Genomic DNA, 144,179 nt, shown 5'->3' on the forward strand with positions numbered 1-144,179 from the left:
CTCTACAAGCATCAACACGTGGTCGGGACCCGAGTGAGGGTGAAACCCTTTGTCGCTGTAACTCCTCCGTATAGTGTAGTTAGCTGGGTGGCCACCACCCTAGGCTGTATCTGGTGAAGGGGCAGTTACCCCTTTGTGTTACGTGTTGATGTTACAAATAAATGTGTTGCCTCTAAAGAACGTCTGCTACTCAGTTGGACTCACTACACATCAAAAACGATAGTCCCATTTAAGTGTTACCATTTTTTTTAAGCACCCTGTATTTTGCATGAATCTCAAATGTAAAACGCAACTGATTTTTGTATGTAACGAAACGGCAGCTCCCCCTTGTTATCGCGCGGCACGAGTGGATTCCCGCCAAGCGAATGCACCTCTGAGGGACTTCCTATTATTCATACTTACTCTACATCCATAACTGAACACACACATGGAATGCAAGGGCATACACACGCACATCACTGTCAATCCACTGCTGGATGATAAGGGCCCTCCTTACGCCGTGCCGGTTGTGAGGGTTGTTTGACCATACTTCACGCTGGTCAGTACATTTGTAATAATACTCTTGGAGACGACTTGTGGAATCGGTCCTTTAATTTATTCCAATTCACAAGTACTCTCCGCTGCTGGCAGGCAACGGGAAGTGGGCAGACAGACCACAAGAGACGCACCACCACATGGCACTCGGAGTCCCGCTCGCGCGTGGCCTCTCTGTTCCTTCGTTCTTCGTCTGACCACGTGTCGTTCATCTCTCCCCTTATTTAATGCCTGGGCCACGTGGTACGCTCAAGCCAATCCTTGGTAGCCTGCGCTCAATCTTCTAGATTCCCCATCAACTCCCGGGACCACGCCCCTGACTTGTCTTCCCATTGGCTGAGGCCAAGACCAGCAGAACCAATCACCCTAGCTGGCACCCCTTGATCACGCCAGGGCCATGCTCCCAGGCTCTCCCCCCATTGGCTGTAAAGTAGGACCAGCAGAGCCGATCACCACGTGAGCCGGACATAGGCTCTTATTACACATTGTTGGAAAAGTTGGGGAGCATGGACCGAGGGGGCATAGTGCAGTACAACAATGAAACTTGCTGAACTCTCCGCAGCGTAGCCCCCAGCACAGCCTATAGCACCTGTGGTGCCAGATGGTCGCCCATTGCAGCACGTTCCAGGCTCAGCCTGGAGGTCGACTGCCATTGAATATAACTTACTCATCATCAGTGTGAATGGTAATTGATTTTAAAATCATTATTCTTGTCTTAATTAGCCTTAATGAGTGAAACATTAACGTTTATCAAATCTCGCCGAAGATTGCATTAACAGCTGTTGCCTAGTGATTCAAAACAATCACTTACCACGTGACTTGTTAATGTTTTATTTTTTTAGCGTTAGCATTCACGAGGCAATATAAATACCGTATAATAATTTCAACTCGTAACGAAGAGAGGACGACTCAGAGATGCGAGGAGAAAACGCAGGCGAGCGGGAGGGCAGCAAATTCCCGCCAAAGCTCTGCGGTCCTCCATATATTAAGGTGAAATGGAGAAAACCACGCATGCGAGGAAGCAACACTGTATCCCAATTTGGGATTAGTCCACATTGATCTGTAATCTCCTGTTGGAAGGCCAAGGTACTACGGAAGCTCCCCGACACCCACTGGTAGCGATTTTCACAGCAGTTGCGTGATCCACCCAGTGCCGGATTATCCCAGTAGCAAAAGTAGCTACATAATGCTACAGGCCCCGCACTTTCAAGGGCCCCGCGCTAAATGCTTTCAAGTTGTCAATTCCGGTTCAGTGATTCTGCACTTGCTCTATTACTATAGTACTATACCGCCTTCAACTTTTATAAACGACGGGGTGTTTAATGTTAGCGATTTGTCGTATTATCTGGCTGTATCGCAAATGAAAAAATACAATTTACTATGCAAGTTAAAAATGTATGTGTTTTAATATTTCCGTGTTTTTTTAATTTAGGGCCCCTTCATAACATATACTACAGGACCCGCACTAGCTTAATCCGGCACTGGATCCACCAACCCTTGGATTACAGGCGTGCGCCACCACCGCAGGCAAATTGTGGTTGCGAGCTCAGTCTCAAGATATGGCCATTGTGAACTTGTTGATCCACCCAGACTCACGACTTGAAACTCGGCCCTTGATCAGTGGAGTCTCGGCATCCGACGTGGCCATTATATATCTACCGTATTAAGACATCCCAGAGCCAGGATTTGAACCCAACACTTGTGTTGGATTTTGTTCTGACAGGGTCATTCTGAGCAACTTAAGTCACCTAGAATTAGGGATTGAATCCAGCACTTAACCATTGCTGACCCAGTGACACAGCCATTATGACTTTGATCACCCAGACTCGGGGAAGACATTACAGCAAGAATGGCCTGGGTTTGATTTACAAATTGGGCACCTTCCTGTGTGGAGTTTGTATGTTCTTCCCCATGTTCTGCATGGATCGTCTCTGGGTTCTCTGGTCTTGGCCAAACTCCCCAATGCAAAAATAAATGCCTGCAAATGACTTCATTGGAATTGCGTGGAACAATAAATCAGGTTTAACTGCACCTACGATTAGCAAGGTTCGCGACGTACGGTGAAGTTCAATATACATGTCTAGGCATTAAAAACATCCGTTTGACTTGCATGTGATGAATACTCCTGTCAGTGGCAGAGCGGGTGGGAAAGTGCTGCCCCCTATTACGCGGACCAGCGGTCACGTGAAGGGATCTCAGCGTTCGTTATATATCCGGTTCTGTGGGCCGTTTCTCTAACACAAAGGGGTTGCACTGCTTTGCGAGGTCTCTGCATTGATTCTCCACCTAATGTTACAACATCTCAAGATATGTCTCATTATACAGCAAAATTTTAGGAAAAAAAAACAGGAATAAAAAGACCGACCTATGGCACAATTCAAGACTACATATCACGGGTACGAGGGGCCTGACTAGAAATTTCACGGACAAACCGACTCTTTATCCAAAAGGTACAGCATCATTTAAAACACTCCGGCCGTTCGAGTCCTTACGGCACCCGGAGCCGTAGCGCCACGCGCTGAGCCAGTGGCTGCGGGCTCTCCGTAAGGGAGACGTCCGAGCCGTCGCTAATCACGATCACCTTCTCCGGTTCTACTACCACCCTCTCCTGGGCTGCCCACCGCTCCTGGGGCCCTACCCTTGGGTCCCCTCTCACCTCCCCACGCCTCGTCTGCGCCGCCCCCCTCTGTGAGGCCACGGAGCTCACGCGGTCTCCTGTTCTTCCCTGCACCACTGCCACCGCCGCTGTCCCGCCCTGGGTCTGTCCCCTCATGTCGATACCTCTCACCGGCTTTCTGTCTGGGCCCAGACACTTTACTGGAGCCTGCTTGGGTTTCACATCGGCAAACCGGGCTCCCAACATAAGTGTACGGGGGGCACCGATTTCTGAGGCTGATTTCGAAACAAGACGGCCTATTTTGGAGATGTCAGTATTGCGTTTACATAAATTAATCTGTTTAGGGCCGTTCGCGATCAAATCGGTGTTCTCTATACATGATGACGAGTTGTCAAAGACCACATCTGGGTCCACAGGCGCACGGGATCCAGAGCTGCACGTGTTCCACTGTTGGCCATGAGCTCGTCGCAGATACCCATTCTCATCTGAACTGTCTGTGGAAATTGTATTATCAGTTACATCGATAAAAACACCGTTCAGGTTTCCCTCTGGCCAGAGGCTCCCCGCTTTGCCACCACCGTCGCTTGGGGCACAGGAAGGTCCCTCATCGTCGTCATCGTCTCCTGTCGCTGGGTGGAGAATGCCTCCAGCTTCAGTAGGTGATGCCCATGGAGAGATGTCATGGGGTGGATGATGATTGGGGCCGGGACTCGTTGTTGCCGGCACCCGTTCCGGGTGGGCTCCGGGATCACAGGACGCAACAGCTTTCTGCTTGCGCTGCTCAGCAATTGGTGACGCAGGCATCACCGTATTACTGAGTCCGGCAGATGGATGACTGACGTCATGAGCGACCCCGATTCCTCCACGACTCGTAGCAAAACTTCCGTGCGTTGCGGATTGTGCCACGCTTTTAAAACTCGTGTTACGCACAGGGCGGCCCATGGGATTTTTCTGCAAATCGCTCGGCAGACGTTGGCTTTTCGACTTGGTGACACCGTAACCTCTCATTTCTACCATTTCTTCCAAATCACTGACCTCGTCCGAGGAGGACGAACACTGGAATACCCTCCGAGACCGTTCCCTGGCTCGTGCCGCCACACGCTCAGAGTCCACGGCACCACTGTCGCTGGCATGGCGAGCAGTGCTCACGCCGCATGGTTTCCGAGAAGCATTCGTTCGATGATGCTTGACCGCCGAATCGGAGTGAGAACGCATCTTCCCAGTGAGCGATTTAATCTTCTCAGCCACCAGTAGATCCAGCTCACTGTCGCTTAGGTCAACCGGCGCCTCCGTAGCATGTCTCGCTCCCTTGCCGATCAACACACCCCTCAGATTAGCACCAGCCCCGACTCCTGGCTTTGCGTCATGCTCAGAAAGTGTTTCAACTGTTTTGTGTAGTGTGTCAGGAGGTGTTTGTGTATTCTCGCGCCTGATGCCAATACTTTTAACAGTGCCTAACTCGTTTTCAGAAGCAGAAGCTGCCTTATTCTGGCCCGCAATTGGGGGGTGGGAAGCCTGGAGTTGTGAACCGTTGGGAGATTTACATTTCAGGGAATACATAAACTCAACAGAGCTCTGGGAAGGCTTGGGAGATGTACCTGACCTCACCAATTGATTCTTCTCCATGAAGATTTTGAGCAAGACTCTGTCCCGTAGCGAGAGCTGGGTGGGACTGGGTGTATAAACCTTAACGTCAACTTTGGAGGCTCGACTTTCAGCCACGCGACATTTAGAACGAACCTCGCTGGCTACGCTTATATGGGGAATTCCACTACTGCATGATGCGCCTGGCACAACACGCTGCTCACTCCCAACTCTGTCAGGATCACTGCTTCTATCACCGCCACGTTGTTGTGCGGAGCAGCTTGCAGTACTCGTCGTGAATTGAGAAGTGCTGCTGCCGCAGCGCTGAGAAGCCACTCCCAGCCGCACCGTCGCGGCTCCCGTTGGAGTTTCTGGGCAAGGGCCTTCCTCGTCAAGGCCTTCGTCGAGAACCCCGCGGGGCAGCGGAGGGCCCTCGTTCCGCACCGCGGGCAGGGGCTGCGTCGCCGGCGGGGTGGGGCACATAGAACTGCTGCTCCACTCGACGTCGCTCAGGTGCAGCTCCTCGAGCAGGGAGTGCAGCCTCGCGATGCCGCACGTGGCCCCGCCAACACCACCGTTGCCAAAGCCGCCACCGTCGCTCGTCCGCATTAGAGTATCCAGACTCTGGGTGGCGCCATTCCTCCTGCAGCCGTCGTGTCTTTGAGTGCTGTACTCTGTTGATGTCTCCAACTGCTGCTGCTGTCCGTATCCTCCATCCACGCATTTCACCGCGGGCAAAAGAATGTCCGCATTGAGGGAATTGTGAGCACCGACGACGTTTCTTCTTGCCGTGCCGAGTTCTTCGACCGAGGCCAGAGTGCCGGGCCTTGTGCTGGCCGCTCCTGAGAAGTCGCCGCCTTCTGCAGGACGATGGTGCGATGTGGGCGTTGGGCGGTGAGGATGGCAAGGATCGTGATGATGTGCGGTCAGCTGCTCCCCGTCACAGTGAGGAGTGCTGTCGTCGCCCGGGGGTCCGGCCTGCAGGGCCGGCAAAGGCGCGGGCTTCACTCCGCCACGTTTCCTCCCTTCAGGACACAATGCCCACCAAAGACAAAGATCCAGCGTATAGCCTTTAACAGACTGTTGGGGCAAGTTATGTTAGCGAGCACCTATTAAGGTCGGCGTGGCGCACGAGAGGGTGGGTGGTCAACACCATACCCGCTGTTGCCTTTGTCTCCCCAGTGCTCATGTTTTACACACCGCACCAGATTCCGTACTCATTTAAGGCCGAGTTGACCTAGGTAAGGCCCAGGACCGGTTCAGATATTCTCCACTGTTATTGGTCGTGAGCGGGAATTGAACTCGGGTCGCCGTGTTCGTAGCACTGCACTACCGCTCCCTGAACGATGCACAACACAGACGCACATCACACGGGGCGTGCCCTACTCGCTGTCACTGTGCTATAAGGTATATAACCGCGGCTTAATATCTCACCGAATATATTCCAGGTCGCTGGCAGACTGCAGTAGGCACCTGAATAGTAGCCACAGACATACTGGACGTGGTGTGTTGGGTAGATAAATATTTTATATTTTATGGGTCACTGACCCGGGCAGACCTGGTTGATATTAAGCCAGGGCATTGCAATCTGCCTACGCAAATCCAGCGGCTGTATTATTTGATATGCCATATGCACATTCAGCCCTTCGGTCAATCCACTGCTGGATTAGGGCGTCCCACCGCGCAGGTCGCGGGGGTTATTTGACCATACTTCACCACAATGGTCCGTGCGGGCGAAGAGCACAGACACGGGTGAGTAGCGCGGTACAATGGGATTTCCTGAACTGCCCTCTGCGTTCACCCAAGCGCCGCATAGCGTGCGCGTGAAACCTGACGATATCCCGCGTCCCAGAATATACGCCACAGCTCTATTGGCCGTCGAGGTGAAATCAATGACGCCGGGGGGCGAGTCGTGGTGCGCGCGTGGCGGTGCCGTGTCGCACCGTTGGCTTTTGCTCTCCGTTTCTGCTCCTGGGCTCGGTCGAGCTTCTCCTGGAACTCAGCGACGAGCGGAGGGAGAGCGGCGAGCACGAGGTCGCGCCGCTCCACCGTCACCAGAGGCTCGGCCGCCTTGCCCGCCTCACTCACAAACCCATCTGCTCATGCCAACAGAGACAAAGACCCCCCGTGTATCCTTGTATGTATGTACGTATGTGGAACTTCTTTCACACCGTACATAACAAACCGTGCTGATTGGGCAAGGCTGTTAGCGAGCAACACCCATGAAGGCCAGAACGGCACACAGGTGTGTAGTGTGGCTAGAATCACGCACGGCCACTTTTGTCTCCCTAGTGGCGATCTTTACAAATCGCACCAGGCAATTATTTCAGGTCGAGTCCACCTAGGGAAGCCCACGATCGATTCAGATAATCATCATTGGTGTTGGTTGTGAGCAAGAGTCAAACTTGGATTACCGATTTCCTAGCGCAGTGCGCTAACTGCTACACTGCCACTCATGCCAACACACGCACGCACAAAGGTGTCGGCTCTGCTCCCAACACAGGTATTTTCTCATTTTAAATACGTGCACGTGTGCTAAATTGCACATTACAAATCCCTATTATTATTATTGTTTATCAGCGTGTGTGTTCCGCCAAGCCAGGCAACGGCTTCATCATTTGCAGAATGCAGCGTCGTCCTGAAGATCACAGGTTGGTTGGCGGCCGGTTTTCGACCATATGCAGCATCGTCTGTCCTGCACCACGGCTACAGTTCGCGTCGCCGTGTTAGCAGAGTTTGGTGCACACAGGCCTTGCTGTGTGCGGTAAAGTACGAACATCATACATACAAGGATCGAGTTCTGCTGAACTGGAGACAGATTGACGGAAATAAATACACTGTTAGCCTTAGGTGAGATGGAAAGTGTGGAACTCCATCATTCTAAAAAGTGGCTGCCTTTCCGATAATAGTCGCAGGGCAAGCAGTTATAATGGAGAGGGACGATTGGCATTTGTTTAAGAGCCTGTCGGATGGAGTGTCCCAGCTGACATTATGGCTTTAAAACTATTACATGTCAAAGCTAATTCAAATACATGCTTTAACAAAAAGACATCCTGGGAGAGAAAATGCTGAGGCAGACTTGGACACTCAGTGCCAACGTAGGTCTCCACGAGGTGGGTGTGTGTGATGTGCCGCTGTCATTGCCAGCCTTCCCAGTACGCCAACCCATGGCACCTGCGTCTGTCCCTTGACCTCCTGCCAGCGGTTCTTCGACACTTCATGTGGCCTCAAGGTGCACCTAGCCTGGTACAAACGCCGTGGTGACGTCAGCGCCACTTAGCGGTGAACGGCGGTTGTTGTTGCTCTCATCGCGTGCTGCCCCCAGTGATGCACAGCCCTCGTGTTGCCCCCCAACTTATTGTTGCCCTCAGTAAGTGCCGCCCTCAGCGAGTGCTCACCTGGCTTCTCCCACTCCACCTCGAAGCAGGGAGCCCCCGCGCGCACGCACGTCTTCACAATCCTACAACAGAAAATAAATGCAGCTTTACACATCATCTCGATTATTGCAACTCACAACTCACTACGGGACGTCTGCGTGTACAAAGTTCTTTGGCACGTGTCGTGATGGGTACTGCAAGATCCAACCATGTCCGTCCAGTGCTCACTGAGCTGCATTGGCTTCCGGTTGTTGAATGAACACACAAAGTGCTTGCCACGAAAGAACCACAATACGTTGCTGATCTCGTTAAGGAGCATAAACCATCGCACAAACTCCGGTCATCATAATAATAATAGTGTTTTTCCCCTTTTTTCTGGCAACAAAACTGAAACCTTTTTTTCAAGGATTCATGTCTGCATTAACCACAATACTTGCAGTCAAAATGCAAACAAAAAACATACTATGATAATATATGCATTGTCTTTGGTCCACATCAAGGGACGGCTTTCTTTTGAGCCTCAACCCAATTGGTGCTCTACCAGAGGACGCCAAAAGGCGGACGATCATCCTCGCAGCAGCTTTTGGATATCTGTTAAACAAAGACGGTCACTGCATTGGGCTCTTTCAGATGCGCTTCTGCTGTTGTTTGGAACGCTCTTCAGATATTAGGAAGCCACTGGACCTATGTACTTTTAATGTTCAGTTTGTTGTTTTTCCTCCGCACTATGTACAGTGCGAAAAAAGTTCAACATACATACATACATATACGTCTCATGCGATACAACAAGATGTGGACCTCCCTGGAGTACCCCACACTTTTGTAATTACGGTAAATCCGCCACTAGGGGGATAGAGCGCGCAAGAGGATATAAGTAATATTTAAAAATACTTTTTTTTTAAACACGCTTTAATGAAATGTACCCTACTCGTAATGGCAGAACTCCACGACTCCAGGAAGTGGCCGCAAAGCTTGCCATAATGTAAGGGGCCGTGGTGATTTACAGCCAACGTCAGTTGAGCGTGGACAATTAGACCCAAGCCAAAACATAACATGTAAAAATGAATGACATAAGTATACCAAGTTTGCAGTCGATACCACATTGGGAAGTGGGTTAAAATTGAGTTACAAGATTTGAGGATACGACAACAACAGACAGAGTGAGTTCATAGAAAGCGTGAAAAAAGATCGTTAATTTATTTTAATGATAGAATATGGTATTGTCATCAGTATGACATGAGTATACCAAGTTTGCAGTCGATACCACATTGGGAAGTGGGTTAAAATTGAGTTACAAGATTTGAGGATACGACAACAACAGACAGAGTGAGTTAAATAAAAGCGTGTAATAAAAAGGGGAGCGCGGAGATGATCGAGGGTCGATTGAGTGGGTGACGTTCGGCGAGTCGGGTCACGTCGTGGGGTCGTGGAGCTTCAATAGCCTCGTGTATAGGGGGTTACGTAATGACAAAGACGTCTACACCAATTATAGAACCAGCTCCATAAAGGTCCTAATTAAGTTAATATTCTCTCTCTAAAATCTTGATTTAAAGCATTCGTGACTGCAGGGATTCATATTCTTGGTCACGTAGAAGGGAAATAATAAAAGAAGATTAATATATTATTTTATTATTTCCCTTCTACGTGACTTTACCGAAAGAACCAAGAATATATGCTCTCTCTATTTAAGGCCTCGACACAGAGACGTTATCTTTCTGTGTGCCTGTGTGTGTGTCTGTCTGTGTGTCTCTGTGTGAGTCTCTCTCTGCTTGTGTGTCTGTCTGTGTGTCTCCGTGTCTATGTTTTGTCTCTCTCTCAAATTGAGAAATCTTTGGAAGAACGTAATCAACCAGGTAGGGTGTTGACTGTTTTGTTGGCCGACTCTCTGTGTTGTTTTGCATTATGTTTCCAAGTTTACTATGTTTGTTTTCTCATACATTTGTACCTGATGATGGTTGCTTGTGTTGCAATCGAATTTAATTCAATTTATTTCTACATGACTTTACCGAAAGAACCAAAGAATACTCCCCTGCAGTCACGAAAGCTTAGAATCTAGTTTGAAGTGTTAATAAACGGATTGCCTCCAACCACGTAGTGTGTGTCTTCATTTAACAGCACTACACTTTACCCAACCCCTGCCGATCGACAACTTGTGCTGTACCAATGTCTACGGCTGGGTGGAAAGAGACAGTGTGCGGGACTGAAGAAACTTGATGTCATATCATGAGTGGTAAGCGGGCTAAATCTGGTCTCCTTTTGAAGTGAAGCCGTTTTGTTAAGAAATCTGTTACATTGGGGCCTGACACCCCGGAACCAGCCCTGCGTTGTGAGGACGCCACTTTTGGGGGCTGTGGCATGGCCCACCGGTAGAGGTTAAAAAACCCAGAGTCCACCCTGGTTAATACTGCCGTGTGTATTAACCGTACTATACATGCTGCCTGATTCATAGTGAACGTAACAGACCTTGTGATGACATCTGAATAAGTGGTAGATGCTAGAATCACGATACAAATTCGAAGAATTATTTGCAAATTACCAGATTGGGAAAGGCATAGCAAGTGTCACCCCAACTGTGAAAACCTAGCAGGACACTCTTGAAAAAGGGTCTTGTGAGGCTTTCCTGGGTAAACGAGTGCAACTATAAAATAAGAATAAATTAATAAGGAAGTGGGACAGGGTCCGGCGTGATGACGAGTGCCCGTTGTTGTATATGTCGGGTTTTTAAAAATTTATTTAAAAAAAAGAGGATTGGGAAAATGTGTAACTATTGGAAATTATGCTAATCTATGTAATTATAAATTATGGGGGTAATCGTATTAATTTATGAAAATGTATGCGATTATGCTAATGCGGTCAGTTATGAAAATTTGGCTTAGCTTCGGTGTCCAGGGTTGTATTATCAATCGGGACCGTGACCCCCAATTACCGCACGGGCTGGAGGTGCCACTTGGAGCGGTGTCCAGCGACGCACTCCTGCAGATCGTAGGTCGCGAGCAGCAGCAGCAGCTTATGGCAGGTGTAGTGCGGTGGCCACTCCAGTTTCCTTTCCACCACGTCCTGCCTCACCGATCACGGGCGGCGGTGGGGAGACACTCTCGGATTAATTTGTCTTCACGAACCTCTGAACCAAAGCTGAATCGGCACCGATGCCGCATTGCTCCGACGCCCCAGGGTTAAGGTCGCCGGGATTCACGGTGCAGTGCATTAAACACTCCGCCAGCACTTCCTCCAGGGCACGCTCAAGTCAAGAGTGCCTTCTCGCTCAATGAGCATTGAGGCGGTGTTCATCTCCCATTTACATTCCTAGAGCAGTGGTGTAAATTCCACATTCTCAGTGTGGTCAAGTCTTTCCATAGGACAACCACTGTGAACCTACGAAACAAAACGTGTACTCATTTTAATGACCCTGGAGTTTCGAGAAAACCTGCGACCGTCATTAAAATGTTCAACCTTCTACCAGCGCCACAGTGGCAAGATGTTAACTACCTTGCCTGGTATGCAGGAGGCTGTGGGTTCGATCCCGACCTTGATGCCTGTATATTTCAGTTTGCGTGTTCTCCTCGTGGTCGCGTGGATTTTTCTCTAGGTCCTCCGGTTTTTCGCTCCACATTTCGAAACGTACGTTTAGAGGATTTGGTTGCATTACATTTCCACACGGTAAGCGCTACTTCGTTGAGCAATCACGTGTGGCCAGGTCACTTCTGAAAAAGTGCTACATTTCTCAGTGGGCCTTATCTGGTAAAAAAAGAAAGAAGCTTTAGTTTAAGAGTTATATGACCAAGCCACCAAACCACAGGCCACATTCTAGAGGAAACTTGGAGAATCCATCAATTTCCTCCGTTTACACGCATGTATGTGCGCGCGCACGTGTATGTGTCAGCTGTGTCACTGCAAAGAAGCACCTTAAACATTTGACAGCTGCTGGCTGGGAATCACGACTCATTCCCAAGGTCCAGCTGTGTAGGCAATCCGAGTTCGATTCCCAGCCACAGCTAACATCAGTGGCAAGCGATATCTAAACTGGAGCTGGGCCACTCGCCTCTTCACCAACCCGCAGTGACCAGCACGGTGAGGTACACGGTCAAACAACTCCTCTGACCGACACTGCGTGGGGAGGGCTTCATCCAGAAGTATTCGAACACTGGGCTGTAGAATCATCACTCTGATATCACTGCAACCTCCATCACACTCTAAAAGAGTGGTTACCATGCTGTGGTCCGTGGTTGCTGGTCGTCCACAATGTCGTGGGACGTGGTGCTGGTGATGTCTGTACTACACGGTGGTTCCATAACAAGAGACAAATGTTTATAGGAAACAATCGCTGCACTCACCACCACTTTCTGCAGGTTGGGCCGACTCCATTGCAGCTGCAATGGCAGCTTATCCTTGTGGCTCCGGAACTCAGCGATCACCTGTAACAGGCACACACAAACACACGCGCTCATGGACTTCTCAAGGCTGGTTCACGACAATGAAGAGCAGCGACGGGGTCACAGGTCAGGGCTACAACTTCATCCACAACCGGAAGTAGTATAATTTTTTAATCATCAACCATAATCAATTCTAGATTTGAAGCTTTCGTGACTGCAAGGATTCATATTCTTGAATCCTTGCAGTCAATTCACTGGTGGATAAAGGTCTTCCCAAGCCATCTCTATCCTTGAAAGTCTCACGATTCCATAATCTACCCATCGCCTCCAAATGATCCGATGTGATCGTTCCATTTTTCCAGATGGACGTACTCTTGGGTATATACGTGCAAATGTTGAATTTATTTTGCACTATACGTAGCCAACCGTGCTAATCGGAGGTGCAGGGGAAGGACAACAAACTAAACACAAAAAGAAGTTGGAAAAAAATTAGTTTTAAATCGAGATTTAAAAGTGCACAACTCCAGTGGCTTCCTAATATCGGAAGGAAGAGTGTTCCAGACGGCCGCAGAAGCGCATCTGAAAGCACGCGAAGCAGTGACCATTGGCTGCTACTCTGTTGTCATGCTCACCCAAAGCCCACTGACTTTGATCAACAATGGATAGGATGCTAATTTCAATGAATCCCTCGTAATGCAAAACCATAAAATGTCACATCATGAATGATCACATGTTCATAGCTCAAAAGTAACCATCACAAGACCCGTGTAATTTCACCAGAGGCCTCCAATGCTAAACAAGGCAGCAGTTCAGATTGGCGCAAGACGTGTTCCCTATTACAGTAGTCCCTTGGTTAAGTGACATCGGTTAACGTTTTTTTCGGTGAACATTTTCGCCTCCCTTAGGGACTCCATGGTTTCGACTAACGTTAGCATTTTGATTAACGGTATGTTTACGTTATGCATGCTGGTGCCAATTTCGGCCAATCCGAATACTCTTAAGTGGGCTGAGCATGCTTGAGCCAATCATCAGTGCCCATTTATGACCGTTTAGACCTCGACTGGATTTGTTCATATTGTGTTTTCTGTTTTCTATTAAGTTATTTCGGTTAACAGTAATTTTCGTGGAACGGATTAAAAACTTTTTGCCAGGAACTACTGTACTTATACAATGTCTGAGTTTGGCTCTCTGATTCTAGGGAAATTACATTGAATCTTGGGAGTCTGGTATGCGACTTGGTTTGGCTTAGGCACCTCATGTGAAACTCAGCAAAGTAATTTCCTGCTCAAACGAAGCATCGACTTCTCCACTAAGTGGTCCTCATTTTGATCAATCCTAGAGAAATGACGAGTCCGCCGACAAGCGGGACGCAAACTTGGAACCTTCCGATAGCGAGCCGCCCGCTCTGCCGCAACACGGCGGGGTAAGAGAGATTTCCGTATTGCTCCGCCACACGGATTCGTGAACTGGCATTGAATCGCGCTGTGACACGCGCACTGCACCACCACGAGATTTGTGAACTGGCATTGCATCGCGCTGTGACACGCACACTGCACCACCATGAGAGCACCCTCCGCTCACGTGTTCTTCAATTTCTTTTGTAAAACAATGTTCAAGAAATGATCTTCATCGGTTCTTCGTGCAATGCCATTGATGCTAACCCTTATTGAAAGTTCACTGGTTCTTATTAGACTGTCTCTTGGTTAATCAGCCCAGTGCTGCTACCGTCCATCTCACCGATCTCAATTTGCCCAATGTGCACGACGCCTATAGCATGCCCATGAATTAGAGCTTAACAGCTCATTGGGCCCTGGCCGCTGATATCCGTGAAAAAATTGCTTCACAGCTCATCAGATTCATCCAGTGTAAATAAAGATAAATATCGATGCAAATAAATAACATGAATCTCCACCGTGGTCGTCCTCTTGGGGCTATAAGCCGCTTAGAGCACGGCCAATGGGAGACGTGGGGGCATGGGGAGTGCTGGTGCTGGTGCAGTCTCGTTGTAAGCGCACACAGCTTCCGCTCGCACGATCTGCTCGGCCGTCGTTACTCACGTCCTCATGCGGGAAGCCGGGGCACTCCAGCGCCTTCCTGCAACACAGCATCCACCGGGATTGTCATCTTGATATCTGCCTTTATATTATATCTGTATACCTTTTAATAATACTTTTCCCGCACCTCCGATTAGCACGGCTGGCTACGTCCGGTGCAAAAGAAGTTCAACGTACATAATACGACACCGACATCGACATCCGCAGTGGTTGATCTTCACACACCGTAGTGGACGCCCGCGCAATGGGGGTGTTCCACCTCCAGACTTTCCGGGGTGAAACTATTTACTTATGTAGTGACGTCACTACTGTATTGGGTCTGTATACACATGACGTCACTGCTGTTGGGTCTGTACACGTGACGTCACTGCCTGTTCGGTATGGAGGCTATTGATGGGTGCCACGGGGGTTGTGTCAGGCCGTGGCGCTCCGAGTGACCCCGGCTGGGCACGTGACCGGATCCAGGAGGGGGCCAGGGGCCCTGGGGGACCCTGGGGGCCACGTGGTGGGGGAGTGGAGCCTTCTCGTGGGTTCGAGAAGGGGGGCGTGGCCAGGGTGTGGCCGGCCACGCCAGAGGCTCATAAGGGGGGTCAGCGCAGAGAGCTGGGCTGTTGGTGCCTGGGATGAAGCCGTCTCATGAAGACTCTCAAGAAAGTAGCCTCCAGTCATCGTGGCCAAGCAGAAGCCCTCCTGGCTTTGCCACGCCAAGTAGTACCCGAGTGTTAGCGAGAGTAGGACGGTGGTCACCACCTTATGTGTAGGGTGTGTTGCAGTTGTGTTGCAGTTGTTCAATAAAGTGTTGCCTCCACACGAGTGTGAGCGCCTGTATCGAACCATTACACTTATATAACAGACGCCCTTCGATTTCGGTGTTGTCGCGCGGTCGCTTTACGTCGCCCGGCGCTAAGGCAGACGGGGCCCGCTCGGTAGCAGCCGACGTGCGGTACCTCCTGACGGCCGACTCGGCGGCGGCGGCCTCCTGCGTGCAGTGCCGCTGCCGCCAGTGACCCTCGCCGTCTTCCGGGCGGTGCGCTCCGCTCGAGGGACCCTTCCTCCATGCGCGAAACCTGGCGGGTGTGACGGCACAGAGGCACTCAGCAGCGGCAGAGGATGTCGCTTGATGTGCCAGGGTACCAGTGGAACCTTGTCCTCGCTAAGGGACCAATGGGAATTTCAATACCTCGAGGGGGTGCAATGACACATTGACGTGCCTCAGTCACTTCTGTTACTGTAAGAAGCCAATTGCAGGGTGAGGCGATTCACTTTATTTATTTAATTTTCGAGTCACTGGCAGGCCGTTTTTAAGAGTGAGTTTGAGCGTCACCCTGGGCCGGATTAAACGTGTCCAGGAGCCGTAGTTTGAAGAGCTTTTATCTACATCGTTTCTGACCTCTGTTTGTGAATTTGCATGTGAAATGGGGCATGTTTGACAACTAGCACGCATTTACACACACACACCTATACATTTACGGAGATCTCCCATATAGCCTTAACAGACTGTTGGGGCAAGTGCTGTTAGCGAGCACACATATACCGTTGCGTACATGTGGGGGGCAACTCTGCGTGAATTTGCAACTGTGGAGCAACAATTTATCTTGCGAAGTCCCTGAGCTTTTCGAGTGTGAATCCCTGGCCATATATGTGCCGAGCGCACGCGGATTCACCCAGCCAATGTTGCCTAAATGTGAGACAAAACGATTGTTAACGGGGGAAGACGCGGAGTTAGAGGCAGTGTGGTGAGAGTGGTGAGTGTGTGAGCGGGTGTGTTGTTATGACCTGCAGTGGTCTTTGGACAGAGTGTGGTGCATAAGATGACACAGTCTGGTAGACCAAGTCCTCAACATGGGTGGAGCAACCAATTAGCAAGGATAATGGGAACAGGAACCGTGATAGTAGCAATAGAAGAGCGATAAGGAGACGACTGTATTTCAAACTCCTGTCACCACAACGTACCGCAGGGTGTGATTCAACTTGTTACTGCGCCTCCCCGGCTAAACACATGTGCGCGCGCGCATGCCCTCAGCGTGTCCGTCTCACGCTCACACTCGGTGCTCGACCTGTTCAGAAGACTCTCGCCTTGCAGCGAGTGAATGAGCTTGAGAGCCAGCTCCTTGCCAATGCCCTTCACGCCCTGGCAAAGACAAAGATCGTCCGTATAGCCTTAACAAACTTGGGGCAAGTGGTGTGAGTGGACAGCACCTCTGAAGGCCGGCGCCACACACGAGGGAGTGGGTGGCCAGCACCACACCCGGCCCTTTTGTCTCTTAGTGGTTATGTTTACACACCCAACCAGGTACTCGTTTGAGGCTGAGCCAACCTAGGAGAGGCTCAGGAAAAAGTTTAGATAATCGTCACTGGTGTTGGCCAAGAACGAGAAGCGAACTTGGGCTGCAACGTTCGTAGCGCAGTGCACTCACAACTACACTACCGCTCCCCACTACCGTCTCTCCATGCACACACAAGCACACAACAAAAATACCTGCATGTCTATTGCACGTACGGTGCAATATAAGTTCAACATACTTACATATTGCAGTGTTTTTAGCCTAGGGGCTTTCTTAATGACGGCTTGTCATTTTATTAAATTATAATATTGGATTCGTAGCGCAGCGTGTTGACCGCTACACCACCGCTCTGCACTTTGAGGTTGACCATACACACACACACATTCCTAAGCATGCCGTCACCTCAGCAGAACGTTCCACGATCGAAAAGTTGAAGTTCTGCGTGAACCTTAAGTGAACAAATCCGGTCGTTTTTTTACCTATAAACTGGTCCTGCCTCGATGATGATGTCATCAGTTGCACAACCGGTCCAGGAGCTTTCCCGTTTTCCACACTTTAAAGGATAGGGCTTACTTTTGAGTGTGCGACTTCTGGAAACAGTACGATCCCCCAGGATATGTGAATGTGAACAGAGAAAAGTGTCCAAAGTAGCGAGGCGAGATGCACGCTTTAGATTCTACCGAGAGATAGAAAGAAGCCCACGTAGATAAGAGAATGTAGCGCAGGTTAAGGAGAACAACACTGCGGCCCATGGGTCAGACGTGCCCAGGCACCGACTACAAATAAATGAGATGGTAGGGGCAAGCGCTGGCGCTTTGCCGGAGGACCTGGCAGTGCCTGGCAGTGTCGCCATTTTCCTAGGATGGCGACAGATTATTGGGACTCGGGAAGAGGGCTGGCAATTTCAAGTTCTGCAGTCTTGTGGCTGTGTCAGGTAAACTGCTCATGTGACACCAAGATGACTGGGCCATGTGTACGTCGTGTGAAATGCACCTTCGGCACGTGTACAGAGAAAGTGCTCGAGGGCACACGTTGAGATAATTTGAAACAGGTGGCCGGAAGGCACTGTAATCATTATATAATAAAGGACACACGTGTTGCAGTAGAGTGGTGGGGGGGGCACTGTCCGATAGGGGCGGGGCCTAGTGAGTATATGAGGGGGAGTGAGGCCCACGCTTGGGGACTAATCGACGACCAAGGTTGATGGCATCGAGGCAGACTGTTCGAGAACTAACTTGATGGAAACGGGGCTGGAGATAGCCGTAGTAATGATGAGTGTGGCGGTTGTTACACTAGGAATTGTAAATATGTGAAGTTAGAAATAAAGCTCAACTTCTACAAAATGGACGTCTCCAAGGAGCTTCTTTATACCTTGCACCAGGGCTCATGCCAGCCACGCTACACCATTGGTACGTACGCGTGCTTAAAAACAGGCATGTGGAGGCGCGTGCCTACACGCGCACACGGGCACCTTGGGCAGGTAGTCACAGCCGAGAAGCACAGCGAGACCGATGAGAGCATCGCGATCCAGACCGAGCTCCCTCCGTATCCTGTCCACGCAGTAGCGCTCCACGTGGGGGTCCTGATACGGAACAACGAGGCGATGATCACCAGTTTCCCCAAGAAATAAAACACACGCGATGCCACATCACACACCGTGCAAACAATATGCCCACGTCATGCGCCCACACACACACGACAATAAACCCACCCTATATCTCCATGAGATAAAACATAAGCACCGTGTAGAAGTTGTTTCATTACAGGAGCAGATTTAGACCTCTACATTGCTGTGGATGGATGAATGTTGTCTTGAAAATCAAGTTAAATAGCACCCCCATGTTATGCAATTGTGTCTCCTGGCAGGGATGCCATTGAGGGTGCTATGGGCTGTTGATGGTGGTTTTGGTGGTGTTGGTGGTGGCATTGGTGGTGGCAGTGTTGGTGATGGCAGTGGCGATTTTGGTGGTGGCGGTGTCGTGGTGACGGTGTCATGGTGGCGGTGTTGTTGGTGATGGTGGTGTCGCGTTGGTGTCGCGGTGGTGTTGGTAGCATTGTTGGTGGTGATGGTGTTGGTGTGATGTTGGTGGCGGTGTCGTGATGGTGGTGTCGTGCTGGCGGCGTTGGTGGCGGTGTTGGTAGTGGTGTCATGTTTGTGGTGACGGTGTCATGGAGGCGGTGTCCGTGGTGATGGTGTTGGTGGTGGTGGTGTTCGTGGTGATGGTGTTGGTGGTGGCGGTGTCGTGCTGGTGGCAGTGTTGATTGTGGTGTAGGTGGGTACCTGGTCGCTCACGGCGAGGCCACGGTAGACGGTGCGGGCGCCATACAAGAAGGCGTCGCCGTCATCAGTGAAGCAGCCGTGCACTAGCCCGGCCGCGTCGAGCGCCGCACACAGAGCCTCGCCCTCTCCCGCGGCTTGCAGGCACGGCAGGCCCAACGAGGACAGCAGCTCACAGCACTGATAACCACAAACACAAAGATCCCTCGTATAGCTTTAACACACTTTCAGAGAAAATGCTGTTGGTGAGTACCTATGAAGGCCGGAACGGCACACAAGGGGGTGGGTGGCCAGCACCATGCCGGGCTGCTTTTGTCTCCCCAGTGCCAATGTTTACACATCAGGTACAGGTAGTCCTCTACTTACGATGGAGATGCGTTACAACGACCCCATCCTAAGTCAAAAATATCATAAGTCGAAGATGGCCTCGCCTACTCAGGAGTCTTAGAGAATGGTGATAATTTAGAAAACAGAGCAATTTACAGTACCGTACTGTATAAACTATATACTGTATGTATTTATTAATTACAATACTGTATTGCACAGTAAAATGTAAAGTAAAAAAAAGGTAAATTCTTAACCTACCTATATGAACTGCAATTTAATAAAAACGCGGGAGATGCGTACATCCCGGCAGCGTCCCAACGTACAGTATCATACCTCGTACACTGCTGCGTTTGCCTGCCGCGCGAAATTTAAAATATTTTACAATTTTGTCGTATCGCTATCGCCATCGTAAGATCAAAATATCGTAAGTCGGGCCATCGTAACTCAGGATCGGTTCAGAAGTCGTCACTGGTGTTGGCCGCAAGCGGGAATCGAACTCATGTCGCTGGGTTCGTAGGGGAGCGTGCTAACCGTTTCACTACCACTAACCGTTGCACTGGGACCCACACACACAGTTACACAACAAAAACAACAGCTGCCGTTTGCCAATAAGTGGTGGTGGTATCACCACAGTGGCTGTCCCAGGTTAGGTGCACTTTGAGGCCACATGAAGTGTCAAAGGCTCGCTGACAGGTCACGGGAGACCCAGGTGCCATGGGTTGGCTGACTGAGATCACTGGCAGAGGCACGATCAGTGCTCCCCACTGTGCCGGCTGCTGCATCTTAGCGGTCCACGCTCCGCTCGCTATTAAGAGGCAATGCAAATCTCCATAAATTGGTGAATTAAGGTGTCAGCAAATTGCGACTGTGGTGAAGTGCACGCCATCACTCAACTCACCGATCACTGCCCAATCGCACGCGCTTTTGCAGGAGGCACAAACAGAATCCAATATTCGACCCCAGACGTCATCGAATGGCTTCTCAAAACTCAACATACAAAATAAAAAACTCGATATGTTGCTTTTGAAATGCCATTTGTGCCGTCTGATTCACAGTGCATGTTAAATATCCTGTGACTTATGACGATATAACGGTCAAATTGGAAAAACCACCCTCAAATGAATTAACTGGGTAAAGCCAAGTAACAACATTGCTCCTGACTGCGAAACTACTATCACCAAGGCATCTGTGAAACACAGGGCAAAGCGTGACAGCCTTGCGCTATAAGAATGGCGTGAAAATCAAATGTAAAATCATTTAATTTGAACTCGAAGGAACCCAGTTGACTCCGGCTCCCACCTCCTTGAGGGTCGCCCTGAGCTGTGCGCGGTTTGCTTTGCCGCGGCAGACCCTGGCGCTGGGCCCGAAGCGGGCCTCGTTGCGCTGGGCCATCGTGCCGGCCTTGAGCGCGGGCGCATCTCCCTCCACCACAAACACAAGACGCAGGCCCAGGCGACACAGCAGCGACACGCGGAAAAACAGGTTCCTGCGCGACACAAGCAAGAGTCACCTCGTAACGGTATCATGGATCCATTATTCACGAGCACCTCACAGATGCTTGGAAAATATCGTGAAACTATACAAGGGAACGTATATTAACATTTGAATTTTTATAGCGTCTGAATGCGATATCTCATGATGCTTTATTGACACAGTTGGGATAAATATTTTATAGAGAGAGTCAGTGAGTCCTAGGCAGAGGAAAGAAAGAAGCTCTTGTGTCAGGACTTAAAGATGGATGGGGAGTTGACAGCACGGATTGCTGGAGGAAACAGCAATGAAAAACCGAGCTACCTTACCCTGTGTGAAGGTTGACTAGGGGCTTCAACACAAAGTGTGGTGGGATTCAGTGAGGCGGAGGGGAGAGTGAAACACGGATGAATGAGATGGGGACGAGTGAGACAAGAGTGAGTGGGGCTGGAGTGAATGTGGTGGGGGTGACCGGGATGGGGGTGAGCGAGGTTTGATTCTGTGAGCAGTGATTCGTACTTGGGCGCCTCGGTGGTGAGATGTTAAATACTTCTCCTGGTTTACAGGTTGTGGGTTTAATCCCGACCCTTACGCCTGTATATTTGGAGTTTGCATGTTCTCCCCATGGTCGCGTGGATTTTTCTCCGGATCCTCATGTTTTCCCCTCCACATTTAGAATCAACATCATGCGTTTAAAGTATTTGGCTGCTATAAATTTCCACGTGATGATAAGCCACTTCGTTGAGCTATCATTTGTGGCCGGGTAGCTTCTGAAAAAGAGCTACATAGCTCAGTGGGCCTTACCTGGTAGATATAAAAACAAAAAAGGTTTAGATTCGGTGAGGCTGGGTGGGTATCAAACACTGGGCCTCTCACCGCAGGTGTGGCCGCTTGACGCTGTTGGCCATGCCCTTGACGGACTGGGCCTCGCACACCCACACGGCGAGGTCCACGGCGATCGTGAGCCCCGCCAGCGCGCTCAGCGGTACGCGCTCCCGCACGGGGGACAGCACCGTCCACAGGTCCGTGACGCCCATCGCTCACGCCGACCACAACCTGCACGGCCACAACAACCACACTGCTGGGGCCCAGCACCAACAACAACAATGAGCCCTCGGGACAGCCAGGGAAGCACCGATGATTCCTTGATCATCACATGGGAGCCGCATGTGGCTCTTTAAGGACTACATTGCGGCTCTTGATTTAGAGTTATTTTTTAAACCAAATTCGAAGAAAAATACTCTTCTTGTTATTTTTGGTTGGCGACCCCGGATCATGGAACTCCAGTTCACCGTGGGCAGGAGTCAGAAATCTGCGGTTCCGGAACCACATGCGGCTCTTTAAGGACTGCTTCATGATGCAATTGACATGCATTGCGGCTCTTCAAATATTGAGTTTCTTTTACCGAATTGGAAAACAATGGCACTTCTTGTTGTTGTTTTGGTTGCCAACCCCCGAGCATCATTGTAACGTCACCATCATTAGCACCACCATCAACACAGGGAAAGAGACAAAACCGTGACAGCCAAGCAAAATGGACGATGCTCAAAAGGAAAATTACCAATTGATTTACTCGGAATGCATCCGATCTCATCACATCCCATTGTCAATCCGCCGCTGGATGAAGGCCTCCGCACGCCGTGTCGGTCATGGGGTGTGTAATTCCACTTGTTACAAGCTTGTGAAAAGGAGTCCCAGGATTGGTTCAGATATCACTCGCCACTGATGAGCTGTGGTCAGGAATCAAACTCAGATCATCAGGTGCACGAGTGCAGTGCGCTCATCAGATCAGATCTAGGAAGCTGGGCAGGGTTTAAACCTGGACGTGGCTTGGATGGAGCTACGCAGCGGGCAGTGCAGACAAATCTATTGTACTCCACTTTTTGCCGGGTCTACGCTTCCCGTCTTCACCAACTCGCGCTGACCGGCGTGAAGTATGGCACAATCCCCACGATCCTATATGGCGTGGGGTAGGGAGGGACCTCAATCGGTACTGGAGTGAACAAAAACTCGCGCGCCAAGCACGTCACTAATTCACGTCGCAGACGCTGAGCGTTGAGAGTAACCAAAACATTATCCCGAGATTGGATTTTCATTTGAGAATGGGGGGGGGGGAAAGACAGGAGCCCAGAGCCCGCGTTTTTAAAAACAAATACATTGAATTGTAGCTTTCACTTGCTTTGTTTGATCGCACTGTGACCACAGGCCCGAAACGTTAAGCGGTCAGCAACAAACAGCACGATTAAAGTTGTAATACGTACATTGGAGTGTAACGCGTGTCGAAGCGAGGAAGGGTTTAAACACTTGGGGAAATGAGATGCTCGGAGTGGGGGTTAGCGAGGTGGAGCGGTGCGAGGAAAGAAGCAGAAAGAGAAGTGGGGTGACCTGCAGCATGGCGGGTGCGTGGGTGAGTTGTTGTGACCTGCAGTGGTGAGTGGGTGGGTGAGTTGGTGTGACCTGCAGCGTGGTGAATGGGTGGGTGAGTTGTTGTGACCTGCAGTGGTGAGTGGGTGGGTGAGTTGGTGTGACCTGCAGCGTGGTGAATGGGTGGGTGAGTTGTTGTGACCTGCAGTGGTGAGTGGGTGGGTGAGTTGGTGTGAACTACAGTGGTGAGTGGGTGAGTTGTTGTGAACTGCAATGTGGTGAGTGGGTGGGTGAGTTAGTGTGAATTGCAGTGTGGTGAGTTATTGTGAACTGCAGTGTGGTGAGTGGTTGTGAACTGCAGTGAGTGGGTGATTTGTTAACTGCAAATGTTGTGAGTGGGTGAGTTCTTGTGAGCTGCAGTGTGTGCTGATGGTTCAACACGATATGCATGAGACGTCGCGGTCAGTGTCTGGTAGACCGAGCAGTCAACACGGCAGGATGAATCAACAAGTGAAGTTCATAAGCATGATATTTATTTAGACTGGAGGAATCCGATGAGCTATGCAGCTCTTTTTCACAGATGTCCAGCAGTAGTAGTAGTAGCGATAGCAGAGTGACGAGGAGGCGACTGACGGCGTGCGGGCGAGTGAGGAGAGAGAAGCCGTGGATGGTGCACGGCGGCAATAGTTGCACTTGTCAATCATCTCGATTGAAAACTCATTACTTCATGACTGCTTTTTGTGTTTAGCTCGTCCCTCCCACGCACCTCCGATTAGCACGGTTGGCTGCGTACGGTGCGAAAGAAGTTCAACATACATACATACAACAAGAACTCTCAACATCAATCAAGTCTCACTAATGTATTGCGTTTACAAATCCCCTTTACGAAGAAGTTTTTCACACCAAAACAAGCCGCGCACGGACCGCGGATTCCGTCGCGGCTACAGGCGGAACGCCGCTTTGTGTACCCCGGGGAAAGGCTCACGGAGTCCAAAGGCTCTCCTCTCCTCTCAGGAGGGTCCTGCCGAGTTATCATCGCAGTAGGTGATGGAGGGCGATGCTGCTGTTGCTACTGCTGCTGTGATTCTCAGCGAGTCCAGCGTACCGTACGTACATAGTACATACATACAAGAGATTGCCAGACGCCCAGACCCACAGAGATACCCATAGACGCCGAGAGACCTCGAGACCCACATATATAAACAGAGACACCCATAGACAACCTCGAGACCCAGACACCTCGAGACCCACAGAGACACCCAGACACCTAGAGACCCCACACACCCAGACACCTAGAGACCCACAAAGACACCCAGACACCCAGAGACCCACAGAGACACCATTAGACCCACAGAGACACCCAGACACCTAGAGACCCCACACACCCAAAGACCCACAGAAACACCCAGAGACCTACAGACACCCAGAGACCCACAGAGACACCCAGCCACCCAGAGACCTACAGAGACACCCAGACACCCAGAGACACCCAGAGACCCACAGAGACACCCAGAGACCCACAGAGACACCCTTAGACCCACAGAGACACCCAGAGACTCACAGAGACATCCAAGAGACCCACAGACCGGCTCTGTTGGCTACGCGTGGTGCAGCAGAGAGCCGCACGGCACCCTCCTCACCCGGGTGGCGTCCCGCGTCGTTTGAACGGGCTCAGCCGACGGAAGTGACGTCACAGCCACGCCGGAAACAGCCCCCGTGCACCCCCCACCAACACCACTGTGCCCTAACCAAGATGGCTGCCGAGAGCCGAGAAAGCTTACCGACACAATTCCCGAGTGTTTGTGATCGGCGTCGCCGGGGGTTTATCGCCGGTCATAACGATGGCAGCCCACGTCCGCCCAGGGGGCGTGCTGTTATTTTTTTCTTCAGTTCAAGCGAAGACGCTGTAAGCGAAATAATGTTGACCTGATCACGATGGCCGCCGAGTTCCGACTCGTTGGGGGGTGGGGGGTGTCGCCGTTTTTCCCTCGTTTTTGTTGATGACGTCAAGTTTCGCTCTGCGCATGCGCGCTGCGGGTTCGCGCCAAATTCCAAAGTGTGAGCGTCTCTCAACCCGCGCACAAGATCCACCACAACACAACACACAGAGCACACACAACACATACAGCACACACAGCACAACACACACGGCGGGGACTCAAGAGGCAAAGCAGAGAGACTCGCGCCCAAAAGTCTCGAGGGACGCGCGGTGACTCGCCGCGATGAAGCTGCAATCGGACCTCCGCGATGGGCCGGTGCGTGAGGCAAAACGGGAGCTTGGTGGCGGGCCTCTGGTGGCTTTTTGATTGTCAATTACAATGGGGTTGGGGTTGTGTCGCTGGTGGTGAGGGGGTGGTGAGCTGCTGAGAGACTGGGTGGTGAGTGTGATGCGTGGTCGAGATTGGGTGGTGATTTGCGAGTTCTTACAATAGGTATTGTTGACATTGGTAATGAATGATGTAACTATTTTCAGTCACAAATGTGTTGTAATAGCAAATACATTTTACCCCCGGGTCTGCTGGGTGGTGAGTGCGTGACTGAAAGGTTGCGTTGTGAGTTTGGTGGTGAGTGGTAATAATGGAGGGGTGAGTGGCTGGTGGTGGTGGTGATTCAAGGTTATTTTGGTGAACCAGGGTGAGAAACTCCAGCGAAAACAACCGCGTGGCTTCGTGTTGGCGATGAGTGGTGGTTGTGGCGGGGTGGTAACGGTGTGCGAGTTCCTGTGGTTTGGCGAGCAGAGTGATTGTTAGTGGCGATCACGCCTCTCTTTCCCCTAGAGTTCGTCCTGTTTGCCCTCTGGGCCTGCTGACCGCGAACAAACAGAAGGCCATCGCGTCGTGCTGCTGTCAAACCCAACAATGATGTGACGGCCCTCACACTGGTGATGTCTTATCGGCGATAGTGGCCCCCCCTCCCCTCTGAAAATGTCGTGAAGATCGCTGCCTTAAAGCCTCTCTGTGCCTTCAAATAATGTGCGGCGTCCTTAAACACTACTGCCACTTAAAGATGTCTGACTACAGTTTCTCTACAGTGGATTATGAATATTGACATCACCTCAACACAAAATGGTGCCACCACACGTGTGCCCTTCATCACCCGTCAGTGTCGGACAATTCCCAGCACCCGCGCGATGCAAGTCACGGCCACTGGCTATTGTGACCCGCACGTTAGGACCTCTCGCGATAAGGAGTAGATGGATGGTCAATTCCATGAGCTCTGTCCTGACCATATCGCCACGGTGGTGATATATTAACTATCTCGCCTGGTATACAGGAGGTCGTGGGTTCGATTACGACCCTGACGCCTACTGTATATGTGGAGTTTGCATCTTCTCTTTCTCTCTTTCCCCCGTGGTTGCGTGGATTTTCTGCGGTTCCTCCGGTTTTCCTCCCCCCACATTTAGAATCAACATGCGTTTAAAATATTTGGCTGCTATACCAGGGGCGGTTTCTTCATTAGGGCGATTGGGCGACGCACCACCAATGTCATTCAACCACAGAGTCACGCTAGCCGTCACTGTGCCTCTGGATATAGTCCAATCAGTGTCATGCTACGTTCTGTGGAGTACCGCCTCTTTTTGGGCGATTTCCCTCCAGCTGAGAATCTCCCCGAGTGGTCCCATAGACTTACATTCAAAGATGTTTTTTTTCGAACGGGGGTGCTGCAATGCATTCTCTATGGCTTCCGGGAGGGCTCGCCCTAACGTGCTTACGTCATCATACGTGCTTACGTCATCATACGTAAGCACGTTTCATCCAACAATATAATTTGTCGCCACCTAGTGGAATCTTTAATAAAATAAATTTGAGTGGTTTGTTTTAATAGTGAGTATAGAAACAAACAAGATGTATTGTAAGAGTCACTTTATTTTTCATTAATATTAAAGAAGTGAAGTTGCCTTTACATGCTTAAGCTGTTAATGTATCCATTGCATGGGTGGACCTTATCCTTATCAATCATCCAGACATTTGCCCCCCCTGAGAGATTTTGCAGGAGCCGCCACTGTGCTATACATTTCTGCGTGATAAGTGACTTGGTTGAGCTGTCATTTGTGGCTAGGTCGCTTCTGAAAATGAGCTGCATAGCTCAGTGGCCTTACCTGGTAAAAAAACAGGAAGTAAATAAAAGTCCGGGCTCATGGAGGGGGTCCTGATAGTGGTGTTTGTTGTTAATGGTGGTGATGGTGGCAGTGTATTTTTGTGCTGATAGTGGTGATGTTGTTATTTATGGGCTGTTGATGTTTATGGTGGGGGTGGTATTGCAGATGGTGTTGTCTGTGTTGCATCTCAGACCGACCCCGTAACCTCGGTGGAGATGGATTCCGAGTCCAGCGGGGTCATGTTGGACGCTCAGTGTCATGAGGGCTCTCGCGTCCCGCTCACTGCGTCTCTCGTGCCATCTCCTGGTGTCACTCAACGCGCCCACGTCCTCACTAGTGCTGCAGGTATGAACCAGCACCGCAGCTGTCAGAAATACTCCCTCGTTGGAGGTCTCTGGTGCATGAGTGCAGTGTGTCTTCAAAATAACGTGGGCAGATATACCATGCCCTGCATATTATAAGGTTTAATTTGGGGACCTGGAAATAAAAATTGAATTCATTCCTGAAACAAAAAACTTGAACAGCACGCAAAGCAATGCTGACTTTGTTTGTTGCATCTCCATACGGCGTGGAAATGTGACTCGCCAGTTTAATACTGTACTGCACAGTAACTTCTGTAGCATTGGATTATGCATTCCAGAATTGGCTTGCAATTTCTGGTAGTTTCAGTAGTTTATTTATCGTTTCATATAAAATGTATTGCTTTTGATATTTTTAGAATAATCACAGATGGCTTAAACCTGTACTCGAAACCAGAACCTCAACGGTGCGAGCGCAGCGCTCTGTGAGCCATTTGGGCCACCTCATGAGAGTGTGTGTTAATACTCGGGGTCGCTCGCCAGTGTAGGTCTCCTGTGAGGGAGCTGTGGCATCGCGGTGCCATCATGGATGTTTGGACGTGTCTTGTGCAGGTGGTGACTCTGGTGATGAGGACGAGGAGGGTGTGGGGCCAAGGAAGCCTCGGGGTTGCCGTGCCATCCTGCAGGAGAGCGATAGTGACGGCGAGGAGGCACCGAGCGCCGATTACCCCAACGCTGACGCAGCGTCGGGCAGCGATGAAGGTCAGACATGGCTTCATCATTGATTACGAACTCCACCATCTACGCCACTGTCACCACCGCCGAGGCACCACTTGTCAACATACTGTGCTATGGCAGATATGATAAACATTGGTTGACTATTTAGATAAATCCTATGTTTCATGTACCCTGGGATGTCTCTCTTTATTTTTTTTATCCACAACCATGTGGCCACACGTCACCTCCATGCTCCTCTCCACACCCACGTGCCTGCGTTCAGACACTCGGGGCGAGGAGAGCGATCGACAAAGGCCGCGCCGGATCCGTGTGGCCCTGGACAGCGCGGATGAGAGCGGCACGGAGGAGAACGGAGCGGAGGGGGGGTTCGCCCTACGCTCCCCTGGCGCTCCCAGTGGGGTCGGGGAGGAGGAACGTCAAGAGCTCTCGTCTCCAGAATCGCTCACTAACGACGGCACGAGGGAGAAACCCAAAGGGAGAAAACCGGGTCTGGACCCAGCCGCATCTGATCGCGGACGGGAGAGGGAGAGAAGGCAGCTCCCAGTGAGTGACGTAGATCTGGGATGATGCTGCCATGTGCGTGTTTTTTTCTCTCGATGTTTTTCTACTTTTTTAAATCAATTTCCCGAATATTACCTCAATCCTGCTGTGGGAGTCGTGCCTGAGATGAAGACACCATTAGGATCTCTTGCAGAGCAGTACAAGTAACTTGAAAGTAATTCTGTATTGCCATATTGTATTCCCTTACATTGTAATGTTACACTGTTTGTTGTGAGAGTTCCTGATGGAGATTTAATTAGCTCATCAGATACCATAAAAGAAAATGAATGCATCTGAATGGCTTCTGTGATGCTGTCCAATGTGCACTTGTCCTCGGAAGTATTTAATTATAAATAACGTTCCCTTCGAGCCACAAAATGGGATAACATCTCGTGGCTTGTGACGTAATTGGCCTTGCCTGCAAGGCTTTTCTATTTAGCACTGTGATTTTATTACCAGGGTTTGGGAAACCTTTTAATCAATTTGGCCGACTTTATATTCGGTAAGTCTCAAATTGCATCATGACGTTAAAATTTTAATTACATTTGCAGAGAGACAGAAGATAGAGCTAATACATTAAGGCTTTCAGCCTTCGTTGAAGAGCATTTATCAAAATAAAAATAAACCTGAGGGCCGAAAACTGTTGTTTCTTCATTGACGTGGCAGAGCGAAGGAGAGGATAGCGATGAGGACGACCTCTTCACGCACAAATTCGGCATGGGCGGAGACCTGGGGGAGTTGGGGAGCGATGAGGAGGAGGAGGAGTCATTGGAGGCCATCAAGAGCTCCATGAAGAAGAAGGCTCAAAAGGTGGGTGTCGGTGCCAACGTGAGACCTACCGATGACGGGATAGGTGCAGAGGACAAATTCGGGATTCGTGGGCCAGGCGCAAAAGTGAATTACAGTAGAACCTCTGTTATCCGGCACTTTACCGTCCGGTATGCTCTATTAACCAGCATCTTTCATAGATTGCGATACAAATCTTCCTTCCCGTATCCAGAAAAATTCCGTGAGCCATACAGCATCTTGCCGTGCGCTTCTCATAGACCTGTTTCAGGACGCTGCTGAGTGGTGTCGCTATCGAAAGTCTACATTGTAAACATCTGTCATTGTGATCACGTTGCACTTGTGTAATGTAGCTCTCAGAGACACCGTCTTGTCTTTATGTCCTCAACGAGTCACCACGAGTGACTATATACACTTGGGTAGTTAGACGACTCTATTCTGAGACAACATAGCTCTAGTCTCAAGACAACTCGAAGACGATGGAGACGACCCGTTCCAAGGCGACAACGACGACGGAGATTCCCCACACCAACAGACCCCAGGTCCGGTTCGCGCCGGCTCTTATCCCTCGCACGACCCGGCCCACGCCCCTATTCCAGAACTCTCGCTGACCGCACCTGGCTCTGTCAATCTCCGCTCTTATTACACTTTTGGATCCCGTGCTGCCCCTCACGTGACCCTGTCAACGCTTGTCCTATCAATCATCATTAGCACGTCCATTAGTAACCACGGTCCCGGGGAACCCTACTGTCCCTCTATGCTCCGTACTGTCTTTACACTTGTACTGTATCGTGACTGTCTACTGTACTCTGAACTGCCCCACTGCTTGTCTCAAATCAACTTTAAATGCTCCACAACTGACTGTTGAGCACCTCTGTGAAGGAGTATATTATATGTTTTCTCATAGTTAAAATGTAGGCTTAGTTTCTTTCTTGAAACGTTTTACGTGAACCATAAGATAACTCTCAGATAACCGGAATATTTGATTAGCCGGCACTCTCCATTCCCCATGGATGCCATAATATTCATTCAGCAAATTATTGTAAAAGTTGTTTAAAACAAAATAATTACTTATCACTGAAAAAGTTATAACATTTAAACCTTCTTTCAAATGGATGCTTTCCAGAGGCATATGCCTCATACACCACACCAGGTACTCAGTCATAAATGAGTACGTGGTGCGGTGTATGAGCATGGGCACTGGAGAGAAAAAGCTGGTTGGTTGTGGTGCTGGCCACCCACCCCCTCTTGTGCCGTGTTGGCCTTCATAGGTGGTCGCTAACAGCACTTGACCCAAAATTCGGTTGAGGCTATACGAGGGATCTTTGTCTTGTATGTGATGTAGCTGGAATCACATCCGGCCACCTTGATACCACCCTGGTGGCCAGAGCAGCTGCTCGCTCACGGTACTTGCCTGAACAGTCTGTGTGGGCTACGCGGGGCATTCTTCAACTTTGTACATGTCTGTGTGTGCATCAGAGCCGGGCGGTCTCTGGGGCTCATCAGGACGATGATGATGAAGAAGAAGCCTTCCTCAAGAAGAGCAAACAGGTGAAGGGGTTTCTTTCAGTTTGATTTAGTTTTTTCCCACAATTCTATCTTGATTGTGCTCTCGGCATCACGTCACGAGATGAAGAATCCGTTCGGATCTCGCAGAGCAACACAACCCTTCATCTTGGAGAACAGCACACGGAAGCGGATATCACAGAGCTACTTCAGATGTCATCAAGTGACCTCTGGTACATATACAGCAGAGGGAACACTTCCCATTCACTCTGCTAATGAGAGTGATGTTTGTCGCACGACAGTCAAACCGATATTTTATTTCTCAGTGCAGGATATTGGCCAAATTAAGCGCGTGCAAAACCAAATTTTAACGTGGCTTTTTGTGTGGTGGTCAATGTTGACCACGCTGGGACCATCAATTCACCACTGTAGGTGAAGTGGTTTGGTGGAGCAAAGTTGGGGAGGCACAGGGGCTGCAATGTTATGGGAAGCTCTGTACGCGCAGCCAGGACGCTCCAGGGCTCGGCCACTTATAGGGGCACCTGGCTGAGCAAGGATTGTTGATTTCGTGCTGCTCTACTATAGAGTGAAGGTAAAAGACCACGTAACGTAGTGGTAGTCATCACCCTCAAGTGCAGGCTATGTATGTATGTATGTTGAACTTCTTTCGCACCGTACGTAGCCAAACGTGCTCATCATGCACCAGCGGCAGAGCCCAAATGAAAATGTGTGAAAGTTCTTGTCGTCGTCGTTGTGACGATGCTTCTGCAGAACAAGGGCCGCGTGGAGCGGAAGGCGGCGAAGGCGGGGCGAGCAGCGATACAGCAGCTGCACAGCGAGAGCCAGCGCATCATCCGCGGTGAGCGGCAACAGGGTGTGGGAAAACGACACGAGCGTAAAGGCCGCACGTGGCAAAAGGGGCAGGGATTTATTGTTAGGCAGCATAGCACACTGGCCAACGAGAACCTCTCATAACCCTAGCCAACAAGATCCATCCCTAACCATAACTCGAGCTAACCAGATACAACCCTAACCACAACTGTATTCAACCATATCCAACACTAACAATCACCCTAACCCTAGCCAACCAGAGCCAACCCTATCCATTACCCTAGTCGACCACATTCAACTCTAACCATACCTCTAGTCAACCAGATCCAATTCTAACCCTAGCCCTAGCGAACAAGATCCAACCCTAACCATAACATGCACATGTACAGGTCTTTTTGTCAATGACCTGCTGGATGAAGGCCTCCCTATGCTGTGCAGGTCATTGAGGTAATTTGCCCGTACTTCCCCTATGTTGGTCAGTGAGGTTTGGTGAAGCATAGATGTGGGATCATAGTACAGTCCTAAATATTTTCTGCACGACCCTCTGCTGCCCACCACGTAGCCCCACAGGCTAACAAGCCATGTTCTGCTTGGGGTGGTGGTCGCCCATTCAAGCACTATCCAGGCTCAAATATGCTTAGCTTTTGATCTGTGATGAAATTGGTCATTGGCAGGACATGTTGGGTGTTGTTGAATTCCCCCATAGCACCTTGCATACTATTACATTTACACTAATCATCATGTGTGTATGTATGCTGAATGTCTTTTGCACCGTACGTAGCCAACTGTGCTAATTGGAGGTGTAGGATAGCCAAGTCGGACATTTTCTGTAAAGCTTACAAGGCATAAACAGTGTCTTCATCATTAAAGTCGTGCGATAATACTTGCGCAAATACGAAATGTACTTACTATGGGTCTCTGCGAATATGGGTCTCTGCGAGTCTGTGGGTCTCGATGTAAGTCTATAGGATTCTGTGAGAACGTAAGTTAGAAATGTGTAAATCTAACGCCGACATTACCAAAGTGCCTTCGTAACAGCCCTTGTGTCATAAGCATGGTGTGAATTCCAAGTGTGTGGACTCATTGTGTGCGGTGCGTGGCGGTGCGGTCTGCAGAGTCGAACATGTCGCTGCCCTACCACCTCCCCGAGCCGAGATCCGTCCACGACTTCTTCAAGCGCCGCCAGCTTCCCGCAGGAGACGCCATGAGCCTGCTCAAGTACGATCACAACGACAACAGCAACAGCTACTCACATTTATGATGCACCAAAACATCAAACGTCTCGGATCACCACCGGCAGGGTGGTGGCACAGTGGTAACGCTCGTGCTTTACAGCAAGAAGTGCCTGGGTTCGATTCCCGACTTGGGCGCCTTTCTGTGTCGAGCTTGTGTGTTCTCCCCCTCTTCTGCGTCGGTTACCTCCAGGTGCTCTGGTTACCTCACATAGCTAAATACACACAATGTTTACTGGTGTTGGCCAAACACCCCAATGCTGCAATATTACCCACAAATTACCCGGCACCTCTTGGCTCTGGGCGCAGCCCCAGCCTCTTAACGAGTGGAGGAGGTGTTAACATTAACATTGAGTGTGCATGATATCTACAGGTCCACCAAGTACCAGGCGGATTTGCTGAGCGGTCAGGGCGTCCCCCAATCGTCCACTACCCAGCAGAGCGCCCTTGCGCCTGAGGATGCATGTGACCTGCAAGCTGGGAGTTCCGCTGCGGCGCAGGGAGGAGTAGTCGGAGAGACAGGAGCGGCCGACGCTGCTGTTACCTGCCAAAGACTCCTGAGCGAGGGCGACGGGGCGGAGATGACACGCGAATCCGAGAGGACCGCCGGAAGGAGCGGCGATGGAGACGATGACGGGAGGGAGAGCACAGCACCGCCAGCCCCAGGGTCAGAGGAACATCCTGATGAGGAGGGGGGGCTTCTCGATGGAGCGGAGAAAGCAAGTGGAACGACGAGTCCTGAAGGAAGAACGGAGGCACCGGACGGGAAAGATCGGCCTTCTCCTGAACCGGCGCAGCCCTGCGACGATCGGCAGACGGTGTTTCACGAGGCGACCGCCATGGATGCCCCGAAGGTTTCGGCAGCGCCAGAGCTCGCCAATGCACCAAGGAGCCCACAGGTCAGTCCCTTTAAACCTGCCCGTTAATTTAATTGCCGATGGGATGAGTCGAGCTGTGGCAATAGTTAGACTCGTTTTTGATGGCTTGTAAAATTGAAAAATGGGGTCTCCCTGAAATTATCCAAAAATGTCAGCTGGCATTTGCAAAGTTTTAAGAAAAAGATTGGCGTTGCAACCAGACAAAAATTATCACTATCCCAGAAACCCCACCCAACCACCATCGCCAACCAACAACCATCATCCGATGCCACCCTCTGCTTAAGCTTTGGGAGGGCCCTGTAAGAATCATCCAACCTTCTAGATTTTAAGCTTTCGTGACTGCAAGGATTCATATTCTTAGGTTTTTTCGGTAAAATCACGTAGGTAAAACATTAAAATTAATAAAAATAAAAAAAAAATCACGACGTTTCGGAGGCAACACAAGCTTCCGTCTTCAGGTGGAACCGTCACAGCCACGACAGCTGTATCAAGTAAATGAGAGATTGCAGGAGCTACCACTCCGCTTATATAATGGTTGGAGAGGGGGGGAAGGGCCAAGTACAGCACACTCCCTATTCATATGGTAAGGTGAGGCATAAGAGGGTGAGCCCTTGTTATGGAGAGGCACGGTTTGTGACTCAACCTGGCCTACCTAACAATAGTGTGAAAAGGAGAAACAACTAAACATGGTAAACCTGTAAAAGTTGTCTCTCAAATAAGATTGGCCAAATAAGTGTAGTTAAATCCTTTTTGCATGGTTAATCACATCTCTCCAATGATTACTCAGTTTGTAACCATCATCACGGTTGAAATTATGTCTGTGTTTGTATATTTGTATGGCTTCATGTACAAACCTTTGATGGTAGCCAGGAGGTTTGCAGAGAACCTTGGTCTCGGAAAAGACAATTTCATGAGAGCCCACCGAGTTGTAGCAATGATCGGCAACGGCTGAAACACGGCAGAACTGATTCTTCGGCCGTTGCCGATCATTGCTACAACTCGGTGGGCTCTCATGAAATTGTCTTTTCCGAGATCAAGGTTCTCTGCAAACCTCCTGGCTACCATCAAAGGTTTGTACACGAAGCCATACAAATATACAAACACAGACATAATTTCAACCGTGATGATGGTTACAAACTGAGTAATCATTGGAAAGATGTGATTAACCATGCAAAAAGGATTTAACTACACTTATTTGGCCAATCTTATTTGAGAGACAAATATCACAGGTTTACCATGTTTAGTTGTCTTTTTGGTTCTTTCGGTAAAGTCACGTAGAAGGGAAGTAATAAAATAATAAAAATAAAACACAATAAAATAATTCTCACGACGTTTCGGCCACAACGCAAGCAGCCGTCCTCAGGTGAAAACCAGGTCCGTCTAGGCGACAGAGTCTGAATGAAACAGCACATTGTGTTGCCTCCGAAACGTTGTGATTTTTATTTTATTTTACTTTTATTAATTTTAATGTTTTACCTACGTGACTTTACCGAAAAAACCTAAGAATATAATCTCCCAACCACAATTCAGTAAGGTCAGGGCCCCCACCTGTGCAGTTTTAATAGCAAGACCCGAGGTAAATCCCCGTGCTCATTCTGTCACTTTTCTCAGTGTGCGCCCGCGTTCATTTTGTCTGAGCGTTCTGGATGTGTTATCCAGCCAGGTGGCTCGGCAATACGATTGGGCGACTTGCAATCGGAAGGTTGCAAGTTTGGACGGTTGCTATTGGCAGGTTAACTCAATTCATCGTCCGTCCAGGGTCAATTAAAAGAGTATCACTTTGAGGGGGATTCAACAGTCACTGTCATGTGGATAGACACGTCCTTGCCATAGGAATGTGGAATTTAAACCACTTGAATAAGGCTGTAAACGGGAGATGAACACTGCCTCAATGCTCATTTGAGCCAGAAACCACTTTCTTCACTTTGTTGTGCTCAAGTGTAACTTGCAGTAGATATCATCTTCTTGGTTCTTTCGGTAAAGTCACGAAAGAACCAAGAAGATGAATCCCTGCAGTCACGAAAGCTTTAAATCGAAATTTGCAGTAGATATGTTGCTATGTGTGTGTAACGTGTCCCGTGCTGTGTTGTGTCTCACGTCTCTGCGTGCCGATTCTCTCCGTGCGTTTCTCCTGCTGTTGCTGCTTGCGCCGTGCTCGGTGCTCAGAGCCGCGTGCGCGCTAGGCTGCTGCGGCTGCAGGGCCTGGGTGTCGATCTGTCCGTGCGGCCCACGCTTCTCCGCGCCGCCGCAGGCACCTTCATCGACCTGGAGGAGCCCACGCCCAACCAGGGTGAGTGCCAACGCCCAACTATTTTTGTGTTATCCATTGAGTCGAGCAATTGAACTGATAATGGAGTGATCGATTACTTGAGTTATAGGAGAGCCCGGTTCAACGTGTCGCGTATTTACGGGTCATGACGTAGAGCAGCGAGTGGTGTGATCTCCCCACGGCATGTGCAGGGCTTGGTGGAGTGTGTATGTGGTCGTGTTTGCGGTACAGCGATACCTTGAGTTTCGTCCACTTGACTTTTGTCGCTTCGCTCTTTCGGCCGTTTTCAATTATAACCACATTTTTTATGTCCGTCCACGTGCTTTTCTCTTTCGTCCGATTACATCCAATCTTCCACGACGTTCGCGCCACACGGCATCTTTTTCATTCAGTCTTTGAATTCGTCCGTGCTCTGGTCCCTAACCAGTGCAAGGTATTCCTGTAGTTTGTTGGGTAGCGGTGGTGTAGTGGTTAGCGCACTGCACTCCGACCCGCCAACCGAGTTTGATTTCCGCTCAGGACAAATAGAAGTGGTGAATATCTGAACCGGTTCTGGGCCTCCCCTAGGTTTACTAAACCTTAAATGAGTACCTGGTACAGTAAAGCGTGATGTTATCTTCCTCAACCTGGTATGCAGGAGGTCGGGGGTTTGATCCCAATCCTTCGTGGTCACGTGGATTTTTTATCTGAATCCTCCAGTTTTTCCCTCCATATTTAGAAACATGCGTTTTAGACTTTTAACATTATTTGGCTTCTATAAATGTCCACGTGATAAGCCACTTCGTTGAGCTATCATTTGTGGCGAAGTCGCTCCTGAGAAAAAATCTAATAGCTTCTAGATTTTGCACTCCTATTGTGTTTTTGTATTGTTACGGTAACTTTCTGACCCCCCCCCCCGCCCCCCCCCCCCCGACTGGACATCTGTGAAAAATTGCTTTGCAGCTCATCGGATTTCGCCAGTCTAAATAAAGATTCTGATTCTGTGTTAACATCAGCACTGGAGAGACACAGGCAACCGGGCATGGCATTGGCCTCTGGTGTGCCATGTTGGAGCAATTTCATGCACATATATAATTGTTAGTGTCTTTGATTGAATGTGTCTGTGTGTCTTTGTCTGTGCGTGTTTGCAGGCTTGAACGATCTGAAGGAGCGCTTCCTGAAGCACGCGACGAGGAAGTCCCCCATGAGACCGCGCGGCCCCGTGGAGATCCGCGTCACGCGCAAGGAGACGGGAGCTGACGGCAAGCAGCAGCTCCTGCAGGAGGTCCTCACCGTCACTGTCGGGGATGCCCTCGAGAAGCCGGGTGAGCTCCTCGCGTGGCCCGCCACGGGGAGCGTCCCGCTCGCGAGATAGCACCGCTCCCCTTGCGGCTACGGGATTCTATGTGTGCTCGTGCGTGTTGGTGGGGGCAAGTGGGAAGTGGTGCCCTACATCAAGTAAGGAATCTAAACCCACGGGCTTTATACAGCCCTTTTGTATGGCCATAGGCAATGTGAGGCCCGTCTCTTTGGAATGGTAGGCCTCGTGGCCATTTTAAATGGCTGTGTGTAGATGCCACCGGTGCGGAACAGGAGTAGAGGGAGACCGAGGGTGAGATGGGAGAAAGCGGTGGAAATTAGATGTAAGATGACTGATGTGACACTTGGCACGGAAGAAGCTCATGTAGAGAGAAAATTCGAGCACCTGACCCTATGCGATAACATTTTTGCTTAGAAGAAGTTGTAAGTCTGTGGATTTCTACTTAAATCTCTGCAAGTGTAAATATCTCTGTAAATGTATGGGTCTATATATAGGTGTACAGAACATAAGTGTGTGTAAGAATGGGTCTCTATCTATGGCTCATGTAAGTGTGAGTATGGATCCTGTAAATGTATGCGAGTCTGTGACTGTCTATGTAAGTCTATGGCACTCTATTTAAGTCTACGGATCATGTAAGTGTATGTGTGTCTATGGGTCTCCATGTACGGGTAGTGGATGTGACTGGAGAAGAAAGCACAGCGTAAGTCCATGGAGAAATAAAATCTGAGCAGCCGACCCCATGCATATAATTTGGCTTAGAAGACAACACGGGGGTGACCTCTTGTCTTGTGCCGCTACGCACCCACTCTTCCGTGGCTGAGCGTACCCTCGCCTCTCACCGTCCGGGCCGCGCAGGCGCCAAGCTGCTATCGCTTAAGGCTCGCCTGCAGGAGGCAATGAGGCTGCGCCGCTTGGAGGAGCGGCAGAAGCGCTTGGAAGCGTACGAGCTGGACAACGAGGAGGGCTTCCAGGAGGAGGAGGAGGACGGCGACGAGGAGCTGACGGACGAGGAATCGGACGCGGACAGCGGAGGTCCTGACGATGAGGGCCCAGACGAGGTAGCGGACATGGGGACCACCGGAGATGTTGGTCAGTGGGGCCAGAGGTCACGTACCAGTCTGTGATTTGTAAAGACTCGGAGATGGGCAAAATACATTAAAATTCCTGGAGTAATGTGATCTGCATTCAAATTGCCAATTCTTAGCCGTGTCTCATTTAGATACATATTACTGATTACTTTGAGATGTGTAATTCAGATGCTGATTAGAAATTTAAGATTTTAATTAATTTGCATATTTGAATTGCAAGTAATTTATATCACGTGAGACCCGTTACGGGACAGGAGACCTCAGCCCAAATGGAAACCAAGTGATCAAAGAGGACATTTCAGAATTGTGATTGCTTGGAGTACAAGGAACTTGTCATATTTAAAGTTTGTTGAATGACTTGATGCATTTGCATCAATATTTTCATTCGCTGGCTGTTCACCTTCCTCTGATAATTTTTCATCCACTGATGCCGCATTGTACGCATACAATCTTGCTCACAGACAGACATTTCACCAACTCATGCTATCAAGATAAGTGCACAGATGCTTAATCCCTCGTTTGTTCCCCCGCTGCTTTGAGGAGGATGATGACGAGGAGGAGGACGAGACTTCCCCTGCGAAAGATGAGAAGTGTAAAGGTACGTCGTCGCAGCCGCTGCTCGCTGTCGTTTCCTTATTGTGCATGTACAGTCTATTCTCCTGTAACGCGGTGGTTGTTGCGTTCCTGAAGGACGCTTTATTGTGGAAAAATTCTGCTATAATAAATAATATAATATAGGTTAAAGCACAGTGCGCGATAATACGTGAGATGCGTACGCAGGTTGATCAAAGACTGAGGCGTGTGTAGCATCTAGAAGCATCCAGCAGCATCCCGCCTTGCGCAAAGCTACGCTGAGGCAGCTAGCCACACAACTGCTTATTCCTACTCGTGTGACGTTCCGTTCACTCAATCGCATTATATCCAATTCGTATCCGCATTATAAAATTGTGTTTCCTAATGCATTCATCATGTTATATCCAATTCGCGTTATGAAAATGACACGCAGCGTTATAGAACAGAATGTTGAACTTCTTTCGCACCGTACATAGCCAGCCGTGCTAATAGGAGGTGCGTTGTGGCGGTGTTGCTGCTGGCGGTTGGTTAATTGTGCCAACTCCTATGTGGTGGCTGTGTTTGCGTCTCACCAGCTGCTCATCTGGGCATGTCGGAGGCCACCATGGTGCTCTTCGACCACTCGACGGACACGCGGCCAGAGTGAGTGTCGCCTTCTGCACTGCCGACGTTGCGAGCCCGCGTGGAATGAGACGAGACCGCAGTTTCATCACATGGTCTCCACACAGAGAACTTGCACACAACAATCTTCCCGGGTTGAACTCTGACGACAGTTCGCTTACACCTTCTCTCTTATGGCACGACGGGGAGGGGCTGGGTGGGGAGGGGCTGGGTGGGGGGTGGGAGGGGTGGGGCTGGATGGGGAGGGGCTGGTCACCCCGTGGTGCCCTTATAAAACTCAACGTTTAACCTACTCACGCCGGCTTGTGCCCGCCCTCACAGTCGGGCATATTTGCGGAATACACCACGCCGTCGTTGACCCTGGCCATTGACCGAGTATTCCAACGTTCCTACCAACTCCCTCCGCAGGAATGTGTTTGCTGGCTGGCTGGAGGGGCGAATTAGCGGGTTGCTTGTCTACGTTAAAAAATAATACACGTGTACATATATTACATTTACAAATACAGATGTACTCTACAGGATGTGAATATATTTCATATACGTATGTGTGTGCGTTAGAGCGGTTGTGTAGTGGTTTGATTCCCACTCAAACCCAACACCAGCGACGATTTTCTGAACGAGTGCTGTGCCTCCCCTAGATCGACTCAGCCTCAAATTAATACCTGGTATGATGTGTCAATATTGCTATTGGACAGACAAAGGCGGTCGGGCATGGTGCTTGCCACCCACCAACCTCGTGTGCCATGGTGGCCTTCAAAGGTGCTCGCTAACAGCACTTGCCTCAAAAATCTGTTAAGACTATACGGGGCATATTACTTACAGTACTTTGATTATTATGCCTGCGGTTCCATCACCAGGCTGGGCCACCATCGCCTCTACTGATGAATCCTGGCCCAAGCCCAGGCACTCTTCTTGATGTTGGCACATCCCTTAACTTTTGGGTAACGTGCTCGCTTCTCCCTGGCACCCCCCTCTTCTGCACTCTGCCCCCCACACCCACGTCCTCAGGCGGTCCGCGGGGAGGGCGTGCACGCCCGTGCAGCTCAAGCACAACTCGGACGACGAGCTCTGTGAGTCTCCCATTGAACGCGGCGTGTGAATCTGTGAACACAGCGACTCCTTTGTGCGGCCACGGACTCGTGTTGTGCCCTGTGTATGTGCGTGCATCTGTGTGCTCGCTAACAGCACATACCCTAACAGTCTGTTCAGGCTGTATGGAAGATCTTTGTTGTCTTTGTGCATCTGTATGTGCGGTTTGGGTTGTTTTTTTGTCATGGTTGCTGAAAATAAGCACAAAGGTCCAAAACATTCAGCGGTCAGCAACAAACAGTACTCTTAGAGTTGCAATAGATAGTTATAACACCCTTACTGAATTTAGCATGGTTATAAGAGCTTGTGGAAGGAGATGTTGGAGGTGAATTCCAAAGTGGAGCAGTGCGAGGGATAAGGCATGACTTGCAGTGTACGTGCGTACATATGCGTGTGCACGTACATTTGTTCTTTGCGTGCATCTGTGCACTGCGCTATGGGCACAGCAGAGAGTGGCTCTTCTCTCAAGAAATCAAATGAAGGTGCTTTGGGAGCATGGCAGTGGGGTATATGATGCCATGAGTCTCAGACTGCTGTGGGCCCACCTTCCCATCACCAGAGGTGAGGAATGGTGGTCACAGTTGCCTGCCTTACGCTAAATTGGCCCTCTCGGGGATAATGACTTGATTAATCGACTTTCATTTCAAGTGAATCATGACATTAGATCATCTCAATAATACGCAGTAGGAAGCTGCTAGATTTCCGTGCAGCCCATGAACTTGTAATTATCAATGTGCCGTTCCATTATCGGTATTTTGTTGAGCTATCATTTGTGATAGCCTGGTCGCTTCTGAAAAAGAGCTGTGTAGCTCAGTTTAGTTTGGGTACAGGATGGAGAAGTTCGTCTGTCCCAACTTGTGACTAGTTACGTCCTTTCCTTTCCTACAAAACTAATTTCTTCAGAACTCTGTTTAGTTTGCTGTCCTTCCCCCGCACCTCCAATTAGCATGGTTGGCTACGTACCGTGCGAAAGAAGTTCAACATACATATACCTACATACAAGGGTGTAAGTATGCCTCTGCTTGTGGCGTGCAGGTGCAGACGAGGGCTCGAGCTCCCGCCCGTCTCTGCAAAAGGACGAGAGCCACAACAGCAGCTTCGAACTTCTGGCGTCCTCCATCCCGCCGTACCAGCCCCCGCTGAGCCGCAGCCGCACGCCGAGCGTGCCGGTGCAGCGCACGCCCTCGCCATTCTCGCCCATGAGCCAGTTCGCCCCGGCACATTTCTCCGGCTACTCTGCCCTCGTGAGTGCCACTATGCCTCCGCTTGCTCCGCCGTGGTGTCACCGTCGCGTCGCCTCCGATCTCGCCGATTCTGTGCACGCCCACGCGTCTTTTGTGCTGTGTCCCTGCTCTCTCCCGCCCCACACATCTGCTGTGCTGTGTCTCCACATCTTTTTTCATCTCCGTGCCGTGTTTGACTCCACCTGTCTCCACAGTGCATCTCCCGCTCAGTTTACACATCTCCTGCCTCTTTCTCCATACATCTTATGCCTATCACTGCACGCATCGTGATGTGTCTGTCGATAATAAGCATCAGGCCATGTGGAGCAGGAAATGTTTGAAGTGACAGGCACAGAGAGAGATATGACAAGGAGATGCATGGAATAAAATAATTAGAGAGACTCGTCTTCTGTGCCAAAGTGGATATAAGTTATATTAGTTTACCATCGCTCTCTTGAACTTGGGGCTGGGTCACTGTAGAATTTAAGTTCCATTCTGTTTGCAGCGAGCCTCTCACGCAGGGCTGCGTTCCCCGTCGCGCACTCGCGCCGTGCCGCCCCAGCAGAGCACCGGCAAGCTGTCCGAGACATCCCTGCGCATGGAGGACTCGGAGGACCTGTACCAGCCTTCCCCCGAGCGCCCGGGCAGCCCCACGTCCCTCCCCACGGACTCCGAGTTCCGCTTCTCGCTGGGAGAGGAGAGCCAGAGCCAGCTGCTGGATGCCGACGGGTCGGTGACAACGCGTACTCTGCCGTCGGTGGCAACGCGTACTCCGCGTCGAAGCGCACATTTGAGGAGTACGCGTTGCCGCCACTTGTTGCGTCACAAATTGCACGACGAGATACACGCGCACTGCACGTCGCGTATGGCCATACATACTGTTGGGGCAAGTCGAGATGAGCACCTATGACGGCCTCGCTGCACCATCCACAAGAGAGACGCGCACGCAACACGGAACTCGGAGCTCGAGTTAAACACATACGCACGCCGGAACAAACACAAAACAACGTGCAACAGCACAGAAACACAGCACCAGTAACACGTGTAGTCGCGTTAACGTGCAGCGTTACTTTCGGCTGCGCTGTGTTAACAGCGTCCGTGCTGTTCCCATGTGCCAGGTACCTTAACGTGGGGCGCAGCAAAGCGCACAAGATTGTGTCGTCCAAACGGAAGCTCAACCTGTTGAGCCTGGAGGAGAACGCGATGCACTCGGACATGGACGAGCTCGTTGGCATGTGCTCGGGCAAGTTTGAGCCTAAAAATCCAACTCCAAGGAAGAGAAACAGCTCTGAAATGGATGAGCTGGTTGGTCTGTGCTCTGGCAAGTTTGAGTCTCAGCACTCAACGGCAAGACAAAGAAAGAACTCGGACATGGATGAACTTGTTGGACTCTGCTCTGGCAAGTTTGAGTCTCAGGACCCAAGGCCAAGAAAGAACTCTGATATGGATGAGCTAGTAGGGCTCTGCTCTGGCAAGTTTGAGTCTCAGGACCCAAGGCCAAGAAAGAACTCTGATATGGATGAGCTAGTAGGGCTCTGCTCTGGCAAGTTTGAGTCTCAGAACCCAAGGCCAAGAAAGAACTCGGACAAGGATGATCTCGTAGGGCTCTGCTCTGGCAAGTTTGAGTCTCAGGATCCAACGCCAAGAAATACATCAGACATGGATGAGCTCGTGGGGCTCTGCTCTGGCAAGTTTGAGTCCCAGGTCCCAACGCCAAAAGCCAGAATTAACTCCGATATGGACGAGCTCCTCGGGCTATGCTCTGGGAATTTTGAATCTCAAGACCCAATCGCGGGAGCAGAGTCGCAAGACAGGAGGGGAAACCGTGCAATGGCTCAGCGCGTAGGCGATCGCTCGACCCAGGCCCGGCCGGACCACATTGGGTCAGTATCTCACAGCACCCGTGAACGCACCCAGCACGTCTTGCTACAGGCAATGTTGTAACCAGGGCTTAAGGTCTCACTGAATATTTTCGGGATCGCTGGTAGACCGGAGTAGGTGGAATTGACTAACAGCCATAGCTAGAGGGGTATGTATACAGGATATTGTGCCACGGGTACGAACATATTTTACAGGTCTCTGACCTGCGTGAGGTTCAGCGCTAATTAACCAATGGCTGTAAATGCTTCACCCCGAGCTCTCATACTCTGATGGTGCATTGTCTTTGAGTTGTGCGCCTTTTGGCGTCATCTGGTCCAACCCATGTGAGACTAGGCTCTAAGGAAAGCTGTCTCGGGTGTGGACCAATCAACTTCAAGGACTGCATACATTATCAGAGTTATGTTTTTTGTTTTCATTATGACTGCAGGTATTGTGGTCTATGCAAACATGACTCCTTGTAAAAAAAAGGTGTCAGTTTTGTTGCCAGATAGAAGGGTAAAGAACCAATTATCATTGCCCATGGTCTATCGAGTTTACGATTGTTAAAATATGTATTTGCGATGCCGGTAACCGAATGCAAAAAAACCTGGTGAACACCCAGTTTCTAGTTTGCCACGCATATACAAATGCCCAGAGTAATAAACGCACATGTTGACCTTCCTGCTGAGACTCGAAAGTGATCTGCCGTGGTGAAACAATAGTTATCTCCCTGGACTTGCAATCCAGAGGTAGTGGTCCGATTCAGTCTCCCAACGTGGCAGTTAAAACATCTTACATACCACCATCTATGTAAAGCCGGGGTACGCGCACATGTATATATATGAATGTTGAACTTCTTTTGCAAACTATGTAACCTCTTAAAAACACGTCTTATCAGCGTGGAAGAATAGAGCAGACACCTTCCAGAGCTCACTCGCCACCAATGCCGTGAGCGGGATATTGCAGCGCTGCACCATTACACTTTTACCCTGTACCCATGAGAAATGAACTCGCCACACGGAGACTTAATTAGGCTGGCCGTTGGCCAAACATTTGCATGCGCCATTTCATTCGTACGTATACCAATCGGTATATTCATTCCTAACTTTCCATAGGAAATGGTTGCTGGTTTATAACTCTTGGAACCAGTAATTGAAAATACGAGCGGTTAGTGGTCGTTTAACAACCCTGATACAAGCTGTCACCATATAGCAACTTAATTATTCAAATGGTCCTGTCTGTACAACCCCCTGGACAAAAATATTGGTAGCACCTCGCTACTCTTCTAATGTGCATCTTTGATCACATGATATGTTTGCCATTATCTGGCAATACCATGTCCCCTTGAGCTGTCCCTCGGGGATAGCAAATCGGGGCGGCGACCACCCTGGGCCCCGTACCCTGCGCGTCAACATCACGGTGTCAGACGTGGTACTTCGTGTTTTAGTTTGAAGGTGTTGGGGGGGCTACGCAGTGTGAATTGCACCAGGCCCTGCACCCCGCTGTGAAAGGCCATGCATGTTCCATTCACCGCGACAATTTTATCAAAATCACGCTCACATGGTTTGTAGAATTATGAAAAGTCTCCTCCTGAAACACCGCGGTGTTTAGTCCATTTTCTAAAGCGTTTCTATTTTCTTCATTCTGCCCTGTGATCCCCCTCCTGGCATTCTGCAGCGAAGATGAAGACAAAGGAGTCTTTGATGTTCTGACAGACGACGAGGCCCTCAGTGAGGAGGTGAGTGGCCCAACTCGCGAGTGTCCCGCAAGGTGGAGACGGCGGCGGTGCCCTCTGCTGCCTGGCGCGTTTACGTGACGTCAGGTTCAGAGCACTGGGCTGGCCCTGCCGACATCCTGTCTCCAACTCTTAAGTTTATTCATCAACCGTGATTTAACCAAGTGCTAAAGTGTAGTGGATTTGGTGGTCTAGGCCCAGTCACCATGAACTACACGAATAGAGTATCATATACAGTTGGCTCTCAATTATCCGTGGGGCAGATTAACCGTGCTCATTTGCACTGTGTCTACGAATGCTGGTTTAATTATAATTATCAGCTGCTCCGCACTCGTTGGGGGTCAACGGCCCGGTGACCCCGTGAGGGCAAACACGTCGGCAAGCAAACCGATGAGTTTAGATAACAATGAAGCCGAAACAACTTACACGTTTTCACCAATATTTAACAATGAATACGGGTTTCATACCCGAATTTATGTTTCGTTCTGTCTCTGTTTTTGATCTACGTGGACAACCAGTCCCGCCCAGTACCCCGGATCGCTGATATTTGACTACCTCGGGTTTCTTTTATTGCGTGAGCAGCAGCTCCATGAGCCCAGCTCCCAGGGGTTTAACCATCAGGTGCCCCTGAGCTGAACCCCTCCTCTGTACCCCAGGGGGGACACTAACCAGAGAGGCTATTCAGGTGACACGGGAGTGGTTTTGTGTCATGTTTTAATGATCCATTCCCCGATGCGCACCGATAACGTACTTCTTCTGCCCGTCAAAGTCAGAAATCCCAACACGTTCGTCAGTAACACAGTGGCCTTAAATGCAAATACTTGCTATGGGAATGTGCCTTTTTACGTGCTCCAAAGAAGGGCCATTGCCAGAAATGTCATCTTTTTCACATTTATTTCAAGGCCACATTGTTATTAACACAATGTGTTGGGGTTTTTTTGGAATACTCGCAGAGGAACCTTGCCGCTCGTGGGAGAGGGTGAGGTTTGCCTGTGCATTTGGTGTTATGGGAGGTGCTGCATGGCTGGGATGGAGCGCTCCGTTTTGCCGCACACGACCAGAGACAACCGGCGTTTGTAGCGGTTGCTTTGACCTGGCTCGCTGTGCTGTGATTCATGCTTTGTGGCAGGAAAACAAAGACGAACAAGACGGCAGTGATGCGGAGTCTGGCGACGAGGAGGAGGACAAGGAGGAGGAAGAGGAGGAGGAAGAAGTCAAGGAAGAGGGGGAAGACGAGGGAGATGATGTGATGAGCGTGGCTGCCAAGTATAAAGACGGCCATGGACCAATCAGGAAGAGAGCGTGAGTGCGGGTGTCACACTGCACTGGATGGTGCTGTGGAGGTGATGCACGAAGCCTGCTCACAGCACAAGCTGTGGAGTTTGCCGTCTGCAGGGGGCAGTGTAGGGCACGTAGCGTCTGCTCCAAATCGGGGAAAGTTTACCGCGGTAATGTCAACTGTCCTGGCCTTTCCAGATTTGAAGTTTTCGTGACTGCAAGGATCCATACTCTTTGGTTCTTTCGGTAAAGTCACGTAGGTGAAAAAAATAGAAATAATCAACACAAGCTTCCGTCATCAGGTGGGACAACCCCAGCCAGAAACAAAAAATGACTAGTGAATAAAGAGAGCTGTTTTGTGACAAGGGATTATATAAGGTAAGAGGGGGGGAGGAGCCAGGGAGGAGAGATGCAGGGGACGGGGGGGGTGTGGAGTAGGAGGGGGGGGGAGAGTGAAGCTCCTGTTGAGACACGGCTGGTGAGACACAATGCTTGAGTTGGGCAATGAGCGGGCCTGAGACGGGGGGAGTAGCATGCTGCAGAAACTGGGAATGCGGGTATGGAAGCAAGCTATAAAAGCATTAAGATTTTACCTGGTTAATAACAACCTTCCAATGATTGCTCAATTTGAATCCATCCTCTCGGTTGAAGTTATGTCTGTGTTTGTATATCTGGATGGCTTCATGAACAAACCTTTGATAATAGCCTGACGGTTTGCAGAGTACCTTGGTCTCGGAAAAAAAATATCATGAGAGCCCACAGCGTTGTAGCAGTGATCAGCAACTGCGGAAGAGCCAGTTATGGCATGTTTCAAATCCGCCTTGTGCTCGCGAATGCAGTCCGATACATGTCGTTTCGTTTCCCCAACGTAACAATCACCACAAATACAAGTGAGTTTGTAGACTCCAGGGAATTGCATGTCAGGAATGACATCCTTTACGGATGGGATTAGATCACGGATCTTGTGTACTGTATTGATTCGGACCTGGATATTGTGTTTGTTTAATATTTTGGAAATCTTTTTGGTAACGCCTGCTATGTATGGTAACGTGATGGTTTTGATCGGAGTCTCAGGGGGTTGTTTCTCTGGTTGGAGAGACAGCTTTGCAGATAATATGGTCCGAATTTCCATTCATCTTTAGGGCCTGGTGTACGTGTTCCAATTCACTGACTAGGTGGTGTTGGTCAAATATGCAGTGGGCCCTATGGTGCAATGTTTTGATGAGGGAATTCTCCTCCAAAATGTTAGCACGTGCTTGAGGATAAAGCGGCTCATGACGTCTTTGGCACGCTGCTCTTGGGTGGGGGGTCTCTGGTGAATAGACTGACGGACCGGTCCGTGCCCCATGCGTCTCCTCACCCCTGTGTCCTCCACAGGAGGAGCCACTTCGTCGAGGAGGAGGCCGAGTTGTCGGGCAGCGAGGCTGGGAGCGACGAGGACTTCAGCGGCAACGAGGAGGACAATGAGTACGAGGAGGAGGACATCCAGGAAGAGCTGCCCAGCGACGACGAGCTTCAGGACCAAGTGAAGCGCCTCCACATGTGAGAGCCGTGCCCTTGCGTTGCCCGCTCCCCGCGCTCGACCGCGCGGCCGTGTTCACGGGGTTCTCGTGGCCGTGTTCGTGGGGTACGCGCGAGGCCGCTGTTGTGCCGTACTCGCCCCGAACTCGTGCCTCCGTGCTCGTGTAGTGACCGGACACGCCCGACGCACACGCGGCGAAATGTAACAGCTGTGAGCTGGTGTCTTCCTGCAGCATCGCAGCGACTACTCGGTTTGTGTTGTAACAATGGAATCAGAATTGGAATCTTTATTGAGACTGGGAGAATCTGATGAGCTTTGAAGCTCTTTTTCACAGATGTCCAGTAGGGGGTGGGTCAGAAATGTGCAACAAACAAAACAACAGATAGTGCAAATTATAGGAAAGCTAAGCAAGTCACTAAATATAAATACAGTATACTAATAACATTGACTGAGCGTAACAGTAGCTGATTTGTAGGGGAACAATAAATTAGCATTATCTTTCCGTCACTTCGTGCTATGAGAACGAATAACCGATATTTAGCAGTTACAGAGTGTTTGTTAAACAGTATCCGAATGACAAGATAATAATCGGGGTGCCATGGTGGTGAGATGTTAACTACCTTGTCTGGTATACAGGAGGTCGTGGGTTCGATCCTCGCCCTGACGCCTGCTGTATATTTGAAGTTTGCGTGTCTCTCTCTCTCCTCCCGTGGTTGCATTGATTTTTCTCCGAGTCCACCGATTTTCCCCTCCACATTTGTAATCAACATCACGTGTTTTGAGCATTTTTCTGCTATACATTTCCACAATGTAAGCCACTTCGTTGAGCCATCATTTGATAGCCAGGTCGCTTCTGAAAAAGAGCTCCATCGCTCGGTGGGCCTTACCTAGTAAAATAAAACAATATTTTAGTTTATATCTTGGCACTGTATCGTGCGGCTACGCACCGGTTACCGTTACACGACGAGACGGCTGCCGCCACGTGGCTCGTTCGCGTGCGATGAAACACGACGACAGCACTTGCCACGCTGACGGGAGCCAACTGCTGTAGCCGTACCGGCGTTGGGTAATGAGTGCCGTGGTGTCCCGCTGCTACAGGAAGGCGCTGCTCGATGAAGACAAGCGCCAGCTGCGTCTCTACCAGGAGGTTCTGCTGCCAGACGGCGACCTGCACTCGGATGGGCCGGGCCGCCGGAGAACCTTTCGCTGGAAAAACCTGGGTAGGCTGGTCGTGAGTTCGATCCCGACCCCCAACGCCTTTTGTATGTTTGGAGTTTGCGGTGTCTCTCTCCCCATGCTCGGGTGGATTCTTTCTCCGGGTCCTCCCGGTTTTTCCCTCCACATTTAGAAAACATGGATCGAGATTATTTAGATTTGGCTGCTATAAATGTCCAAATGATAATCCACTTTGTTGAGCTATCATTTGTGCTAGCCAGGTGGCTTTTGAAAAAGAGCTATGTAGCTCAAGTGGGCCTTACTTTGTACTAAAAAAATAGAAACGGTTTAGAATAGAGCGGTGCTCATTTTGTCGACCGTTTGGAGGGATGATGGGCTGAGTCAATCACCCCCGCCGGGATTTGAACTTTCAGTTGCCGCTCGCTCGACTACCACCGAGCCACCCGGTCGGCTTCATACAACAAAAGAGTGACACAACGTCCATGCAAAAGCTTGTTGTTGTGGGTGAGCCTCGCTTCCTCCGAGGGTGGTGATGACAGGCGTCAAAATCTCCAGCCCCCCCCCGTCCCCTGCACACGGCGAGCGATGGTGTGCACCCGGGTCTGGGCAAACGAGTGGTCTCCTGGTTGGGATACGCGGTTGCAGCTCGGAGGGTGACAAACGGTGGATGGTCTCTCTGTGGTGGTGATGGTGGTGGACGCCATGGTGTGGGCGCGTAGATGACTCGTCCCAGGTGGACCTGTTCCCACGTGACGAGGGCGACGCGGAGGGGGGCGAGCACGAGCTAGAGGAGCACGAGGGGGAGGACCAGGAGGTTCAGCGCAGGAAAGAACGCTTCGAGAGGGAGAAGTGGATACGCGAAAAGGTGTGCACATCTGTCTGTTTCTCTGGTGTGACTGTCAAGCTCCGATTGTGTATGGCTGGTTGTCTGCGTGCAGCTGTGTGTCAAGAGGACAGTGCAGCAAACTCCATTGTATTGTACTATGATCCAACAGCTATGCTCCCTGCCTTCGTCAACCCAAATTGACCAGCGTGGATAAACACTGGCATGATCCCCATGGGATGGGGTGGCCCACATCCAGCAGTGGATTGACATGCCCACGGTACAGTGCCTTACGAGGCGTTTGCCAACAGCCTCTTGCAACTGCGGGTCTGGTAAAGGCTACGCGGGCGGCGGGGGTTACTTTGTTTTTGTGTGAACACAGGGGAGGGAGAGTGCTGACGAGGACGACGTTGGGGAGGACAGCCAATTCCTGAAACTCGCCAAGAAGATCACCGCCAAGTCTCTACAGAAACGGAGTGGGCCGCTCCCTACGGCCAGGACCGCCGGTCAGTGTTTGAGCGGGCGGCCCGCGTGACGGATCGGCCGCTCCCGTCGGCACTCTGCCTTGCACAGGGCCCACACACAGGGTTTACAGTCAACTATCATGTAGAAGGGAAATAATAAAATAATAAAAATAAAACATAATAAAATACAATTCGTACGACGTTTCGGCCACAACGCATGCGACTTGTATTTTATTATGTTTCATTTTTATTATTTCCCTTCTACGTGACTTTACCGAAAGAACCAAGAAGATGAATCCCTGCAGTCACGAAAGCTTTAAATCGAAATTTAACTACCAAGTAGTGTCTGGGTACTGGCACCGACGGTCGGCCCCCTATGAACCGAACACGGGTATTATGCAAAATATATATTTTGGCACCAAGGTGGCGCGATGTTAATTACCTCGCCTGGTATAAAGGCCGTAGGTTCGATCCCAACCCTGACCCGCGTATATTTGGATTAGATTCTTCTCTGGGTTTTCTGGTTTTTCCCTCCAAATTTAGAATCAACATTCACGTGTTTAGAGTTTTTGGCTGATATACATTTTCACGTGATGATAAGCCACTTCCTTAAGTGAGCATTTGTGATAGCCAGGTAGCTTCTTAAAAAGAGCTATGCAGCTCAGTGGGCCTTACCTAGTAAAATTAAAAAGTTCAGTATAAAATCGGCTATAAAATGTTACCTACATACAAATGTGGTGAATACAGAGATGTGGTGTCTTTTAATTTTTTCATGAAGTCTATCTACCTGTCTGCCTGCCTGCCTAGCTTCTCTGCCTGTCTGTCTGTCTGACCCGGTCGGTGATGTCTTCCTTGCAGAAGGATCCGTGGCCGAGAACGAGACGCCGCTGCAATCAAAGCCTGCTAGAGTGCCTGTGCGATTGGGCCCTCACTATGGCCTCGCGCAGGTGAGATCCTTCAATGGTCCCGTTTTTAAATGTTATAAAAGCAACTTTTTTATTCACCATCATGATCAGTATTGCATCACCACCACTATTATCACTCATTAACATAATGTTTATCATAACCACTATCTCGGTCATCACCGCTTTCATCACCATCGTAATAACCTTTACAATCATCAATACCGCTATCGCCTCCAACACCACACCACCACCACCTTCTGTGAAATCAACGCTCCCACCATAGTCACGTGGAACTTCCCCCGCAAGCTCGGATCAGCTGCGAAACAACGCAACGACGCGGGGGCCCACTGCGTGTATGTGCGTCGCAAGACACACGTGTGTGTGTGTGTGCGCCGCGATCTGGACAAGATCTGGACAAAATCCCATTGATGAGCTCAGGCAGGCAAGGCTGCTTTGACTGGGTCATGTAGCCTGCATGTCCAGCCACCGCATGCCTAAACAGTTTTTGTTTTCCCGGATAGAGGGGACTAGGGAAGCGATGGAGTGATGTTGTTCAAGAGGATATGGAGCTGAGTGACTGTATAGGAAGCTACTGGGCAGATGGAGGCAGTCGCCCTTCAGCAACAACGGAGGGCAGAAGAGCGACGCTCGCAACAACGAGTGGAGTGCCACAGTAGTGGGGTACAGCTGGGTGCATCTACCGGTGATCTCAGTCAGCCAACCCACGGCACCTGGGTCTGTCTCGAGACCTGCCAGCCGGGCGTTCGACAGTTCACGTGGCCTTATCGTGCACATCGCCTGGCACAAGCGCCGTGGTGACGTCACCGCCACTTAGTGGCGAATGGCGGTTGTTGTCCGCCGCGAGACACGCGCGTGTGTGTTGTGTGTGTGCACGCGCGTGTGTGCGCTGTGCGTGCTGCAGGTGAAGAGCGGCTCCTTCCTCAACAAGCCCCGCGAGCTGCTGGCGAAGTTAGCCTCCATGTCGGACCCCAACCAGAGCGCCGTGCGCGGGGCCTCGCGCAACTTCGTCTTCCACGCCTTGTCACCCGGCGCCGGCCGGGGCTCGGCAACCAAGCCCCAGGAGCGCAAGCCGCAGGTAAGGAGGAGTGTGGTGTAAGGAGGAATGAGGAGTGAGGTGTAAGGACGAGTGAGGACGTGTAAGGAGGAGGAATGTGTTGTAGGCAGAGGAGGAGGGAGGAGTGGTGGCCAGCGAACGTTTTGGGTTTCCAGAGCGACGACAACGACGACGTTTTGTCAAAGCGACAAACTCCGCAACTGTCTGCGATGCGTGCGTGATATGCCGGTGTAGGAGCGATTGCGGGTTTGTGTTTCGGATCCTGCATCCGTTTCCCGTGTGCGTTACGCGGTACATTGTCCGGTGACGTGATTCCAGGGATGAAGTTTAAATAAATATTCTGATTCCGTGAAGTGTTGCGACCTGCAAGAGTGGTGGTTTGACAGTGTGGAGGAGTTGATGCAGTCCTCGGCACGAGTGGAGAAATCAACGTGTCAATTTCACAGAAACGGTAAACCATGGTGCTAGCTATTGGAGAGCGATGAGGAAGCAACTGACCACCGTTTGAATGAGTAACCGGAGTGAACCGGTGGGTGCTGGCCCATCGATCACCCCGACTGCTCTCACATCCCGTTATCACCAAGTGCGGCGAGGTAGGAGCTGGGGTGCTCCACCACCACAGCCATGACAGCAGCAGGATTCTGCGCTGTCGCCGATGCCGCGTTCGTGTTTGGACGGCGATGCTCACCGCCGCCCCTCCCCCAGGTGCGACGATCCCTGATGGACCCTGGCTCGCAGCCGTCCCCAAAGCGCGCTCGTACGGCCTCCAAGCAGCCGGGCCCCAAGCAGCCCCCGCGCAGCGTCTTCTGCTACCTCAACGACTAGCGGGCGACTCTCCAGGGACGCAGCCTCGTCGCTCGAAGTCCCAGTGTTCCACCGCTCTCATCCGCCTCTCTTTGCGAAAAACCTCAAATTGCTTCGCCGTTCTGTTCAGTGGGAGCGATGCCCGACGGTCGGGACGCTGCGGCTGTCTGACACCGAAATATCTCATCCACTCACTAACCCCACGGCGCAGCGACAAACTCCTCCCCATTGTCATGGGGGACGGTGCTCGTGCTCTGTAAGCTACGCTCTGGACACTAAATTAATTGTTTCCATGCATATCACCGAGGTGAAAGTGGTGGGATTCTTCTTTTCAAAATTGCAGTCACGCGGACACCGAGGCGGTTGACCTCCGAGCGAGGAACAGCCGAGGGTGAAACCAGCGCAAACCAGCGCAACGCCAGCGTCTGTGTGCAGTGGGCACACAGGAGCGCCACTAATCTCGCTTTACTGTACCCGCCAAACCCGAAATTGGTGTCGCAATCGCGCAGCCTGGCCCTCACAAACCCACTGGGCTGGCCACGATGCCGCGGGCATGAACAGCCAAGATTTGAACGGCAGAGTTTGAAATGCGATGAAAGGAACTCCCCGTTTAGTTGTTTGTGAATGTTTCTTAATTCCCCAAGGTGCAACAACAAATTTAATTGAGATCGCTTCACACGCTACAGGCAGAATAATTGTGTTTACATTCGTACGTGGTTTTTATATCTTGTGTTCGGTATCAATGCATGTAACGTAATAGATTTGTGGTTGTATATGTCAAGAGTATATTATATTATTTCAATGTTTGGGATGTGTATTTTATGTACGTCAGATTCAATCTTGATTTGAAGCTTTCGTGACGGCAGGAATCCATACTCTTTGGTTCTTTCGGTAAAGTCGCGTAGATAGAAAATAGATCACGACGTTTCGATCGCAACACAAGCAACCGTCGTCAAGTGAGGCAAGTTCTCCTGCTGTGTTTGTCTCACCTGATGACGGTTGTTTGTGTTGCGATCGAAACGTGATCTGTTAATTTTCTATCTACGTGAACCAAAGAGTATGTCAGATTAAGTTTTTATTTTATAATGAAAATGTTATCTTTTTTAAATAATTTTCCCTGAATTTTACATTGCTATTCCACGGTTGAAAATGTAAATAGTGTATGAGTGATTTGTTTCTGTTCTGTGAATAAAGTTAGTTTTTTTTTCTCATCATTTGGAGAGTGTGAGCTGTGGATTCTACTCTGTTCTTAGGAAGAAGCAGTGGCGAGGGAAGGAGCCAGTAAACATATCGATTTGCCAGACATTGGATGTCACTGAAAGGGCAAAATCAGCCAGCCAGCTTGGGTCAGCGTGGAAAAGACCACATCAGCCAATGTCCACAGATCACAAGACGAAGTATGGAATCCATAAAACGTGAATTCTGGTAACTCAACTGCAAGTGGCTGAGGTGGGACGCAATGGCTATGTCATAGCGTTGAGCCAGCAGTGTCAGTGAAACGAGGTTCTCACGTGAGGCGAGTTTAATGGTCTCGGTATTCTCATCAAATCTAAAAATCTATTTCGTCACTCCATCTAGCCCGGCGCAGCTGTGGGCCATATTCAATATACCAAGAGTCCGTGGGATATTGACAAATGGCAGGCAACACCTCGTTCCCCGAGGTCGGAGTTTGTCTCAACAGCTGATCGTGATGACCACTGATGTGGGAACTTGACAGAGTATTTGGCACGAGACTTGTGACCGAAGGGAGTTGTCCCACTGGAGGGAAAACGAATAGTTAGTCTGTGCAGGATGAGGCCTGTAGCATATTTTATGAAGATTCCCTAAAAAACACATTAAAACGCAATTTTTTACTTGCATCGTAAAATAATCGTATTTTTTCATTTGCTCTACAGCCAGATAATACGACAAATAGCTAACCTTAAACACCCAGTCGTTCATAAAAGTTTAAGGCAGTATAGTACTATAGTAATAGAGCAAGTGCAGAATCACGGAACCGGAATTGATAACTTGAAAGCATTTTGAGCGGGGCCCTTGAAAGTGCGGGCCCCGTAGCATTATCTAGCTACTTTTGCTACGAGGATAATCCGGCACTGGTTATTATTTTTAACACATCTAATTATAACTGCTGAGCACAAGCTCAACAGATATCAGTGTTGAAGTTGTGAAATAGCGTTACAGGTCTCAAACTGCACAAGATTCTTATAAGAGATTGGGAAAAGAAACGATTGGAGGGAATTTGAAAGTGGAGCTGTGCAAGGTTCGAATCGGAAAGAAGTTGTGACTTGCAGTGTGGTGAGTGATGTGTGAGTGGGTAGGTGGGTGAGCGAGTATTGCGTGACCTGCAGTGCGGTGGTGACAAAACAATCAGTCCGCTCGACCGATCGATCAGATGCGGTTGGTGTGCCAAGCGTACGAATGATTCTACTCAGCTAACAAAAAAAACATCAGCACATGCGATAATGTGACGAGGTAAAATGCAACAGCTTTATCGTGAGCAGAGGGAGGATTACATTAGTTCCCAGAGGCGGACTTCACAAAGCGATGTACAAAAGCCGGACCGCGTCCTGGCTTGACCCCAAGTGACCGCGCGTCGTACACGCGTCAAACACGCGGCGTCGTACACGCGTGGGAAAAACCAGACTTCTCACCCTTCCCCGCTGAAAGCCAACTGCAGGATTCCCTCGTTATTCGTGAGGGACACGTTCTGCAGATGCTCGTGTATAGCAAATTCCGCGGATAATGGATATTGTCCTGCGGATATCGTAGATATTTCTAAAGCTTAGAGAAGTTCCGTCTTTCTCTCATCTGTTGATCTCATCACTTTCTCTCATAACAGTGTCGCTCATCACTTTCTCTCGATGCGATTCGCGGATTGCCAAAATCGCGGAGAGCAAGTTTTGTGAATAACGAGGGAAATCTGTACCCCACTCTTCAGCGGCGCTTTGCTCGGTGGCCCCCCTCGACCCCGCTTGGCAGGAAACCAGATCCACCTCTGGCTCTGCCGTTGCTATGGAATGATTTTCAACTTGTACTGCATGGCCCAGAACCCAATTCATCCACAACACCAGTGACCTTCCAGATTTGTTTTATAAAAACATCCTCGGGACTTTGTTTTGCATTTGCTTGGAAATCCGCAAGGAGTGAAACCTGTCACGGAAGTGCAGTCACCCCACGTGGCACGCCGACGCCCAGGCAATCGGGCTCCATCTCTGTTCGACAATTGCCCACCAATTGCAAAAACTCCCCAGAACGAGCACGAACCAAAGGCGTTCAAACACGCCAACGGGTAAAGCAGCCAAAGGCATCGCGGGGTTATCGCCGTTCCGCTGTGGGCTCGACTCCCGTCTCTGAACAAGCCATTTCAAAGGCCATGCGTTAAATCGAAGGCCCCGCCAGTCCATTCGGTACTCGAGCCGTTCTTACAGCAGAAGGCCATCAGCAAGGCGCCACGTCTCGCAGAGGGGTTTCGTCGACAGCAGTTTGACGGAAAGGGCACGACGTTGCTCCGTGGCTTTACCTCGATTCGCTCATTTGTGGTGTCGTTTCCAAATTTGGACCGCAAACGCTGGCGTGCACACACACAGCCTCCTGCTATCTTTGAAATAACACTACGGGAGCTTTTTCAACATCGACCACTAAACAGACAGTGCGACGTATTTACGGTTAATACACGCCCGCAGCATTAACCGGGGCCGGCCGCCCGTCTTTAAAACCGCGAGCCTCTCCAGCAAGCGGCGAACGCGCTTGCCGCTCGGCCACGTCGCCGCCTGCCACGTCGTTACGCCGCGGACTTGGACGTGGGCAGAGAGTGCGAGCGACGCCGTCGGTCCCCCCCCACAGCCCTGCGAAGGCCTGGCGGCGTAGACCCACTCCCACTGGCATCGCAAACGACACGCACGCTTCCCTTACCGCCGAGTCAACAAATGTACGGTCGGCCCACCACGCGCATTGACAGATTGCACTCGTTTGTACCTGATATAAACACTCGGCGCCCATTTAACGTAACGTGGTTGTCAAGTCACAGGCAGCACATTATACATTCATTCATATCACCGCATTTCTACACTTTGATTTTTTTTTTTTACAATTATCATAAGCGATTGAGGTTTGTTTAGCCAGGTGACTGCCCACCCAGTGTGATTCTCTTACAAACGAGACCCGGGAATTCATAATTGCACAGACAAAAATGAGAGTATTTAGTCATACTGAATTTTGGGAAATGGTATCCATGGCACACAATGGCTTGTGACATGACGAGGTCATTAAACATCGACCTCGCAACGCAGTGCGAGCTTGAAAACTCTCACACGGACCAGTGAGCAGCTGCAGTGGGAAATCAAACCACGACGTCGATACGCACCGGCTCGGCGCACGTGGACACGCGACCTACCCAACGTGACGCGGCTACTCGCAGCTATCCCGCAATGTTCACCACCGCCGCCGCACGCTCGGTGACGCCAAAAGACACTGCACGTCGAAAATCTGCGGAATTGCGCCGACGTCTTGACGGCAACCGTGCACACGGAGCCTGCGTGTACTGTGCTGGCACGGGTAACACACACTCCAGAATCACCGTCGCGGTCGGATCTGGGCTGCGACGAACCTGATATGTGCGAACAAGACTCTACGTTTGCGGAATGTGTTGTACTGTGCGATGTGTGTCAAAAATATACAATTCTCACGGACAATAGGCGCGTCATGAAACGCACCACTTCTACTTAAATGACTGTGTTCCGTGCGGACTAAGGATGTTAAAATATTTTACGATAAAAAAACGGTGAACGGATCGCCGCACACAGAGAGACGTCGAAAGCAATAAACACAACGCGTTTAGCTTTCTGAGAAACGGAGGAAGAGGCCACAGCGGTGGTGTCAAGGTCACCACCCCGGGTTTTCAATCCACAGGTCACCGGTTCGACTCCATCTCCCGGGCACGGCAGTTGAACCAACGGTGAAGGATTAAATCGGTGCGTCCGTGACTAAAAATCCCACTGGAATCGGTTACCGATTCCTGACCTGCAGAACCGATAACCGATTCTGACAACAGTTGCCGGTTCATGGATGGTCACCAGTTTAGCGATTGCCATTTAAGAACCTGAGCGTGAATTCACCACGACAGCCACGTGATGGAGGTCAGAGACAAAGGCATGGAGAGATGGAAAAACCCAGCAGGGCCTTCTGTGATCACCGTGCCAGAAGCGGAAATGGTCCCTTTGAGAAGAGTAACTCGGATGCTTAATGGGCTCATCGGCGTCATCAGCCATGGTCGATCCACTGCCGGATGAAAGCCTTCCAAGCCGCCGCCGCCGCCACCTCTCAATCCAGCAATGCATCGATCCACAAGGCAACTGCATACGAGCCGATTTGGTGGCTCCATCTCCACGGCGGGTGACATTTCTCCTTCTCTACATTTCCACTGCTCGCACAGATGTTGCATAACTCACTCACGCCATCAATTCCAAGAGCACTCTCCCCCCAACCAGGACGCAGCAAACGCAAGGAGGGTGTGGGTGCTGGCCTGTGCCTGGGTAAGGTGCCGACCCAGCACCTCTCTCTCCCCTCCTCTGGAGTCGAATCGTAAGTAACCAGAGATAAAGGCACCACCGCCCTCATGAGTCGTGTTCCTCCCGCACGCCGTTCAGAAGGGCCAGCGCGGTGACCCCTGACTGCACTGACGTAGCTTCGGAAGTGCTTTGTACGCAAATACTGGGACATAAGCAACCGGGGCGCTTTTTTCCGGGTCGTCGACCCAGAAAGTACAACCGCACACAGCCCACCACCACGTCCAGTGTACCTCTCTCGAAGCCCACGGTCGGGACTCGTGGACACTCGCGGGGCTCCCGACAGATCGCGAGTCCCGAGGCGTTTTGCACGCTTACCAGAGCGCCCGTGTGGATTCACGCAGCCTCGCAGCAGCTGGGATGAGGACCCACAGCTGTGGTGCCCCCCACCCCCCTCCCCCCTTCACAGTCGCATGGCCACCGGTCTCGCCCTTGCTTGCGATCATCAGCACAGCGCAGCGTGCGGGCATTTCCTCTCCGCCAGCGTACACATGGGCACCTGCATTAAGCCCAGGTGGCCTCTATATTTTTTCCACTATTTTTTATTTCGCCAGGTTTAAGGCCCACCGAGCTGTGTAGCTCTTCTTCAGAAGCTGCCTGGCCACAAATGACAGCTCAACAAAGTGGCTTATCACGTGGACATTTAGAGCAGCTGAATGCGTGATGTTGATTCTAAATGCGGGGAGAGAGACACGCAAACTTCAAATATACAGCAGGCGTCATGCTTGGGATCGAACCCACGACCTCCTGCATACCAGGTGAAGGAGTTAACATCTCGCCACCGTGGTGCCCCATACACAGGGACCCCCACACAGACAGCGGCAGAACTGTCAGAAAGTGCAGCGTGCCAGTGAACCACGACACCGTACCGAACGTCTGACGCAGGCCTGGAGCGCAATTTCCGATGTGCGGTCTACGCGACACGGCGCGTAAAATATGTTCCCGCGACCCTGGCAATACACAAAGATGTTTGACCCGATGAGCCCGTTCGAGGAGTGGCGATCGACTCGCGAGCCCCTGAGAACCCGCGAGGGCCGGTTACGGAACGTCCCGCGGCAACCTGCGCCGCGAGCCGGGCGTGCTCGTGGCGGCAAGGGGCCCGGCGGCCTCCACGAGCTCGCGCTTTGGGATGACGAGGAGGTCAAGGAGGTCGAGGCCGAGGTCGCCCCAATGGGCGTCAGCCGCCGCCGTCGTCGTCGCCACCACGCCAGCATCACTCCTCGTCCTTGGTGCGGCGGCTCAGGCGGTCGAGCAGAGCACAGAAGATGTTCCCCGGGATCGTCTGGTGCTCGTTTATCAGCCTCTGCAGGGCTTGCCTGGTCTGCCAAAACAAATGGAACCGCAAGTTACGCGTTGGCCAGACGCGGTAACCACGGTCACAATGCAGGCGGGCAGGCGGGCACCTTCTCGGTGAGCTCCGGGGCGGTCGTGCCGGCCTCGTAGGGGATCGGATCTCCCAGGTAGGTGCGGAACTTCACGGGGAAGCCGCCGTAAATGGGCACCAAGGGCAGGCGGCATCGCTCGTACAGGCAGCGCAACACTCCTGCAAAAGCAGAGACTTGGTGAGCTTTTCCCATGTATATAAAGCAACGCTTGTTATTATTACTATGCACTTATTACAGTTTAACTTTGTTGTTGCACGGCCCTGTTGCGCCCGTCGAGCGTATAGAAACACAAATATCTCATTGACAAAGTTTGCCAGGACCTGTTAACAAATAGCGGCTGATACCGCGTGGGTTGGGCTTCGAAGCGTCCACGCGAGGTCTGTCGCACGCAACGGTGCTCGGCAAACCGTGCCAGCCTTAATAGGCACTCCCGAACACCACTCCTCCCAAGGGTCCAAGAGAGTTAACAGAGGGACCTTTGTGTTGCTCACTTGAGCAGGGGGACCGTGCAAATCCGAACTCTGCGCGTCGCGTTTACGCATTTAAGCGGCATCCTAAGCAGAAATGTTTCCAGAAACGTCGTATTCAAATTGTAAATATTGTGGATTTTACTCTCCAACACACCGGTGGGCTAATGTCGTAACTAATTGGTGCGTTTTGTTTACGTTTCAAACTTTACTGGCTGTGTCGGGCGGTGGAGGGTATTATGACACATTTATACTTACGCGACCTCTCCCAAAAACCTTTATTACGAATAAAATGCTATTCTATTCGTGCGTGTGATGGCAGCAATATGTTCAAGAGCTCAACGCCAATGTCGAGGTCTGCTGGCCACGACAGAGAGGGCTTTAGGAGAGAGAGTTAATGTCCTTTCGCTTTTCCCACTTCTGCTGAAGGACTGAAGGAACAGAGGCTACAGTGAGTTTTGTTTGGTTTGCATGGCCACAATGCCACTGCTGTGGCTTGTTCTGGAATTTTCCACTTATCAAGGAGGCACGGTGCAGCATCAGCGTGGTGAGGTTCTGATGCGGATGATGGCTCCACCGCAATTGTCTTCGACGGGGGAATGTAAAAGCTCGGAGGTACGATATTTTGGGGTCTCGAGTGAGCAGGTGTTTATTTTGGACGTCCGCGTTGTTCCACTCCGCTCGAAAGCAGCGTTCTTCCGAATGTGGCTTAAGATTCGAGAATGGCGGCAGCCGCAGCAACATCCGCAGCGGCGCGATCCCATGGAAGGGGTGATTGGGACTCGAGTTGGTGGCGGCGGCGGTGGCGGCGGGGCAAATGGTGGGGACGACCCAGGGCTATGTGGTGAGCCAAACGGTGGGGACGACCCAGAGCTGCGTGGTGAGGCAAGCAGTGGAGACTTCCCAGGGCTACGTGGTGAGGAATGAGGTGAAGACTGTCCAGGGCTACGTGGTGAGGAATGAGGTGGAGACTGCCCAGGGCTACGTGGTGAGGAATGAGGTGGAGACTGCCCAGGGCTACGTGGTGAGGAATGAGGTGGAGACTGCCCAGGGCTACGTGGTGAGGCAAGTAGTGGAGATTGCCCAGGGCTACGTGGTGAGGAATGAGGTGGGGACGACCCAGGGCTGCGTGGTGAGGCAAGCAGTGGAGACTGCCCAGGGCTACGTGGTGAGGAATGAGGTGAAGACTGCCCAGGGCTACGTGGTGAGGAATGAGGTGGAGACTGCCCAGGGCTACGTGGTGAGGAATGAGGTGGAGACTGCCCAGGGCTACGTGGTGAGGAATGAGGTGGGGACGACCCAGGGCTGCGTGGTGAGGCAAGCAGTGGAGACGCCCAAGGGCGACGTGGCGTTTGGCAGGGGCACTCACTCAGTCCTCCGAGCGTGCGGAAGCCCTCCCGAATGTTCTGGGTAAACATGGGGATGATCGGCTGCGCACGGAGAAAAACACAAACCACGCAAAGTTACGAACGAGCTAAAAAAAACGCACAGACGAAGACACACACACACGTGGCACACTGACGCAAGCTGACAGAAGAGACGCTGCCACAACGCATGATCAGCTTCACCGTCGTGCGGTAGATGCAGCGCTATGCAGTAACGTTTCCAATTCAATATCAACTCACACGAGATGATGATCATGACGATGGTTGTGATGATGGTGGCCATGAGAATGATTACAGCCATCATAATGACACCCATGATAATGACACTCATTAGTGATAATGATATGATGCTTCTTTTGATGATGTTGATAGTGTGTCTGTCATTGAAGATTGTAATGATACCAACATCACCATGATGCCGTTGTTCCTGATGATGATGCTCTGCTCCTTTACATTCTGGCTATAAAAATTAAGCTGCTGCTGCTGATGATGTCGATGATGACGTTTGTACTGATATTGACAATAACCACGATCGCGATGTTCGTGACGGAGACGACAATAACAGCACTCAAGACGACGACGACGTTGATGACAGCAGTGTTCAAGACGTCAACGAGGCCGATGTCAAGGGTTCGCACGAACAACGCCACCGCCGCCGCCGCCGCTCGCGACGAGGGAGAGGGCGCCGTTGCCGACGAGCCGGCCACTCACCACTCGGGCGTCGATGGCGACCTGGGCGAAGCCGGTGCGGCGGCCCCACTCGATGCGGTAGGCATTGTCGCTGAAGAGCGCCTCGCGCACGCCGCCCGGCGAGATGGCGAGGAGGTGGCCGGCGCGCAGCGCACGCACGCACTCCTCCCTGGGGCCGTGCGTCACGAAGAAGACCTCGAGCAGCAGCCGGAAGCCTGCACGCGCGCAACAAACGTCGCTCGATGCACGGTTCAACAGCTCGACCGGCCATGCTTGCACGGTCGCGCGGAGGCTGGTGAGCGAATCGATGAGCGAGCCGGCGAGCGAGCCGGTGAGAGAGCAGGTGAGAGCTCTTGGCATCGGTGCCGTGGAGTGGGTGGCCGTGGCGTGGGTCTGGGGCAGGGGTGGCCGTGGCGTGGGTCTGGGGAGGGGGTGGCCTTGGCGTGGGTCTGGTGTGACCGTGGCGTGGGTCTGGGAAGGGGGTGGCCTTGGCGTGGGTGTGGGGAGGGGTGGCCGTGGCGTGGGTCTGGGGAGGGGGTGGCCTTGGCGTGGGTGTGGGGAGGGGGTGGCCGTGGCGTGGGTCTGGGGAGGGGTGGCCCGCTGAGCCGCTCACCGGGGATCTTGAAGAGGAAGTGATCGGCGACCGAGTGGCAGGTCCGGCCTTTCTGCAGAATGAGCCTGGACACCAGGTAGTAGTAGTCGATGGGGATGGCGCCATGGTAGTAGATGATCAGGGCCGGGCCCTCGTCTGGGATCTTGTCCAATCCGTGAACCTCGTAGCCTGTAAAGTCAACGCACACACAACGAGATAAAGGCAAAGATCCCCATGTAGTCTTAACAGACTGTCGGTGCAAGTGCTGTTAGCGAGCGCCTATGAAGATTGGCACGGCACACGAGGAGGTGGGTGGCCAGGACCACGCCTGGCCGCCTTTGTCTCCCCAGTGGCGATATTTACACACCGCACCAGGTAAGGTACTCAATTGAGGCTGAGTCGACCTAGGGGAGGCCCAGGACTGGTTAAGATAATTGTCACTGGTATTGGCCGTGAGCGGAAATCTAACTTGGATCGCCAGGTTCGTAGCGCAAAATCACCACCACCCTCACAACCACCACTACCACCTCAACCACTTCTACCACCCTCGGCACCGCCGCTACATTACCACCACCAGCACCGTCACCACCACAGCTGCCGCATGTGGAGGCGCCCTGGTGGCGAGGTGTTAACTGCCTCGCCTGGTATAAAGGAGGTCATTGGTTCATTCTCGACCCTGACGCTGTATATTTGGAGTGGTCGTGTGGATTTTTCTCTGGGTTCTCCGGTTTTTCCCTTCGCATTTAGAATTAACATCACGCATTTAAGAATAATTGGCCACGATAACTTTCCACGCGATCAGCCACTTCATTGAGCCATCATTTGTGGCGGCCAGATCGCTTCTGAAAACGAGCTACGTCGTAGCCCAATGGGACCTTGCCTGTAAAAATAAAAAATATTTCTCGTTTAATAGTTGGGGTGCCGCAGGGGCGGCTCACCATGCCAGATGGTGGCGTGGCCGTCCCAGAGCGCGGCGAGCGTCTTGCGCGCCCCGTCCCAGAAGCTGTGTGAGTAGGCCGTTCGCAGCACGCTCTTGCTGCCGTAGACGTGCAGGAAGAGGATGGAGAGGTAGAGGAAGAGCAGGATGAAGAGCGGCAGGATGAAGACGACGAGCAGCGGTGTGAAGACCCAGAGCAGGTGGGCCGCGTACTCCAGGCAGACGTCGAGGCCCTCCAGGCCCGTCCACGCTGTCCACGCCTCCAGCAGCCAGCCCAGCACCTCGGGGCGCTCCAGCCCGGAGGCCGGGCAGCTCTCTGAGGAGTTGAGCATCGCGCCCTGGGGGGAGGGCGGCATCACGCGCACGGCGTCCCCGTCAGGATGTTGTATTTATGCCCATTTTTCCTAAAATTTATATTAAGAATAATTAGGCCAATATATATATTTTTTAATTAAATAATGAAAACAACCCGCTACTCCTCACAGGCCACGCCGGGCATCTGAAAAACAAGGAATGCCATTAAACAGCAAATGTCAGGACCTCCCCGGCCACCTTTGTCTTCCCACGGTTCGACAAACACATGCCAGCCATAAATACATATGGCGGGGTCTGGCCTCGGGATGACCCACACAGGGGGAGTGGGGGGTTAGGGCGGTCGTGAGGGGGGGTCTGTGGCCTGGCATTCTTGGGGTGTCTGTTTTTTTCTGTTTGTTTTTCTCTCGCAAGAGATGTGCAGAGAGGGCAGAGGGGAGGGGTTTTTCACGTTTTTGGGTTTTAAGCACAAACGCACATCACGCAGTTCAGTCTGGTTCGACTCGGCTTGCGACGCAGCGTTGCGAGGGAGGCTCACAAGGGAGTTGGGGCGGAGGCTTGCCGAGACATCGACGCCAACCATGGGTCGTGCCTCGAGGAGAGATGTGACGAGGAGGGGTCGTTAGAGTCGCAGAAGTCTGAGTTCAGTCTGGGTCGAGGCTGGGTTTGAGCCGTGCTCCGGCTGGCGGTGCCGTCGCGAGAGAGCAAACACCGATACCCGGTGTCGCTTCTCGCAGAACGAAGTGAACCTGAACCAGCGCAGCCCTTAAGTGAGGGCGCGAGGGGCATCAGCGGGTGCCCGTGTGAAGCTGTCAGCTGCACGCCAAAGGCGAAAGCAAAGAGAGAGAACGGAGCAGTGGAAAGAGCCTGACCGGCCGCCCGTGAGGAAGAGGACAGCACCCACTGAGAACAGACCAGACGTCCAGCAGCGGAGGAGCTGCGCGCTATCCGACGACGGAATTATCAACACACAACACACCAATGTACAGCATGAAACACGCGCTGTACTAACACACAACACACCAATGTACAGCATGAAACACGCGCCGTACTATCACACAACACACTAATGTACAGCATGAAACACGCGCCGTACTAACACACAACACACTAATGTACAGCATGAAACATGCGCCGTACTAACACACAACACACTAATGTACAGCATGAAACACGTGCCGTACTAACACACAACACACTAATGTACAGCATGAAACACGCGCCGTACTAACACACAACACACTAATGTACAGCATGAAACACGCGCCGTACTAACACACAACACACTAATGTACAGCATGAAACATGCGCCGTACTAACACACAACACGCTAATATACAGCATGAAACACGTGTCGTACTAACACACAACACACTAATGTACAGCATGAAACATGTGTCGTACTAACACAACACATTAATATACAGCATGAAACACGTGTCGTACTAACACACAACACACTAATGTACAGCATGAAACACGTGCCGTACTAACACACAACACACTAATGTACAGCATGAAACACGCGCCGTACTAACACACAACACACTAATGTACAGCATGAAACACGCGCCGTACTAACACACAACACACTAATGTACAGCATGAAACATGCGCCGTACTAACACACAACACGCTAATATACAGCATGAAACACGTGTCGTACTAACACACAACACACTAATGTACAGCATGAAACATGTGTCGTACTAACACAAGACCCATTAATATACAGCATGAAACACGTGTCGTACTAACACACAACACACTAATGTACAGCATGAAACACGCGCCGTACTAACACACAACACACTAATGTACAGCATGAAACATGCGCCGTACTAACACACAACACGCTAATATACAGCATGAAACACGTGTCGTACTAACACACAACACACTAATGTACAGCATGAAACATGTGTCGTACTAACACACAACACACTAATGTACAGCATGAAACACGTGTCGTACTAACACACAACACACTAATGTACAGGATGAAACACGCGCCGTACTAACACACAACACACTAATATATAGCATGAAACACGTGCCGTAATAACAGACACCACACTAATATACAGCATGAAACACGTGCCGTACTAACACACACCACACTAATATACAGCATGAAATACGTGCGTACTAACACACAACACACTAATATACAGCATGAAATACGCGCCGTACTAACACACAACACACTAATGTACAGCATGAAACACGTGCCGTACTAACACACAACACACTAATGTACAGCATGAAACACGTGTCGTACTAACACACAACACACTAATGTACAGCATGAAACACGTGCCGTACTAACACACAACACAATAATGTACAGCATGAAACACGCGCCGTACTAACACACAACACACTAATATACAGCATGAAACACGTGTCGTACTAACACACAACACACTAATATACAGCATGAAACACGTGCCGTACTAACACACAACACACTAATACACAGCATGAAACACGTGCCGTACTAACACACAACACACTAATATACAGCATGAAACACGTGCCGTACTAACACACAACACACTAATGTACAGCATGAAACACGTGTCGTACTAACACACAACACAATAATATACAGCATGAAACACGTGTCGTACTAACACACAACACACTAATATACAGCATGAAACACGCGCCGTACTAACACACAACACACTAATATACAGCATAAAACACGTGCCGTACTAAAACACACCACACTAATATACAGCATGAAACACGTGCCGTACTAACACACACCACACTAATATACAGCATGAAACAAATGCCGTACTAACACACAACACACTAATATACAGCATGAAACACGCGCCGTAATAACACACAACACACTAATGTACAGCATGAAACACGTGCCGTACTAACACACAACACACTAATGTACAGCATGAAACGTGTCGTACTAACACACACCACACTAATGTACAGCATGAAACGTGTCGTACTAACACACACCACACTAATGTACAGCATGAAACGTGTCGTACTAACACACAACACACTAATGTACAGCATGAAACGTGTCGTACTAACACACAACACACTAATGTAAAGCATGAAACGTGTCGTACTAACACACACCACACTAATGTACAGCATGAAACGTGTCGTACTAACACACACCACACTAATATACAGCATGACACACGTGCCATACTAACACACAACACTAATGTACAGCATGAAACACGCGCCGTACTAACACACAACACACTAATATACAGCATGAAACACGTGTCTTACTAACACACAACACACTAATATACAGCATGAAACACGTGCCGTACTAACACACAACACACTAATACACAGCATGAAACACGTGCCGTACTAACACACAACACACTAATATACAGCATGAAACACGTGCCGTACTAACACACAACACACTAATATACAGCATGAAACACGTGCCATACTAACACACAACACACTAATGTACAGCATGAAACACGTGTCGTACTAACACACAACACACTAATATACAGCATGAAACACGTGTCGTACTAACACACAACACACTAATGTACAGCATGAAACACGTGCCGTACTAACACACAACACACTAATATACAGCATGAAACACGCGCCGTACTAACACACAACACACTAATGTACAGCATGAAACACGTGCCGTACTAACACACAACACACTAATGTACAGCATGAAACACGTGCCGTACTAACACACAACACACTAATATACAGCATGAAACACGCGCCGTACTAACACACAACACACTAATGTACAGCATGAAACACGTGTCGTACTAACACACAACACACTAATATACAGCATGAAACACGTGTCGTACTAACACACAACACACTAATATACAGCATGAAACACGTGCCGTACTAACACACAACACACTAATGTACAGCATGAAACACGCGCTGTACTAACACACAACACACTAATGTACAGCATGAAACACGTGCCGTACTATCACACAACACACTAATGTACAGCATGAAACACGCGCCGTACTAACACACAACACACTAATGTACAGCATGAAACACGTGCCGTACTAACACACAACACACTAATGTACAGCATGAAACATGTGCCGTACTAACACACAACACACTAATGTACAGCATGAAACACGTGTTGTACTAACACACAACACACTAATATACAGCATGAAACACTCGCCGTACTAACACACAACACACTAATATACAGCATGAAACACGTGTTGTACTAACACACAACACACTAATGTACAGCATGAAACACGTGTCGTACTAACACACAACACATTAATGTACAGCATGAAACACGTGTCGTACTAACACACAACAGACTAATGTACAGCATGAAACACGTGTCGTACTAACACACAACACACCAATGTACAGCATGAAACACGTGCCGTACTAACACACAACACACTAATGTACAGCATGAAACACGTGCCGGACTAACACACAACACACTAATATACAGCATGAAATACGCGCCGTACTAACACACAACACACTAATGTACAGCATGAAACACGTGTCGTACTAACACACAACACACTAATGTACAGCATGAAACATGTGCCGTACTAACACACAACACAATAATGTACAGCATGAAACACGTGTCGTACTAACACACAACACACTAATGTACAGCATGAAACACGTGCCGTACTAACACACAACACACTAATGTACAGCATGAAACACGTGTCGTACTAACACACAACACACTAATGTACAGCATGAAACATGTGCCGTACTAACACACAACACAATAATGTACAGCATGAAACACGCGCCGTACTAACACACAACACACTAATATACAGCATGAAACACGTGTCGTACTAACACACAACACACTAATATACAGCATGAAACACATGCCGTACTAACACACTAATATACAGCATGAAACACGTGCCGTACTAACACACAACACACTAATATACAGCATGAAACACGTGCCGTACTAACACACAACACACTAATGTACAGCATGAAACACGTGTCGTACTAACACACAACACAATAATATACAGCATGAAACACGTGTCGTACTAACACACAACACACTAATATACAGCATGAAACACGCGCCGTACTAACACACAACACACTAATATACAGCATAAAACACGTGCCGTACTAACACACACCACACTAAAATACAGCATGAAACACGTGCCGTACTAACACACACCACACTAATATACAGCATGAAACACGTGCCGTAATAACACACAACACACTAATGTACAGCATGAAACACGTGCCGTACTAACACACAACACACTAATGTACAGCATGAAACACGTGCCGTAATAACACACAACACACTAATGTACAGCATGAAACACGTGTCGTACTAACACACAACACACTAATGTACAGCATGAAACACGTGCCATACTAACACACAACACACTAATGTACAGCATGAAACACGCGCCGTACTAACACACAACACACTAATATACAGCATGAAACACGTGCCGTAATAACACACAACACACTAATGTACAGCATGAAACACGTGCCGTAATAACACACAACACACTAATGTACAGCATGAAACACGTGTCGTACTAACACACAACACACTAATGTACAGCATGAAACACGTGCCATACTAACACACAACACACTAATGTACAGCATGAAACACGCGCCGTACTAACACACAACACACTAATATACAGCATGAAACACGTGTTGTACTAACACACAACACACTAATATACAGCATGAAACACGTGCCGTACTAACACACAACACACTAATATACAGCATGAAACACGCGCCGTACTAACACACAACACACTAATGTACAGCATGAAACACGTGCCGTACTAACACACAACACACTAATGTACAGCATGAAACACGTGTCGTACTAACACACAACACACTAATGTACAGCATGAAACACGCACCATACTAACACACAACACACTAATATACAGCTTGAAACACGTGTCATACTAACACACAACACACTAATATACAGCATGAAACACGTGCCGTACTAACACACAACACACTAATACACAGCATGAAACACGTGCCGTACTAACACACAACACACTAATATACAGCATGAAACACGTGCCGTACTAACACACAACACACTAATATACAGCATGAAACACGTGCCATACTAACACACAACACACTAATGTACAGCATGAAACACGTGTCGTACTAACACACAACACACTAATATACAGCATGAAACACGTGTCGTACTAACACACAACACACTCATGTACAGCATGAAACACGTGTCATACTAACACACAACACACTAATGTACAGCATGAAACACGTGCCGTACTAACACACAACACACTAATGTACAGCATGAAACACGTGCCGTACTAACACACAACACACTAATATACAGCATGAAACACGTGCCATACAAACGCACAACACACTAATGTACAGCATGAAACACGTGTCGTACTAACACACAACACACTAATATACAGCATAAAACACGTGTCGTACTAATACACAACACACTAATGTACAGCATGAAACACGTGTCGTACTAACACACAACACACTAATGTACAGCATGAAACACGTGATGTACTAACACACAACACACTAATGTACAGCATGAAACACGTGCCGTAATAACACACAACACACTAATGTACAGCATGAAACACGTGTCGTACTAACACACAACACAATAATGTACAGCATGAAACACGCGCCGTACTAACACACAACACACTAATATACAGCATGAAACACGTGTCGTACTAACACACAACACACTAATATACAGCATGAAACACATGCCGTACTAACACACTAATATACAGCATGAAACACGTGCCGTACTAACACACAACACACTAATATACAGCATGAAACACGTGCCGTACTAACACACAACACACTAATGTACAGCATGAAACACGTGTCGTACTAACACACAACACAATAATATACAGCATGAAACACGTGTCGTACTAACACACAACACACTAATATACAGCATGAAACACGCGCCGTACTAACACACAACACACTAATATACAGCATAAAACACGTGCCGTACTAACACACACCACACTAAAATACAGCATGAAACACGTGCCGTACTAACACACACCACACTAATATACAGCATGAAACACGTGCCGTAATAACACACAACACACTAATGTACAGCATGAAACACGTGCCGTACTAACACACAACACACTAATGTACAGCATGAAACACGTGCCGTAATAACACACAACACACTAATGTACAGCATGAAACACGTGTCGTACTAACACACAACACACTAATGTACAGCATGAAACACGTGCCATACTAACACACAACACACTAATGTACAGCATGAAACACGCGCCGTACTAACACACAACACACTAATATACAGCATGAAACACGTGCCGTAATAACACACAACACACTAATGTACAGCATGAAACACGTGCCGTAATAACACACAACACACTAATGTACAGCATGAAACACGTGTCGTACTAACACACAACACACTAATGTACAGCATGAAACACGTGCCATACTAACACACAACACACTAATGTACAGCATGAAACACGCGCCGTACTAACACACAACACACTAATATACAGCATGAAACACGTGTTGTACTAACACACAACACACTAATATACAGCATGAAACACGTGCCGTACTAACACACAACACACTAATATACAGCATGAAACACGCGCCGTACTAACACACAACACACTAATGTACAGCATGAAACACGTGCCGTACTAACACACAACACACTAATGTACAGCATGAAACACGTGTCGTACTAACACACAACACACTAATGTACAGCATGAAACACGCACCATACTAACACACAACACACTAATATACAGCTTGAAACACGTGTCATACTAACACACAACACACTAATATACAGCATGAAACACGTGCCGTACTAACACACAACACACTAATACACAGCATGAAACACGTGCCGTACTAACACACAACACACTAATATACAGCATGAAACACGTGCCGTACTAACACACAACACACTAATATACAGCATGAAACACGTGCCATACTAACACACAACACACTAATGTACAGCATAAAACACGTGTCGTACTAACACACAACACACTAATATACAGCATGAAACACGTGTCGTACTAACACACAACACACTCATGTACAGCATGAAACACGTGTCATACTAACACACAACACACTAATGTACAGCATGAAACACGTGCCGTACTAACACACAACACACTAATGTACAGCATGAAACACGTGCCGTACTAACACACAACACACTAATATACAGCATGAAACACGTGCCATACAAACGCACAACACACTAATGTACAGCATGAAACACGTGTCGTACTAACACACAACACACTAATATACAGCATGAAACACGTGTCGTACTAACACACAACACACTAATGTACAGCATGAAACACGTGTCGTACTAACACACAACACACTAATGTACAGCATGAAACACGTGATGTACTAACACACAACACACTAATGTACAGCATGAAACACGTGCCGTAATAACACACAACACACTAATGTACAGCATGAAACACGTGCCGTACTAACACACAACACACTAATATACAGCATGAAACGCGCGCCGTACTAACACACAACACACTAATGTACAGCATGAAACACGTGTCGTACTAACACACAACACACTAATATACAGCATGAAACACGTGCCGTACTAACACACAACACACTAATATACAGCATGAAACACGTGCCGTACTAACACACAACACACTAATATACAGCATGAAACACGTGCCGTACTAACACACAACACACTAATATACAGCATGAAACACGCGCCGTACTAACACACAACACACTAATGTACAGCATGAAACACGTGCCGTACTAACACACAACACGCTAATGTACAGCATGAAACACGTGTCGTACTAACACACAACACACTAATGTACAGCATGAAACACGCGCCATACTAACACACAACACACTAATATACAGCTTGAAACACGTGTCGTACTAACACACAACACACTAATGCACAGCATGAAACACGTGCCGTACTAACACACAACACACTAATATACAGCATGAAATACGCGCCGTACTAACACACAACACGCTAATGTACAGCATGAAACACGTGTCGTACTAACACACAACACACTAATATACAGCATGAAACACGTGTCGTACTAACACACAACACACTAATTTACAGCATGAAACACGTGCCGTACTAACACACAACACACTAATATACAGCATGAAACACGTGCCGTACTAACACACAACACACTAATATACAGCATGAAACACGTGCCGTACTAACACACAACACACAAATATACAGCATGAAACACGCGCCGTACTAACACACAACACACTAATGTACAGCATGAAACACGTGCCGTACTAACACACAACACACTAATGTACAGCATGAAACACGTGTCGTACTAACACACAACACACTAATGTACAGCATGAAACACGTGCCGTACTAACACACAACACACTAATGTACAGCATGAAACACGTGCCGTACTAACACACAACACACTAATATACAGCATGAAACACGCGCCGTACTAACACACAACACACTAATATACAGCATGAAACACGTGCCGTACTAACACACAACACACTAATATACCGCATGAAACACGTGCCGTACTAACACACAACACACTAATATACAGCATGAAACACGTGCCGTACTAACACACAACACAGTAATATACAGCATGAAACACGTGCCGTACTAACACACAACACACTAATACACAGCATGAAACACGTGCCGTACTAACACACAACACACTAATATACAGCATGAAACACGTGCCAAAGGTGGGAAACCGCCTTACAAGCCACGCCCAGCATCACACAGCCCGTGACGCCCATGACGTCGCTAAGCTCCGTGCCATCACCTCCCGTCCAGCGGCACACGCAGGAGTAGAGGTGAAACTTTGCCCCCCCCCACAACGATCCGATGAGTAGCATACCTGTCAACTCCTTATCAGTGCCCTACCTCATTACAGACCAATTCAGACCTAATTGGTCACCCCGTGCCCCTTACAAATCTCGACGTTCATCTTACAAAGTCCCATCACAAGGGAGAAACACAAACACATAGACAATGTTTTGTTGTTGCCCGTATTGAAATGTCTGTACGCCGTATGGACCTGAAAACTACATTTTTCTGTACAAGAATACTGGGTAAACCGTATGGGTTCACAGGTATTGGTAATGGTGGGAGTGGTGGTGGAAATTGGGATGTTTAAAATGTAATTGGACAATGCAAAACATACGTAGTAGTAACGCAGGCGAAGGATGTGTTTCTTGTTCAGCTAAGAACAGAACCCACGGGTGGTGAAGAGCGCCTCAGAGGGGTGAGATGTCAGTGACGTCTCACTTCGCCTTTCCGTCTTTCTCAAAGCGTCGTTATGGGCCGTCCATAAATGACGTCACGCGATTTTAGCCGTTTTTTGACCCCCCCTCCCCCCCTCGTCACACGGCGTCACAAAAAGTCAGACCCCCCCTCAAATATGACGTCACAAAGCTCTGCCCCGCCCCCCCCCCCCAAAAAAAAGACACATTTCCATTTTTAAAATAAAACATGCTTCAAATCACTTTAAACTATTGTAATTTTAGTGCGTATTTAATGTGGCGCTGCACTCTGATGTTGTAGGAGAAAACATTTATTAAAAAGGAGGCGTTGGAAAGCTTTCTTTTGAGCCTCGTCTCAAACGGTGTTAGACGAGAGGACGCGTCCCATGATATAAAAAAAAAAACTTGAAACTTTGTAGTAGAACGAAGAAAAATGGAGAGTACAGTTATAACAATGACATATTAATTTCATGGAATGAAAATCCCTGGTAAAATCATTAGAATCAAAATGTTTAATAACAATCATTCAAAACTATACAAAATGTATGCATATCCATTCTCCTATGGAGAATCAAAATGCTCCTTCATGGAATAAATAGGGAGAGCATGGATCTCTTCATTACGTGGAATGCATATTCCATTCAGATCAAGCTCTTCTTCGTCTATCCAATCTGCACTCTCTCCATTTCTTCGTTCACGATGACAACCATTAGTTCACGTTGCCGACGTGCAGCGACTCTCCGTGGCCTGATGCGTCTGGGCTGCATAATCATTGATTCCTGCTTGTGTGATACAGAGTGGCTGCGCAGCATGACTAACGACGCGAAGTATGTGTGATATTTCTTGCAAATCCTAGCGCTAAGCACTGATTGCAGTACAAGTCATATGGAATCGACCGATAAGGATTTGAAGAGCGAGGAAGGATGTCATCCACGTTCAAACTTTGTGATGCAAACAGAGATGTGAAACACGGTAGAACCAATACCTCTGCCGTGGCTGACCATTGCTATAACGCTGTGGGCTCGCATGATATTATGGGAACCTCATTTGCCAGTAAAAATATGAAAATTGGTTTTTTACCCTTCTATCTGGCAACAAAACTGACACCTTTTTACAAGGAGTCATGTTTGCATAGACCGCAATACCTGCAGTCATAATACAAACAAAAGACATAACTCTGATAATGTGCACTGTCCTTGAAGTTGATTGGTCCACACCCGAGACAGCTTTCCTTAGAGCCTAGTCTCACATGGGTTGGACCAGATGACGCCAAAAGGCGTCCAGATGACGCCAAAAGGCGTCATCTGGTCCAACCCATGTGAGACTAGGCTCTAAGGAAAGCTGTCTCGGGTGTGGACCAATCAACTTCAAGGACAGTGCACATTATCAGAGTTATGTCTTTTGTTTGTATTATGACTGCAGGTATTGCGGTCTATGCAAACATGACTCCTTGTAAAAAGGTGTCAGTTTTGTTGCCAGATAGAAGGGTAAAAAAACAATTATCGCATGATATTGTTTTTTCCGAGACCAAGGTACTCCGCAAACCTTCGGGCAAATATCAAAAGTTTGTTCATGAAGTCGTGCAGATAAAAAACATAGATATAACTTCAACCAAGAAGATGGATACAAATTGAGATGTAATTGGAAGGATATTATTAACCAGGTAAAGCCTTAACTAGTTATGGTTGTTTCCATCATACCGGCCGGGTACTAGTTTATTTTCCCGAGTTACTTCCCCCCCCCCCCGTGTCCCACACTCAGCTTCCCACTTCTAGCCCCGCCTACTCCCCCCCCAACAGCCTCACTTCTTCTCCCCCTAGCGCTCACGCAGCTCCCCTTCCCCTGCTCCACCCCCCTCTCTCTCTCCCCCCTTGCTTCTCCCCCCTTTATTACCTATATACAGTGAGGGAAAAAAGTATTTGATCCCCTGCTGATTTTGTACGTTTGCCCACTGACAAAGAAATTATCAGTCTATAATTTTAATGGTAGGTTTATTTGAACAGTGAGAGACAGAATAACAACAACAAAATCCAGAAAAACGCATGTCAAAAATGTTATAAATTGATTTGCATTTTAATGAGGGAAATAAGTATTTGACCCCCTCTCAATCAGAAATATTTCTGGCTACCAGGTGTCTTTTATACAGGTAACGAGCTGAGATTAGGAGCACACTCTTAAAGGGAGTGCTCCTAATCTCAGCTTGTTACCTGTATAAAAGACACCTGTTCACAGAAGCAATCAATCAATCAGATTCCAAACTCTCCACCATGGGCAAGACCAAAGAGCTCTCCAAGGATGTCAGGGACAAGATTGTAGACCTACACAAGGCTGGAATGGGCTACAAGACCATTGCCAAGCAGCTTGGTGAGAAGGTGACAACAGTTGGTGCGATTATTCGCAAATGGAAGAAACACAAAAGAACTGTCAATCTCCCTCGGCCTGGGGCTCCATGCAAGATCTCACCTCGTGGAGTTGCAATGATCATGAGAACGGTGAGGAATCATCCCAGAACTACACGGGAGAATCTTGTCAATGATCTCAAGGCAGCTGGGACCATAGTCACCAAGAAAACAGTTGGTAACACTACGCCGTGAAGGACTGAAATCCTGCAGCGCCCGCAAGGTCCCCCTGCTCAAGAAAGCACATATACATGGCCGTCTAAAGTTTGCCAATGAACATCTGAATGATTCAGAGGACAACTGGGTGAAAGTGTTGTGGTCAGATGAGACCAAAATGGAGCTCTTTGGCATTAACTCAACTCGCCGTGTTTGGAAGAGGAGGAATGCTGCCTATGACCCCAAGAACACCATCCCCACCGTCAAATATGGAGGTGGAAACATTATGCTTTAGGGGTGTTTTGCTGCTAAGGGGACATGACAACTTCACCGCATCAAAGGGACGATGGACGGGGCCATGTACCGTCACATCTTGGGTGAAAACCTCCTTCCCTCAGCCAGGGCATTTAAAATGGGTCGTGGATGGGTATTCCAGCATGACAATGACCCAAAACACACGGCCAAGGCAACAAAGGAGTGGCTCAAGAAGAAGCACATTAAGGTCCTGGAGTGGCCTAGCCAGTCTCCAGACCTTAATCCCATAGAAAATCTGTGGAGAGAGCTGAAGGTTCGAGTTGCCAAACGTCAGCCTCGAAACCTTAATGACTTGGAGAAGATCTGCAAAGAGGAGTGGGACAAAATCCCTCCTGAGATGTGTGCAAACCTGGTGGCCAACTACAAGAAACGTCTGACCTCTGTGATTGCCAACAAGAGTTTTGCCACCAAGTACTAATTCATGTTTTGCAGAGGGGTCAAATACTTATTTCCCTCATTAAAATGCAAATCAATTTAGAACATTTTTGACATGCGTTTTTCTGGATTTTGCTGTTGTTATTTTGTCTCTCACTGTTCAAATAAACATACCATTAAAATTATAGACTGATCATTTCTTTGTCAGTGGGCAAACGTACAAAATCAGCAGGGGATCAAATACTTTTTTCCCTCACTGTAACCTCTTGCCACGGCAGCTCTCTCGCCTACTTCAGCATTTTTTCTTGCTGTGGTTGTTCCACCTGATGAAGATTGCTTATGTTGCGATCGAAACGTCGTGATTTGTTTATTTTATTTCTACCTTCGTGACTTTACCGAAAGAACCAAAGAGTAGAGATGGGTCTCTTGTCCGTTCTAGAATTTTAATACAGGGCCTTTAAGAATTGAATTGGCTTCCGATGGGGCTCCACTCTGCGCTGGCTACATTCCAATGACTGATGGAGTTGGTCCTAGCTGGACTGCAGTGGGACTGATGCTTGATATACCTCGACGATATTATCGTCTTCAGCCGTACGTTCGAAGAAAATGGGCGCGGCAAATCTCAAATTTAAGCCCCAAAAATGTCACCTCCTGCAAAAATCCGTGCGGTATCTCGGTCACATTGTCAGCATTGCAACGGACCCCGAGAAAACAGCGTGCGTTCGGACTTGGCCGACCCCCACATCGGTGGGGAAGTTGCGAAGTTTTAGAGGATTCGCGTCTTTTTATCGCCGTTTTGCCGCCGGGTTTGCTACCATCGCGAAACCCCTCCACGCCTTGACGGCTAAGGGTCAGAGGTTTCATTGTGCACAATTGATCATTTTTTGCACGTAAAATACTAAATCGTGCACGCGATATACTGAATCTTTCCATAAGGGAACTCTGTAGTTAAATCAAAGATCCTAAATGGTTAAATTCAGTCACTCATGGTTCATAGTCGGACAATGGTGTAAAGAAGCACGACGCCATTTTCTGGGTACAAAAAACTTAAAATTTAATGGAGGAATAATTAATCATGGAGGACGCGTTGGCTATTGTACGCTTGCCGAATGACGTCTATTTAGTCGGTACTCCGTGATTAATTATCCCTCCATGCTCAAAAATGGCTGTTTGATATCTTTGTACCCAAAACTTTCTCTCTATATTATTATAAATGTTATCGTAACATAATAATAGTATTAAAAAAGTGTGACGTAGTTTGACTTCTTATGTTTAACATTGTAATATAATCTATACTGTAAATATAAGGTGACCTTAATACATTTCAATAATCAAAAAGTTCATAATGAAAATTAATCAAAATTTGTGTTGTTATAACAATTCACAAATGTCTGACCCCCCTCCCCCCTTAGGTGCGTGACGTCATTTATGGACGGCCCCCTAATCCGCAATTCACATCCTCTCTCCACCCATAGACAGTCGCGATTACAACTCTCTTCTCTATATCTAGGCTCTCCCAACACGCCTGGTCTGCGTGTAAGAGTAGACCAAATACCGTGGCGTGAGCAAGCAATTGACCGCAGCACCATGACCTTTATCCAGTGTATATGTGTGTGTGTGATGGACGCCCCGGCTGATGTATAGTCAGCCTCTCTACCCTCGACTGTTCCGTGTCTTGCAGAGGAGAAGGGAAGCTGTAAGGGTGTACACCTTGAAGAGGGAACGGTGGGACACGTGGCGAGGCTTTGAGATAAAATGCTGCTTTTCTGGAGCGGGTTTTGCAAACTTGTTAATTCCACGGCGCTCACCTCGGACTGTGATAAATCTTCACGGATAACTCAACAAAAACACTCACTGTGGGCCTGACTGGGCGCCACGGTGCCGAGGAGATGTTAACTACCTCGCCTAGTATGCAGGAGGTCGTGGTTTCGAACTCGACCCTGACACCTGTTTCTGTATATTTGGAGTTTGCGTGTCTCTCTCTCTCTGTGGTCGCGTGGATTTTTTCCCCGGGTCCTCCGGGGGTTCTCCCATCCGCATTTAGCCTCAACATCACGGTTTCAAGTATTTTTGGCTGCTGTAAATGTCCACACGATGACGATGATAAGTCCGCTTCGTGGAGCTATAATTTGTGCTAGCCAGGTCACTTGTGAAAATGAGCTACGTAGCTCAGTTGTCATTTGCCTTGTCAAATTAAATAAGTAATATTTAAAAATACTTTGAAAAACACGCTTTAATGAAATGTACCCTACTCGTAATGGCAGAACTCCACGACTCCAGGAAGTGGCCCCGAAGCTGGCATAACGTAAGAGGCCGTGGTGACTTACAGCCAACGTGAGTTGAGCGTGGACAATTAGACCCAAGCCGAAACATAACATATAAAAAAGATTGTTTAAAATGTTTATTTTTCTTTTTAATGATAGAATATGGTATTGTCATCAGTAAGACATAAGTCTACCAAGTTTGCAGTCGATACCACATTGGGAAGTGGGTTAAAATTGAGTTACAATATTTTTTTTGAGGATACGACAACAGACAAGAGTGAGTAAAATAAAAAAGCGTGTAAATTACAAAATAAAAAATAGTTTCCCATAGAACTCATCGCTGCTGCTGCCATCACCACGCGAGATCGGAACAGAAGAAGCACCGGAGGTGGACCGATATCAAAGCGACGAAATCTCCACTTGGCAATGAACAGCGGCGTGCATGCAGAACGGAGTGTTCCACCGGTCCGTGTTGCCAGGTACGACGGTGCGGCTCACAGCCACGGGCAGGAGAGAGAGAGAGCAGGGAACAAAGCATGAGGGTAGTGGAGGGAAAGAGAGAGACGCGTGACACGGAGACAGGAAGAGATGCCCCGTGTCGCCTGTGAGAGACTGCTGGGGCTGTTAGCGAGCAGCAGCAGCAGCGCCTATGGCACACGAGGAATGTGGGTGGCCAGCAACCACGCCCGGCCGCCTTTGTCTCCCCCAGTGGCGACGTTTACCGCACACCGCACCAGGCACTCATTTGAGGCTGAGTCGACCCAGGATCGTCGCCGGTGGGTGGCGTGAGCGGGAATCGAACTTCGGGTTGGTAGCGTAGCGTTGCGCTAACCGCTGCGCCACCGCTCCCCACCACCACCACCACCAACAACAACTACCACCACCACCAACAACTACCACCAACAACAACTACCACCGCCACCACCACCACCTACCACCACCAACAACAACTACCACCTGATTCCCACCACCACCCATCTCAAAAGAATTCTCTCATCAAAAACGCTATACCACAGAGCTCATGGCATTTCTGACCAACACCACCTGGCCAGTGAATTAAGACACGTACATCGGGCCCTCAGGATGAACGGATACTCTTGACCGCACCATCCGCCAAGCTGTTTCTCCCACCATACAGAAACAGCCACTTGAAACTCCGATCAAAACTATCACGTTGCCATACATAGCAGGCGTGACCAAAAAGATCTCCAAAATTCTAAACAAACATAAGATCCAAGTCCGATTCAGTACAGTACGTAAAATCCGTGATGTAATTCTATCTGTGAAAGATGTCATTCCTGACTTACAATACCCTGGAGTCTACAAACTGAGTTGCAGCTGTGGTGATTGCTACATTGGAGAAACGAAACGTCATGTCTCTGATCGTGTCCGCGAGCACAAGTCAGATCTGAAACACGGCAAAACTGATTCTTCCGCCGTTGCCGATCATTGCTACAATGCTGTGGGCTCTCATGAAATTGTCTTTTCCGAGACCAAGGTACTGTGCAAACCTCCTGGCTACCATCAAAGGTTTGTACACGGAGCCATCCAAATATACAAACACAAACATAATTTCAACCGTGATGATGGGTACAAACTTAGTAATCATTGGAAAGATGTTATTAACCATGCAAAAAAGATTTTACTACACATATTTGGACCATCTTATTTGACAGGCACTATTCTTCAGTTACCCTATAGTTTCTTCTTCATTTTTCACACACTGGTTTCCTGCTTTAAGTTTTACCACACATATTTGGCAAATCTAGAATTAATCCCAGCAACGTAGCAAAGTGCTGTTTCATCTACATAACAAAGGCTCAGTCCCATTTACAGCAGCAGCACCTTAACAGCAGCCGCACCTTAACAACTCTTGGAACCTCCCGGTTCAACCAGTCTGCACAACAAAGGCTCATTCCTAGCAGCGGCTTTAGCCGCACCAACTTCACAATAATAATATCCAGGGGCCTGCCTTGGCTCCTCCCACCCTCAACCAGCATATATACAAGGACGGTTTTCTTGGAATTTCTCTTACTTGATACAGCTATCGTGCTGTGACGGTTCCACCTGAAGACGGAAGCTTGTGTTGCCTCCGAAACGTCGTGATTTTGATTTTATTTTACTTTTATTAATTTTTATTTTTTACCTACGTGACTTTACCGAAAAAAACCTAAGAATATAACTACCACCACCAACAACAACTACCGCCACCACCAACAACTACCACCACCACCACCGCCACCACCAACAACTACCACCACCAACAACAACTACCACCACCACGAACAACTTCCGCCACCAACAACAACCACCACCACCAACAACAACTACCACCATCTACCACCACCACCAACAACTACCGGCACCACCACCAGCGTGGTCGTCGCATTGACGTTGAGAGACGACGCGGGTTGCCACCGTGGGGCCCGACCATCACGACCACCACGAGTGGTGATGATGGGTCGACACGACAGCAGTGTACAGCTTCCCTGGCCGTCTTTGTCTCTCTCGTCACGTGTCCCTGCCGTCTTTGTCTCTCTCGTCACGTGTCCCTGCCGTCTTTGTTTCTCCCGTCACGTGTCCCAACAGTTTTGTCTCTCTCACCTGGTGTCCCGGCCGTCTTTGTCTCTCTTGTCACGTGTCCCGGCCGTCTTTGCCTCCCTTCCCGCTGGAGCCCAGCGTCAGCGGCCGGGCTCCTCCACTCAGCGCGACCAAGCCAAGGGGCCGCGGAAAAGTTTCACGCGCGCCGCACACCGCGCCGCAACGCTGCACGTAGGGACCGCGGCGATTTGTCATTTTCGATAGGCGTCAAGACGCGTTTATATTCTTAGGTTTTTTCGGTAAAGTCACGTAGGTAAAAAATTAAAATTAATAAAAGTAAAATAAAATGAAAATAAAAATCACGACGTTTCGGAAGCAACACAAGCTTCCGTCTTCAGGTGGAACCGTCACAGCCCGACAGCTGTATCAAGTAAATGAGAGATACAGCTGTAAGGCTGTGACAGTTCCACCTGAAGACGGAAGCTTGTGTTGCCTCCGAAACGTCGTGATTTTTATTTTTTTAATTTTATTTTACTTTTATTAATTAAAATTTTTTACCTACGTGACTTTACCGAAAAAACCTAAGAATATGAATCCTTGCAGTCACGAAAGCTTCAAATCTAGAAGACGCGTTTAGTTTATTTTGCTGTTGCAGATGCTCACATTTGATATCAGCCACTTGGATGAGCTATCATGTTGTGGCGAGGTCGCCTCTGATAATAGCTAATAACTCAGTGGGCTTTACCTAGTAAATACAAGTTAAATTTTGAGTGGGTGATTGGGCAGGTGAGTGGGTGACTGAGTGGGTGAGTGGGTGACTGAGTGGGTGATTGGGCAGGTGAGTGGGTGACTGAGTGAGTGACGGATCATGTTGGTGGGTGACTGAGTGAGTGACGGATCATGTTGGTGGGTGACTGAGTGAGTTATTGAGCAGGTTGGTAGGTGACCGAGTGTGTGATTGAGCAGGTGTCCGGCAAAACAACCTCCTACCTCCTCGCGGTGCCGGACGGGCAACACTGTCGTGGGCAGTGCTGTGGGGGGAGGGCCAATGCCCATTGGCCCTCTCCCCTCATGGCGTCTGTGACCACCACAGTGGCTAAACGGGGGCTCTGGACGGGTGCGAGGGGCTGGTAACCCCTCCACCTTCAATTAACCACCACTAAACTACGAATTAAACATAAACCTGTAATTAATAAGCTTGTGCCGGAGGACCCGGGGGGTCAGGCTTTTATGACGTCTCCTGGCCAAACCCCATTTGGCGGAGCCAGGAGATTTAATTTTCACCCTCGGGGCTCCTCCAGAAACAACGAGAAACCATTGCGGATGGCCACGTGGAATGTTCGAACGCTCACTGCGGAGGAGAGGCTGCCACTCCTCTGTCGGGAGCTGGACCGGTACCGCCTGGATCTCTGTGGCATTCAGGAGGTCCGGTGGACCGGTTCTGGCTCCTGCCACCATGAGGGGTGGACAGTCCTCTACTCGGGGCAGGAGACTGCCAAACAACAGGGTGTGGCTCTTCTTCTGAACAAAAGAATGAAGGGGGCGTGGGAGCGTGGCGGTGAGGTGTGGGAAGCTGTAAGCCCCAGGATACTTTGGGCTCGCCTTCCCATCAATCAGAGGCGAGGAGTGGTGGTCGTGGTTACTTATGCCCCCACCGAAGACGAACATCCGTGGAGGGATGCAGGCAAAGCCGATGAGTCAGACGCTTTCTATGACCTGTCACAGGTGCTGGCTAAAGTGGCCACTCGGGATAGAGTCATCTTGTTGGGTGACTTCAATGCCCGAGTTGGTCATGATGCTGGCACCTGGTCTGGAGTGATTGGAAGGCATGGGCCAGATCAGCTCAATAATAACGGTAGGAGGCTGCTAGATTTTTGTGCAGCCCATGGGCTTGTAATTACCAACACGCTCTTCCGGCATCGGCGCATCCACACAACATCATGGATACATGCCGGGTCCAAGCAAGAACATCTGCTGGACTACATAGTGACGGACCAGCGGATGCGAGCCCATGTCCTTGACACCAGGACCTACCGTGGAGCTGATCTGACCTCTGACCATCGACTAGTCATCTGTAAGATGCGCCTGCCATTCTTCCACTCCGGTGGTGGGTGTACACCCAGGACCCCATTCCAACCAAAAGTGGCCTGGTCTCAGCTAGCTGATGAAAGTTGCAAGCGAGAATTTCATCATTGCTTGCAGCTGGGGTTGGCATCGTCCCCCACTCCACCTGATGTCGAGGGTAAATGGGCGAGGTTTAAGACTGTGACTCATGCAGCTGCAATGGCTACTTTGGGTACGCGGTCCGGACCTCCCCAGAAACCCTGGCTGACGGAGGAGGTGTTCAGGTTAATTGAGAAAAAGCGACAGGCCCACTCTCATCGCCTACAGCATCCCACGTCAGAGAATGAGGAGGTTTACCGCAGCCTTCGCTCAGAGGTTCGGAGAGCCGTAAGGCGCTGTAAGGATGGGTGGTGGTCGCGGATTGCTGAGAAGATGGAGTCTGCCTCAGTGGCCCGCGATCACAAATCACTATTTAACTCCATCAAAAAAGTAACCTGCAGCGCCACACCTATTACCATCATTAGAGGAAAAAACGGTGATCCAATCTCCGACCCCCAGGAACAAGTTTGCAGATTTGCTGAGCATTTCTGTGAGGTCCTGGGGGAGGGAAAATCTCTCAGCCAGGAAAACATCATGGCACAAAGTGGGGATAACCCTGCTGAGGCTGCGGTGCCTCAAATATTGGAAGAGGTCACCCCCTGTGAGTGGCTGGCTGAGGTACCAGCTGTTGAGGAAGTACTGAGGGCGATCCGGAGTCTGAGACCAGGGAAGGCACCGGGCAGAGATGATCTCCCAAGCGAAATGCTGAGGGAGGGTGGCGTTTGTGCACAGACTGCCCTATATGACATCATAACAACAGTCTGGACCACTGGACGGGTTCCGCAGGACTGGAAGGATGCCCTGGTGGTCCCCCTCTTTAAGAAGGGGGACCGTACCGACTGTAACAACTACAGGGGCATCTCACTCCTCAGTGTGCCGGGTAAGGTCCTGGCAAGGATTATTCAACATTGCCTTGCGAGGCACGCTGAGGAGAGGCTTGCGGAGCCCCAATGCGGTTTCAGGAAAGAGCGGTCCTGCACAGATGCCATATTTTCTGTCCGTCTGCTACAGCAGAGGTGTAGGGAATTCCAAAAAGACCTACATCTCTGCTTTATTGACCTGGTCAAGGCCTATGATACCATCAGTAGGACTGGGCTCTGGGTTGTTCTTCGTGCTTTCGGAGTCCCTGACCCTCTGCTCACGATCATTAAGGACCTTCATGATGGTGAGCGGGCCCGGGTAAAACTACGTGGCCGGGAGTCGGAGCCTTTCCCTGTACACCTTGGGGTGCGACAGGGATGTCCTCTGGCTCCCACATTATTTAACATCTATTTCGACTGCGTAGTTCGTGAAGCCTTCAATAGCTGTACCGGGGGAATTACCATTTGGTACAGATATAATGGGAGGCTGATCGACGCCCGGGTGCGATCAAGGGATGGCTCCCTATTGGTCAACCACGTTACGTATGCCGATGATTTGGTAATAGCTGCTCATTCAGAAGAGGAGTTGGAGACGCTGCTGCTGAGACTGGAGCGTGCCACTAAGAAGTGGGGCCTTACCATCAGCCCCACCAAAACTATGCACCTGTCTGGGTATTTTGTACCATCGGGCACTCCACCCCCACAACTCTCAATCGGTGATGGGGCAGTTGTGGAGAGAGTGGAGAGTTTCCCATACCTGGGCAGTGTGCTTATGACCGGCTCCAGTTTATCAGCAGAGGTCTCACTCCGAATCAGTCGAGCGGCAATATCTTTTCATCGGTTGCGTAACGCTGTGTGGAAGCTACCTGGTCTGTCGCTCCACACGAAGCTTCAGGTCTTCACGGCCACGGTCATTCCCTCCCTTCTCTACGCTTGCGAAACGTGGACCCCCCTAGTGGAGCATCTTCGCCGGTTGGAAACATTTAGGCTGGCCTGCCTTCGATCCATCCTGGGTTTAACCAGGCTGGATTGTGTGAGGAGCTCACAAGTCCTTGAAAGATCTGGGCAAAGTCCCATCAGTGAGCTCCTCCGGCAGGCAAGGCTGCGTTGGCTTGGTCATGTAGCCCGCATGCCCAGCCACCGCATGCCTAAACAGCTTTTGTTCGGCAGGATCGAGGGGGCTAAACGGGCGCGGCACGGGCTAGAGAAGAGATGGAGTGATGTGGTACAGGAGGACGTGGAGCTGACTGGACTTGCCGATGACTGGTACCAGCGGTGTCAAGATCGGCCTCAATGGAGGAGGCTCGTGAAGGACGCTACTGGGCAGTTGGAGGCAGTCGCCCTCCAACAACAACGGAGGGCGGAGGAGCGACGCTCACAACAACGAGCGGAGCGCCGGGTGGCTAAAACACAGCAAGTTGGCACAGTAGGGGGCACAGGTGGTGCATCAGCCAGTCATCTCGGTCATCTCGGTCAGTCGACCCGTGGCACCTGGGTCTGCCCCGTGACCTCCTGCCAGCGGGCGTTCGACACTTCACGTGGCCTCAGGGTGCACATGGCCTGGCACAAGCGTCGTGGTGACGTCACCGCCACTTAGTGGCGAATGGCGGTTGTTGTTGTTGATTGAGCAGGTGAGTGGGTGACTGGGTGATTGGGCAGGTGAGTGGGTGACTGAGTGAGTTATTGAGCAGGTGAGTGGGTGACTTGAGTGGGTGATTGAGCAGGTGAGTGGGTGACTGAGTGAGTTATTGAGCAGGTGAGTGGGTGACTTGAGTGGGTGATTGAGCAGGTGAGTGGGTGACTGAGTGGGTGATTGAGCAGATGAGTGGGTGACTGAGTGGGTGATTGGGCAGGTGAGTGGGTGACTTAGTGGGTGATTGAGCAGGTGGGTGGGTGACTGAGTGGGTGATTGGGCAGGTGAGTGGGTGTCTGAATGGGTGATTGAGCAGGTGGGTGGGTGACTGAGTGAGTGAGTGACGGATCAGGTGGGTGGGTGACTGAGTGGATGATTGGGCAGGTGAGTTGGTGACTGAGTGAGTGACTGAGCAGATGAAATGGTGAGACTGTAAATTAGCTCGTCAACTTATGGATCTATTCTATTTTTGAACGACATGGAGTCGGCTTTAACCACACGATCAAAATAACATAATTGTTTTGACAGCAAACAGTTTTTGTAGGCCGGAAGGCACCAGATCCCCTCCATGTGATGAAGCTGCCGTGAAAACCCAATGTGCGACTGAGTTCTTACAGAGCTGGAGATCAGCTGTCTTTAGTTTGTTATCCTTCCACGCACCTCCGATTAGCACGGTTGGCTACGTACGGTGCGAATGAAGTTCAACGTGCAATCCTGTACGTACATACGACCGAAGGACACGCGGATTGGTGCGGCTCCCTGCTGTGGAGTTGAAGGAGCCGTGATTGAATTGAGGGTGGCTCGAATGAAACGAGTTGCAGTGTCGTGTGGATTGCGAGTATTATCTTCATGGTTTGGGTTTTAAAAGGTGACATGTGGAATTGCTGTTATTTATAGGCACGTCTTTTTTTATATAAAGTAGTGATTTTTGTGTGGATTGTGATCATTTACTGGTTGCTTTCATACTTACATTTGTAGGGCTGTTACAGAGAGCCCGTTATGCATGGCAGCCTATGGTAAACAAACACAGTAGGCGGGGCTACATGTGTGCACAAGCAGGTGCCCTCTGCGACGTCCGCACCAGACACCCTGGGGGGTCGATTCGGTCGTTATGATCCCCCGGGGCCCCACCCCTCAGGGAGGGGTTGGGTATAAAAGGGGATTGTATCGAAGGGCTCGGGAGTGATGTTTAGCTAAAGAAGAGGAGGCGGAAGACGTCTGAGATAGAGCCCTGGACTCCCCCTGGTACGCCGTCCTTATCAGGACCGCGCAGGCTCGAGCCAGTGGCGTGGTACCAGAGCCAGAGCCAGTGCTGGTCTGGACTCTGGGTACCGGGCCCGACTGACCAGTGTCGGGCCAAGATAGCCTCCCCTAGCCCATTAGTGGAGGACTCAGAGGCAGGCTAGGGTTAGCTAGAGAGGTGTGTCCTCAGATAGACGGGTGAGGGGGCCGATACCCCCTCAAATGTGTATGTCACAACGTTGGTGTTAAATAAACAAGTGTGCCTCCAACTCCGGTGTGAACGAGTCGTGAGCGTTACTACATCTGGCGTCAGAAGTGAAACAAAGTACGAACATGGATACACGCCGGACGACTCGAGTCGGAGTACCAGGGGCGGAGGACACCGCTGCAGTCGGAGGGCCCGAGATGGCTGAAGATGCCATCGAGCAGCCGGGGCTGGGTGCATCCACGCCACAGCAGCTGGAGGAAGGGGAGCCGTCGACGGAGGGGCTGCGGCAGGCGCACGCGAAGCTGGCCGAGCTGCTGTACGCCGCAGCCGCCATGCTCGACAACATCACGCGGCTGGGGGCTGCGGGACCGCCACGAGGCGACAGCAGCCAACGACCACAGCGCCTTCCCGCCATTTCAACGGAGCAACATTTTGAAACTCCCGCCATCGCCGCAGCTGCTGTTGAGGGCGTGGCCGCTCTAAGCATCGCGTCCAACGGCGGGAGTACAGTGCCTGCCGCGTCACCACGGGTGCGACCGGCGATGCCATCGCTGGTTCGTGCCGACGCTGAGTTGAGTGAGGCGGACGAGGGAGTGCGTTCTTCCTCTGCAGCCGCTGCCTTACATCAGCGGCTACCTCCACTCAAGGAATTTGTGGGCGAGGATGGCGACTGGGGCGGCTTCCAGCGGCGCTTCCTCGCTCACCAGGAGATGGCACAGTGGACAGACGCCGAGGCTCTCCGCGCGCTGCCAGCACTTCTCGACAGCGACGCCCTCGCCACTCTAACATCGGCTTCGAAGGAGAGGCGCTCCACGCTGCGGAAGGCGATGCAGGTGCTGTCGGCGGTATATGGTCCACCATCGGACTGTCGCCAACTCTTTTACGATCGCCAGCGGGGGACGAAGGAGTCGCCCCTGGCGTACCGCACAAGCCTCCTGGCACTGGCGAAGGAGGCCTTTCCACGAATGGATGACGAGGGTGTCGACGCCATGGTGACAGAGAAGATACTTTTGCTGGCGGACGACTTAGACATCGTCATTGTCGCACAGGACGATGCAGAGATGTGCTCCCTCCAAGCGGCCCGTCTCCTCCACGCAAACCTGTCCTCTCAACGACGGAAGGCCAGCAAGGCGGCGAGCGGGCGCGCCGTCGCTGCGGCCACCCTCCCGGCGGAAGAGGTTTGCGCCATCAACCATCGACGGCAGCACGGAGCGGGAGCGCGGGAGGACCGGGCCGGTTCAAGCCGTCTACAACGTCCATCGTCGCCACCAGCGCTTCCACGCTGTTATAACTGCGGCATCCGGGGCCACGTCGCCTCGGGGTGCCGCTCTCCTCGGCAGCGCGGAACGACACCTCAACGGGACGCCGGCCCTCGTCACAAGCTCCACCATCATAATCCGGCGAGTCGCGGCACCCCTCATGTTTGGCCCACGCACACGCCCGTCACACACTCGAACACCGCAGCGAAGGGGGGGCAAATATCGCGTACCATGGCACCAACACGCACCGCTCTGGGTACTCACATTGAACCCAGCCAGTGGTCCGTGTTGGCCCATCGGGTTGTAGCCGCGTCATCGGGGTCGTCGGCCGTTGTGGGTCACATCGATGGGGTCGAGGTGCGCATCCTGGTCGATACAGGAGCATCGGCGACCATTATTTCGGAGTTGATTTATAACATTCTCCCTGCCCAGAGCCGTCCTTTGATGCCTGTTAATGTGCCATTCTTTGCTGCTAACGGGGGTTCACTTGGCATCATCGGACAAATTCGAGCCCAAATTTGTGTCGGGGATATTAAATTATCTGGGCCGATTTTTGTTTCCTCCTCGCTGGCGGTTCCGTGCCTGCTGGGGACGGATTTCCTGGCCAAAATGCCGATTAGGATATTAATCGACCAGGGATGCATTGAGCTCCCATCGGGCCGACGCATGGCGTTTTTGCCATCCCCCGCTACGAGCCGGACGGCGTTCGCGACGGTGCCGGCGTTCGTAGATAGAACGGTGCGCGTTCCTCCGGGGGCGCAAATGTTAATTCCTTTGAGACTTCGGCGGCCCTTCGCTAAGGGCATTGGGGCTCAAGGGGTTTTGCTGGGACCGTCTAGGGCCGGGGTCAGTGGACCTAATTTACTCCCGGCCCAGACCATAGTGAGAGGGGATGGAGAACCCTTCATCGCGGTCCTCAATGTGGGCTCGCAGACGGTGGTGGTCCCACAGGGGACCGTGCTTGCTCACGCAACGCCGGTGCCCTGTGAGGAACCCGTCGCGAGTCATGTCGGCGCTGCCCCTGCACCGCGACCACATTCAGACAGCGATGAAGGGTGGCTCGAGGCGCTTTGCGCGGGATCGACGGACCTGTCAAATTTAGAGCGCCAACGTCTTAAGACACTACTGAGGGAATTTTCCGACGTTTTCAGTCGGGATAAATACGATTTGGGCTGCACTCATCTGCTGCGTCACCATATTGATACGGGTGACAGCGCGCCAATACGCCAAAATCCTTTTCGGTTGAGTCCCGCCGAAAAGGACCATGTCAAATCGGCTGTTGATGACATGCTAGCCGCCGACATAATTTCTCCCTCCAACAGCCCTTGGGGAGCGCCGATCGTCCTGGTTAAGAAGCAGGACGGTTCGTTGCGGTTTTGCGTTGACTTTCGGCGCCTTAATAAAATTACGGTTGCCGACGCATACCCGCTCCCACGGATGGACGAATCGCTTGACGCCTTGGCGGGAGCGCGATTCTTCTCCACATTGGACTTACTTTCGGGATTCTGGCAGCTTCCTCTGGACGATGATTCAAAGCCTAAAACTGCTTTCCGTACTCCGCACGGCCTGTTTCAATTCAACCGGTTGCCGATGGGCTTACACTCAGCGCCGGCAACTTTCCAGCGGTTGATGGAATTGGTTTTGGCTGGATTGCAATGGGAGTCGTGCCTGATTTATTTGGATGACGTCATTGTCTTTGGCAAAACTTTTGAGGAACATCTCCAGAGGTTGCGGGCGGTTTTCCTAAAGATGCGGGCTGCTAATTTGAAATTTAAGCCCCAAAAATGCCATTTGTTACGCGAGTCGGTGCGTTATTTGGGGCACATCGTGGGGCGCTCAGGTATTTCTACCGATCCCGCCAAAACGCAGTGTGTAAGCTCCTGGCCGACTCCCACCTCAGTGGGAGAGGTTAGGAGTTTTATTGGGTTTGCGTCGTATTATAGACGCTTCGTCGCTAATTTTGCGACTATCGCCAAACCCCTACATGCTTTAACATCTAAAGGGGTTCGGTTTTGCTGGGGTCAGGAGGAGGAGGCTGCTTTTTGCTCCCTTCGGGATGCTTTGGTAAACGCTCCTCCCCTGATTTACCCTGATTTTTCAAAACCGTTCTTGCTCGACACCGATGCGAGCAACACGGGTATTGGGGGCGTGCTCTCCCAGGTGGTTGACGGCGTGGAACATGTGGTTGCGTACGGCAGTCGGGTGTTGTCTCCAGCGGAGCAACGGTATTGTGTCACCCGTAGGGAACTGTTGGCAATTGTCCATTTCGTCCAACAGTATCGCCCATATCTGTACGGTCGGCATTTCACCGTCCGCACAGATCATGCGGCACTGCAGTACGCCCTGAGGGTTCAACAGCCATCGGGACAATTGTCCCGATGGTTGGAGGTCCTCCAGGATTACGATTTCCAAACCACATACCGTAAGGGCGTTCGCCACACCAACGCGGACGCTCTGTCACGCTTGCCAACCACCTCCGAGTGTGCATGCCTCCTGGGGTCTGGACGTTGCAGGCCTCCAGGGGACACATCGGTACCTGTCTTGGCGGCCGCCAACGACGACGATGCAATGGTTCCTAATTCGATCGAACAGCAGGGCAAAGATTCCCTGTTGGGGTTGCCCGTCATTGAATGGGGGCGCCTCCAGATGGAGGATGTCTCCCTCCTCGGGTGGCGACGTCGCGTTGGCGGTGCGGCGGGGGGAAAAAGTGGTGGTTCCGACGCATGGGAAATGTGCCAAGGTCTGCTAATGCATTGGGACGGGAAGTCACGTCGACATCGGCTGGTTGTCCCTACTGGGTTGCGGGGTAGGGTGGTATGGGCCGCTCATGAGCGCCTCCTACACCTGGGGACCCAAAAGACTCTCGCCTTGCTGCAACTTGATTTTTACTGGCCTGGCATGACGAGGGATGTGGGGGATTTGTTGGGATCGTGCCCTCAATGTGCACAACGCAAACCGCCGGCACGGGAGTCTAACCCGCCCTTGCAATCGATCAAAGTGTCCAGGATAAACGAGCTGGTCGCTCTGGACATTTTGGGACCATTCCCCGCCACCCCCAGAGGGAATAGATATTTGTTGACGGGTGTCGAGTATTTTACACGCTGGCCTATGGCCTGGCCTTTGGCCAACCAGTCGGCAGCAGCCATCGTGGAGGCCTTTGTTCAGGGTTATGTCCTGGACAAAGGTGCTCCGGAGAGGCTGCTGACCGACCAGGGCAGAAATTTTTCCGGTAAACTACTCAGACAAGTCTGCGATCTCCTGGGCACAAAGAAAATTCGGACCTCCCCATATCACCCACAAACTGACGGGATGGTCGAACGTTTGCATCGCACCATCTCGTCCATGTTATCACAACAAGTTTCGGACTCGCAAACGGATTGGGACCTACAAATTCAGGGGGTCTTGGCGGCGTACCGGATGGCACCCCATGCGGCTACGGGGTTTTCTCCCTTTTACCTCATGTACGGCCGAGAACCAGACCCGCCTGTTCGTGCCCAGTTGCGGATCCCCGTGCCGCAGGGAAAAACTAATCTGGCTGACCACGTTAAATTTAATCTGGACAAATTGACCGAGGCACGGGATGCTGCAATGCAAAACTCTGACCTCCGTCAGAAGGCAAATGAGCGCCTCAGATTGAGTCGAGCGCACATGCTGCAGTGGAAGCCGGGGGACAAGGCATGGTTGCACTGCCCCCAGGTGCCACTGGCAACCTCCTCTAAACTTGTGCGGCCGTGGCGGGGCCCTGTGGAAGTGGTGGAGGTGTTACGTCCGCAGTGCGTGCGCATCAAGTGGGGGAAGCGGCGATGGTTCGTGCACCCCTCCAGATTAAAACCCTTCGCTGCGGTACACGACCCCACTTCACACGCGCGTGGCCAAACATGGGGGGGGTCGGCCGACTTGCTGGGTCCGTCTCTGTCGCTCTCACCTGATGCCTTGCCGGCTGTGCCACCTTCAGGAGCATCAGGAGTGACGGGCTCACGCCCGATCACCCCTCCTGCGGATACCGAGGGTCACGTGGAGTCAGAGGAATGCTCACCTCAAGACGGACAGTCGCCACCTGATGGTCCGCCACGCGGGGTTACCCCGTGTGAGGGGCCCGCTGCAAGGACGCGCGCTAAAATGCGCAAACTGTTGTGAGGCCGGAAAATGTGTACATAGCTGTTGTGTTTATTGGCTGTTGTGTGGATGGTGTGTTTCCCGCTCCTCGGATGTACATATGTTGGGTTCACCGTTTGTTGTGTGTGCGGGGTGGGTTCCCTGCTGGTTGTATATAAGCTGTTTTTTTACGGAATTCGTATTTATTCGGGGGGGTGCGACGGGTTGTTTCTCATCTTGTTGTTGTGTCTTGTTCTGGTTCCTGTTATGGTTCAAAAATAGTGAGGCACACGTCAGGGGGTGAAGGCACCTTTATTGTCAAATTTTGTATGTTGGCAGCCGGGACGGCTGCATGCTATGTGGGGGGGAGTGATGTAGGGCTGTTACAGAGAGCCCGTTATGCATGGCAGCCTATGGTAAACAAACACAGTAGGCGGGGCTACATGTGTGCACAAGCAGGTGCCCTCTGCGACGTCCGCACCAGACACCCTGGGGGGTCGATTCGGTCGTTATGATCCCCCGGGGCCCCACCCCTCAGGGAGGGGTTGGGTATAAAAGGGGATTGTATCGAAGGGCTCGGGAGTGATGTTTAGCTAAAGAAGAGGAGGCGGAAGACGTCTGAGATAGAGCCCTGGACTCCCCCTGGTACGCCGTCCTTATCAGGACCGCGCAGGCTCGAGCCAGTGGCGTGGTACCAGAGCCAGAGCCAGTGCTGGTCTGGACTCTGGGTACCGGGCCCGACTGACCAGTGTCGGGCCAAGATAGCCTCCCCTAGCCCATTAGTGGAGGACTCAGAGGCAGGCTAGGGTTAGCTAGAGAGGTGTGTCCTCAGATAGACGGGTGAGGGGGCCGATACCCCCTCAAATGTGTATGTCACAACGTTGGTGTTAAATAAACAAGTGTGCCTCCAACTCCGGTGTGAACGAGTCGTGAGCGTTACTACACATTGTAAAAAATGTTCGATATATTTTCAATATATCCTAAAGTATCTGATTCATATTCAGGGACCACAAATTATAACCTTCGATTAATGTTGTTTATGGACTGTATACAGTTGAATTGTTCATGCTGTATTAATCCCGATATAACACATTCCCAGACAAAATAAACAGTTTGCAAGAACGTTGTTTTATGTAATGGGACCTTAGAAATTGGCCCTCCCAAGACTGTGGGTCACCTGTGTGTGGGAGCTGGCGGTCAATATCACCGCTGACGGGAGAGACCATTCACGCTGGGCGACAGAGGGGTGCTGGTGGTGTCACACTTGGGACAAACCACGTGTTCGAGGGGGTGGGCGTTTCGCATTTCCTGGTTTCACTTTTGACTTGCACGGTAAGTTGGCGCTCCTGCTCGCACGTCGTAGTTTTGTTCCCTTTTGACTCTTTCTCTCGTATTTAATTCGTGTTTCTACTGCATTCGCGTTTTGTCAAACGTACAGACGGTAAAACGAAACGACAATGCAAGGGAGCAGTGTCGCATTAAGTTAGTGAGAGGCCTGCAGCATGTGTTGTAAAGGGGCCCTAAATATTTAAATATTAAAACACAAATTTGTACTCTTAGGTTTTTTCGGTAAAGTCACGTAGGCAAAAATAAAAATAAATAATAGAAATAAAAATAAAATAATAAATTATTTTATAAGAATAAATAATAGAACTAATAATAGAAATAAAAGAAAAGAAAATATTTCAATTTTATTTATTTATTTTAAAGCTTTGGTGACTGCAGGGATTCATATTGGTTCTTTCGGTAGTCACGTAGAAGGGAAATAATAAAATTAAATAAATAAACTTTGTTTTATTTAATAAAAGAAAACAAAATTAATTTTTATTATTAAGGGAAATAATAAAATAAACTAATTGTTTACTTTATTAAAGTAATTTCTATTATTTTATTATTTCCCTTCTACGTGACTTTACCGAAAGAACCAAGAATATGAATCCCTGCAGTAACGAAAGGTTTAAATAAATAAAAAGTGCAAATTCGTTGTTACTGCAGCACACCGGTGTGTTGGAGAGTTAATGAGGGTGAAGGGATTCATAATTGGTTTTGTCTCCCCAGTGGCGATGTTCACACACCACTTACTCGTTTAAGGCTGAGTCGACCTAGGGGAGGCCCAGGACCGGTTCAAATAATCGTCACTGGTGGTGGCCGTGAGCGGGAATCGAACTCGGGTTGCCGGGTTCGTAGCGCGGCGCGCTAAGCACTGCGCATGCGCGGGTTACGTGACAGATGTGACGTCACAGCTCACTTGCTGTGCAAAAAATCAATGCATTGAGCTCCCCCCCCCAAAAAGGTGTATTTTCATAATTTTTGCATGGTGTACAGTCTGGAAAGTACCCACATTGCAAATTTCCAGTTTGTTGCATGTCGGGAAGTACGCTAAACATTTTGAACAGACACGCATTCACAAATTTGCCTTTTATATATGGAGATAACAGTAATGAGAAAAGCACGGCTCACTCCAGCCCACACCAGGAGATCCGCTGTCGCCGTCCTAATCGCGGGAATAAAACGGCTCTGTTCCTTTCCCCATACCGCGCACTCGTGTACACGTACCGCCAAATAGGTTCAAATGTAAGTTGTTTACAGGTCGTGTAAAGATGTGTTCGTAAACCCCTCCTCCACCCGACGCAGCCAACTATGAAATACGTCACGTGACTCAAACGTTTCAAATGTACGCTCGCACTACCGGTGCTGAATTGGTAGCGACGTTTCGTTACAGATTACATCCAGCATCATCAGGTTAACAGCTTGGATCTGGTGTGAAAGCACTTCCTGATCCGGGTCCTTTGCTATGACGTCATCGGCACAGTCATACACGTGATCTATTATTAGTAGTCATGCACGTGTTCTAACAATTGGATAGAATTGTAAGGACAACCTCCCCGTAGAGGTGCATTCATATAACATCTTTCCCTGTGTTGTCTTCTCTGTGTATGTATCTCCACTTGTTGTAATTTTGCTTCGTTTTCGTTCAACGTGGTTGGTGTCTCCGTTTTCGTTTGTTTCCCATGTGCATTCTCCGTTTTCGTGTTCCCATGTGTTTCCCCCGATTTGTTGACTGCATTGGTATATGCATGTCCATGCACGGTTACCCTTCCCTTCCCCCACCCTTCCCCCACCTGTACAGCCTAAATAAGTCCTTGTACGTTATCCCTCCGTGCGTCTTTCTGCGTGTGCCTCTCCATGTGTGTATGTCTCTTCATGTGGTGTTTCTCGTTGTGTCCCTCTGTACTGCCCAAAACACCTTTCCCTGTGTGTCTTCTCTGTGTATGTAGCTCTGGTACCTTGTACCTCGTGTCTGTTCACGAGTCCTTATCCTCTGTTTACGTTGGTGTGTTCAACCTAGAAGATGAACACAAGATTTAGCAGTCTTTTGAAATACGTGGTCAACCAGGTTTAGTGTCTAACTGTGATGTTGGCCGACTGGGTTGCATCGCATTATGTTTCTAAGGTTTGCTGAGTTCGCGTCTCCCATCTTCTTGCTGTATTTGCCTCTGTGAAGTTTGCCGTTCTCTGTGTGCTCTGTGTGTGATGTCCCTCTGTGTGTTCCCTCGCTTGTGTGGTTTACGCCATTTTCACCTGAGGATGAGCGCTTGTGTTGCATTCGAAACGTCGTGATTTATTTTAATTTAATTTAATTTCTACATATGTGACTTTACCGAAAGAACCAATGAGTATAGTAATTCCTGCAGTCACGAAAGCTTCATTCCTAGTATAATTAGTTGGTTGCTTGATTGGTGCTGCCCTCTCTTTCTCTCTCCCCCCTCTTTCTCTCTCCCCGCCCCCGAGTCTCCTTGACAACCGTCCACTTCATCCACATCGTAGGCATACAGAACAAAATAAAAATAAACATTACATTAATTACAAAAATCAACACGCTGATAATCATGAAGAAGACGATTTCCTCAAAGAAAACAAATAGGTTTGCTTATTTTCGATTTTATTTCCCCCCCTCAATTCTATCCCAATTTTGCTCTCGCTGTCATGCCACGAGATCAATAATCCATTCGGGTCTCAGAGCAACAACACGTTTCATGACAGAGATCGGCCTGTGCAAGTCGACATCACAGGGTTACCTCTGAGATGCCTTCACGTGTTCTCTGATACACATGTAATGCGAGCGTAAATGGAGTTGTTGCTGGGCTCGGGTCCAATCACACGGCCGGGGGTATTGGTGGGCGGAGCCTGGTCTGCGGGGCGTGTGGGAGGGGCCACCGTTCGCCTCGGCTCCGATGGGGGGCGAGGTGAATGGGGGCGGAGCCAGCGGGAGAGAGAGAGATAGTATGGGAAGGTCGGATCTGAGGATCCGTAAGAGGAGGAGTCAGGGTCACGTGGGGGGAATGTATATAAGTGGGAGCCCGGAAGAGATTGGGGCAGTTGGGGAATCTAAGAGGCTGAGCCACGTTGGGTGGTGAGAGGGATTTATGCAATCGGCCACGTGGCCGAAGGACCTCTGCACGCCGTCGTCCAGCGGCGTGCGGAGTCCGGGAATAGGGGAGTTAACGGGGGAGTGTGCGGGCAAGAGAGAGAGAGAGGGAGAGAGCGTACGCGGGGCGCACGCGAGACAGGACTGGTCCGGGAGAGGGAGAGAGAGCGTACGCGGGGCGCACGTGAGACAGGACTGGTCCGGGAGAGAGGGAGCGTGCGCGGGGCGCGCGCGAGAAAGCACTGGTCCGAGGAAGAGGCCAGTGGGGGTGCGGAGAAGAACCTAAATAAAAGACGAACGGAGACCAACATCGCCTGATAGAGTCGTTTATTACACACACGTGAAGGGGGCAGCACTTTCCCACTCGTCACATTCACAGCTTCTACCTCCTGCTGGAAGAGAGCCATGTTGACAGCTGTGCGTTGGTGTGTGTGATCTGCAGGTACCTCCAAGAATCCTCGGCAATGGCCCAGTCCCCAAAGCTCTCGTCTGCGCAACAGCAGAAGCTGCTCCGAGCCCTGAACATCGCGAACAAGTCCCTACGCATCCTTTACAAGGGCAGCACAGACGGCTTCAACACAACGGCGTTCCACACGAAATGCAACAACCAAGGCCCTACCATCACCGTTGCGTACAACGCCCAGGGGTACATTTTTGGGGGCTACGTTTCACAGACCCTAACGTCTCGGGGAAGCTACATTGCAGACAACGACTCGTTCGTGTTTCGCTTGGAGGGACCAGGAAACCCATCCCCCTCTGTGATTAAAACTGCCAATACATCAAACTCCTTCTATGATGCTTCAAACTACGGTCCTACTTTTGGAAGTGGGCACGACCTCATGTTTCTCCCCAACAACGGTTCCAATGGCTGCAGTTTCACGGGCAATCTGGGCCAGACGTACAGTGCAACAAACGCCAACATCTTCGGAAACGACTTGACTTTGCACGAGCTGGAGGTGTACACCCTTGACGGTACTGAGTAATTTCACAGTTGCACAAATGGCCCGGCATTTGTAAAATAACGCAGCACCTACACATGTGCACCATTTGATTTCACACACGTTTGAAATGACATCGGGATGCAGTTGTTCAACATGTCTCGCAGCCAGTGGTGTAGCGTGGTGGGCATTGAGCCCTGGTGCAAGGAATGAAATGAGGCCACCTGTCCAGTTTCCAAGATGGAGGCCTTCATCTAACGGTGATCCATTATGGCTGATAATGAAGCTTTTAATGTCGTGTCATGGTTTCCTCTTGTCATAGAGAAAGTGCTGGCCGAAAAGCCGTGGAGAAATGTTTCATGGACTGAAGAGTAAGTGAACACTGCCTTGTCACGCAGCAACCTACCGGCTGGTATCTCGGGGAATGGCCCTAATGCATGACAGCCCCGTGAGAGACACCAGCAATAGCTGTGAAGCAGGAACCTCCCTTGCCGTTGGCAAAGATACAGCACTTGCGTGTCGACAAGTGACCACAGCAATCAGAGCGGCCAGAACATCATCTGTGATACATCACAGGTTCACGTTCTGCAACCAATTCGCTGAACTGAATCGCCCAATAACGCCGTGGGCTCCATTACATTGAGGAGGCTGGTAGATGCCTTGGAGGGAGATTTATAGCCCATCCCTTTGATAACGCAGGGCTAACAATGTGTAAAAAAAATTCTTTTTTACCAAAGTTAAAAAATATTTTGGTACAAAACTTTATTAAATATATGCAGCCACCGGTTTTTAGTGCACGCTCGCACACTCACACAGTGGGCGGCTGCACCGTTTCTGTGGCGCGTAGCCCCCTTCTGCTGTAGCCCTGTCTCGCTCTCTTTCTCCATCCTTGTCTCTCTTCTACTCAGTTTTTTTATGCTTCTCGCTGGAATGAATTATTATTCTTCCTCTTGCTTTCTCTCTCTGTTTTTGTTATATATTTCTCCGTCCTAGCGTCGGCTGAGTGGGCGGTCGATTTCCGGGACGCTTGACCGTCGAGATTGCGCGAGTCGACGTCGTTGGAAACGATCTTGACCAATGTCGCGCGGCTCTCCTGCCGATCGGACGTGGTGGCTGCTCTGTGCCCCTCTGCGATTATCCCGTCGCTTTGCGAGCACTGTCCTGTTTTGTACGCACGCACGTATGCTGAACTGCTTTGTCCGTCGCACGTAGCCAACCGGGCTGATCGAAGGTTCGCTGGTTTGTTTCCACCGGATGTCAGGAAGCGAGAGCAGCTCATGCGGGACGTGTGCGGCCACACCACACGGGACACGCGTGTGAAGGCCCCACGCGTTCTGCTGCTGGGCCAGGTTGGCGCGGGAAAGTCGAGCTTCTTCAACTCCCTCGATGCCGTCTTCGCGGGCCACGTGACCACGCGCGCAGCAGCGGGCAGCAGCGGATCCAGCCTCACCTCCCGGGTAACCCTCGCGGTCACGGAGCGAAGGATTCGAGGCCGGGAAGCCGCGGGACCAAGGACGAGTCGTGGCCAGGAGCCTTTTAGGACGAGGCCAGCATCAAGACCGGATCCTCGATGTGGCTGTAGTGAGAAAAGCTCGTGTTGCAGTACGAGAAACTGTCAAACACTGTGAAACAAAAACTGATTGCTACCTAATTATCATTCTCACGATTCAATTCTGCGTAATCATGTGTTTTCAAGAACATTGAACAATCAGTGATTATTTAGATATTTTTATTATGCAAGTCATTATGAGAAACAAACACGTGACCAGTTTGAAACACCCAAATCCGTGATGTCCTCGGACCAAGGCCAAGGATGAGAGCTGAGAAAGTGTCCCCTTAGCCGGCCTCTGCTTCCGAAGCTCGATTTTTACTGATATTGGAAATGCCGGCCCAATTCTCAAATCTAAATCAAATGTACATACAGGCATACCTCTCACAGTGCTCAGAATGCAGTCTTGGTAAACTGAGCGCTGGACGAAACAGTGCTACGGGAGGTCATTATAACACAATTCCAATGTAGATGCATTACCGACAGTGTTATTCTTTTTATCTATGAACGATATATGAGGCTTCATTGGGGTATCGGTAATACGTCTTAATAACGATACTGTACACATGATAAATGTATTAAAGCACTTTATAAATTAAAATAACTTTTCATGACATAAAATAATAGGTTAAGTTATATACTCACCAGCGCTCTGCGGGAAGCTTTACGAACCAAGGGGATTACTCGATCCATTGATCACTTGACAATCAATCGATTGAGTATCGGCTTTTTTTGATCACTTTCTTTTGTAGAGCACCCTGGGCTTCACTGCTTGAAGAGCGCGATATGAGAAAATTATCCTGCACTGTCGTGTTCATCACGGGTTAGACGAGCGGTTCACAAAAGCGACAACTGTTTTTGTGTTTAGTTTGTTGTCCTTCTGTTGTATTCTAGCCTTCTTCCATCATTGAGATATAATGAATGAAAACACACCAAGAAGCAGCAGGCTGCAAAACACCAGGTGTTGTTGAGTAATGAACTGAAGGAGGGCTAGGATGGCAGAATTTGCAACCTTGCTTCAAGGAAAGATAAGGCCTGATGAACGGGCACCTGTCACCCGTGCAAGGGCAGAGACAGTAGGAGAGTCAGCCAGACAGTTAAGGCAAAAAGCCCAACCATCTATGACCTCAGCACATGGGCGAATAATGGGGCAGTGTCGACTCAAGGCAATGGAAGGAAGCAGAGGCGCCTTTGTCTGGATCACGGCCACAGAAGGCCGGGGGTCATCACTGATTGTGTGTTAGGGATTTCGAGCTAATTGGAACACGTGCACACAGGGAGGAGAAATACGCCTTGTTCTCCTGCAGCTGAGGGAGCCAAGATAAACCAGCTCAAGGTTGTGTACACAGGGGAGGGAGCTGATTTAAACAACCTGCGCGTCTGAACGTGAGGGGGCCTTGTCCTGAAATTAATGACACTCCCAGAGCAGAAGGTTGGATGACCACAGTGAGACGAGAATAAGGGTGTTGTGTCTCTCTCAAGGCTGCAGGCTCAGCTGAACAGCGAGGCTGCGGGGGTCACCAGAAGTTCGTGTTCGCCTAGTTAAGTCAAAAAGCTCAATTATTCTGTATTGCTATTAAAGTCACGTTAAAGTCGGAATTTAACAACAGGGTAGGCTAAAGTTATTGATACAACTCGACCCGAAGCATAACGGGATGAATCACCACCAGGTCGAATATAAAATACATAATAAAAGAGCGATGTTAAACCCAGGGTCGGAGAGAAAGGGAGATCCCGGCCGTCTTTGTATCCCCGCAGCGCGGGATAGGAGTGTGTATATGCTCGGGGAAACACCTCCACTTGAGTCAAGCACCACGATGGGAAATGACAGACCTTAGGTTACATACAGAATCATAACTGTGAAATGGTAAGGGACAAATGTTAAAACTTTTAATCATTTCTTTGTGCGTCAGCGAGGGTCGGAGGGAGTGTGCCCCTCCCTCCAGGTGGTGCAACACGGACAAAGGTGCCTATGAGACGATTTGTAACGTCTGTGTTTTGGTTCATGAAGAAGGCCAAACAAGAGATAATATCGCACCCAGACAGAGAGACGACCTCGAGGCAATTTGTAACACCTGATTGTTTGCTCGTGGATTTTATGGAGGGAATATGACAACGGAATATACCGTGGGTGATGCACACAAGGACACACGGACGTACGGACACACACATGGACACACCTACACACGGACAGATCCTGACACAGTAAATCAAAAGAAACCCCGCCTTGTGGGCAGGGTCTAAAGGGATTTTTCGGCATAAAAGAAAGGACCCTGAGCATTGGAAATCAGTTCGACCAGGAGGGTCAACTCATCAGCCGAGTTCGACCAGTGGGTCGGCTCAGGAGCTCGACCGGGAGGGTCGGCTCAGGAGCTCGACCGAGCGGGTCGGCTCAGGAGCGAGCTGCGACCAGCGGGTCGGCTCGACTCATCTTCAGCTCGACCGGGAGGGTCGACTCAGGAGCGAGCTGCGACCAGCGGGTCGGCTCGACTCTTCAGCTCGTCTGGGACTCAGCCGAGTTCGATCGGCTCTCGGGGCTCGACTCAAGCGGCTCCCCATCTCCTCTGCAGGCGGGCAAGACCCGCTTGACAGCTCAACTCGGCCTGCGTGGGTCAACCTCTGCCGCGTCGGAGGTCTCTGCTGCAGCTGACAATCGCGGTTTGGCGACGAGGCGACGACCCAACACTGCACGCTGCGAGCGAGCTGTGGGCGCCACCTACCGACCGAGCATCCAAACCCATTCACCACGGTGACAGGAGAGCGACTGATACGTATGACGCGCACCGCCCCCTCACCACACGACCACCAGGCGTCTGTTTGACATAATGAACCGACTCCGAACACTGACTATTCAAAGACAACTCTTACCACTCAAAAACACTCGAGACCGAGTGATGGCCATCCGTCGTTTATAAGAGTATTCGTAATTTTTATCTTTAATATTTAGTGGGCTGTACTCTTAATCGCATAAATTCCCAACAGATCCATCAATACGAATTGATTCTTGGCACCTCCTTCCGCCAAGCCACGCTCACGTGGGGAGTGGTGGCCCACCAGATCCTTATCAGGTGATCTGGTCCCCAATTAGTAAACTTGATAAGATAACGATCTTCGGAAAAGGAGCACCGTCGCAGGCACTTACTCCGAGCCATTCTGTTGTCAGATAACCTGCCGATGTATCTGTTGAGATTGGTGCCTTTAAGAATAATAACTGTTTTTGATTGTGTTTTTTTATCGCCGTATAATCTTTCAAGTATCTTTCATTCATTAACGTTAAGGGTTTTCTTAGCATAGTATTTGCATGTTTTAACGACTCTCTCTCACTAACAACCATCGCGTTATGCGGGATACATGTGTCGTTGTCAAAGTGAAATCAGACAATCATTGATGATACTGTATTGATGCCGTGTTGACGTTCCGGGATTGAGAGTTCGCATACTATATCATAGTTGAGGTTGAATTAGTAATAAATTGATTAATACAGAAGTGGTTGTGTGATTCCTTCCTGAAATCTATGCATAAGATCTGCTTCTGCGTTGAGATCTGAACTTGGTGACCTTAATAAAAACACTAATACATACTCAGTAAATGTAAAAGGGATAACGGGGTGAACCGGGGACCTAAAAAAAAAATAAGCGAGAAGGAGACGAACCTAGACAACGATGCCGAGTTAATCTAAGTTAATCTTGCATACTTACACCACACCTGCATAACTGCATACGATTAATTGCCTTATTCCGATCGATAACCCACCCTCGTCACCGAGGCGGGGTCTGGTTATCATAACGACTTGCATTATCATAATTACACCCACTCGCATAATTACTACAATTACCTCTCGAATTGGCATAATTAAATGTGCATAATTACATAAATTAAAATATTTCCGGATAATTACACATTTGGCCAAATTTCAATTTATTATTATTTTCACTGAATATTCATAACCCACACATACAACATAATAATTTCACCCACGCACGCATACAACACATCAAAATTTTGATACCCAACATATACAACATACTGGGGGCTCGTCCGGGATTTCTCGCAGACAGTTTATGCATGAATTCAGGAACGAATCACTGTTGTGTTAATCAAAGTGTTGTGAACTAACGTTGCCTTGTGATTGTAAACGGGAAAACAAAACAAAACGCGCTCTGAAGGGAAATACCAGAGTAGCAGAGTATAACAAAGACAGCTGGGCTGAGATTATTTGCTCGAGTTGAACTGACGCATCCTGTGATACAATTGTTTATAAGTACTCTGAAAAGGAATGTCAAAGTAACTCCTGCCACTTGAGATGATAGGATTAAGAATAATTTTTGAATGGGTGACGGGGTACGGGGAACTCGTATTAAAACGTACCGACCAATCTGTTACAAAGCAGTACAGTCAGAGAGACATATGGGAAGGGAGCTGTATCGATAACACGAACACACCTCGGGGGAAACTAATTGACTGGATAAAATGTAACAAAGGCGAACACGATGCAAAAGCTGCAGAGAAGGCAGGACAGGACTCATTCCTCCTCACACAGGCATACAGACAGGGATGGTGGAATAAAGGAAAATTCGGAAAGGAAACAAGAGAGAAATCGTCTCTAATAAACGAGGAAAAATGTCCTCACACCATCGTAAGGGAGGAGAAATCAGGGCTCGCGACACCAGCGAAACTCACAGACGTGGATCCACAGAATAAAGATGGAAGTAACATTAAATCACACTCATTCGAGAGAAGGGATGGAGAGATACATATGCAAACAAAAACATGTGAGATTGACAACTTCACAGATAGAGGGAAGCAAAATGTTAAAGTAAAGTCGACAGGACGTGCTCCGCTAAGGGCAGAGGCAAAAACTGAAGGGAAATGGCAACACGAGCGACACGGCACTGGGCGCGCACACAGAAAATGCACACCGCTTAATCACGCCCCACACAGAACAGATAAAAGTGACAGATTGCCTGATGATAACTTGTTTGATGATGACGCTGACGGCGATCAATTTTCGGAATACTTATTCAACAGTAAAACCCTTAAATTGATGGACAAGGCTCTAGTCAGAATTCCCGATTTTGACCCCCACAATAAGACTATGGATATCCACACACATATCGCGACAGTGGAAGAGGAGGCAATGATTAGAGGGCTGAGGAGACGGGATGAAAAAGCGAGTTTGTTGAAACGAAGCTTAAATAAAGATTCTATCCCATGGGTAAAGTCACTACCACACAAGGTTAGAAATGATTTTAAACAACTGAGCCTGGCAGTGATTCGGAAGTTTGGAGAATATTCGACACTCACTGAGGGGTTTTATGCTGTAAAATCGATGACCCAGGGCGTGGACCAAGATCCACGTGACTACCTCGTGCAATTTAAAAGAGCGTATTACGCAGGCGATGTGAATCAATACCACGAAGGAGATAAAATGTTCAAAATTATGTTTTTTGAATCCTTGAGCCCAGAGATTACAGAAAGGGTGAGAATGGTTTTGAATCCAGAAACCGCATCCTTACGCCGCATAGAGAGCAAGGCGTACATGGCATGGTTATACAGAGCTAAGAATCATAATTCGGATCCAGAACACAGGGAGAGGGATAAAGAACCCAGCCTCTCAGAGAGGAATAAAAATCACCGAGCAGTCCCACAATGCAGGACGGAGCAAACACGCACGCACACATGGCAAAATAACCCAGAGAGAGGTTGGCACGAGAATGTGAGCGGCACAAAGCCGAACATTCAGAGGAATCGCAGGAGGGGGAGGTTCAGAACAGAACCATACCAACACCCCATGCCACGACACACACGAGGCCAAAGTTGCACACTAAGATGGCGAGATAACCATCTAGCGGGAAGGTGTTACACAGACCGCGGAGGTATGGATGCGAACATGCAGGAGAATCGTAGGATGGGAGGTCAAACACAATCGATCCAATTCCGACCAATTCCTCCACCGGCTATACCAGGAGGGAATAGAGGAATAACACAGAATGCGGTCCAAAGACATGATAAACAACCCGCAGTGAGCGCGAGCGAGCGGCCAACACGCGCCCCACCCGCCGAGGTATTAAACCCTGAGCTCAATGGGAAATACAGGCAGGCTACAAGTGACAGGGCGGGCAAAAACGTGGACAGTACTCCCGTAAATGACGCGCGGATCGAATACAAGGACAGGGTTGCATTGAAGCGTGATCAGACAGTACAAAAACCGACAGCAGGGACACGCCCTGAGGAGCGCAGGCATGAGCCTTTGAATGGAAAATATCCAAGGGAAACCAAAATTTATGTGGATCGGAGTGCTAAAATGGAGACGAATGTCCATGACGTATCGGGAATGGTGTTGGAATCCAACACACTCGTAAAAACAAAGAGGGCAACATTACGAGGGACAGAATTAAATCGACACACTGACTCGGCAAATGTGCATGTAATCGCAGAGAGAGCGAATGCCAGTGATGACGGAGTACAGAAGTTGGTTGTGTGCGCGAATTCTGATTATGTGCAGCACAATTTTACACCACACACTCCCACGACGCGAGAGAGTGAGAGGGGAAATTACAAAACGAACCGGAAAACCGTGATCGAATGATCAAAGTGATAAGTGGTAAACCAGACACTCGGAACTTGGTAAAAAGATTGCAAGGATGTAACAGGAGGGAATTAACGCAAAAATGCGTTCGAAACCGCTACCTAGCGTTTCCCAGGATTTAACAAAAACAAAAAAAAATTAATATCCGTCGGAGTTATGAGGGATGAGAACCATGTAACTGGTGATATCGATGTTAAAGTTTTGTTGTATTTTTTTTGCTTATTTCAAATGTAACCTTGTTAAGATTGTGATACATATGCGCGCGCTTTGGAAGGAATGCGTTATGGATTAGTACCGATGTTTAACGTTGTGTTTTATTTCTTTTGCTTATTTCAAATGTAACCATGTTACGATTGTGATACATATGCGCGCGTCGTAAGAAATAACCGCCGAGAGTGAGGGCGGCTTATAGATTCATAACACAAAAAAGGGGCATTTACGTGGTTTGAAAATTCGCCAGTGGCCAAATCGACCCCTGATAATTATTCAAATGGGCGGATTGTTGTGTCTATTTTTTTTAATTAAGAACAATTCAAAAAAAATATAATAATTTTTTTATCTATATATATACCTTTTTAATTAATTAATGAAAACAACTCACTTCTCCTCACAAGAACACCAGGAATCCATGAAACATGGAGGGCGGTTAAAATGTTGAGAGTTCGGTCATAAAGAGGTCATGGACATCCAAATGGACAAAAGATGTATGGACTAGCCTCCCGAGACATCTGGAGATACAGATAAGGGCAGAATAAATAACGGTTGAAACTTCGCGTTTTCTTAACGTTTTCCTTACCGAAAAGTAGAAACTTAACAAAGATAATTAACCAACAAACAATAATTTTTATTATTATATGTTTCCTACCTACACGACCTTCCAAAAAAAAATAAAAATAAATACTAAAGAGTACGAATTCCAGAAAGCTTAAGTGCATAGTACACTTAACCTTAGGACATAAAAAAATTAACTCAGAATAAACACCAATCTCTGGGGAACTAAACTAATGGGCATATCACACTACAATAATGTGTAACATGTTTTCCGGGAAATGGCAGCCCTCCTGCTCACGCTCCTGCTAACGTACCTTGCCAAGCTAGCAGGGATAGAGCCAAGGCCTGATGATGCCACCCAAGAATAACCGTAGAAACTATCTTTTTAACGATATCTCCTATAACACGTAGTCAATAGAATAATTTCTCCCTCCCTTATCGTTTTACCTTCCTTTAGAATATTTTTTTTTTCTCTCTCTCTTGTCACATATAACCATGTTAAGTTGTGACACGTACGCGCGCGTTGTAAGGAAATAGCAGCAAAACTTGAGGACAATCGATGGTTCATGATGGAAGAAGGGTATACATTTTTTTAAAAATAACCCGTGGCCATTTGACCACTGGTCATTTTTAAAAGGGCGGAATGTTGTATTCTAGCCTTCTTCCATCATTGAGATATAATGAATGAAAACACACCAAGAAGCAGCAGGCTGCAAAACACCAGGTGTTGTTGAGTAATGAACTGAAGGAGGGCTAGGATGGCAGAATTTGCAACCTTGCTTCAAGGAAAGATAAGGCCTGATGAACGGGCACCTGTCACCCGTGCAAGGGCAGAGACAGTAGGAGAGTCAGCCAGACAGTTAAGGCAAAAAGCCCAACCATCTATGACCTCAGCACATGGGCGAATAATGGGGCAGTGTCGACTCAAGGCAATGGAAGGAAGCAGAGGCGCCTTTGTCTGGATCACGGCCACAGAAGGCCGGGGGTCATCACTGATTGTGTGTTAGGGATTTCGAGCTAATTGGAACACGTGCACACAGGGAGGAGAAATACGCCTTGTTCTCCTGCAGCTGAGGGAGCCAAGATAAACCAGCTCAAGGTTGTGTACACAGGGGAGGGAGCTGATTTAAACAACCTGCGCGTCTGAACGTGAGGGGGCCTTGTCCTGAAATTAATGACACTCCCAGAGCAGAAGGTTGGATGACCACAGTGAGACGAGAATAAGGGTGTTGTGTCTCTCTCAAGGCTGCAGGCTCAGCTGAACAGCGAGGCTGCGGGGGTCACCAGAAGTTCGTGTTCGCCTAGTTAAGTCAAAAAGCTCAATTATTCTGTATTGCTATTAAAGTCACGTTAAAGTCGGAATTTAACAACAGGGTAGGCTAAAGTTATTGATACAACTCGACCTGAAGCATAACGGGATGAATCACCACCAGGTCGAATATAAAATACATAATAAAAGAGCGATGTTAAACCCAGGGTCGGAGAGAAAGGGAGATCCCGGCCGTCTTTGTATCCCCGCAGCGCGGGATAGGAGTGTGTATATGCTCGGGGAAACACCTCCACTTGAGTCAAGCACCACGATGGGAAATGACAGACCTTAGGTTACATACAGAATCATAACTGTGAAATGGTAAGGGACAAATGTTAAAACTTTTAATCATTTCTTTGTGCGTCAGCGAGGGTCGGAGGGAGTGTGCCCCTCCCTCCAGGTGGTGCAACACGGACAAAGGTGCCTATGAGACGATTTGTAACGTCTGTGTTTTGGTTCATGAAGAAGGCCAAACAAGAGATAATATCGCACCCAGACAGAGAGACGACCTCGAGGCAATTTGTAACACCTGATTGTTTGCTCGTGGATTTTATGGAGGGAATATGACAACGGAATATACCGTGGGTGATGCACACAAGGACACACGGACGTACGGACACACACATGGACACACCTACACACGGACAGATCCTGACACAGTAGATCAAAAGAAACCCCGCCTTGTGGGCAGGGTCTAAAGGGATTTTTCGGCATAAAAGAAAGGACCCTGAGCATTGGAAATCAGTTCGACCAGGAGGGTCAACTCATCAGCCGAGTTCGACCAGTGGGTCGGCTCAGGAGCTCGACCGGGAGGGTCGGCTCAGGAGCTCGACCGAGCGGGTCGGCTCAGGAGCGAGCTGCGACCAGCGGGTCGGCTCGACTCATCTTCAGCTCGACCGGGAGGGTCGACTCAGGAGCGAGCTGCGACCAGCGGGTCGGCTCGACTCTTCAGCTCGTCTGGGACTCAGCCGAGTTCGATCGGCTCTCGGGGCTCGACTCAAGCGGCTCCCCATCTCCTCTGCAGGCGGGCAAGACCCGCTTGACAGCTCAACTCGGCCTGCGTGGGTCAACCTCTGCCGCGTCGGAGGTCTCTGCTGCAGCTGACAATCGCGGTTTGGCGACGAGGCGACGACCCAACACTGCACGCTGCGAGCGAGCTGTGGGCGCCACCTACCGACCGAGCATCCAAACCCATTCACCACGGTGACAGGAGAGCGACTGATACGTATGACGCGCACCGCCCCCTCACCACACGACCACCAGGCGTCTGTTTGACATAAAGAACCGACTCCGAACACTGACTATTCAAAGACAACTCTTACCACTCAAAAACACTCGAGACCGAGTGATGGCCATCCGTCGTTTATAAGAGTATTCGTAATTTTTATCTTTAATATTTAGTGGGCTGTACTCTTAATCGCATAAATTCCCAACAGATCCATCAATACGAATTGATTCTTGGCACCTCCTTCCGCCAAGCCACGCTCACGCGGGGAGTGGTGGCCCACCAGATCCTTATCAGGTGATCTGGTCCCCAATTAGTAAACTTGATAAGATAACGATCTTCGGAAAAGGAGCACCGTCGCAGGCCCTTACTCCGAGCCATTCTGTTGTCAGATAACCTGCCGATGTATCTGTTGAGATTGGTGCCTTTAAGAATAATAACTGTTTTTGATTGTGTTTTTTTATCGCCGTATAATCTTTCAAGTATCTTTCATTCATTAACGTTAAGGTTTTTCTTAGCATAGTATTTGCATGTTTTAACGACTCTCTCTCACTAACAACCATCGCGTTATGCGGGATACATGTGTCGTTGTCAAAGTGAAATCAGACAATCATTGATGATACTGTATTGATGCCGTGTTGACGTTCCGGGATTGAGAGTTCGCATACTATATCATAGTTGAGGTTGAATTAGTAATAAATTGATTAATACAGAAGTGGTTGTGTGATTCCTTCCTGAAATCTATGCATAAGATCTGCTTCTGCGTTGAGATCTGAACTTGGTGACCTTAATAAAAACACTAATACATACTCAGTAAATGTAAAAGGGATAACGGGGTGAACCGGGGACCTAAAAAAAAAATAAGCGAGAAGGAGACGAACCTAGACAACGATGCCGAGTTAATCTAAGTTAATCTTGCATACTTACACCACACCTGCATAACTGCATACGATTAATTGCCTTATTCCGATCGATAACCCACCCTCGTCACCGAGGCGGGGTCTGGTTATCATAACGACTTGCATTATCATAATTACACCCACTCGCATAATTACTACAATTACCTCTCGAATTGGCATAATTAAATGTGCATAATTACATAAATTAAAATATTTCCGGATAATTACACATTTGGACAAATTTCAATTGATTATTATTATTTTCACTGAATATTCATAACCCACACATACAACATAATAATTTCACCCACGCACGCATACAACACATCAAAATTTTGATACCCAACATATACAACACTTCCCCCGCACATCCGATTTGCATGGTTGGCTACGTACGGCGCGAAAGAAGTTCAGCATACATACATATATTATGGCCATGTCATATGATTAAACTAGCACTTGGGTTTACGTTTGGGCAGTCGCTCATAAAGAATCCAGCAATAATCCCGGGTTCCAGATATTTGTTTTGCTATGTGCACGTATTTGTTTATTTGTACATATCAAGTGCACGTGTGCTGTGTGTGTGTGTTCAGTTCCGCACATATCAGCTGTTTGCCGGGAGAGGAGGCAAGGCACTGCCTGTGCAGCTATGCGACACCATGGGGATGGAGGAGGGCCCGGGCACCGGCATAGACCCGGAGGACGTGGTCAGCGTGCTGCACGGACACGTGCCCGACCGCTACCAGGTGACCAAGCCTCAGCTTGTTACTCACAACAGCCTCATTGAGGAATGCACATCACCAGATGGCCAGTTGGCTCGGAGGTTCAGACCGCCGAGCTGGCTTCGCAGACATCCTGGTGTGACATGGAGCATGCTCATGCATATTCAGATAGGTGTGGTGTGACACGTAATGCACATTAATGCAAGGTGTGGTCATGCATTTTATAGACATAGCATATAAGGTGTCACTTCCTGCATGGACTGAGAGCAATGGCGTCACTTAAGCTTTGGCGTGTGCACTAAGCACTGGACTGAGAACTCGGTGAAGTCTGTAAAGTTACCAGACGGACTCAATGTGTGTTTTACGTTACACAAGGCATAATGTTACACCTGGGTTACAATATAGGTAAGTCGCCTGTGATTACACCGGGTTCTCAAGTGTAGTGAGTTGATAATCTCAACCCGGTGACTCCACAGAGGTCACTTGTAAGGGATCTTGGAGGTAGCTCTGCGATATTCGCTTCTATGGCCGCTCTCAAACATCAAGGGTTGCATCTGCTTTTTGAGGGATGTGTTGTCGGACCAAAGGCGTACATCACCACCATATCTGATAATAGATATGCAAGTCAAATAATAATTACTTTTGGTACTTGATACACATGCAGAAATGCTGTCCCAGTGTCTCAAAGTTTTGCGTAAATCGGGATTTTGTCCCCGATTTAACATTTTATGGCATCTTGCTTGATTGACAATCGTACAAAGGGCGGAGCTACCTGACTAGTGGGCAGGACCAATGCAGAGCCAGGAGGCCACTCCCTGTGTGGGTGGTGCTGGTGACAGAGTGGACATGGCTATACAAAAGTAGGTGGGGCTGATGGAGAGAGGGGCTGCCAGTTTTAACACAACGCGTTCCAGTTGAGCCTCCCAGAAGAGGAAGTGGTGTATTGTCCGCGTTCGTGACGGTGTCTCCGAATGCTGCGTGTGTTCGTAGTTCAACCCCGTGGCATCAATCGACTGTAGCTACCCGGGCTACGTACAGGAGCCCGAGCTGGCGCAGCGCGTGCACTGCCTGGTGTTCGTAATGGACGCGGGCAAGGTGGCCGTCATGTCAGAGCGCATGCAGGCCAAGCTGCAGCTCATTCGCAGCAAGGCCAACAAGATGGGTGAGGCGGCCGAGCACTCACACCACGATTTGTCCACCATGCATTGCTGGCCGGGCGTGAGAGGCCGGTGGGGCCCCACCAGAGAAATAAAGGAAAATGGAATTGCTAAACAAACTTGCATCCACACTGTAGAGTTTAAAATGGAATTTTATTTTACATTTTACACAAGAAAATTTACAAACAGGTGCTCGCTAACAGCACTCACCCCAAGTGTTTAAGACAATACTGGGAATCTGTGTGTATTGAGTGGTGGTGCAGTGGTTCAGTACTATGCTTTGAATATGTCCACCTGAATTCAGTGCTGGCGAGGGCTGACAGTGGTGAATAGTATCCGAACTTGTCCTCCAACAATGCAGGTTAAATGGGGGATCTGTCTCCTGTGTATTTGTGTGTTCATGGTTTATGATTTTTCCCTGGCCAGGTATCCCGCAACTCATCCTGTTGACCAAAGTGGACCAGGCATGTCCTCTGGTCGAAGAGGACATTCAGAACATCTATCGTAGCCAATATATCAAGGAGAAGGTAACGTCAGTTTCATTCACGACCTTTATACAGCAGTTCTCATAAATGAGGCATTGTTACATCTGCATGGTAGTTGAGGTCATCATCATTCTGATAGCTGGGCTCTGGTGGTTATGCACACCTGTAATCGAGACCTGTGGAGCCAAGGATTGGTGGATTACACAAATTTACTGGGTCGTGTTTTCTCGTCAACCTGAGCCTCAAAGCAAGTAGCTGGTGCGATGTGTAAACATCGCCACTAGGGAGACAAAGGCAGTCAGGCGTGGTGCTGGCCACCAACCCTATCGTGTGCCGTGCTAGCCTTCATAGGCGCTGCTCACTAACACCACTTGCCCCAACAGTCTGTTAAGGCTATGTGGAGGATCTTTGGCTTTGTGTGCACACGTGTGCACGGTTACTCGTGTGCCTGACCCCCGCCGGCAGGTGGTGGAGGTGGCGTCGCACCTGGGCATGCCCGTGTCCTCCGTGCTGCCCATCAAGAACTACGCCGTGCAGCTGGAGCCCGACACCAGCAGCGACATTCTGCTGCTCATGGCTCTGCTGCAGATGCTGTGCTACGTGGACGACTTCCTCATGGAGCTCGCGGAAGCCTGAAAGTGGCTTGGAGAGCCACTCCCATACATGGCCTAAATTTAGAGGCCAGGGCAAGATCGGTTAGTGTTGCCAACTCCTCAAAGCGGAAAGTTGCCAAACGAAACTCAAACTGTCACCAGATGTCGCTAAATTAAACCTCTAAAGTTTAAAAAATATTACTAGATAATTTACCAAGTCTGGAACAAAGTAAATTGATATAGAATCCTATATACCCGGGATGTCACTAAATATAAAGATGTCACTTTGATTATATTTTTCACGAGGGAAACGTAAAAATTCACTAAACATAGCAACAAAACTGCTGAGCTGGCAAACCGAGACCGGTCCTCATCCCCAAAATCTGCATGACCTCATCCCCCTCTATACCTGATCCTCTCTGCTTTAGGTCCCCTTAATTACGTGTTATTTGTGGTCTAGGGAATTAAGCGGGAATCACGTTGCTTTGTTGGGTAGCAAGTACAGGGCAAGACAATGTCTGAATTAAGTTCGTTCGTTTTGAGACCTGTTTGGGATAAGAGACACGGAACTGCTTCGTCCCTGCTGGCATAGTGCAGTTTGTGTAGCTGTCAAACCACTGACTTGTTCCATAAATAAGCTGGGTTTTTTTATCATAACGAAATAATTACCTTCTAAATGACAACCCATGTTTTGTCAGGATGACTTTTCATATTTTACTGTGGTTGCCCAATATTTGGAACTGTCCATGAAATTAATTTCATATCTTTCAACGACTATTTACAGATAATTAAATAGCACCATTTAGCATTAAGTGACTCTAAAGTTACAACCTTCGGTAATCGATTCTTGACACGAGACGAGTCTTCAGGAAGCACGGAACGTGACAGTGGAAGTGGACATTTACAATTATCCCATAAAACCCTGAAAGAGGAGCAGGCCCCAGCACAGCTGGTATGGTCATCCCAACCCATAACCTCCAACAGATGCCACTGCCATCACAGGAAACCTGAAAACAAATGTTCATGAAACAGATACGAGCAAAATATGATACAGGTACTCCAATGCATAAAATAATGTGTCTTAAGTTGACGAATGCTTGTCCCTTTGTAACAATACATTGCAAAAATTGTTTGCAAATTTGAAGCACCCAATGTTACAATTGCAGTTTATCTTTGAGGACATGCGTTTGCCAAAATGCTCTCCAGGTGATTGTAAATGCTTTGGTCCTTAATAAATGGATACAATCATATAATCAGGCGTTGGATATACAGTATTATTTATTAGTGTTTATTTATTGGTGACTAGCTTTACTACCCGGTTTTACCCGGGACTTGGATTCTTGTCTTAAATTAATACACGGCCTACGCGGAGGGTTGGGGGGTCGTGACGTCAGCAGGCACACTGCGTAACGCTGTCGCATGCGGGTGATATCACAGATGTGACGTCACTGCTCACTTGCGTGCAAAATATATCCATTATTGCGCCCCCCGCCTCCCAAAATACAAAAATCTATTTTTATACCTTTTGCATTGTGTACAGTCTGGAAGCTACCCACAGGCCCAATTAAAAGTTTGTTGCATGTTGGGAAGTATGCTAAATATTTCGAACACATTCACACATTTCCTTTTTTTAAATTCCTTTATAAATGATTTTTTTGTGTTGAAGGATAGCACGATTGGCTACGTACGGTCAACATACGCTGGACTAAAACAAATTAAGTAAAACGAAGTGCCCATAGACTATAATGGAGATTCCTTTTCCAAAAGTCTATAGGCATTAATTTTTCTGTCATTCGTTGCCGTCCGTCCCGTCTCTATTGTTTATACGCCCCATTGACACATATAAACAGAGTGCTTTGCTTGGCCTCACGTAGCTGAACTTTCATTACGTTAATGATGAAAAATGCTGGTTCTGAACACTTTGGAACAGTAGGTAATTCACTTAAAAGGCATTATTCATGTTGTTGCAGGAGATTTCAGATTGTATTTCGGCAGGAAAGGACCCCCCCCATAGTGAGTTGGGCTATCTGAGCGTCCGTGAACGGACGAGACGGAGCAGTGACATGAGCTCCTGTTCAGGCGACTCGTTACATCAGGAGGTCGCGAGCGACGGCTCAGGGAGGCCCTCATCCAGCAGTGGACAGACCGTGGCTGGCGATGACGAGCGCGACTCGGGCCTACCCCGGCCTCTGCTAGGTTTCCCTACGCGGGTGAGGCGTGCGCACGCGGGCAGGGCCACCAGGCAAGAAAAGGGGGCCCACTAGGCCTCAATGTTTAAAAAGAAACGCACTCATTTCTGATCGAGCAGATGGGTTGAGGGAGGGGGGCATGCGTGACGAGGAGGCGCCCCTCCTCCTCGTGCGACGAGGAGGCGGCTCCACGCGGGGGGAGGGAGGGGAGCGCCTCGTTACCTCCTCCATCCTCCATCATCAAGCGGCCGCTTCAGGTTTGCAGCGTGAGGGAGCCTCTACTTCCGACATCCGGGTTACGTTTCCGGGTCAAGGGTCAACGGGGCGGGGTCACCACTTCCGTCGTCGAGCGTGTGCGCTACGGCACATTTGGGGCCGTGGCCCGAAACGTCGCCCGCTGTCAGCAGTCGCCTCACGTCTCGCTCCGCGCGTCTCGCATTCGGCTGTTGCCGACGACCGTCCCGAGCTTCGTGGTTTGTTCGCGCGAGTTGGCGGCCGGCAGAGATCCGCGTGGCGAGGAGAGCGAGGCTGTGGAGCGAGGTGTCAGGAGAGGTCGAGTGAGGAGGGTAGAAGAGGGGAGAGAGGGGGGTGAGGTGAGGGGGTTGAGGGTAGAGGTGAGGGGGGTGAGTGAGGGAGAGGTGAGGGGGTGGGGGTCCTCATGGCGGGCTCCTCGTCAGGTAGCGCGGACCTCGACCTCGCCGCCCCCGGCGCGGACCTCGCGCTGCCTCCGCTCTTCGGGGGTCACATCCTGGAGGCTGAGGTGAGACTCACACAGCCATAGTAGTACTGACCCCACAGCCATAGTACCACTGACCCCACAGCCATAGCTCTGACCCCACAGCCATAGCACGAATATCATAGTCTTAGTAGTAACCCCTTAGCCATAGCACTAACCTCATATCACAAACACTGTCTTCGCGAAAAACACATCGCACTAGACAGCACCCATACAGAACTAATCCCATAGAACGGGCATAGCTATATACCCATCGCGAGCTTATTAGCACTGCCATAGCACTTATCCCATAGCACTACACAATACAGTGCCAACACTGACAGTAAACTATCTCTAACACTGCCCCAGCAACTCGTGCCATAGACTCCGCCCGCGCTGATCTCCACCGCTGTCTGAACGCAGGTGGAGTTTGCGTCTAGTCCGGAGCGAGCGGCCGAGGCGAGCGAGTCTCTGCTGCCCCTGAGACGTCGCCACCTGTACGAGAGCAAATACCTGGCGCTGAGGAAGCGCTGCGCCGAGATTGAGGGGGTGAGCCTGAATGCGGCGGTGGTGCGATGTTAATTACCTCACCTGGTATGCAGAAGGCCGAGGGTTCCATCCTGACCCTGGTGTCTGTATATTTGGAGTTTGCGTGTCTCTTTCCCCGTGGTCACGTGATTTGTTTTTCTCCGGGTCCTCCGGTTACTCCCACCACGTTTAGAATCGACGTGCGTTTAGCGTATTTGACCGCTGTAAATTTCCACGTTGAGCTATCATTTGTGGCCAGGTCGCTTTTGAAAAAGAGCATAGTGGGCCTTACCTGGTAAAATAAAAATAAAATAGAGCCTCAGTCTTCTCCTGAGAATGTATCCATGATGCTGTCATGGGTAAGAATTTTACATTTAAGAATAGGTACGCATTAAGACGTTCCATTAAAACAGTTCCTGCATTGTTCTCATGTGTTTATTATTGTTATTATTATTATTAACTGTGTCCACAGATCAATGGAAAGATCCTCAACAGACTTTACCACGTGCGCAGAATCACGCGCCGTGTGAAGAAAGAGAGGTGGTAAGAGAAGTTGGCACCATCATATCCTCATCCTCTCGGCATCATCATAACCACCAACCACCTCTCCCTCTATCAGCATACGCTAAGCAAGTTTGTGTGTGTCTGTGTGCATGTACGTGTGTGTCGAATGGTATCGTGTTGGTTAGCGCACTGCATTACGGACCTTGTGACCCGAGTTCGGATTCCGCTCACGACAAATGAACTGGAAGATATTTGAACCGGTCACGGGCCTCCCCTAGGTCGAGTCGTCCTCAAATGAGTACCTGGTGTCGTGTGTAAACATCAGTCAGGCGTGGTGTTGGCAACCCCCACCCCCTTGTGTGCCGTGCCGGCCTTCGTAGGTTCTACTCGCCAAGAGCACTTTCCCCAGTTGTCTCTTATGTCTACATGGGGGATCTTTGCCTTTGATGTTTGTATGTGTATGGCTTTTGTGTTTGAATGTGCGTGTTGATGCACGTGCACACGTTTCTTGTGTCTTTGTACGCACGTGCCCATCGTTGCTTGTGTGTATGTGTACTTGCACGTGTATTGCACGTGAGCGGTGCCGTGGAGGCTAGGAGATGTAAACTACCTCGCTTGGTATACAGGAGGTTGTGGGTTCGATACTGACCCTGACGCCTGCTGTATATTTGAAGTTTGCAGTGTCTTTCATCATCATTACGGTGGCTAGGATATGTTAACTACCTCGCCTGGTATACGGGGAGTTGTGGTTTCGATACTGACCCTGACGCCTGCTGTATATTTGAAGTTTGCGGTGTCTCTCATCATCATCACGGTGGCTAGGATATGTTAACTACCTCGCCTGGTATACAGGAGGTCGTAGGTTCGATCCCAACCCTGATGCCTGTATATTTGGAGTCTGCATGTTCTCCCCATGGTCGCGTGAATTTTTCTCCGGGTCCTCCGCTTGTTCCCTCCACATTTAGAATCAATATCCATTTAGAGTATTTGGATGTTATAAATTTCCACATGATAAGCCATTTCGTTGAGGTATCATTTGTGATAGCCAGGTCGCTTCTGAAAAATAGCCATATTGCTTGGTGGGCCTTACCTGGTAAAATTTAAACTATTGTTTTAAATAGTTAAGTTTAGTATGTGTGCGCGTGTGCCGTGTGTGTGCACACCTGTAGCCTCAGCCAAGGTGCTGGGTGCACCGCGCGACGTTTTACGGTCACGTGGAGAGAAACGCGACCGCTTGCTTCGTGTTCCCCGTGCAGGTTTTTGATGAAGAGGCTGGACGACTTCAAGGACAACTACAGGGAGGTGCAGCTGCCTGTCCTGTTTGAGGTAGGAGCTGCGGACTGGTGGTCACATACCAAAGACAAAGAGCCCCAGTATAGCCTTAACCGACTGTTCGCGAGGACCTATGAAGGCCGGCACGGCACACGAGGAGGTGGGTGGCCAACACCACCCCTGGCCGCCTTTGCCTCCCCAGTGGTGATGTTTACACATGACACCAGGTACTCATTTGAGGCTGAGTCGAGCTAGGGGAGGCCCAGGACCGGTTCAGATAATCGTCACTGGTGTTGACTGTGAGCAGGAATCAAACTCGGGTCACTGGGTTCATAGCGTAGCACGCTAACCGCTACACCACCGCTCGCCATGGTCAACCTAGGGGAGGCACAGGACCGGTTCAGATATTCATCACATACCAATTACGTACTCACAAACAAGGCATAGGTCTCTCTTAGACTGCTTTACTGACCGCTCGTGTGAGTGCCGTGAGTACCCACGGAGGCTGGCACGGTGCACGGAGGGGCGGTGTAACCAGTATCATGCTCCTCTGCCTCCCTCTCCCCTGCACTTGTGTTAATACCCTGCACCGGTGGTTTAAGGCTGAGTCGAACTGGGCGAGGCCCCGGACCGGTTGAGATATCACTCATCACTGATGTTAACCATGGCTGGTTAGCAAACTTGGGCCACCGGGTTTGTAACACAGTGCGTTACGTGCTGTCACTGCTCCCCATGATAGTCATAGTGACGTACACATACGGATACGACCAACGATTTTGTTTTGCCGTGATGTAGCGGTGGCGTCACCACAGCCCATTGTGCCAGGCTAGGCGCAACTTCAGGCCAATGTGTGCCGAGCCTCCAATGAGGTTTTCATTGCCTCGATCTTGCGTTGCGGTTCCTCAACATCGCTCTGGTAGGCTACTGCCCGTGATTTACCAGTGATCAACTTCCTCACATCTATTCCTCTAAGGAACGAAACAGGAGGATTTCTCCACAAATCTGGCTGTCCGCCTGATGATACTCTTTATAATTACTGGCGAAACGTCATACTCAGATTGTAAATGTTGTGGATTTGCTCTCCAACACACCGGTGTGCTGCACTAGTAACAAATTGGAATGTTCTGTTTACCTGACAAACCGTACAAATTGGGCTGTGTCAGTGGCTGGTTTGACGACACATTTATATTTACGCGATTTAACCCAAAAAAAACTCTTATGGATTAAATTTCCTCTTCGCTGCTTTAAGGAAACGATGCCGACATTTAAATGTTCCCTACTTGGTTTCCGCCACCACGCGACGCAGTTAATTTTTTCTTTGTCACGGGCGCTGAGCACAGGCCCAAATGGCGAAATTGGCAAGCAAGCAACTAAAATTAGCATTTCAATCTGAGTTGATTTGTTTCTTGACTTAAGCATGCTTTTGAGAGCTTGAAAAGAGAAGACGATGGGACGCATCTGAACGAAACGGGTATAAAAACAAAAAACGTCCAAATGCTGCCACTTCTCAAAACCATTGTCCTCTCTCCTCGTGTGACTCTCAACAGGACGACTCGGCTCTCACGCCGACCAATCGGAGTGCAACGCTGGGGGCGGACGACTCGGAGGCGACCCCCGACCCCGGGGCCACAGGTCGTCCACAGGAGCCCGCGATGGGCGGCACCGAGAGCCCCTGTGAGGTCACGCTGAGGTCGGGCGCCAAGAAGCAGCAGCAGCTCCAGATAAAGGAGGAGAGAGACTTCTAATGGCGATTGATCGTGCATCGTTATGATGCGTGATGCACGATTCACAACGGTGTTCTCCGTGAGAAAAACCTACAAAACACAATTGTGCATATTCAATGGCGGTCCCCCCCCTCTCTTGACGGCCACCACTCACATGCGGCTAACGGCCAGCCATCACCCCCCGTGTGTACGAGCGATGGGGCTAATGGACAACGTCGGGCGACCTACGTCAAAGCACCCATCGGTGGCCGGCAACTCTTTAATAAAAAAACACGCTCCGTTCCGTTCCCGAAGAAGTTCCCAGTACGTGGTGCGAAACGTCAGACATCGTGGCGAGCAGCACGCGGGCGCGACTCGAATACGAATGCGAATGTTCTCGCGGTGCAAGTTCGTCATCGGCCATTGTCTATCCACTGCTGGATGAAAGCCTTCCCATGCCATCGCCATCACCTCATGGGTCCGGTGATGCTAACCGTTGATCTCCTGCACGTGAGCCCATCGCAGGCCGTCCAGAGATATTCACGCGGATCGCAGTGGTGGATTGAGCCGTTTTCAACAATGAATTGTCATCGCCATCATCAGTCGTGGTCAATCCACTGCTGGATGAAGGCCTCCCCGAGCCACTACCATCTCCCGCGATCCTGTGATGCACTATTCCACCCAGCACCTGCACGTGAGCCGATGTCATCGCTCCATCTATTTGACGAATAAGACCAGAATCTGATCAATTTGGGTATCAAATACAAGTGTCTCTGCATGTTTAATTCACTTCTTGATGAAGAGAACAGCGAATGCAATATGAGTTTAAAATTTGTAAACATACATATGTAAGTAGGTGGATTATTTCAATTGGAGTCTCGATTAAACACTTTGTTTATAAATGTATCGTAAAGGTGGCTGGGTGGATAAAGGGGGGTTCAATGGACATATCCCAGCACTGGCACTGATTAGAACCTGGGTTTGAATCCAGATTTCAGCCACCAGTGACTTAAACCAGCGTTTTCAAGTGTAATGAGTCCAGTGCTCTTAGCGCGGTCACTTATGGCTGCACGGAATAAAAACCCCATGTATATATTCGGTATGGCCCAGCCTGGCTTTTGAGGCCTCGTTGTGAACGTTGGGTTAACAAATCACTCTTGTAACGTGACGATGAATTAAACTGCAACGTGTGTTTGTATTTGTATGTACGTTGAACTTCTTTTGCACCGTACGTAGCCAACCGTGCTCATCGGAGGTGCGGCATGTGACGTGCAAAGTCGTCTCGCCGATTTTGTGGCTCGTCACTGATCGCAGTACCGTGTTAGAATTTCAACTTTGAGCGCGCCGCACAGCATTGCCTCGCTCTCGTAGAGGGAGAACGACTCGGGACGCAAGGAACCGCAGTCAAGTAGCAGCCACGCGACGAACAGTGCGATATGTGGCGTGCTGCGTCTAATCGGACCGCTTGACCAGCACTCGGGAGGGTGGCGGCTCACGTCCCGGTAATCGGGTCAACCCAACCCATGAACCTTTAAGTACGGTCAATCATTCCCCGTGCCTGACAGCATGGGGATGGCTTTCATCCAGCAGTGGACTGATGCATAAACTTTTGAAAAACTCATTCTTCATTGCTGTGAAGCATTATGGGTCAAGTTAAATATAAGTTTAACTCTGTTCTACACCTCCACGTAAATAAACACGTTAGTCTATTGGCTCCCATTAGCCTATTGGCTTCCAAACACGATATTATCCAGCAGCATTTGCTTCGGAAAGCAAACCGAACGAGTGTCAGGCTTGTCATTACTGCTGCTTGGTCGATCAGATGTGAGTGTTGAACTTAATTCGCACCGTACGTGGCCATTCGTGCTAATCCGAGATGCGGGAACACAAAACTTTTTTTTTTACCAGAAAAGGCCCACTGAGCTATGTAAGCTCTTTTCAGAAGTGACCTGGCCACATGATAGCCCAACGAAGTCACTTATCACGTGGAAATGTATTGCAGCCCAAATACTCTAAACAAGCGTGATGTTGATTCTAAATGTGGAGGGAATATCCGTCGGACGAGGAGAACATGCAAATATACAGCAGGCGTCAAGGGCGCTCGAGATGGTATTGGCAAGAGCAATCTACATCAACTATGGGTCTCCCCCCCGCCCCCAGTTAAACTCGAAAGCAATGTCTCGTGCGTCAAGCTGGAGCAGTGTTTGGTATCGGCAGTAGCTGTCTCTCCACGTAGAAAGCACGCGCGTTTTAGTCCATCAGCCTCCTTGGTTTTGTGGATTTGGAAAGCCACTCCGGTGGTGGTCTGAAGCAATTGGATCGCCAGGTGAGCTGAATTGACTTGAGTGCGTTTGTATTTGTAGCTGAGCGGAAGTTGAGAGCATCTTGCCGTCACTGTCATCATCATCGTCCAGCAGCAGGTGGCGGTAGAGCTTCACAGCACCGTGACTCCACGTCCCGAGTCCGTGACTGGCACTGCACCCTGACCCCACGTCCTGAATCCGTGAATAGTACTGCACAGTGATTCAAGCATCCAGAGCCCATGACTGGCACTGCACCCTGACCCCACGTCGTGAATCCGTGACTGGCACTGCATCCCAAACAATCTATTGGTAGAGGCCACCCATCCACGGGGACCTCAATTCACAATCGGATTTGGTGACATTCGATGTGCGCAGGGCTTAATTTCTCACAATGTTTGGCGATGCTGCTGCTGCTGCGTTGGCAGCGGTGCACAAGCACAATGAACAAAGCAACACGAACCCTGAACACATTCGTCAACAAACACTGTGGCCTTAAGAGACAAGGGTAGTGTTGTTTGAAAGTATTCGCGGAATCGTTTTCAAGTTCGTTGGAAGACCAGAGGAGGTGACACGTGAAGCACTGAAAGCCACGGCTAGAGCCAGATGCGTGCTCGATGTGGTGTGCCGGGTGCGACAATATTTTCCCCGGCCACAATCGAGCGGAGAGAATGTTCAAACCGAGCGTGACGGCAGAAGTCGTCAAACGTGCAAATCGAGTCGGCGCCGCCAACAATTGAAGCCGCACTTCTCTGTGTCCTCGCGTCGACGCACGGGGTCAAACGATGCCACCAATCCGTGCGGCGTGGTCGCGTGGCTTTTTTTGTACTCTATTCAGGTTCTCTGCGTTTCCCCTTCCATATTTAGAAAGCAGCGTTTTGGAGCGTTTGTGCCGCTATAAAATGTCCACACAACGGGCCACTTTGTTGAGCTGTCATTTGTGGCCAGGTCGCTTCTGAACAATAAGTTAATCCCTCAGTGGGCTTTGCCTGCTCGGATGGGGATGGTTTAAATTGTTTTATGTGTTTGGGTGACTTGTTTACTTTATTGTACTTTGCACTACTATCATGTTTGTGTACTGTTTGTTGAACGTTCTTACCCGCCCCTACTGGACATCTGTGAATAAAAGCTTTACAGCTCATAGGATTCCTCCTCCAGTATAAATACAGATTCTTATTATTATTTTACTAGGTAAGGCCCACTGAGCTATATAGCTCTTTTTCAGAGGCAGCAAATTATGGCTCAACGAAGTGGCTTGTCGCATAGAAAAATTGAACCCACGACCCCCTGTGTACCAGGCGGGAGTGGTCCACATCTCCTCGCCACCGTGGCGCCCACGCAGCGAGTTCTCTGGCCACGCAGCCAAGGAAGGCGTTGTTCCCGAGAGGGTAACCCGACCATCGCATTTCACCGTGTCAATCGTGGGGTGGGACACCTGAACCGGTCCTTGGACCACCCTACACCCCCCGTTCACCATCCCACACTGACCAACATGGTGAAGTATGGTCACAAGGCTAACCACTGACCGACACAGCCGTAGCAAGGGATGGTGAGGCCGCCAGCCGGCAGTGAATTTCACAGGGCAGGAAACTACCTCGCCTGGCATGGAAGGGGGTCGTGGGATTCGAGGTAGACCCTGACACCTGCTCGAAATGTGGAGTTTGCGTGTCTCTCTCCCCGTGGTCGCGTTGATTTGTATTCGGGTCCTCCGGTTTTTTTCTCTCTCCGCATTTAGAATCGACATCAGGCGTTTGAGAACATTTGGCTGCTATGAATGTCCACGTGATAAGCAACCTCGTTGAGCCAGGTCGCTTCTGAAAAAGAGGGACTGTATTTCGCTCAATGGGCCATATCTGGTTAAACTAAGTTGAATCCTGTATATATATATTTGTTTCGCTTAGTTTCTTATTTTTTGAACTTATCTACGTAACTTTACCGAAAGACCCAAAGAACATGTATATAGTTAGTTTAATTTGTACTCATCAATGACGCGTACAGCATTGTCTTCCCCCCCCCATCCCATTTCACGACACACCGTGCTCTCTTTCCCACCACGGGTTTGGTGTTGAACTTTGGGTGGTGGCCCATCATGCAGATCACACAACAGCAGCGGCCAAACCCGCTCAGCTCGGCTCGCGAACAGTGAAGGGAGAGCCACTGCGCAGCTACAAAGGAACCCAACTACCCATGGTGATCCTACCATCTACCCACGTTCAGCGTGACGGGTTCCACAGAGATGCGCCGTGCATGTCGGCGCCACTGACTCCGTATAGACGCGACTCACGATCTGCTGCTGCTGCTTCTGTGTTGGCAGTGGTGCACAGACTCAACGTCACTAAGACTGGCGAACAATAGGCAAACTATAGGCGACGTTTCGGGCAATGTCCACACCACCCCACCTCCGCGTGCAGGTGCCGCTCGCTAGCGCCGCTGGCCCCCAACAGTTCGTTCAAGGCTGTCGTGGTGGGGGGGTCTTTGGTGTTTGCCGGCAGGAGGGTAGCGTGCCACAGAGTGCACTTACAGCAGCAGCGGTAAGAGCCCACGCCAGTCATTCCGGCCACGGAGCATCGGCCCTAAATCGTTTTGTCTCCTGGCAGACGGACGCGAGAGGTCCCTTGCCACCGTCGGCTCCGAGTCTGTGACGACAGCGCCCTCGTTGCCTCGACTCCGCTTTGTTTATACCCAGCAAAGCCTCACGGAGACGACTCTCAACAGTGTTTCAGGAGGGTCCTGTCGTGTTCATTCAAACAGGGCGGGGGGGGGGGGGGCAAGATTTGTGTGTTTCCCAATTAAGTGCATTTTCAAATGTTGTATAATTTCGACCGTGATACCCGGCACACAAATGACGTTAATCACACGGCATTGTGGCTCTTTAAATATAAATATTGTTTTACCGAATTTGGGTTGCTGACCCCTGGCCTGACCGTTCTTCGAATGGCGTCACGGGGTCTATGACGTCCACGGTGAATGCAGCAGACGTCGAGAAGTGTTTCATGGTTATTATACTGTCAAAGATAACAGACTGTTGGGGCAAGTGCTGTTTGCGAGCAGGACCTATGAAGGCCGGCATGGCACACGAGGGGGTGGGTGGCCAGCACCACGACCGGCCGTCTTTGCCTCCCCAGTGGCGATGTTTACACATCGCACCGGGTGCTCATTAGAGGCTGATCGACCTAGGAGAGGCCCAGGACCGGGTCAGATAATCCTCATTGGTGTTGGCCGTGAGCGGTAAACGAACCCGGGTCGTAGCGCAGCGCGCTAACCGCCACACAATCCTATATATTGTACACGCACACAGAGACACACCGCCACATTAACGAGGGCGGCCTGCCGAATTCGAACCGCAGCAAGCGGCTTCCGCCACGTAGGGCCGCGTCACCCGCCACAGACAGAGCGGGTTCCCCAACCTCGTGCAGGGCATGGAAGATAAGAATATAAGCGTTACCATAGGCGTTACCCTTTCTGGCAAAAAATACACGGTGTTAAAATGTTCAAACACCAGAGACAGCCTTCTTCTAAACAAGGCTGTCTTTGGTGAAGGCAAATGTCTATTATCAGGGCATGTTTGTTTCCACGTTCACCAAACGTACCCCTGGTTAATGCAGACTTTGCTTCCTTGCAAAGAGGTATCTTATTTTTGTGTTTGAACATCTTAACACCTGTTCTATTTCCAGAAAGGGTCAAACCGAGTCCTATTTTTCACACTTTGATTCTGACAAAAAGGTCCCATGAAATCGTGCAGAGCAGTTCATGGCCTCAGTTCTATTCCCTAAACCGAAACGTGGGTTATACCAGCCAATGCGTGCTCTTGTTTAAATGTGCCATTTGCTCTGGGTGGGGGGGGGGCATCTCTTCGGAGACCGTGGAGTGCCCCGGGGGGCCGTTGCGTCCCGTGAGAGGAGGGGGCCCTGAAGCGGCGGTGTCGTCAGCGGCCCCCGGCCCCAGGTTTCACGCTGACGCTCCGAGTTCCCGACGGACAACTCCTTCCCGCTCGTGACGCCACCTCGATCAGCTCAACCCCCACCCCTCACCCCAAGCAGCAGCTCCCCCCCTGCTCTGCACTCGCCCTAGAGATTGCCACCCGTCGTCCGGGTTCGATCCAGACAGGTGGCAACCCTCGGTGAGTTTGACCCAGGCAGTCTGGAACGTGGCATCTGTTTTTTTGGGGTCCGGGCGCGAGTGGCAGGGATTGGTGCGTGCCGAGGTCTGGCACGGGTTTTGCCCGTGTTCAACTTTATCGCAGGTCAACTGCAAACTACTCATAAGAGGGACCTCGTGCTGACTGAGAAATCTACGGTGGAAAAGGTGGTGATCCTACACACATCCGCCATACCTGGTCACACCCTTATCAGCGCCCTACCTTATTACAGACCAATTCAGACCTGATTGGTCATCCTGTGCCCCTCATACATCTCACCGTTCATCCTACAAAGTCCCATCGCAAGGGCGAAACACAAACAAATAGACGATGTTTTTTTTTCCTGCATTGAAACAGCAGTACGCCGTATGGACCTGAAAACTCAATTCCCCTGTACAAGAATACGGGGTAAACCATATGGGTTGACAGCTGTGATTTTATCGCAGGTCAACTCCACACTACTCATAAGAGGGACCTCGTGCCGACCGAGAAAATCTGCCCCGAGTTTGGTGTCCAGTGGACGAGGTGGTGATCCGACAAACATCCCCCCGTCACCCACAGACACACGCACGCACGCAGCCCCCGAGTAACAGGACGCGTGCAAGTGTCAACGTCCTACACCACTTGCAGGTTGAATTCGCCTCGACCGCAGGTCACCGGTTGCAACAACCGCTGGCAAGTTCGCGCAACTCGTCTCGACTCGGGCGTGGACCCAGCTTAAGGTGGGGGGGTTGGGGTGTTTTTTGAAGAGCGGAAGATGTTTCGCTCGGAGTCGAGGCGAGTTGAGATGTGAATCTGGCGGCGAGTTGACGAATCGCTTCCCCGCAGAGGTGGAAGCGGAAATCTGCGTCAACTCGTGCGGGCCCGAGAGCCACGACGCTCACATCAAACTAATAAACTATAGTTTTTGTTATTTAGGGCCCGCTGAGCTATGTTAAGCTGAGCCGTGTGAGCAATCAACATAGTGGCGGCCCAGGTGAAGGTGGCAGAGAGTGGGGGTGGGACGTGGCGCTCCGCCCCACGAGAGCGGGGGACGTTGTTGCTCCTCAGTCTGGAAGAACCAAAGTTGGACTCCCCTCACCACGAGGCAGGGACCTCTAAGACGTCCCGACAGAGAAGTGAAGGGGCAATCCTCACCGCCGACCAAGAGGCGTTTTTGGCCGAGCCTCCCGGGAGGTCATTGGGCAGCCTGTCCTTGCGTAGACGCCCTCCTTCAGAGACGTTTGCTCATAGTCTCAACGACCAGACCGCTGCTCTCTCAACCCTGCCCCGCTCAAGGCAGTCCGATGTGGAGTCCCGCGTTGGGAGCCGATGTGTTTTTTTGGGAGTTAAAATGTATAATTTCGCTTGCCGAGTTGTTTCCAAGTAAGGCAGAGACAAGTGAGACAGACACAGTGAGAAGGAGTGATGAGAGAGGCACGAACACAGTGAGACAGAGACTAGGAAACGCACAGAGAGACAAGGAGACTACACAGCCACACAGTAATACAGTTGAGCTTAATTTTCTGCCCAAGCGCCTCGAGACACTGGTTGGCATCAGCGGTGCAGCTCTTCCTGACTGCCCTTACCTCCTATCCGACTGATCGGTAAACCGAGACGGATGGGGAGCCGTTCGTCAGAAACTCGCCCGGTTCTCACTGGTGTCCCCACGGGGGTCGATTTTATGGGCCTTTGTTATTTCCCGCCTATGTGTTGGCACTTGGGTGAATATTCCGTCGTCATGGTCTGAATTATAATTTCTACGCCGACGACACCCAGGATATAGCTGCAGACGACTCAGCCTGGTGAGTCAGTCCGGTCTCAAGTGTTTCTCCGAGGTCAGGGTGTGGATGAATCAACATTTTCTGGAGCTTAACCGTGACAAAACTGAGGTCATGTTGCTGGGTTACCCAAACCTGCTGGATCGAGTAAATGGTTCAGTGCGATGATTGATGATCTTGAAGTCATCATCATCATCTAAGGTGTAATGTTTGATCCCGCCATGAAAGGAATCTGGCTCAGGTCTCCATCTTTCACCTGCGAAACATTTCACGCATTCTATCAATTCTCTCAATGCCGGATGCTGAGACACTGGTGGTCGAATGACTTCATTTAATCGAGACTTGATTATTGTCATATGCCCCTTGTTTAGTGGTGCAACACGGAATGTTTCAGATCGGTTGCAGCTTGTCCAAAACTCTGCTGCTATTGGGTTTTGTGTGGCGTGTGAATATACGAGCACCAATTATATTCGTCCTTTGCATTGGCTTCCAGTCAAATACCGGATCGAATTTAAAGTTCTTGTATTGGCCTACAAGGGCCATCAAAGGGTTTTGCTCCACTATATCTCGGAGATCTACTGAAGCCGTATTGCTGCTCCTCTCTGGAAACTTCGATCCACCAAATCCGGGCAACCTTGAGTGCACCAAGGGCAAATCTGCGTTCGATGGGTGGTGATAGGGCGTTCAGTAGCCAGGCGCCTCAATTGTGGGACGTCTTGGGACGCTTCGTCAGACGAGGTTTTGAAGGCTCGTCCGGAAACACATTTACTTTCTTTAGCGTATACGTCTGTGTGGGGTTGTTTTACTCATAGTTTAAACGTTACGGGTTTTTTTTTTCTGGGGTTGCGTTGTAAAGCACTGCAGTGTTGCGCGTTAATGACGCTATATACAAAACTAAGTTTTACTTACAGGGAGAGACGGAGAGACCCAAAGAGATACACAGAGACATGGATAAACAAAGAGACAAACAGGGAGACAGGGTGACAGTGATCTTGGTAAGTATTACAGAGTAACACAGGACAGTGCTCATTGAGCCCCAGGATTTCAACTCAACTGACGTTGTGACAGCGATCCGGAGTCCCAGTGTAGCCAGTCCTAGGATTATAAGTGTAACCATGATCGTGTGACTGAGAACAAGGTAGTCCAGGATTATACTGTAGACAAGAAGCAAGGAACCTCAGGTATACACACACAAAACGGCCTATCGTTTAGCTACATTTTCGGATTAACTGTATACATCGGGCAGGGAATATATTGCCGTCGGGTTGGCCGCAGTGGCGAGATGTTTACTACCTCACCTGGTATGCAGGAGGTCGTGAGCCCTAGGATATTTGGAGTTTGCAGGTTCTTCCCGTGGTCGTGTGGATTTTTCTCCGGGTTCTTCAGTTTCCCCCCCTCCACATTTAGAAACAAGCGTTTAGAGTATTTGGCTGTTATAGATTTCACACAATAGGTCACTACGTTGAGTTTTCATTTGTGACCAGGACGCTTCTTAAAAATAGCTACATAGTTCAGTGGTCCTTACCTGGCAAAACAAAACGTTTAGTTTAACACGTAGGCTTTCGCGCCACCACCCAACACAGCCAATTAGTAAAGGGTTGTCACGTAAACAGAACATGCCATTTACGCGATCTAACCCCAAAAAAGTTGTAAGTCAGGTTGTCAGGCGCTCTTAGCCACCGCGTGGCTCCCGGTGACTTCCAAGTCGTACACGCCGAGACGACGCGACGCCCCTCGGCGGAGTCCATCCACCCCCTGCGTCCACGTGTCCGTGACCTCGCCAAAGGCACAGAGTTCACGGTCCATCGTGCGCTCAGGGCCTTTGGCAACTCGTGTTCCCCCAAGTCAGGAACCACAAGGGCCCAGAATTGGAACTCTGTGGACTGGAGCGGTGGCAGTTGTGGGAAATGGTTCCGTTAGATCGCGTAAATGGCATGTTCTGTTTGCACCTTGACATTCAAAATTCTGACTTCCCGATTCACACTCGACAAACGTAATTGCGTGCGTTATTTTGTGTGTTAGTGGGGAGCAGTCGGTGGTGTAGTAGTTATCGCGCTGTGCTACGAAGCCGGGGACCCGAGTTCAATTCCCGCTCACGGCCAATACCAGTGACGATTATCTGAACCGGTTCTGGGCCTCCCCTAGATCGACTCAGCCTCAAATGAGTACCTGGTGCGGTGTGTAAACATCACCACTGGGCAGACAAAGCCGGCTGGGCGTGGTGCTGGCCACCCCCCGCCCCCTCGTGTGCCGCACCGGCTTTCAGAGATGATCGTTAACAGCACTTGGTGTTTTTGTTTTGACAGTCTAGCTTGGTCTCCGTATTTCGTCCGGGGTGAACCTGTGCCGGACCTCGCTGTCACGGGCGTCAAGTTTGTCTCACCGCCCAGTGCAAAAAAGGAAAACATCGCGACAGACCACAGGGATGATTTCATCACTCTTATTGATGCTGTTGCTGTTGTTGCTATATCGGTGTTGTTTGTGGCTGTGCAGGGCCGTGGTCGCCGCTGACCCCCCCTCCCCCTTGCGACGTTCAGTGCCGCTTCCCAACGCAGCAGTGAAAAAGTGGCGAATGCCTCGGCACCGCGCTCCACTCAGATCAGGCTAACAGAAATAATCCAAAGAGTTTTTTTTATTAAATTTTCTCCTGTGGAATAATAACCTTGAGGTACTCCTCCCCTTCGCCCTCCCCCCATGACCCCCCCCCCCCCATGACCCCCACCCCTCTCTCTGTCTCATTGTCCACTTTTCAACACGATGAGATTCAGGGTTCGGGTTAAACAATATGTCCACATGAAGGAAACACAAGTGCAAAGCTATCCCGACCAATGTCCCCCTTCCACCCACCCCCTCCACACCCCACAACCTCCTCCCCCCCCTTCCTCCCACCACTTTTTAGGTAAATCCCTTTCGCAGGGATGAAAATACTGTGAAGGTTTCCACATCCTGAGCGCAGCCCGCACCGGACGCCGGAGAAGACGCAGAGAGGGAAATAAAAACGGAAGGGAAACTGATCCTATGCAGTTTGTTTTACGTGTACTGTACAGCTGCTACCAAGTCCAATATATATTTGTTTATTTATATAAAGCACGCAGCGGCCCCTCATCTCGGGCAGAATTCTAGGCAGGCAGAATCGACCAATGGCGCCCTCGCCGGAACGGCAGCGCGAAGGCAACGGTCAGCACTCCCCCGCGGTGTCCCTCGGCCCCGCGGCGTCCTCTCTCCTCTGCGGCGTCGTTCTCGTCCGGGCGCTCGTTCCGCGGTGTCTTCTCGAGCCGTTCTCGTTCAGCCAGCCGGTTTTATCTCCAACATCGCGATTTCCCTTAAAATATATATACGAATCGATCGTTCCTGCGTGGCGAACCCTCCTCGCTCTCGGGCCTCACTGCAGACGCCAGCCCGGCGGGCGGGCAGTTGAAACCTCCTCCGCCGGCCGTCGGGTTCCCAAGCGTCCCTCCGGCCGCCACCCTGTCGCGATCCGCAAAGCCCGCAGGCCGCAACCCGCTCGGCGGTCCAGGCAGCGGGGCTGTGCGAGCCGTCGGGAAAGGGGGGGCGAGCGAGTCTCTCTGTCGTCGTCGTTTGGTTTCTCAAAGCGGCGAGCGCGGCGCCTTCAGGCGTTCTCCATCACCTGGTGCGGGAGGCTCATGGCAGAGCCGTTGATGAAGGAGCCCTGCTTCTCGCGGCCCTTGAGGATGTAGGTGATGAGCTCGCCCTTGCCCTTCACGAACACGGGGCCCCGGCGGACGAAGCGGAAGCCGTAGTCCTTGAGCACCAGGTACGTCTCCTCCACGACCTGTGCGAGGAAGAGCACGGGACAGCGTGGGTCAGTGTCGGGGACGCACGACCCCCGAGCTCTCCGCGAGTGGCCCAAAGTCGGTCGGGCCCGTGCTGGGGCCTGACGACGTCAGAATCAGAATGTTTATTTGGACTGGAGGAAGAATCCGATGAGCTATAAAGCTATTTTTTACAGATGTGCAGTAGGGGCAGGTTAGAATGTTACAACAACAAACATTCCTCTTACCAGGCAGGTAAAGCTCACCGAGCTATTAACTTATTTTTCAGAAGCGACCTGGCCACAAATCATAGCCCAACGAAATGGCTTATCGTGTGGATGTTTGTTTATTGCAGCCAAATACTCTAAATGCGTGATGCCGATTCTACATGTGGGGGGAAAAACTGGAGGACCCGGAGAAAAAAATTCACGTGCCCACAGGGAGATCACGCAAACTCCAAATATACAGCAGACGTCGGGGTTGCGATTGAACCCCCAACCTTCTGCATACCAGGTGAGGAATATAACATGACACCACCGTGGCGCCCTTTAAATAAAAGCCTGTACTGAGCTGAATGTGTCCTCGCTGTCCACACTCCCATCGCCACGGTGAGCTCCTGGGCGGGGCCCGGAAACCAGCCAGCGTCCTGGCCAGTTGCCTGCGTGGCATTACCAGCACTCGGTCAGGCCTGCCTCCTCCCCCTTCTTCACAGCTCTCCGCCCCCGGGCTCTTGCGGCCCGGGGTGCCGTGGTACGGTCCGTGGCACGGCCCGCGGCGCCTGCGCTTCGCGCTCACCTGAATGTTGCCGATCTGGCCGGTGGACTCCATGCGGCTCGCCACGTTCACCGTGTTCCCCCAGATGTCGTAGTGCGGCTTCCGGGCGCCGATCACCCCGGCGAGCACGGGGCCCTTGTTGAGGCCTGAACACAAGTTGAGGGTAATGCCGTCGGTCGCGGCGACCGCCTAACCCTCGCGTGCGGGCGAGCGCCACGGCACGGAACAGAAGCGTCCACGCCGCGCCGCCACCCCCTCCGTCTCCCCACCGTCTCGCCACCTTGGTGCATTGCGGCTCTGGGCTCGCGCTCCATCTTGAGCCGGTCGACAACTTCTAATAGTCACGCATTATCCCTGAGTTGAAAACTCTCTTTCAAGACCCGCGTCGATGACACGGCCATCAGGGTAAACGCTCAAAATTGGAGTCCCGTACAGAAGCAAATGCTCCACTCCACCTCGACGTCCCACCTGCATGCAGTTAAAGACACCATCCCACCCATATCTGATTATTGTGACACAGTCTAGCACCTAGCTTCTGAATCTACCCTAACGCCGCTGCTCAATTCCATCATTCACTTGGAGGCTCATCCAAGATGCTCACCAGGAGGCCACTCGCGGAACCGTTCCCTCGCTGTCCCATCAGCCTCCACGTGAAGGTGTCAACGCCACCCATCAAATGTCAGCACTTATGTGTATGTGTGGTGAACTTCGCTCGCACCGTACGTAGCCAACCGTGCTAATCGGAGGTGCCTACAATTGTCTTTGTTAGTGTCTCTAATAGTCTTGATTTGAAGTTTTCGTGACTACAGGAATTCATACTCTCTGGTTATTTCGGTAAAGTCACGTAGGTAGAAAAAATAATAAAAGAAACACGACGTTTCGGTCGCAACACAAGCGTCCGTCATCAGGTGAGAAAATTATCTGCTGTTGTGGCTTTATATAGGCACGGTAGGACGGGGGGGAGGGGGGGGGAGGAGTTTTGTCGAGTTGTGGCTGCAGGAGATCATGGGGAGAGAGGGGTGAGGGTTTGTGGCGTGCAGAGACGGGTGGGGGCTCCACGCCACAAACCCTCCCCCCCCCTCTCCCCGTGAACTCCTGCAGCCACGACTTGAAAAAAACTCTTCCCGCCCCCTTCCCCCCCTCCCGTGCCTATATAAAGCCACAACAGCAGACCGTTTTCTCACCTGATGACGGACGCTTGTGTTGCGATCGAAACGTCGTGTTTCTTTTATTATTTCCTCTATCTACGTGACTTTACCGAAGAACCAGAGAGTATGTCTCTAATAGTGCCTTTGAGTGTCTCCGTTAGTGTCTTTGAGTGTCTCTGTTAGTGTCTATGAGTGTCCCTCTCCCTTGGCGTCTGTGCCGGGTTTACCGGTGTTCTCGGCGTCTGTGAGCCCGTACCTATCCTCAGCATGAAGTTGTTGAAGGACTGGTAGTTGATGTTCATCAGCGCCACCTTCATGGCCAGGACAAAGTCGGCGAGGTCGGAGAGGTGTTGCCAGCGATCCCGGTCCGAGAGCTCCGCGTCCTTCTGAGGGCACACCACACCGTCACCGCCCTGCCTACCCACTACCTGCCCGCTCGCCCACCTGTCTGTCCGCCGATCCACCGGCCCACTCACTGCCCGCCCACTCCCCGCTCGCCCGCCTGCCCGCTCGCTGCCCGCCTACGTGTAGTAGGGGGGTTTCCTGCCTTCAGGAACCATTGTGTGTGGGTGGCTGCCATTCTTAAAGGGTCCCAGTTATCGGCCAATAACATGGAAGTCGATTATAAATTTCAGTTGGTTAATCGACTTAATCAATCAAGCAACCAACCCACCGTGACCGCTCTAGAACCCAGGGCGAGGTGCCCCAGAATATCCAATTTTTTCACAAAAAACCCCGCCAATTATTTTCATGACCCCCGCATTTTTGTCCATGTATTTATTTATTAATTGCAAAATAAATGTCAAGGATTGGTGAAAGAACATCGCCAAATCCGCCGACTTCTCTAACCCAACTCTGCGGCAGCCCCTATGCAATCACAGAGCTCAACCGGGGCCAGCACACGACGTTCCCGCGTGGTGCAACAGCAGCAGCAGTAGCAGCAGCAGTAGCAGCTGCAGCTCCTGGCAGCATAGCTCCGCAGCACCCCAAGCCCAATATAGCATGGATGGCTGAGCTGGAGCCTCCCACCTTGGCGCCTGTGTGGTAGCCGTTGCTGGCCGTGTCGTGGTTGAGCCCCGAGGCCGCCATGTAGGTGCTGCCGATCGTCTTGATCTTTGTGATGTTCTTGAACTTCGGCTCGTCCAGCAGCTGCGTGCCAGCATGAGCAGCAAGCAAGTAGATCGTCAGCATCATCATCATCATCAGCATGCAAATCATCATCACCATCACGGATAAGAATTCTCCAAGGATACTTTCTGTCGAGCCGCACAATACAACTAGCGTGAGAGCTGACATGCGGCGTGATGCCGCACATGGCGTGACATCTTGCCACGTGCACACGTGGCCGCGCATATCCGTCCGTCTACAGCCGTCTCATCTCTTGCTCACTACGGGACTCCACTCGGTGCAACCGCACAGCCTGGCAGCTCCTCTTGAGCCTGGGTGCCTCAGAACCGACAGAGAAAAGACAGCAGATGACCACCCAACACCCCCCCCCCCCCGCGGCCCTTTTTGTTGCGAGTTCGGGGGCCCGTCGAGCTGCTTGGGTCGGGGCCCTGAGCCTGAAACCACGCGGAGAGGGGGATAGCGGGCGGGTGGGCGAGCGAGCGAGCGGGCAAGACTCACGGCATCGAAGTCGGAGATGATCTCATTGAGGAAGCGCAGGCACTCGATCCCGCCGTTGTTGATGTTCTCCTCCGTGTAGAAGTCGGAGAAGTTGGGGATGGAGGCGAACATGACGCCCACCTCGTTGTACGAGTGGCTGTACAGCTCCTGCATGGGGGGTGGGGGTGGGGGGTGGAGGCGGCAGCGAGAGGAGCGTTCGTCGCGGTGCCTTTGACCGCCATGTTCAGGTTTGAATTGATTTTGTTGAACCGCGTGACAGTGCTCAAGAGAGACAACTGGGGGCATTCGTTTGCAGGCGGGCGAGACAATGGCAACAACAAACTAATAACGTGCACAGCCACAGACGAGCAGCATGGCAGCAGCCACGCGGCCAGCCGATGCCAACACGTGCCAAAGCTCTCCAGTTCTTTACGTATCAAGGTGCTATCGGCGAATCAATGAGCATTTCCACGTGGGAATACACCTGAGCAGCTGGAGAAAAGGCCCCACTGAGCTACGTGACTCTTTTCCAGAAGCGACGTGGCTATCACAAATGATAGCTCAACGAAGTGGCTCATCATCGTGTGGACATTTATAGCAGTAGCCAAATACTCTGAACGTGCGATGTTGATTCTAAACGTGGAGGGGAAAAACCGGAGGACCCGGAGGAAAAATTCACGTGACCACGGGGAGAGAGACACGCAAAACTCCAAATATACAGCAGGCGTCCGTCGGGACCTCCTGTATATTAGGCAAGGTAGTTAACATCTGGTCTCATCCAGAGTCACCTCTTCCATGATTTACCTCGTCCACGAGTCACATGTTGAGCCACGAGCAGGCTTGGTGGTGGGGCGCTCACCTCGTCGCGCTTCTTGGAGCCTAGGAAGTGTCGCGCCACGTGCTCGGGCAGGATGTTGGTGACGAGGGCCTCGTTGCGACGGCGCATCTCACTCACGCGGTCCTTCTGCTCGTGCACGTCCATCTTCCACAGGAACAGCGTGCGGGCCAGCTTCTCCACCTGCTCGCACGTGCGTGCACGCACGTACACCGGTACACACGCAGACATGTACAGATGTACACACGTACACACACACGTTTATACATGTACACGCGCAGATACGTACACGCGCAGACACGTGCAAACGTACATGCACAGACACGTACACGCGCACATGCGCAGACACGTACACGCGCACATGCGTACACATGCAGACACGTGCAGGCGCGCAAACACAGACGACTTTAACATACAGGATTTTGCGACTGAAATTATCGCTGATAACATTTATTTATTTTTACCGAAACAAGGAGGACTTCTTCACAATTCCGCATAATCGCCCAATGAAGCCGGTTATGTAATCACCAGTGAAACGTCACGGTGCTCGAATTGTAAATGTTGTGGATTTTACTCTCCAACACACTTCAGTAGCAGATAATTGGCACGTTCTATGTACGTGACAAACCCTTGCTGATTGGCTGTGTCGGGTGGTGGTGGGTTTAACGACACATTTATATTGACGTGATCTAACCCAAGAAACCTCGATTATGGATGCAGACAAGCATACACCTGGCCACAAATGATAGCCCAACGAAGTGGCTTATCACGTGGAAATGTATAGCAGCCAAATATTCTGAATGCGTGATGCTGATTCTAAATGTGGAGGGAAAAAAACGGAGGACGCGGAGAAAAATCCACGCGACCACGGGGAGAGAGACACGCAAACTCCAAATATACAGCAGCAGGCGTCAGGGTCGGGATTGAACCCACGACCTCCTGTATACCAGGCGAGGTAGTTAACATCTCTCCACTGCGGTGCACACACACGCACGCTGGAACGGCTATGGAAGGAGCAGCCGGATCCCACGCCACAGCGGCGGACACTACTCACGTGCCGGTTGAAGCAGTAGAGGCTGATCATGATCACCAGGATCATGGCCGTCATGGAGTACTGAGTGGGCACCACCGTGTCTCTGCACCCACGCGGCACGCGCAGACGGCACGGGGACAGCGTCGCGCGCTCTCACCACGCACATCACCATCGTCGTCATCACATCATCATCATCATCACCATCATACACATCATCATCATCACCATCATACACATCATCATCATCACCGTCACACACATCATCATCATCACCATCATATACATCATCATCATCATCACCGTCATACACATCATCATCATCACCATCATACACATCATCATCATCACCATCATATACATCATCATCATCACCATCATACACATCATCATCATCACCGTCATACACATCATCATCATCATCACCGTCATACACATCATCATTATCACCGTCACACACATCATCATCATCATCACCGTCATACACATCATCATCATCATCACCGTCATACACATCATCATCATCACCGTCATACACATCATCATCATCATCACCGTCACACACATCATCATCATCATCACCGTCATACACATCATCATCATCATCACCATCATACACATCATCATCATCACCATCATACACATCATCATCATCACCGTCATACACATCATCATCATCATCACCGTCATACACATCATCATTATCACCGTCACACACATCATCATCATCATCACCGTCATACACATCATGATCATCATCACCGTCATACACATCATCATCATCACCGTCATACACATCATCATCATCATCACCGTCATACACATCATCATCATCACCGTCATACACATCATCATCATCATCACCGTCATACACATCATCATCATCACCGTCACACACATCATCATCATCATCACCGTCATACACATCATCATCATCATCACCATCATACACATCATCATCATCACCATCATACACATCATCATCATCACCGTCATACACATCATCATCATCATCACCGTCATACACATCATCATTATCACCGTCACACACATCATCATCATCATCACCGTCATACACATCATCATCATCATCACCGTCATACACATCATCATCATCACCGTCATACACATCATCATCATCATCACCGTCATACACATCATCATCATCACCGTCACACACATCATCATCATCACCATCATATACATCATCATCATCATCACCGTCATACACATCATAATCATCATCACCGTCATACACATCATAATCATCATCACCGTCACACACATCATCATCATCATCATCACCATCATACACATCATCATCACCGTCATACACATCACCATCATCATACACATCATCATCACCATCACTGTCATACACATCATCACCATCATCATCACCGTCATACACATCACCATCATCATACACATCATCATCACCATCATACACATCATCATCATCATCACCGTCATACACATCATCATCATAATCACCATCATACACATCATCATCATCATCATCACCACCGTCATACATATCATCATCACCATCACTGTCATACACATGATCACCATCATCATCATCACCGCTGAGTCTGTCGCCGCGTCCCCGCGTCTCACATGGTGTCGTGGTAGCGCGCCTCATCGTAGGCCTTGTACAGCTGTTTCCACGCCACCGTGTTGATGAGACCCCACACGATCGAAACGCTCAGCATCAGCGTGATCTTCACCATGTGGCTCACCTGGAGACACGGGGACATGAGGACACGGGGACAGCGCAATGCGCGGATGCGGAGATGCAGGGACACAGAGAAACAAGGAGGTGGGGACGAGTGAGTGGGTGGGTGAGCAGATGGGTAAGTGAAGGATTGAGTGAGTGGGTGAGTGAGTGAGTGGGTGGCTGGATGAGTGAGTCGGTGGGTGAGTGGCTGAGTGAGTGGGTGAGTGAGTGAGTGAGTGGGTGAGTGAGTGAGTGGGTGGGTGAGTGGGTGGGTGAGTGGGTGAGTGGGTGGGTGAGTGGGTGAGTGAGTGGGTGAGTGGGTGCTTGAGTGGGTGAGTGAGAGGGTGGGTGGGTGAGTGGGTGGGTGGTTGAGTGTGTGAGTGAGTGAGTGGGTGAGTGGGTGGGTGGTTGAGTAGGTATGTGAGAGGGTGAGTGGGTGAGTGGGTGGGTGAATCAGTGGGTGAGTGGTTAAGTGGGTGGGTGAGTGGCTGGGTGGGTGAGTGAGTGAGCGGCGACGGTTCGTGGCGGTACCTGCACGAGCATGCTGGTGGCCATGAGTGCGAGCACCGCGATGAACGAGTAGTACTTGGGGTAGCGCAGGCAGCCCAGCATCTGGGGCAGCAGCGTCTGACCCCCATAGCAGCTCAGCTGTGGACACAGAAACACACACTGAGACTTGGAGACACACGGACACGGGGACACTGAGACACGGGGCCACCAGCATTAGGGGGAGATGGAGACACTGAGACACGGGGACACTCGGACATGGGGCCACCAGTGTTAGGGGGACACGGAAACACCGAGGCACGGGTCACTCGGACACGGGGACACCGAGACAGAGACACGGGTCACTCGGACACCGAGACAGAGACACGGGTCACTTGGACACCGAGACACGGGGACAGAGACACGGGGACACAGAGACACGGGTCACTCGGACAGGGGGACACCGAGACAGAGACACGGGTCACTTGGACACCGAGACACGGTGAGACCAGTGTCAGCGGGACACGGGGACACTGAGACACGGGGAGACTAGGACATGGGGACCCAGGGTCAGAGGGACACCAGGGTCAGGTGGAGATGGGGACACGGAGACACAGGGACACTGGTACATGGGGACACAGTTAATGTTGATGGCGAAGATGGTGTTTGAAGATAATAATTATATTAATAGGGATATTGATGATGGTGATGTTGATGTAGTGATGGTGGCGATGTGGATGTCGTGATGGTGGTAATATGGATGATGGTGATTTTGGTTATGGTGGTGATGCAGTGATGATGGTGATGTTGGTTATGGTGATGATGTTGTCAATGGCGGTGGTGATGTTGTTTATGGTGGTGATGTTGGTATTGACGAAGTAGTGATGGTGGTGATATAGCGATGGTGGTGATGCAGTGATGTTGGCGATGGCGGTGATGCAGTGATGTTGACGATGGCAATAGTGGTGATGTTGGCGATGGAGGGGATGGTGATGTTGATGATGGTGGTGATGGTGATCTTGCCAATGGTGATGTTGGCAATGGTGATGTTGGCGATGTTGACAATGGTGATGTTGGCGATGGTGATGTTGGCGATTGCGGTGATGGTGATGTTGGCGATGTTGACGATGGTGATGTTGGCGATGGTCGTGTTGCTCACGATGTCGATGACGTCGGCCACCACAAGAACCACGATGGCCGCCATGGCCCAGCTGTTGCGTGCCCAGCGCGTGCGGTCGAGCCACGCGGAGAAGCGAACCAGCCTGGCGGGGTAGGCCTACAGCACCATCATCACCATCATCATCAACAACATCAACAACAACATCAACAACATCATCATCACCACCATCATCATCAGCATCATCACCATCATGACCATCATCATCAACATCATCATCACCACCATCATCATCACCATCATCATCAACAACATCATCAACAACATCACCACCATCATCACCATCATCATCACCATCAACATCACCACCATCATCACCATCATCACCATCATCATCAACAACATCATCATCATCATCACCATTATCATCAACAACATCACCACCATCATCATCATCAACAACATCACCAACAACATCATCATCACCATCAACATCACCATCATTATCAACAACATCAACACCATCATCACCATCATCACCACCACCATCATCATCATCAACAACATCAACAACATCAACATCACCATCATCATCAACAACATCAACATCACCAGCCTGGCGCGCTACGCCTACAGCACCATCAGCACCAT

At 50.1% G+C, this 144,179-nt stretch overlaps 6 protein-coding genes across 12 annotated transcripts in view; 3 read left to right on the forward strand and 3 right to left on the reverse strand.

Annotated features, from left to right (window-relative positions):
* Nucleotides 1-3,022: 3,022 nt before the first annotated feature.
* GEN1 (GEN1 structure-specific endonuclease) lies at nucleotides 3,023-24,914 on the reverse strand. Its single transcript, XM_078855199.1, has 16 exons — nucleotides 24,822-24,914; nucleotides 21,773-21,974; nucleotides 20,726-20,912; nucleotides 19,103-19,279; nucleotides 18,293-18,403; nucleotides 16,594-16,667; nucleotides 15,484-15,603; nucleotides 14,540-14,576; nucleotides 12,444-12,524; nucleotides 11,039-11,169; nucleotides 8,134-8,195; nucleotides 6,679-6,831; nucleotides 4,696-5,760; nucleotides 4,207-4,277; nucleotides 3,878-3,928; nucleotides 3,023-3,358 (listed from the first exon to the last, which is right to left on the reverse strand). Exons 2-16 carry the CDS (start codon nucleotides 21,931-21,933, stop codon nucleotides 3,023-3,025), a joined length of 2,817 nt encoding a protein of 938 aa, XP_078711325.1. The 5' UTR covers nucleotides 21,934-21,974; nucleotides 24,822-24,914.
* Nucleotides 24,915-25,346: 432 nt separating this feature from the next.
* CLSPN (claspin) lies at nucleotides 25,347-53,995 on the forward strand. Its single transcript, XM_078855699.1, has 27 exons — nucleotides 25,347-25,515; nucleotides 27,551-27,704; nucleotides 28,271-28,420; nucleotides 28,659-28,939; nucleotides 29,603-29,746; nucleotides 31,202-31,273; nucleotides 32,000-32,087; nucleotides 33,175-33,277; nucleotides 33,665-34,190; nucleotides 36,336-36,459; nucleotides 37,569-37,742; nucleotides 38,594-38,796; nucleotides 39,370-39,424; nucleotides 39,975-40,041; nucleotides 41,029-41,090; nucleotides 42,145-42,353; nucleotides 42,898-43,061; nucleotides 43,451-44,215; nucleotides 45,870-45,930; nucleotides 47,057-47,229; nucleotides 48,583-48,747; nucleotides 49,826-49,947; nucleotides 50,623-50,768; nucleotides 51,109-51,232; nucleotides 52,049-52,137; nucleotides 53,018-53,191; nucleotides 53,876-53,995. The coding sequence occupies exons 1-27, from the start codon at nucleotides 25,483-25,485 to the stop codon at nucleotides 53,993-53,995; spliced, it is 4,548 nt and encodes a 1,515-aa protein (XP_078711825.1). The 5' UTR covers nucleotides 25,347-25,482.
* A 2,453-nt stretch (nucleotides 53,996-56,448) lies between these two features.
* LOC144931619 (DGAT1/2-independent enzyme synthesizing storage lipids-like) lies at nucleotides 56,449-83,997 on the reverse strand. Of its 2 annotated transcripts, none has more exons than XM_078855700.1 (7): nucleotides 83,869-83,997; nucleotides 64,996-65,332; nucleotides 64,079-64,246; nucleotides 63,487-63,680; nucleotides 62,760-62,820; nucleotides 60,942-61,081; nucleotides 56,449-60,854 (listed from the first exon to the last, which is right to left on the reverse strand). In XM_078855700.1, the coding sequence occupies exons 2-7, from the start codon at nucleotides 65,324-65,326 to the stop codon at nucleotides 60,369-60,371; spliced, it is 1,380 nt and encodes a 459-aa protein (XP_078711826.1). In that variant the 5' UTR covers nucleotides 65,327-65,332; nucleotides 83,869-83,997; the 3' UTR covers nucleotides 56,449-60,368. The 2 variants fall into 2 exon arrangements, with proteins under 2 accessions (XP_078711826.1, XP_078711827.1); XM_078855701.1 differs by having other exon boundaries at nucleotides 60,612-60,859.
* Nucleotides 83,998-96,555: 12,558 nt separating this feature from the next.
* On the forward strand, nucleotides 96,556-117,047 carry LOC144931620 (interferon-induced protein 44-like). Of its 2 annotated transcripts, none has more exons than XM_078855703.1 (8): nucleotides 96,556-96,597; nucleotides 100,137-100,666; nucleotides 100,955-101,003; nucleotides 101,894-102,089; nucleotides 113,568-113,720; nucleotides 114,687-114,858; nucleotides 115,280-115,380; nucleotides 115,804-117,045. In XM_078855703.1, the coding sequence occupies exons 2-8, from the start codon at nucleotides 100,159-100,161 to the stop codon at nucleotides 115,972-115,974; spliced, it is 1,350 nt and encodes a 449-aa protein (XP_078711829.1). In that variant the 5' UTR covers nucleotides 96,556-96,597; nucleotides 100,137-100,158; the 3' UTR covers nucleotides 115,975-117,045. The 2 variants fall into 2 exon arrangements, with proteins under 2 accessions (XP_078711829.1, XP_078711830.1); XM_078855704.1 differs by lacking the exon at nucleotides 96,556-96,597 and adding an exon at nucleotides 99,144-99,190 and having other exon boundaries at nucleotides 115,804-117,047.
* A 1,710-nt stretch (nucleotides 117,048-118,757) lies between these two features.
* TFPT (TCF3 fusion partner) lies at nucleotides 118,758-124,040 on the forward strand. Its single transcript, XM_078855705.1, has 5 exons — nucleotides 118,758-118,880; nucleotides 119,259-119,384; nucleotides 119,836-119,906; nucleotides 121,124-121,193; nucleotides 122,687-124,040. The coding sequence occupies exons 1-5, from the start codon at nucleotides 118,779-118,781 to the stop codon at nucleotides 122,882-122,884; spliced, it is 567 nt and encodes a 188-aa protein (XP_078711831.1). The 5' UTR covers nucleotides 118,758-118,778; the 3' UTR covers nucleotides 122,885-124,040.
* A 9,900-nt stretch (nucleotides 124,041-133,940) lies between these two features.
* ADCY3 (adenylate cyclase 3) overlaps nucleotides 133,941-144,179 on the reverse strand; it is an 89,874-nt gene continuing 79,635 nt past the window's right edge. For 4 of the 5 annotated variants that reach the window (XM_078855712.1, XM_078855711.1, XM_078855708.1 and 1 more), the window contains exons 14-23: nucleotides 143,571-143,687; nucleotides 142,457-142,573; nucleotides 141,826-141,947; nucleotides 140,230-140,311; nucleotides 139,200-139,358; nucleotides 138,362-138,508; nucleotides 137,765-137,884; nucleotides 136,992-137,121; nucleotides 135,609-135,733; nucleotides 133,941-134,833 (exon numbers count right to left, since the gene is read on the reverse strand). In XM_078855712.1, the coding sequence (XP_078711838.1) occupies nucleotides 134,651-134,833; nucleotides 135,609-135,733; nucleotides 136,992-137,121; nucleotides 137,765-137,884; nucleotides 138,362-138,508; nucleotides 139,200-139,358; nucleotides 140,230-140,311; nucleotides 141,826-141,947; nucleotides 142,457-142,573; nucleotides 143,571-143,687 (1,302 nt within the window). In that variant the 3' untranslated portion in view covers nucleotides 133,941-134,650. The remainder of the gene's footprint in view (nucleotides 134,834-135,608; nucleotides 135,734-136,991; nucleotides 137,122-137,764; nucleotides 137,885-138,361; nucleotides 138,509-139,199; nucleotides 139,359-140,229; nucleotides 140,312-141,825; nucleotides 141,948-142,456; nucleotides 142,574-143,570; nucleotides 143,688-144,179) is intronic. The other variant, XM_078855710.1, reaches the window with a different exon arrangement.

This window comes from Lampetra fluviatilis, chromosome 4 (genome assembly GCF_964198595.1).
Source record: "Lampetra fluviatilis chromosome 4, kcLamFluv1.1, whole genome shotgun sequence".
NCBI lineage: Eukaryota > Metazoa > Chordata > Hyperoartia > Petromyzontiformes > Petromyzontidae > Lampetra > Lampetra fluviatilis.

Bases quoted from the DNA above. Each gene is read 5' to 3' on its own strand.
- LOC144931619 (XM_078855700.1), bottom strand. From the start codon at position 65,326: ATGCTCAACTCCTCAGAGAGCTGCCCGGCCTCCGGGCTGGAGCGCCCC. The intron at 62,821-63,486 runs GTGAGTGGCCGG...CTCCGTGCGCAG, and splicing joins TCGCCATCGACGCCCGAGTG to CCGATCATCCCCATGTTTAC. The intron at 61,082-62,759 runs GTGAGTGCCCCT...CTGCTTTTGCAG, and splicing joins CCGCACGCTCGGAGGACTGA to GAGTGTTGCGCTGCCTGTAC.
- GEN1 (XM_078855199.1), bottom strand. From the start codon at position 21,933: ATGGGCGTCACGGACCTGTGGACGGTGCTGTCCCCCGTGCGGGAGCGC. The intron at 11,170-12,443 runs GTGAGTGCAGCG...TCGGTGAGGCAG, and splicing joins CCAACCTGCAGAAAGTGGTG to GACGTGGTGGAAAGGAAACT. The intron at 6,832-8,133 runs GTGAGCACTCGC...TGGCATGAGCAG, and splicing joins GGTGGAGTGGGAGAAGCCAG to ATGGGTTTGTGAGTGAGGCG.
- LOC144931620 (XM_078855704.1), top strand. From the start codon at position 99,156: ATGAAGAAGACGATTTCCTCAAAGAAAACAAATAG. The intron at 101,004-101,893 runs GTAAGTGAACAC...ACCGGATGTCAG, and splicing joins AATGTTTCATGGACTGAAGA to GAAGCGAGAGCAGCTCATGC. The intron at 114,859-115,279 runs GTGAGGCGGCCG...TTCCCTGGCCAG, and splicing joins CAGCAAGGCCAACAAGATGG to GTATCCCGCAACTCATCCTG.
- TFPT (XM_078855705.1), top strand. From the start codon at position 118,779: ATGGCGGGCTCCTCGTCAGGTAGCGCGGACCTCGACCTCGCCGCCCCC. The intron at 118,881-119,258 runs GTGAGACTCACA...GTCTGAACGCAG, and splicing joins GTCACATCCTGGAGGCTGAG to GTGGAGTTTGCGTCTAGTCC. The intron at 121,194-122,686 runs GTAGGAGCTGCG...GACTCTCAACAG, and splicing joins AGCTGCCTGTCCTGTTTGAG to GACGACTCGGCTCTCACGCC.
- CLSPN (XM_078855699.1), top strand. From the start codon at position 25,483: ATGAAGCTGCAATCGGACCTCCGCGATGGGCCG. The intron at 27,705-28,270 runs GTATGAACCAGC...TGTCTTGTGCAG, and splicing joins CGTCCTCACTAGTGCTGCAG to GTGGTGACTCTGGTGATGAG. The intron at 41,091-42,144 runs GTGAGTCTCCCA...TGTGGCGTGCAG, and splicing joins CAACTCGGACGACGAGCTCT to GTGCAGACGAGGGCTCGAGC.